Raw genomic sequence first — 123493 nt, 5'->3', positions numbered from 1 at the left:
TGTCTGTCGTCTAATTTTCGAGGTGGCCATCCTGCCAGTCATTTTGACTTATTTACGTAGTTGGAGTCAGTGGCACCTTTCATTATTTCGATATTACGATGCGTGACAAAGTTTTTTTGTTGTACCGGACAACTAGCTGGGTGAAACCCCATAATTTATTTAAGGTAAGGGGCTGCACCTGTTTTGCTGTGTTTTCAGACTGAACGACTGATGAACTGACATTGGTTACATTAATCAATAGAACTTAATGTACAATGCCCTTGACAAACGGATATATATAGGCACAACTTACATATATATGGCGAAAAAATACAAATGAGACTTCTTTATTTAGCTCTCAATATTTGTCTATCCAAGAGTAAATATGCTGATTTTGTATAGCAACAGGAGAAGGTGGCAGAGGCCACAATTTCGTTCAAGTTAACAAGCATCGACAAGTGACAATTGATGGCTTCAGGAAATGGCAAAACCAAAAAACTGAAACAACATGCAAATCATTATAAACGGTTTCGTGAGCTGGGCACTTAATCAAAGAGGCTAGCATTGCCCAAAAGATAGAATTCTGAACTTAACGTTGCCTGTAAAAAAATAAACAAAACAAATTGCCCAACATCCAGGTGCAATAGTCAAAAATATAACTTATTAGTTTTTCAAATTGTGATCTTGAATTGTGTTGTAAGACTGCGAACCATGACCTTGGGTAAGGCACGGAACGTTTGAATGTTTTAACTATAGCCATATGCTCCTAGGTCTGCTAAGATTAATAAAATACGAAAATATATAACACAATATCAACACTTGCGCATGGAAAGGAATAAAATGATTTTATTTTTATTTTAGTTTCAACTTCTCAATTTCAACTTCTTTATAACATTTTGTTTTGCTGGCTTACTTTGCGTATACGTTATTTTTTAAACAATGATGGGAGCCAACAAAAGTGGCTGCTAAGTGTACGAGTCCACTGTCAATGCAATTTACTGCTTTTCCATTGAATTTGTGTGTTAGTGCAGAATTATGAAGAATTGTAGGCAAACTTGTTAGCTAATATTGAAGCGCCGAAATGCAGGCAATGGTTTTTTCAATAAACTGATTGGTCATTTTGAAGGATATGCAGAGGGATAAAAGCAACATGCTTAATGAGCATAGTCTGTAAAACATTGAATATAACTTTTTTTGCAATCTTAGTCAAATGTAAAATTAATGAAATCCACATTTATTAATTTTCGGTCCATAAATAAATTAGGTCAATTCAATAGGTTAATGCTTAGTTTTATTTTCGAATGAACCACGCTTCCTTGTTGTGTCAAAATACGTTATGGGTAGATAAAAGAAATTATCTACATCGACCGTTATCACATTTTGAATTACAGTGTTCTGTTAAAAAGCCTCAACTGCTTTGAATAAGCTACAGAACTCTGCTTGAAACTTACCCCATTTTAACATTATGCGCCAAATTTTGAAAATTAACCAGGGCACAGCACTATCTTTAACAAAGCAGTTAGTGTGGTTCATTAAATTGCCAAGTTATAAGTATTTGTAAATTTTTAAATCAAACACTCCAAAAACACACAAAAAGAAAATATATATATTTTATAAGCAAAAGAAAGCTCTTTTGCTATTTTGGAGCTCTTTTAATACCCACCATTGCCCAAAAGAAGGATAAGGCAGTTCATTTTGTAAAGGGCATCAAGCAGTTCTACGGGACACACTTAAATCGAAGATATAAGTAAAAATTAATAACTTAACTTATAACTTTCAAATTCTAATAAACTTTTAATCTATTTAGGATAAATTTATAACAGAAAAAAAAACAATTTTTTTTTAAATGTTTAAAATCAACAAAAATAATAAACGTTTTACTTAACGTTTAACTTAAAATGGAAATGCAATTAGAGTCAAAAATAATACTATTTACAAGTGGGGGCCCAACAAGTTGGTAGAAACGAAATATTTTGAAAATTGACCACATTGAGATTTATGTGTTGGCCTTTGACCAAATGAAGCCATAAAGTCTACTTCCTTATAGCGTTTGGTCCGAAAATTTATTGAAACTTGACATCAATTGAAATTAAAAGCACTCCGCAAGTGTTTATTTAACGACTGAATTGACAACTTGTTGATGCAAAAAAAGTATTTATTACTTTGTTTATTTCACTGGAATTCGGATTGGAATGAAAATATGGGACTAAATGCACAAATAAACGGAAGCAATGGAGACTGAAATAAAGTCAGTTTATTTTGAACACTCAGCTATTCTAGATTAGACCAAAACTGGCGGTAATATGGCAAGACTCAATAGAAACTGCTGCCTATGTGGAAATTCATAGTCCACTGGTAGTACGGGAACTAAGACAAAATACTTTGGATATTCATATCGATGAGATTATCCAGCAAGCGGCCATGGAACATGAAATGAAGAAGCGTCAACGTTTTCTCAAGTTGGAAATACCAGACACAGACTCATGCAATTCAATCACCAGAAATATTGTTAATCAAAAAGTCGAAATAATCGAACTTAGTGGGCCATGAAAAAAATCGAATTGACTTGTTTGGTGACATTTCAGTAGCAGATCGAAGTGATGAAAAAAAGGAAAATGTGCTAGAATCGAATGACGATGGCTCCAAAAATCTGAAAAATGTGTTAATAATAAATGCCAATGCCAACTCAATAGATGAGGCAACAGATGAAGAGGACTTTGAGACAGTTAAAGGTTAAATTCCGACCTCTTAGATTGTAGAATGTCAACTATATAGATGTAAGACTACTGCAAAAAGCATTTACTTATAATTTTACTTACGTCCGAGAAATAATAAATTTACCCAAAATTAAACTGCATGTAAAGTTTTTGGTACTTGTGGGTTATTTGGGGAAAAGGCAATAACTTCTAGGTCAATTTAAAATATGGGTCAATTGTTGGTCCCTCAAAAAATAAAGTCCATAAAGTGACTAAGTAAAGTAATAGACGAAGAAATTAACCTCCCGCCAAGACTTTGATTACAATATAATAATTCTTAAATAGATAAACTTACATTTCTTTTGCTCCCTTTTTGCCTTTTTACAATGTGGTATGACAATTTGTATCAAATGATGTCAAATCTGACAATTAACTTTCGAAAAAATCTGGTCACTCCGAAAAAGTCAGTGTGACCAACATGTTTTAGTATTATATTTTTGTCCAAATTGTGACTTTTACCTAAGTAGGCTGTGAGAAATGTGCCTTGCTTGTCAAAAGGTTTTCCATGAAATTATTTCATTCATCATCAGAGATTCATTGGAGATTGTTCATTTTTTTAATTTTCATTTATTATTACTTCTGCCAAAATGAGTTTCTATACCTTGAATAATGTGGCAGCCTATGAGGAAGTCGATGATAGTGTGAAGCCTCCACCATTTCAGTTGATGAAGTTAAAAGTGGATGCTTTGCATTTTACTATGGATGCGGATACGGAAGCTCAAAAGCAAAAATATGAAGTGGATCAAATTATTCTTCAGGCTCATGAAGAACATGAGGCTTTAACTTATGCCAAAGTCATGGCTCAAATCAAAGGTCGCACAATGGGGGAATCTGACAAGACATATGCTCCTCTATCGAAGGACTTCGATCAAGAAGAATGCAAAAGAGCGGTGGATGGCTTGACTGGTGATAAAGCTGATGACGAAGACAAAGATGGCGATAAGAATAACTCGTATAGGTCATTGTAAGAGTAGCAAGGTAGCAGTTGGCAGAAGCAGAAATCTAGTCACAGATAACAAGGACAAGGACTTGCGGCAGAAAATGAGAAACACATAAAATCGTTGAAAAGATTTTTTGCATTTCTTAATATTTTGACTGAAATAAAACTGAGCACTCAAACCACCGAATTATACTCACGAGACTTTTTGTAACTTTAATAGATGAACATAACTTATTTGGTAAGCATGAAGGTCAAGAGCATTCTAAAGGTTTTTTTTTAACTTTCAACTCATATTTAATTTTAATGCATCATATCATGAATGCTTATATAAAATTCGTATATCTAGTAATTAATATTCAAAATTTTGCTGGTACTATATACTCCTAATGAAACGTGTGCTCTTTTATGCATAATTCCCACGATGATGATAATGTTTGTAAATGGAATAAATAAGTGGCATGTGTAATCGGTTTGACCAATTGTCATAATTTATGCAAGTAGCAAAATCTAAAAACCAAAGAAACCCTAAGCAGTAGGTGTTGGTAAAGCAGACAACATTTTATGCCTTTCTGAAAATTTAATTAAGTTGAACTTATCTATGAGTTACACATGAGATTGAAGCTTTTTGGCTTGCTCATTGGCTTGGTCTAACTCACGCACAAGACTCGAGAATGCTCTCAAATATGCAAATGAATTGCGGCTTTACACCCATCCACCCAAACACAGTCACATACACACATACACACACACACACACCTTGGGTAACATGCATTTTGGTCATGTTTACAATGTCAGCTAGGATAACAGGCACAGCAAATGAATTGCAGTTATTTGGCCGAGCAATGTCAGCAGAATTTAGGCCAACCAACACAGAGCGAGAGAGAGAGAGAGCGAAAAGCTCATCCATCAGCTGTTTACAACGCCCACGCACAGCTGATTTCATATTTAATAAAAGAGAGGGAGAGAGACAGAGATATAGAGAAAGCAAAGTAAAAGTAGAGAGAGCTTTTTTGGGTTACCTGATTCAAAGGAACCGTTTTGTTTACATGCTGCTACTGCTACTTCTCCTGGTGCAATGCAGGACGAACGGCTAACGCGACTAACAACGACAAGCGACGACATTGCCTTTCAATTTCGTTCAACCTGAAACCGAATGCGAATAGCCCGAAACCGAGACCAAATCGGAAAAGTTGGAATTTGCCAAAACGCTTTCAATTTCGCCTCGTTATTCGTTGCTGGCCGTTGGGCGGCCTCAGTCGTGTTGTTTTGTTGTAGCAACTCGCGCGTCTCCGTCTCCGTTTTTTCCGTTTTTTGTGTTTTTTTGGGTTTTCTTGTTGGTGCCGTCGTCGTTTGTTGGTCGGCAGCAGGCAGAAGTTACCAGCAGCCGCAGCAGAAGGACTCAACCGTTAAGGACTAAAGGCAGCTGCAGTTTTGCACGTCGCGACGTCGTCTCGCCTCGTCCGCGCCTACGTTTAAATAATAAAAAACAAAAAAACGCAAAAAACACACATTTCTACAAATTTTTTCTACTTGTATAATTTGCTGCTAGTTAACAAATACAACAAACTAACCAAATACAAACGAAGAGAAAAGCTAAAAACAACGCCTTAATAATTCATTCCGAGTCCGATGAGTCCTGTGCATAATGAATAATGCAGAAATTGCTGTGCAAATGTAATATGATATTAAAATTACAAACGTATCAAGGTGACCAACCACCACAAAACAACAACAACAATTCAGCAAATTCTCTTGATAATTGTCACTCAGACGTTTGGATTCACCCTCACCCACAGGACATGGCGACTCGTCTGTCTGTCTATGTGTGTGTGTGTGTGTGTTTGTGTGTCCTGCCAAGTCCTAGCAAACGCATGAGTGACAACTGCATATTTGCAAAACAACAACAAATCAAATCAAACTCGAAATCAATCAATAAAAACAAATTATCATAAAATTATTATCCTTCAATCATTTCAAAATGAAATTCCAGCCGAAAAATTGAATATTTTATGCAATTACTTACTATATACTATATAGTATTCTATACATATAAATATATATTTTAGCCTTAAAATGCAAATTGCAATAATTCAACCAAATCCTGCATAATAAATAATCATGTGCATAAATAAATCTAAGAAGGTCACAAAATAATTGTCAAATAATATTTACAGCAAAATTGTCTGTAGTTTAATTCAATAAAAATAATTTCTTTAAAACAGTGCTAAAAATATTTTCGAAATATTCAAAATAAAAAGTGAATAATAATGCAAATCCTCTTATGAAATTTTTCAACTAAATTAAAATAAAAGTTTAATTTAACAAATAATAAAATTAGTTTATAATGTCAAGAAATTAATAGATCGCCATAACAAATTAAATTTAATTAATTTGTATGCCAAATAATGAATAGAAAATTATTTTTCTATATATAACAAACAAATTAAGAATATTGAAGCAAATTTTATGCCAAATAAATTAAAAGTTCATTTAAATCATATGATCAACTAAATCATTATAAAACTAAAGAAATAAATGCTTGAACAAGTTCTGAATAATAAATAAACTTTAAATAAATAAAACCTAACAAAGTAATTGAAAAAAAACAACTTAAATATGAATAAATAAAAAATTATTACTAACACAAATAAATTTAATAAAGGTAAAACAAAAATAAAAGAAACTGTAGGAAAAACAAAACAAAGTGCCCCAATGCAAATTTTTGAAAGTTTAATGCTCAAAGCGACAAAAATTCTTTAATAATGACTTTAAATCTGTTCAAGAGAAAGTTTGTTTTACAAAAGTTTAATCTCAGTTGAATTATCATTTCGCAGTTATAAGGAATGTGAATTGTGATCGATTTTTCTTGCATTAAAAGAATCAACTAAAAAACAAGTTTTAGTAGATTCTTAATTCTTATACACTCACAATTAATTTTATTAAATTTAGGCATGGTTTTTCCCTTCTTAAATGAACAAGAAACAATTCAAAATAATGTGAACTTAGCTAAGAGTTTCTAATGACCAATCGAGAAAGGTTAAAATATTGACAAACTCTGGAAAACATTCCAACATTCAAGGGAATTATTTATTTTTAGATTCTCAATTTTTTGTTTGATTTTTGTTAGTCAATTTTGTTTACTATAAAGATATCAACATCTGAAAATACAAAAGACCAAACTTCTATAGAAAATGAAACTTTGAATTGCTTTAGCCTAATGCCTTACGAAGCTCAGAACTTTCTCAGTCCTTTATCAATTAATCATTTAATAAGCCAAAAATGGCGACATATTAATGATATATAATGTAATACCAGCAATTTAAGTATAATCAATAAACAAAACACAAAAAATACAAGCAAGAAAAATGCAAAAATAACGCAGAAAAACAAAATGCGGCAAATACGAAGAAGAGAAAAACATGAAAATGGAATTCATGCTGGGAGGATAGCGTGAAAAATGTTATTGTGATATGAAAATGGCCGTGTGGCAAATGTGAAAAAGGTTTGACATAGGAGTTGGTGAAAATTGTGGGTAAGGCGGGGGTAATAATTTAATTAATAGCAAAAAGTTCTGATGAGAATCGTGTGCAAAATTGGTTTGCCATTCTATAAAAAAAAGAAAAACTGCAAACTGTGGTCATTTTGTTGTTGTGTCGGTTGCTCCTTCTTTTTTCTAGTGGCTTACCTGGCGTATGCGTAATGTGCGACTTATATTCTCATTAGCAGGCAATTACGCTAACAACACATTACCATTTAATTAGGCCAAGAATATGAATTACATGTTTGCCAAAATGCAAATGTAAACTTTGCTTGAATGGAAGCAAGTTTTCCTTTTTTTTCTTCTATTTTCCTTCTTTTTTTTTTTTTTTGTTGGCATTGGCGCCACACAGTTTGTTGAGCAGTTTGTTCAGGTGTTCTCAGGTTCAGGTATATATGGCACGTGTTTTTGCTTTTGTTATTGCCTTCCACTTTCGAGTGTTGAGCATTCGAGGATTTTGAGGTCCTTGTATGTGTGTGTGTGTGGGCGGGTCACAGCCAGGACTTACCTTTGGCCTTTTTGCTTATTTGTTTGCTCTTTGAAATGAGTAGCTGGGAATTGTATCATAAATATGACTTGGCTATGATAAAGGTTTCTCTTGTGTTAAAAGAAATTAAATTTACTCGATTCGAACAAATATGTGTTGAATTGTATTATACTTAGGTAAAAGAATCTTTTCTTAGTTAAATCTTAATTTTATGTGATGTAATTCTGGGAAAATGAAAACAAGCAATATAACCAATGTGGCATGTAAATGCATCCAGTCATTAAGATAGTCACTAAGAAAGTGAGTAAATATGTAAGTAAGATCTGTCAATAAAATAGCTGAAGGTGAGAATCTTATTTAAAGTAGGGCTCGATTAATGTCTTCATAAGTGAGGACCTATTTCCTAAACTAACAAGTAAAACTAACCAAGTGTAAGTCTTCCATTCGGAACAAACTTGGTATATAAATTAGAGTTTCCCCTCAAAAATTTACCTCCTACCTTCTTTATACTCTTTTTTGTAAATAGCAGTCCTTGTTGATTGACATTGACTAACATATTCAGATCCTGGATGACTTAAGAAACCAAGATACAAGAGCTCCATTGACTGGCAACTATTATTATTTTACCAATACATATATAAAAGTTTCCTAATAAGAGATCTGCTTTTATTTATGTTTTAAAAGGACCTGTTATTTTTCAAAAAATAAATTGGTTCTTGAAATTAAAGTTTTTTGTTAAATAATTTTAAGGTTTGGTCAAGATTTAATAAGGTCAAAAATGAGAAAAGTTCTTGATTAGCATTAATACTGGACGGTAGTTTGGTATTTGGTTCTATATCTACTATCATGGCTAGGAAGTCGGTTTATTGTTTTAAGAGACAAATTGAGAATCTCATCTTTAATATGAGACCAAAACCATTATAATTTTTTTACATTTTTCTACTAGACCTTTAGAAATTTATCTGATTTGAAGCCGGAACAGGAACTCACCCCTTTAAGGTTTACAACTTCAATTATTTACAACCAAGATTATTTAAACAGTCAAACTATATAGACAAGAAACATATTAAACAAATAGAAGTTACCTACATACATAAATGTAGAATATTTACAAAATCTGTTTCTTATTTTTGCTTATGTGCTTCAATCAATAATTAAAATTCGAAGAAATTTATGAGGCTTAATTTCTATTGTTCATTTTTCTATTACCAGAATAACATCTTAATTTTCTGCTTGCTGTTACCATAAAAATTAATGAATTTCATTTACAACTTGTCAGAAGTTCTTGCTTCTTAATTGTGTATCTAACTTTTTGTCAGTTTACAGGATTCTACAGTTATTAGGTGACCTTTAAGTTACATTTCGTGCCTATTAACAATATTTCAAAAATTCAAATAAACGCATGAAAACTAAATCCTTAATAAGAAGATGATTATGAGGCAAGAACCAAGAACTGGTTGTTGGAGGGGCCTACTAAGAGGAGGTGTTGAGAGACGGGATGGTCTGAAGAGGTGTTTAACAATCGAAGCGCCGGCTGTTTGGCTAGAACGAGAACGTGGCCATAATTCAAACGAAGCGCCAACTACTTAATGTTATTAGATGTGTCTTCTTCGTCCTCCTGTCACGCCCACACGCACGCCAAAGTCTATGTGTGTCTGGATGTGTGCTGGTGTGTGTGTGTGTGTGTCGTCGTCTGTCTGTTTCAGTTAAGTTTATGCTGATGTTGTTGATTACAGCTGCTGTGGTCGGCCGACTTTTCCTCTTTTTTCCAATTTCTCTTTCTTTTTTTTTTTCTTTCTCGTGTTCAACTTTCCAACGTTGACATTTTGTTTTCAACATTTCCCCCATTCCGCGTGTGTGTGTGTAATTTCTTCTTTTTTTCTCATTCTGGGCCTGGGTCCTGGTTCTGGGCTTGGGTCCTAACTGCGTCCTAGCTGCAGGTGCTGCATTTAAAATGAAATATGGCAGACATTTTTGCGGTTGAGATAAATGCGGCGCAGTTTGTTTGCGCTTGCGTTTTCTGCTGGCTAACTTATTAGATTTGCTCTTTTGCTTTTTCTCTCTATCTCTATTTCCTTCTATCCATTGCCATTCCTATACATATCTGCATCTTTGTCTAGGTCTTGTCTTGACAGTTGTTTGCTGTTTACTTTTTTTCTTTACTCTTGTGGCAAATGCGGCTGGCTTAAGTATTTATTTATGTCGTCGGTAACTTTATTTTCGATTGTAAAACGACCAACCATTCGTTTATCTTATTCATCTGATATATGTATATACACCGTTATGGACTCCATTTCGACTCACTGCACACAAGACGTCCAATATAATTGTAGCTTAAATTGCGAAACATTACTGCAAAAATTTAGATTTATTTGTGTGACATAAGTAACTCAGATTTTGGAAACTGAGTAGAAATTTCAATATTTTTCTCATCTGATGTCTGCAATTCTCAATCAAAATCTCAACTACAACTTCATTTAAGCTTTGCGTTGTCTTCTGTAATATATTTCTCTTTATATGTTCATTATCTTAAATCTTCTTTATCCTTTATAGGAGTTTTCTAAGCTTTGTTTATTTTTCTTAATTTTTCAAGGTATTTATAATATTGTCAAATGATTTTTTGAGTTGAAAATATATTTATTAAAATTATAATTGTTTAATGCCAAAGGAAAATTTTATTATTTTGAATTTTCATTGCTTTTTTTCAATGCAACAAACTACTTTCCAAACTAATCCTAAATCAATTATTTCCTCTGTAATTGATCTATTGGTTGTTTTTGAGCAAATATTTTTCCAGTTTGATGTTATATTTTCCTAAAAATAAAAATCCATAGGCCTCAAAATTCCCCTTTTATTTTATTTCAATGTAGAAAACTTAAATAATGTGGAAAAACATATTGAAATCCTATTTTTATTGGCTAGAAATTACTTTGTTTGTAATAAAATATAGAAATTTTAGTAGTATACGATGACATTAACATTCATATCTCTTTAAACCATCAGTACTCATTGTTATCTAAAAAAAAATTGATTTTTGTTCTTATCTTTTCTCAAGCTTTCCTTTGAGAGCTGCAAGTCATTAAAAAGTATTATTGCATATTTTCTGTAAGGATTTTACAAGTATTATATAAGTGTTATAGGCCCGATGACTATTTCTCTTATTATATAATTTCGAATATTAAGATTGCCTAACTAAAGTAAAGAAAATCATAATATGGTTGATAACATTTGCATATTCAAATTGGACAAACAACTCTTGAAATGTGTTTTCTTTTAAGAAGCAAAGTCATACATATAATAGATGATGAACATATTTGCCTGAACTTTGTTTGAAATTTACCAATTTGTGTACTTGGCTTGATGTCGTTCAACAATGAAAATGAATTTTCAAGTTTTCCCTTCGGAAGCATTTTCCTTTTCAATTTGCAATTAGCTTAAATCGCTAAGAAGTCAATCAACTGGCAATATGGAAAGCACTTCATAGAAAAGTTTTATCAACAATTTTCTCGCAATAAAAATTCATGCACCAGAACCTAAGCTCCAGACAAATTGGCAGTTGGAATGCAATTTCCATTTGTGGTTGTTGAAGTTATGTGTGTGTGTGTGTTGTTTTTTTTTTCTTGCATCTGCCTATGCTTAAGATAATTTATCAGGCTTTCGTTATTTGTTTTGTTGAGATTATAAGGCAGCTAGATTAGAGAGGAGAGAAACAAAAAATTATTTGTGTTTGGCAAATTTACGCTTATTGAGGAAGAACATTTTGTTTAGCATTTTCTTCATTTTTATGAATTAGCCAGCTTTACCAGCTGGTCTAGGCCAGCCTAGAGACGCCTGGCCTGAGCTGATTTGAGCGGGTTTTGTTTCGGTCTTGTTTATGGCCCTGAGCTTGTGCTGAGATGGAGATAGGCCTGTCATTTATTAAGTTGAATTTGCATTTAAGCTCGGGCAAAAGGGTAGCTGGGCATGGGTAGAAACAACAAATGTATATGTAAATAGGGCCAGGATCGGACTCTGGACTATACGGTTAGGAATAAGAACCATTTTTTAATAGGTTTGAACAAATTAGGCAGCCGTTGAGGACTAAAAGTCGTAACCAAGAGTCACCTGGAAGGATGAGTTCCTTGACAAAGCAGTGGGTCTTAACTCCTTATCTTCTGAATCCGTTCCTGTTTAGACCTAAGACAACAGTGAGTTAAATTAACTTAAAGACGAAAGATTCTCGTCAAAAGAAAATGCCGAAATGAATATCTAATGTTGAATTTTCCACTAATTTTCGACTACCAAAATCTCTCTCTCTCACTCTTTCTCTCTCTGCCTAAAATGGAACATTTTGAGGGAAAGCAAACAAGTTAGCAGTGCCTCTAATTTGCCTATCCTGCGGGGCCCTCAACTTCTCTGCTGACACTTAACACTTTAGTCCTTAGTTATGTATATGTACACACATACATATGTATTTAGGTATATATACCTACTGATACTTGATTTGCTTACTTGCAAACGCTTTACTCTTGTATACAGCTGCTTTTTGCTGTTTCTTTTTCTAGTACGTTTACTTTAACTTTTAAGTGTTGCTTTGTTTTCGCTTGCGCCCTCTCAGCAAGTTTTCTAGGCTGTAAACTGTGGCCTACTTAGAGGGGCAGAAGGATGTATGCATGTGTTTGTGTGTGCGTGTGTATGAGAGGGCGGGGTAAATAGGTTCTCATGCTTTTGCAGGCTCTCAGACTCAGTCAAGCTGTTGACATTGTGTATATGCGGTTATTGTTGTTGTGCCAGGAAGCAAACACTCAAGTCCTTTTTGGAGGCTGCAACGGCTGCTCCAAGCAGCCTCCAAGCTCAAGTGTCTGTCCTCGAAAAACATAACAAAAAACGAGAAAAATTCATTCAGCCAGGGTCAGTTGTTTGTTCATTTGCATTCCCAAGACTTTTGTTCTTTAAAAAGAATTTAAAAAACCAACAAAACAAAAAAAAAACAAGTGGCTGACGCAAATGCAAATGAGGGCAAATTCATAGAATTGGTTAAGACATGAACAATTTTCCAATGGCATATGACATGCGGTGAGAAATGAAGGTACATTCGTCTAAACTAATTGGGTTATGTACCCCCCAGATGCTCGTTGTCAGAGATCGAGCCCGAGCCCGAGCCCAACTTGTCATGTCTTTGCCATTGACGTTGATGGCACTTAAACTGCACTTCATTTGCACTCGCAGTGCCACAGAGTGCCAAAATAAAGCGAGACAGTGAGGGGAAAGTGTACAGGAGAGAGACAGACAATTGGATAGAAATCTAAGCCATAACAGTTTGCATTCAGGCTTACCTTACCTAACTGGCTGACCAGTTGCTTGCATTATTTACTAAGCTCTAAGTGCAAGCTTCCCTCATTTTGGACCCCACAAACTCGTGTTGCCAATGTTGTTTTGTGGTTGTTGCTTACAGCTTGGGTCCGAATTGGGTGGAGAATTGCAATCGATTGCAATGGACCATTATTGTCTAGTTTTAGAGCCTTGTTGCAAATCATTTCTATTTTCATTGAACCTGTAAGCTTTTAATGAATTGATGTTAATGCAAGAACTGAAACTACAATATATTTGTGTTAAGGTGAGAAATTTAAATGGCTTGGCAATTGCTAATGTGATTATTAAATGTAAAGTGTGTTGAAATAAGCCGACATAATGCATTTCTATCTATATAGAATTTATTATTTCTTGCAGTGGTCATTTTCGTTTACAGATAACTAACTGATTTTACTTAGATATAAAGCCATCATAATTTTATCTCTTTCATCTCGTATATTACTTATTTGATTGTTTTACATAGAAGAGCTCAAAAGAGAAACGAAATTTCGAAACCTGAAATAAGTTTGATTATTTTGGAATTAAGTTTCAGTTAAAAAGTTTTGTCTTGATTTTTGTCCACCTTTTTGAATTCTATCAAACCCATAAGATTGCCGGCTTCAGCTCCAAAATAACAACGACTCGTTTTTTAAATTTGCTTATTTGTAATTTTATATGTTCATTAATTCATAACTCTAATGAATATATTAGAAAAGTGAAGATCCAAAAGAAGCTACTTTTTGTAGCGATATGTTTCAACAATAAAAATTTTTTTTCGATAGCGATTAAAGATCATGACTTGAGATACTTTGAAACGTGAATTGAGGGAAATGTCCTTTAAAGATCTTGACTCTTTCAACAAAAGGGGTCATCCCGACATATAACATTAACTAATCAATACTTTACCACGTTAAAAGTTTAAGACGTCATCTAAGGCTGCCCAAAAGAGATTGCTTACATGAATAATACACAAATTCCAGAAGCATAAAAAACCAATTCCTCATTACTCTATAAGGCCAAGAAAATAGTCCTAAAAGTGCTTAATAAATTTTTAGCGGTGGCCATTTAAATTATAATCGTTTCAACACACAACGCAGAGTGCACTGAGAAACTTATTTTTTTTACCACTATCTGAAAAACCACTAAAAACTTCACCCTTTGACTTAAGTCAATTAAATTACTTTAACAAAACAATTATATTACTTGTGTAAAAACTCCATAAGCTATAAATTGCCTACAGTTAGATAGAAATTGAGGCGTGTTGCTGATGGCACAGCTCTCAACACAATTTGAAACCACTTAAGAACTTTGTGTGGTTTATAGAACTTTCATAATTAATGAGCCTCTTGCCCAGTATGCCTAAAGGAGTTTCAATCTAGGCCATTGGCAACAATGTGGTCAACTGTTTCCTGCAATCAGTTATTGAAATTGTGAGTGCCTTAGTTGAATATTTTGTTTTAGTTAGAACAATTTCAACTTCATTTTCTGTCTCGCAGTGTAATTTAATGGAATATTTTGCAAAAAGTTCAACTAAAAGCAATTAAAAATAATATTTACTTTTAAACTTTTGTCTAGATACATAATTTAAATGGTTTTAATCCATTTTAGTTTATGGTTAGTTTTTTTTTTGGTCTTTAATTCTGACTTGATCTTTTTATTATAATGGCAAGAAATTTTTCATTTACTTAAATTGTTTGTCCTCGCAAGGCCATAAAATATTGTATCACGCCTGGCCTGGTCAGGTCTTGGTCTTGTAGAAAGGAAGTTTTGGAACCAAACTAACTGCCTTCCTGCCTCAGACCCCTCTAGGCCACTTCAAACATGCACTGCCAGTTTTTAGTATCTCCTTTTTAGTTTACATTCTTTTTCTTTCATTCTTCCTTTCTATTCGGCACGTCTATCCCTTTCTGACCTCCTTTGCCTGCATGTGGGTGGGTGGGCGGTTGGTGGTGCTGGTGGGTGGTTGTCGAAGTCTCAGAATTTATTTTTGCATCTTTTGCAATTTATTGTTTTGTGTGTATTGAGGTCAGTTCGTTAGGGTAGTAGGTAGAGGCTTTTGTTTCTGCTAACATTTTGTTGCCATCTCTTAGTTGCTATTTTGTTGACCAATAAAAAACGAGGTTAGCTCTGTGTTTAGACAACCTGACCCAAAGGCCAAAACAAAAACAAAACCAAACAAAAAGAATTCCATTTCAAGATATATATACTACATAATAGATAAAGCGTTGCCATTTGACATATTGACATACTTGGGGTCACATGATTGATCGGCTGCCATTTCACTCACCACCTTATCTATCCATGTATTTGTATTTGCATTGGCCCCAATCAAACCTTTTTCCTTTTCCAAGTAATTAATAGCCAACCCTGTCGGTCATAGCAGCAGGAGCCAGTTAACTTGTTGATTCAACTTTCAGCTCAGCATGAGCTCAGGAGGTGGCAAGGCTGGGGGCGCCCATGAGTTTGCCCATTGTATTTTTTATATGTATTTGCACAAATCACAATACAAAGACCAGCATATCGTGTGGGCTGGCCCCCCCGAGCGTTTCGTCTCATGATAACACAATGTTGCGAGCAGCTAAAACACAGCTCTGATATACAAATAGATTGCTGTGTAAATACATCGAGCGACACAAGAACACGGCAAGAACAACACCCCCCCTGACCTGGAGCCGTCATTGTCATTGTGTTATCTAGTCAACTTGTCGCCAGAGTTTCACACTGACACAATGACAGAAAGTCAAATGAAATCAGCCAGGTGAAAATCGAAAAAAAAAAATCAACATGTTATGCAAATGTTGCACTGAAAATACAAAGAAAAAAATTTTACACTGTTGACATTGCTGATGTCGTTTCTGTACTGCACTTAACAACTGACAACTGGCAGCAAAATGACAAAGTTTCCAATGGAATATTTTGCGAAAAAACGTACTTTTCAGACCACGTTAAGGATATATCTATGCAATTTTTGGATGGACATCAATGGCTCAAATGGTTTTTAGTGGACAAATTGCTTTGGCATGTCTTGATTATCGATAAATATTTGTCATTAAAGACTTTGTATGTTTATCATTTAATGCGTTTGATAAACATTTATTTACAAAATTACAAAACACCTTACTCAGAGAATACTTAACAAAGTTACTAAAGACATGACTAGAGTCTGAGTATCTCTTTCCATTTCAGAGTATTTAGTTTTTTAATAACATTGGCATTTGAATTATAAGAATTTGTTGTTTGAGCTCATATTTAATATTACAAATAGATATGGATTTTAACTTAATTCAAGTCAGAAACTTTATATCCGTGCAAGATTCTTCCTGATGAATTGTAAAAGGAACATTGGTTATCCCTGTGGAAATGAACTTGTCTTGAACTTTTTTTTTTAGGAATCCCTGTCTTAGATGACATGTCTAGGTCTTTGTATAATAAAGAATTCTCAATAAAAATTGAAACTTTAGAAGAACTTTAGAAGTTCCATATAAAAGATGCGCTTCATTTTTAAATACCTTGATGACCTTACCAATCGACTTTATTATTGAATATCGACGTTTTGTCACACTACAAGTTACACAGACGAGATTTGAAATTGCCAATTGGTGGCGGAATACTGAGTCAAAACAGTCTTTATGTGGTTGAAACAAACATGAACATCTTAAAAATTAGATGTTTATCAAGAAGTAGCTATACACAATGTTTAAGTATTTCAGGTAAAAGAAAAAACTCAAAACATAGTTCGATCTTTTGTATTTATTAAAATTAACTTATCTCTTTTTTATTGAAAGACAGTAGAGAAAGAGTTTGTTATAAAGTTTAAAAGCAATATAGATATATGCTTACATATAAGTTTGTTGTCTAAAATTCAAACAGAATTTTATGACCAATCTACAGTTCACTTAATTGCGTTTTCAAGCTTGGTTTTAACATTCGCTATAAAGCCATTTTAAGTATCTAATATCGATTAATGGAGGCTAAATCTCTATATGGACAAACTGTTGCATAGTTTCTGACTTATATAGCTTTTTTCTACGCCCCATTTTTGCATTTTACTCGTACCCCAAAGAGTTTTGCAACCAAATGCAGCCATTAAGCGGCACCATAAAAAGCAATAAACACTGTCGCTTCACTGTAGTTTATGTCATTTACTATGGGCCGGCTTCATGTGCACTTTAAGCCAAGCAAATGGTGCCCATACCCCATGACTTCTCCACTGCCCCACCTCCTTTCCTATTTGCACAACCCCACCCATTCTTGTCCCATGTAATGGCCTCTGTGGCACGGCTACTTCATTGAAGTTTTTGCTACCCATGGCGAACTGTATTGGGTGTTGTTTTTCTCTACTGTTTTTCTGTTGCTGCACACTCTGGTTTTGTAATTTATATGAGGGAAGGATGAAAAGAGCGGATGGCGGACAGAGCACTATATAGAGAGGGGGTTCCCATTGACTTGTGTTGCCTGTTGCCCCGTTGCATCGATTCGCCTGGGTGCTTTGTCTTAATCTGACGCTCGTTCTACGCAACATTGCTCTCGGCATGGCTTTTTACAGCTTCAATTAAGCAGAAATGATGGTATAAGCAAGAGAAGAACTAACGTTATTATGTATACGCCTGGTTGAACCAGAAGCAGCTGATGTTGCATGTTAGACAAGCTGTAGTTTTTGTTGTTATTATTGTATTTTTTTAAATACTTTAATTAAGACATGAAGATATGAAATGCTCCAGTCAAACGTGATTGCCAATTACTTGATACTCATCCACAGATTAAATGAAAAGTTAAGATTATTTGGTAAACTTTTCTTCCTAAAGAAAATAAGAAATGCTGTTCCTTATTTTTAAAAGCAAGAGCAGTTTTCTTAAAATTAAAATGACGAACGCAGAAGGTAAAAATACATTCAATTTTTAAAATTCAACAGACATCGTTGTTGCCTTTATATTGACCTTTAGCTGAACCGATCAAATTATATATGGAAATCGATAACTTTGTCAAAAATTTTTATTTAATTGTATCGTAAAATGTTTTTTAATAAGTGGTTCATTATACTTTCCTTTCGAATTATGGACAAGTACTTATTGTTCTTACTTTGGACTCAATTACACCATCTACCTCTTTTAGATCAAGATTTACCACTTATCGCAAACTAAAATTGGATTAATTTATCAGATTTTTGGATAATAATTTTCTTGGTTTATTTGAGATTATTTGAGAACATAAAACTTTAAGATTAATAGATTAGTCTTTATATGGTACATTTTTTATGTATTTCTTGTATATTATTTTACATTCCACTGAAAAGCCAAGCGATTGCATAAGATTCGAGAGCGATAAAATTATTTACTTTTGTTTTTGTTTCTATATTATCTATCTAAGTGGAGAAAACACGAACAGATCTTATAAACTTGAGATACATTTGCCCATCTCTATCAAGATAAAAGGGTTTATCAGATTTATTCTACAGATTTTTAAATTTTGCCTTTGGTCTTTTAAGAATTTGAAGTTGAATTCATTTTTCTTTGACTGACATGAGGCATCATATATTCAGCACAGAATTATATTCTTTCCCTCCCCTGAATGGTGAATTCTTAATTCAGAGAACTCCTGACACAAACTGACAAAAGTCACTGCCATTGTCAGTGTCAGTTGGGCAATTGCACTTACTTTTCTCTGACATACATTTAGCGAGGCTTCTGCATGTCAATTCCAAAGGCAACTCTCTCGAACAGTTTAATTAAAAATTTTGTATAAAATTTCCCAACAACAAAAAGAGTCTCTGCTGTCTAGAAAGAAAGAATAACTGAAAATATTATGAATGACACCGAAATCGTAACGTTTGAGCCCATGCCAAACTGTCTCCCAAACTGAAGTGTCGAGGATGAGAAGTCGAGGGGGCAAAGAAAAAACTCAAACGGAAACGGAAGTAGACAGCAGGCAGCGGGTTAGGGTCTGGTTAGAAACGAAAGCTAGTCAGCTTATTAGGGTAACGAAACACACAAATGCGAATGCGACGACTTGCTCCACTTACATAAGAAATCAAACGGCTGTTTGCCAAAAATAGCAGAAACCAAGAACGAGCAGAAGGGTAACCAAATGGCTTGTGGCGGGGGTGATTGGGAGGGGGGGGAAACTATCAAATTGAAATGTGTTTTTTCTGTTCCCAGCGAAACGAAAATAATATTGAAATGAAGCTAAATGTATATTGATATTCGCTTATGCGATAATCAATAATATTTCCGGTTTTTGTGTGTGGTTTTCTCTCCTTTTTTTTGTGGATCATCAATTGAATTTCATTTTAGTTTTATGTGTGCTGCACACACATTTGTTACAAATCATTTTATTGACAGATTTTGCATGTCAATGACGTTGAAATTGTTTTCTATGAATAAACCAATTGCCTAGCAAGTAGCAAGTTCCACATACAAAGCAAATGAAAAGGAGGGAAGAAGGAGTCTGAAGCAACCTGTAGGCTTTGTATGTCGAGATGCCAGAGATGCCATTTGACTGTTGGCTGTTAGCCTTTAGTTTAGTATGCCACCTAAATGCCATCATAAACAACATGCACTTAACAAACGCTTAATTAGCCATAAAATTAGTAATAACAACCCAAAATCCTTACATATAATTCACATGAGTTTTTGTCTCTGTTGCGGCTAAAAGCGGCCATAAAAATGTGTAACAAACAGCAGCAACTACCGCCACATAACAACCACCAAACCACCAAGCAAAACAAAAGTCAACTTGAAATAAATTTAAATTTTAATTTCAATCTCAGTCGCTCAACAAACAAAGGCACAAAAGCCAAATGTGGCGGGAGCATTGAAAGCGGTCTCCCCTTCCCCCCATTCAGTTTCATTTCCCACATACTTCTGTCCCTTGTATTCCTTTTTGGTTCTGCTGCGTGGGCAACTTTCAGCGGCGCAGCTGCCATTTTCTGTATGGCTGTATGTGTGCGTGTGTGTGTGTGTGTGTGTGTGTGTGTGTGTGTGTGGTCTGATGGAAGCCATTGGCAGGTCCAAAGCCCACATACCCCATATTTTCCCCCTCCATCTTTTGTGTATGTGTGTGTTTGTAGTTGTGTGTGCATATTGCACACCAGGGTAAACTGTAGCATAAATGACTTAATCGCATGAGTTCCGTTAAATAAATTCAACCGCATTTCACTTCTATTCCATACATTTTTGTTCGACAAAATCTTTAGAGATGTAAATCATGTGGTATTTTCTTTAACATACCTGACAAATTCCTTCATTCTGTCTTAGAGGAGATTTACTTCAACAATTTTACTGATTTTATCGAGTTCTATAACCGAACTTTTGAACAATACTAAAAGATAGTTTCAAAAATGTTGGCTTAATAAAGTTCTTTCGTTTTCTCAGTTTTAACCTTTATATTTGATTGTGCTCCATTCACGTTATTGATAAGAACTCCATAATTAACATGTTTCTCTTGGCAAGCCGATCGAAAATTTAACCTATTTATGATCATAAGAGCTTTAAGAAAAATTCATATCCCCAAAGATTTTAAGCTGAGGAAAAAAAGCTTACTGAAATAGACGGAACTGGCAGTTGATGCTGATAAAGAATATGTACAAGAATATATCGTACATGTGTTCGTGTCTCCTTTTCAAAGTTAGAATCATGTGAATCCCTCTGACTGTATTTAGGAACATTCTATTTTAACAGAATGTTGCTCTGTGTATCTTTTGTGCGGTTTTATCCTACATACCTACATATAATATGCAATGAATGAATAAAGCGAAGCGTTCCGCTTTATTTCTATCTCTTGCCTGGCTGCTCCTTTGGTGCACAAACAAACACACTGACACGTACACACACACACACACAGACAACCATTATGACTTATACGCCACGTTGTCTGACACTGAATGGCAGACTTTTGATGTAATGTCTCCAGTGGCCAGTCAGGCCGCACGATTTGCGTAACTGGGCACATGTTGAGTCATCCTCCATGTGTTTGTGCGTCTGTGTGTGGGTGTGTATATGTGTGTGTTTGTGTGTGCGTGGGAGTGTTTGCGGCTCTTTTAACTTTAACTATAATGGCAAAACACACACACACTAGCGACCTGGAAATGCCACTGCCACTGCCACTAGACTGTAATTACCCAACTTGCATAATTTAACAGCGTGTTGTTGTTCTTTTTGTTGTTATTGTTGTTGTTGTTGTTGCTTCTTGGGCTTTGGTTGCTTAGTTAGTTTTTGGTTTTAGCGTATACATTTACCGCCATTAGGAGCAATGGTAAAATATATTTTTTTTGCAATTGCTAGTATCGATTTTTATATTAATTGCAATCATCTAAATTCACAGTTTTTTTGGAGGACTCGGCAAATTTTAATTTGCGGTTAACATGCAAAATGTATTTAAACAATTGTCAGTTCGTAAAAATAAAACCACAATATCACAAAATTATAACATACAAATTAATGTGACAATTATACAATGCGGCTAATGAGTTAACCAAAGGTTAAACCAATGTATTTATACTAGAGAAAGGTTAGGATTTCAAATGCCACATTTTGTTAAACGAAGGCTCAGTTTTATTTTCCCAAATAGTAGCCATAAATGACATTATGGCTTGGTCTACAATTCTGGCTTAAATGCTAAACTAACATGACAGAAAAGTATTTAGAAAATGAAAATGAAACAACACATGAAAATTATTTTGAATTGGTGGGGAAACTGTTGGCTGAAAAATAACTAAGCATTTTGTAAAAAAGATTTATTTAGTACAGGATTCATTATTCTTTGGGGTTAATAAATATTATAAAATTGATAACAACAATCTCATAAGTTAGTGCTCTACTTATTGCGAAGGTATTTTTTACATAATTTCTATGATTTTCTCTTAATACTCTTGTTATGCAGCTTTGCAACATCCATCTAAATACTTAAACAACTCAAGGACTATGCAGTTTCGGTCTTTCAGAATCGCATTCCTTCTCTTTAGCTTATAAAGGTATTCAGTATATACTTTTCTTTTTGTAGTTTTCGGGCTTTTGTTCTTCAGTTTTGTATTTAAACTAAATTTCAATATTCGCCAACTATTGCTCAAAATTGGAATCTTTAAACAAATATAATATATAGCAAATTATCTATAATCAAAATGGATATGAGTGCCATAAGAGAAAGAGAAATAGTTAGCAAAATTCCAAAAGTACATATTTAGGAGAGAGATGGCCATGACTAAGATAAAGATAGCCTGTGGAATAAATTTCTCCTGTGTTTTTTAATTAGCTATGTTAAGTTTCCTGTTCTATTAATATTTTTGACACTTTTTATATGTGATTGTTACCCAAATTCATGTATGTGTATGTACAATAAATATACGGAATAAGAAAGATTTTTTATAAAGCAGTTTAAAAGATAGAAAAAGTGTTAATAAAAATTTTTTGAAATATATCGTATGACCACAAGGAATTGCACTTTAAAAAGATCCTTTAGAGTATCAGGATATATGTTTAAACAAAAGACTAACTCAAGCCTAAGCTTGCATTTATGACATTTATGTTTAAAGCTCTAAATCTATCCTATTCGAACGATTTGTAATCATTGAAGGAAATCTTAATATCGTATAATGCTTTCTATACTTACTTATTCCAAATAAAATACCAAATCGATGTCAGTTGTCATCAAATCGAAAAGTTATATTTGTCTTTAGAAGTTTTCTTTTACACGTTCGGCAAGAGTAGTTTCAAAATATTAGATTACTCATACGACATGTATCCACGCATTTTGTGCAAATTGGATTTTCTATTTTGATTTTATGCCTGTTGTTTTAGTCTCCTGAACAATTTCGAAATTTACGGATATCGGGTTGTCCCATTTTTTTGTGTTCACTATTGTCTCCTGCTTGTTGTCGGTCTCTTTCTAACTAATCTGCTCATTGTTTGCCATTTTGTTTGTGCCAAAAATAATATAAAATAGAGCCAAGCAACACGTCAGCGTCAGCACATTTGGGCCAACAAGACTCGCAATCGGTTGCTCGACTCGAATAACCTACCTGGGTAGCTGCCATTGTTGGGCTTTCATTTTCCTATATATACTATACTACATTTGACTTTTTTTCTCTTTGTTCCCTCTCCATTTTGGGGCGTTGCCGTGGCTGAGTTTTAATTAGCCTTGAGTGCGTGCCGAGCCAAGAAAAAAAAACAAACAAACAAACAAAAAGAACCTAAAGGCATACAAATTGTTATATAAACTCACACACACACACACACACGCACACATTCGCATGGCTTACAAAGTGTTTTAAGGGCCCAAAAACATTGTCGCCACTTAATGTAGTTGAGTTCAACATCAAAAAATAAGAGAGGAAAAAAAACCTGGAAAAAGAAACTTCTCAAGTCCGAAGTCACGATCAAAATAGTTGCCCAAGGTGCAAGAAAGTGAAAAGCGTTGAAATGGCAGCGGAAATGAAATTAAGGCAAAAAATGTGGGCAGAGTTTCGGAATGACCCTGAATGTTTGTTGCCTTTGGCCCTTATGCAGTTTGAATATTATTTTTTTTTTCCTTTTAGGAGTCGCCATGGCAAATGTTAAGGTTAGATTCACAAAATGCGGGCGACGGACGTTTAATTTGCGTGTTTACTACCAATTTGCATGCCAGTATTAAAAAATGAATCTCTACATCCAAAAACCCAACTCCGATGTAATGTAAACAAAACATGAAACATTTAAAATAACATTCATGAAATGGCAAAAGGAAACAAGTCACTTGCAATCAGTACAGAGTCAGCTGTCCAGCCTTGTCTTAATGGTGGCCCTCCGGTTATTGAATACACATATATAAACTACATATTCATGCCATATCTGCGACCCTACCTACATACATATATATTTCATATGCTTCTTGTAGTCGCCATTTTTGGTGCATCGTAAAACTGCAAACTTTCCTTTTGATGGCAAGAAAATGGATAGCATGAAATTACTATGAGAGGAAGGGCGAGCTCTCTCTCTCTCTCCAATAACATGGCCCAAGAGTTGAAAGGAAACTATGTGAAATTACAAGAAAAGCGAAAACGAATAAGTGAAAAAGAAAAAGTGTCAGTGTCAGTGAAAACTGTTTTCCTCGCTGCATTTTCTGCAGGTCTTTGTAAACTCAATTTATTATCATCTTTTTTGAAGGATGATTAATGTTGAAAATCAATCATAACGTGACTAAAGCTTTTATGATATCATTTCTTAAGTTTTTCACACTAAAGGCAAATAATTACATATATATTTACAATTAATTTTCTTTGTATGATATATTGGGTTCAATAATTACAAATATATATATAGTTAGGTCCATATAATTAAAAGATAAGTGCAATGGTGGGTCACAAGTTCCCGAATTTCTGCATCTTAACCCTTAAGCTCCTTTTCATTGGGCATAATTCTAAGACTATAAGAATAATCTCCTACTTTATAGTTAATCTGTCTGTTGAAAGGCAAAAGAAACGTCAAATACGGCTTAAATTTTTTTCACTCTCACAATACCCGGTAATTCGTATACTGGAGAAAAATCCTAACAATCATTTTATGGTGGTGTGAAAAAGATATTGTCCTTATTAAGTTTATCCCAGAGATTCGACTTTATTCTGAAGGATATCAAAGTCTTTTTTTAACATTTATATTACCTTTAACTTTTATTATTCCTTTCAGAGGGATAATGTATTTAATTTAATACAATTCTTTAGATCTTCAAAAACTTACTGAACTTTGATAGCAAATGAAATCAAACTTTGTTTATTGATATTAAACTGCGGTACTTTTTTTTGGGTATTTTGCTACTGAGAACTTTGCAATTTTTATTTTATTAATATATATTGTATATATTTAATATATATATTCATTACCTTACATTATATGTTCCACTTTGCAGCGCTGCTATGTTAAAACAATTCTAAACATATATTTGTGTCTATAGCTTATAATATTTAAGTACAGTTATGCATACATATGTATTGTTGTCATTATTCTGGTGTTCCTTGCAGTGAATCCGTCTATATAGCTAAGATTTAGATAACAATAATGAAGATGATCCTCATCGACTATGCTATGCCAGTCAATGTCAATGTCAAAAATGAAATATGAAACTGCAATAAAAAAAGAAAATGTAGACGATCTGAGAAATGAGAAAATGATAACCTGATTCGAATTGTGCGTAGATGTCTTAATCTTAGGCATGGATGAAAAACATATATATATATTTAATATTTAACAATATGTTAAGAGATTTTCAAATGAAATTGTAATCATCATTTCCATATGCTTCTGTGTCTAGACGGCTTAAAAACCAAATCAAATCGAAACCAAAGAAACAAGTTTAACGCCAATCAAGGATTCATCAAAATTATATATATATAAATTAAATTAAAAACCATAAAATATATTAATAAATTGTTGTGTAAATGTATGTATATGTGTATAGATAATTGTATGTATTTGTCTGTGTTTTTTAGGCTTTAGGTGCTTTTTATACCCTAATGGACATTAGTTAGATCAAAATGGAAAATATGCAAAGCAGAATTTTGTAAACAAAAGAGAGCAGCTTAAACAAAAAAGTTCAACACTTATTTATTTTGTCATACACAACAACAAAAACAACAAGAAAAACAGCAACAAAATATAACAACATAAAGTACAGCTACACACAGACAATACGCCCAAGAAAAGGATAAAATCAGAAATCTGTATGCAATTTGATTGTGGATAAGAGCATATTTTTTGTATTAAATGTTTATAAGCCGAAAGCAGAAAGAGACAAAGTCGAAATATTTATAACACACACACACACAACAAAGAAAAACATATTTTAATAGACATCAAAAACCGTAACAACAACAACAACAACAACAACCGCAACAAGAAGAAGAATTTTTCGAAACATATATTTTATATATCGAAACAACAATAAAAATTTAAGAAAGAAGACAAAACAAAACCAAACACTGCGAATATGCACAAAAAGTATCTTTCGGATATATCCCTAGCCTAAGTTGAAGTTAAGCAAAAAGTACATTAAATTAAAAATTGTTGTATGGTTTTTATATATGTATATGTATGTATGATTTTTTTTTTAAGATTCGATTAGGTTTCACAATTGATTTAAAGGTTTTTATATATGATTCGGTTGAAGCTTCAAGCAAGTAATCCAGAGTACAATCATTTTTGTCAAACAGACACCACACAAAAAGTAAGAAAAGTGAAGAAAACAGAGAGAGAAAGAGAATAAAACAAGTTGCAAGAAAGGAATAAGTGTAGCATATTTACAGGGACAGACAAACAAGAAAAACCAAAAGAAAGAAAAAAACAAAAAAAAAAAACGAAACTAATAAAAAATAATACAACAAACTTTTGCTAAGAATTTTTAAATTCATTTTACACACGCTTTATATGTACGTAGGAGACGTTAAAAAACAAAAACAAAAAACCAAAATTTGGGCTTACAACTTGAGAGAAAATATTAGAGAAATACCTGCAAATAGTAATTATGAAAAGAGTCCAAATAAAATATATCTTAAACAGTAATAACAACAAGTTTGAAAAAGTATCTGCCAAGAAGTGAGGTTAAGTACGCATAGAAAGTGAGGTTAAAGAAATAGTGAGGTTAAGTCAAAAGTAATTGAAGCTAGAATTGAGCTTAGAATGAAGAACATAGTAAATTATAATTGATAACATAAAATAAAATGTACATGCAAGAAATTAAACATAAAATCTCAGCTTTCAACCGAACCCAAAAGTAAATCCATAGCCGAGAGTAAGCTTAGTTTAGATTGTAACTAGAGAAACCAAAAAAAAAAAAAAAACAAAAAACAACCAAGATTAAGCAAGAAACAATTAACCAAAGTAAGCTAGTCAAATAAACACACTCTAACGCCCAATCTTCCAAGATGTATGCAGCTGCTGGCGGTGCCTCTTTGGCCTCGCGCCAGGCACGTCAACGCCAGCGACAGCAGAAGAAGAACCAACAACTACAAGCGAAACTACATCCACCGAAAGCGGCTGGAGCAGCTATCGGCGATCATGCCAGCGGTGGGGCCTCGACTCCCACTCGCGGACAATCGCGACAATTCCATCAGCTGCCCACGAACTATCTGAGGGCTCCCCAAGCCCAGGGCCGCAAGCTAAGCGCCACCTATACGACGCAATCGAAGCTCCTACTGCCAATCGATGAGGGCGATACCCAATCGGTGCTGCAGCTGCGCATGCAGACACCGCATAGCCACATTCCTGCCCATAGCCATACCCATTCCCATTCGCATTCGCATCATGCGCATGCGCACAGTCATATGCACATGCATGGATTACCCCCACATGGCGGACCACCGCAGACGCCGTATCAGCAATTCGCCTCGTCACACGGACGCGTCTCACCGAAACTTGTGCATCGGCATTCCGGCAGCAGTGCAGGATTCCATCCTGCGGCAGCCATGGCGGCCGGACAACTGCACAAATCAGCGACAGCCACACTGCCGCTGGTATCGCAATTGGAAATGGATGGAGCAACGGCGTTGCCATCGGTTGTGGTCGGCGTTAAAACGACAGTAACCTCGCCCACGTCTCTGCCCTTGGCCAGTACTTCGGCCGCGGCCGCAGCAGCAGCAGCCGCTGAAGTGGAGGCCGAGGCTGAGGCCGAGTTAGCTGGCGCCGCAGCCATGTTTTTACCCCACCATGATGCCATCATTGTAACGCCGGCCACACCCATGGCCTCGCCGGGCCATGTGGCCAAATTGCGTCGTCCGGGTCTGGAAGATGGCATTGCTTTGGAGAGGCAACCTCTAACTGGCGATGATGCCGACGACGATGATGGTGAGCCCATGCATCCACCGGGGGCACAATTGGAGCGTAAATGCAGTGTCTATCGCATGAGACGTAGCGATGCCTTCGAGCAAGTGGGTGATGGCGATGGAGCAGCCGGTGGCATGACCAGTGGCCTTAAGCGTCAACTAAGAGAATTGCAGTTCAGTTCCGGTCTACAGCAAACCCAATACGAACCTCTACTCACCGATGAACCGCAATTGCTCTTTAAGGGTCTGGGCAATGGTCGGAAGTGGCAACTCTGCGCCTACTGCGAGGAAGGCATTTGTGTCTGCGAGCATCTCGAGGTAAATGGGATAGAGGGATTCATCCCTATAAGTGTCTAACTACTCGAACTTTAAATATATTAAAACGATCTTTCTTCTTTCTTTATGGTATATGTATATGTATCAGTCTTCTATATATTCTCTATTTTATTGTATGTGTTTTTAGTTTTGCATGTTTTCTGTGATCTAGCCGATTAACGTGGCATGGCAACTTACCTCAAAAGTGCCCCAAAGTGTACACTCAATAGTATTTGCTATCAAAGTTCTATAATTTGTATGAAGAAATCTTTTTTTGGTTGCAAAAACTTTTCTATGGGCGGGGCCAACAAAAGTTTTTTTTCACCCCTCCCTTTTTGTTTCTGTTGGTCTGCCAAAAGGCAATAAAAAATATGCAATTTTCTGGAAATTGTGCATTAGAATGAATGGGAAAATGAAATGCAAAAATTTAAGAACCACTTTACATTATTTTGTATTGGTCAGGGAAATATATAGAGCTAGAAATGTTATTTTCTGAATCTACTAAAGGATTCTTTTTTTGTTTTTAAACTGTTTGCTGTTTATTGTGAGGCAAGTTCCAAGTTCTTAATATAGTTAAGTTACTTAAATTCATGAATGGATTCATGGGCGAGTCCGGCAGGACAAAATGCATTCAAGGAAAATTTCAGAATTTATTAAGCCGAAAAATGTGGATTTGTTTTTAATGAATATGTATTATGTTTTTCAAGTGAGATTTAATATAGTTTACTTTATTTTGAAACTACATATATCTTTAATTTGATTGAACATGGAATTTGTAGGATCTTATGAAATTTCTGTCTTAATGTTAGAAAATGCTCTAAATTGCCAATTGGGTTTAAAAAGAGCAATTAACAATGTTTTCCAAACTTAAAATGGTCGCTAAATCAACAGTTTTCAATGACATGGTCATCTGACTTTTGTTTTTCACTTCTTAACTCCCTCTTACCATCATCTAGTGCAAAAAGACGTGATCTCTAAGTGCAAAATGTCATGCTTGGATTTTCACTTGCTAACTTTTAAGTTAAAGAAAAGAAAATCTCTGTAAGCTAGAAGCGGAAATGCCAAAACAACACTGTGTCATCTCTTCTGATCAGAAAGCAAGTGGCCGTTGGACCAAAGTCAACAAGCTATCAAATGGACCAACTATAACCCACTGCCTCAAATTTAAGTAGTCCATGGAAGTTTCGTTCAACTACTAACCCCATTTGAGAGATGCCAATGAGCAAAATTCGGGCTCGGACGTGAGGGCAGAAGAATTTCCATAACCAACTAGAACAACCTGTAAATCGGAAGCGCATAATGTGCCTTTGTATCGGTCTGATAATGCGACGCCCGTGCAAAAGCAAAAAAAAAGAAAAAAAAAAAAGGGAGAAAAAAGTTTTTGGCAAGCTTAGACAGACACGTGCTCATCCGTTGTCCCTGGGCCTTAGTACCAGCCCCACTCACCTCAGTCACCCCCACTGCATCCACCTGCCACAGCCATCAGCCACCAAGCTGGCACCCAACTGATGCCAAATGTTGTGTAAAAGGCCAAATCCTATGTGTGTCAACGAGAAAAGTGCAAAGGCAACTTTAAAAACCATTTCTGGCATCTTTAAGCCAGATCACAGCTCACTTAACGTTGAGTGTAAATTAAAAAACTTAGCGCATTTTCCGTGCAATTATTTGACTTGCATAAGCAGTGAAACAAACTATTATAAATGGCGGTGGGCGATGCCACCGCCCATCGCGTTTCTAGGTGGGGGCGAAAAAAAAAATAGTGAAACAAAATCCAAGCAGAAATTAAACAAAACGCGCAGCACAAAGAAAATCTCTGTAAGCTAGAAGCGGAAACGCCAAAACAACAACTAAAAACGTAAAGAAAGAAATTGTTGCAAACAAAAGTCAAGAAAAAGCGACCAAAAACAACACCAAAAAATAGAAATGGATGAAAGCAAACAGCAAAAGCGAATGGCGGCTGAAATTTATTATACTTATTCTCAGTCCAACCCATCAGCCCACCCACCCGGCAATGTCATTTTACACCCCCTCAAAACGACCCACCCACTCTACCTCTCAGTGTCTCCCTTGGTGGCATTTGCTATTTGCACTGCTCTGCTTTTCTCTTTCCCGCACTTAAGTCTCTAAGAGGGGATATAGAAATACGTAGTTTGTTGAGCGCTTTCGCACAAAAACAACAGCTAGTAAATTAGCTGGAAAATAGTTGAGCAAAAAAGTAACTAGAAAAAAAAAATGTATATAAAAGTATGCGGCAAAATGGCGGACGCCAAAATGCAGCAACAAAATCATCACCGCCAACAAAACGTCATGAAAAAAATGTGCACAGACAACTTGTAATAAAGGTGGAAAGCAACGAAAAAACAAAAAAAAGAAAACTATTTTTATGAATAAGCAAAATGACGACATTGAGATAAGCAACTGCATTAGCATTAATTGCCCAGGCTCTTGCCAAGGGAAATGCAAAAAGCTTTAAACCAGAGTGAGGCAAATGGCAAATGTAATTCTCTGATTTGATGTATTCGTATATATGTACATATACTTTACTTTGCTGAAACTAAAAGAAATCTAGTACTTTAACAATCTCCTACTATGTTTGGAGATTAGATTATTGCATAATTTATATAATTTTCAAGTTAAATTCAGTTTAACATTTTTTTTTGTATCTACAGCAATGAGCATTTTGAATGTTTCTCAACATCTACTTAAATTTCGTAAGGAATTCTTTTGTTTTGTTTTTGGTTTTTGGTATGAAAATTTACAAAAATTCGTGAACATTAGAGAAAATACGGTAGAAGCCTCTAGGAATCTGATTTGAGAGAAATATTTCCCCTAAAAAGCATGCAACGGGTTTTTTGGTGATCCAATACTAAAGTGCTTTTTGACATTCTCTATAAAATTTATTAAACTATAATTAATAAACACTTAAAAGATTCTCTATAGTGCTATAGATTTTGTCTTAAAGCTTTTGAACAGATATCAATCAACTATATTTATGGAATACACAAATATATAATTTCAATAAAACAAAAGTCAATAGTTTTAATTATTGCACATTTTTATTCAAATAAAACAAACCTCTAGACGTGGAATTGGTTCGGTTGATTTACGTTTACCAAATTATTCATGTAAAGATAAAATTTGTCTAGATTTCGACCTTATTGAAGTTAATCAAAAATTTTGTTTGAGCAGGCTTCAGGTCAATCTTACTGATTTATTTGTAAGACTTTAAATCATAGGCAACACAAAAGGTGAGCAGGTTGTCTGTATAGCTATTTCAAGAACCACCAAGTTCTATCATCAGCAGACTTCGCTAAAGAATCCACAATTGTAATGGCCATACCATATCTTCAACACTAAAACTAGTTGGGAATTACATTGCCAACTAAATGAAGCGAAAAAAGAACGGCAAAGCTTGCAACTGCAGATTCCACCTTTTTTGTGTGCATACCCATGGGCGCCAGCTGAATTAGTGTAAAGGGCTTCGCCTTAACCAACTAATCGTCGCGCCCAAATATTTTGTAATAGTATATTGTACTATATGCAAAAAAGGGGTTTTTACAGCAAGTGTAAAACGGCGGGCCTTCCGTTTTTGGTATTTGTCTAGATTTCGACCTTATTGAAGTTAATCAAAAATTTTGTTTGAGCAGGCTTCAGGTCAATCTTACTGATTTATTTGTAAGACTTTAAATCATAGGCAACACAAAAGGTGAGCAGGTTGTCTGTATAGCTATTTCAAGAACCACCAAGTTCTATCATCAGCAGACTTCGCTAAAGAATCCACAATTGTAATGGCCATACCATATCTTCAACACTAAAACTAGTTGGGAATTACATTGCCAACTAAATGAAGCGAAAAAAGAACGGCAAAGCTTGCAACTGCAGATTCCACCTTTTTTGTGTGCATACCCATGGGCGCCAGCTGAATTAGTGTAAAGGGCTTCGCCTTAACCAACTAATCGTCGCGCCCAAATATTTTGTAATAGTATATTGTACTATATGCAAAAAAGGGGTTTTTACAGCAAGTGTAAAACGGCGGGCCTTCCGTTTTTGGTATTTGTCTAGATTTCGACCTTATTGAAGTTAATCAAAAATTTTTTAGCGAAGTCTGCTGATGATAGAACTTGGTGGTTCTTGAAATAGCTATACAGACAACCTGCTCACCTTTTGTGTTGCCTATGATTTAAAGTCTTACAAATAAATCAGTAAGATTGACCTGAAGCCTGCTCAAACAAAATTTTTGATTAACTTCAATAAGGTCGAAATCTAGACAAATACCAAAAACGGAAGGCCCGCCGTTTTACACTTGCTGTAAAAACCCCTTTTTTGCATATAGTACAATATACTATTACAAAATATTTGGGCGCGACGATTAGTTGGTTAAGGCGAAGCCCTTTACACTAATTCAGCTGGCGCCCATGGGTATGCACACAAAAAAGGTGGAATCTGCAGTTGCAAGCTTTGCCGTTCTTTTTTCGCTTCATTTAGTTGGCAATGTAATTCCCAACTAGTTTTAGTGTTGAAGATATGGTATGGCCATTACAATTGTGGATTCTTTAGCGAAGTCTGCTGATGATAGAACTTGGTGGTTCTTGAAATAGCTATACAGACAACCTGCTCACCTTTTGTGTTGCCTATGATTTAAAGTCTTACAAATAAATCAGTAAGATTGACCTGAAGCCTGCTCAAACAAAATTTTTGGTAAAGATAAAATGTTTAAGCAAACAAAAATATTTTGAAAAATATTACCTAATATAAATATTGATACAGATTTAAAATCAATTTAATTTTATGCAATTAAAAGCAAATCCTTAATGCACATAAGTAAAATTCAGTCATATGTAAATGCATTTCAGGCAATGCATTCGAATGTTTACCTTAATCTTAAATATTTGACACTAGAATGCATTGGTAATTCCATTATCTAGCCATTTGGCCTCTTGTGATGCTTCACTTAACTGGTTCGAGGACATTTGATTGCATTGCAAAATCAGAATTATTTACACCCAAATGGATAGACGTTTCTTGATTTTCTTACCCGTATTTCTGTCATCTTCTTTAACAATTGAACTTAATTTAATTTTCAATTACGCCGACGGCTGCCAAAAACAAAAAAGGGAAAATTTTGGAATGGGGAAACCCAAAAAGTGTCACCATGGACATTCGCTTGGGCAAAATGCAGCAGCCTCAATAATTACTCAAAGTGTCGCCTGTGGTCGGTGACAGTTTTCCCTTCCTTCTACCAAGGTCTACACAGCTGACCAGCTGAGGAGTAAGGAGTCAGTAGAAAGTGTCCTTCTGTTGCATTTTCTCTTCCCCACCATCGTTGCATAGTTTCTCTCAGTTGTTATCGTCATCGTAATTGTTTGTCAGGCACGTTGGGTACTGGGCTTGTTGCCGTAATTGTAAGTGACATATTGCAGTTCCAATTTGTTGTTCCCTTTTTTTTTTACTTCTCCCTCTTTTACTGTTCCTCTTCAATGACAATCTCACAATTAAGTGGCAATCAACGAGCTGTCCGAAATGTACCAAGAAGCCGCTAAACGACAGTTGTGTTTTTTATTGCATACTTTGTAGCTGGTTCATTGAATTATTGTTGCATAATTCATTGACACACATTCAGAGAGACAGAGAGATAGAGAGAGAGTATGAGACAAACACATTTGGCCTGAGAGGGAGGACACATTCAGAGTGGCAAATTCTAGGATGGGGAGACAAGAGAGGAGAAGAGAAACATCAACAGAGAGATAAACCTCTTCTCATTTATAACCAAAACCACATTTAAATTCATTTTCGATTTTTGGCTCGAAACTGGCATCTCTGTTTTATATTGTACCATATATATCCCCATTTATCTTCGATGTGAAAAATCACCATTCGAAAGGAATGCATTGAGAGGAAGAGTTGGTGATATTCGATGTGTGATTTCCAGTGCCTGTCATGAAGACTATAAAAAGCTTTTAAGAACTCACAAATTATTATAGGCGCTTTTTGGGGGGAGGCAAAAATACTCGCAATTGCATTTGACATTTTTATGGGCAAAACAGTTTGAAAATCTCACATACAAAAAGTTTATCTTGAGATCTGTCCGCACAAGAAGGTGCAGTCAGAGCTAACTAGATGACACTTTTCAAGTTTTGAAATAGCCAGATTCATGCTTTGTATAGACAATTTTTTTATATTTTACCTAATTTATTTTATTCATCTTACCACAAAATAGTTTGCTTTAAATTATGTATTATAAAATGATCGCTTGAAGGATAAGTTAAAAGATATCTTTGTCGTTCGACTTTTGACTTTAAAAATCCGTTTGAGCTGTCACTATTTATCCTCATTATACACAAGTATTGGAGACTTTTCATGCACTTGGCGACTTTTGTATGTATTGTATAATTCAAGCACAGAATAAATTTTAAAAAATTTAATCTCGCTTTCTTACTTACTTAAACAAAGAGACCTATGGAACAAATGAGAACGTTGGAACTGTAGGCACATTTAAATACATTCTTATAAGCCTTTTTAAACATTTGACCTTCTGCATCTAAAGCCACCGCAAATTATGAAAAAAGTCTATAATTTTTCGAATTCAACTTTAACATTTAAAGGTCTTACATAAGAGCACACCTTTTGACTGGTTTTGCGGCTGGTCAAAGGTTAGGGATGCCAAAAACAGACCAACTAATGCCGCAGGAAAGTAGCCTTAATTCCTTAGTACTGAAAACTGCAAACCTTTTAAGTCGTCTTCCAAATCAAGTCCATAACCCTAAGGTGTAATTAAAGACAACAAAAGTGTGCATTTCCATTAACCGTGAGAAATTGCAACTGTTCAAATGTATGTATATTCCCGCAGCGAAAAGAGCTAGAGAGTCATGTTATTTGATTGTTGACAGCCAATTGTTGGAAAGTGCCACTATCTCTTCTCGCTAGTTAGGTGTGATTACATCAGTGTGTGTGTGTGTTTATGAGTGTGAGTGTCTGTGTGTGCTTGGGTGAATGACTGATGTTTATTTTAGCCATACATGGTCCAAATGGTATATTTACCTTGACCAACCAATGTTAATTGAGCAAAAGTTATTGGGTCATTCCATGCGGGCAGTTCAAATTAATTGAGGCTTGATTTGTGGTCAATTTAATTGTTCAATTAGTCGCACGTTTAATCCAACTGAATCATCGGCTTGAACAGAAAAGTCTCCATGCTATTTCTTTTAGCTATTTGCTGGTAATTTGTTCATAAATAGGTTTAGTTTTAAAAATTTTCTATAACTTCTATTTATATTAGATCAGTGATATACATTAAATTGCTAAATAACAAATAATTACGTATACGCACTGTGTTCTAAATAAATTACTTATACTTTGAGATCATATCTGGACGAAGTTGTCATATAGAATATTTCTGCATTTAAACACTTAAAAGAAAGTTTAAAAATAAACCAATTTATAGATTGTGTAGAAAATTTTTATATTCAGCATAAAAAAAGAGCTAATTAAACTAACGATAAATTATAATCATTGTGAAAACATTAATTTTATCTTATTGAAATTTGTATTGGGAAAACTCTAACTTTTAATTACCTTTTTCTGCCATTCGTTCTGCCATTAATTCTTTAAATTAATAATTCAATAAACTCGATTGGCAGTTTGGGTTCAGCTGCATTTATTATAATGTGATAAAACGTGATGAACAAGTTGACCCCTTTGTGCTGAAATGAAAATCACTTGTCTTTGCCGCTTGCTGATTGTAATTTACTTGTTAATGCACTTGACACAATTGGCAATTCAACGCATACGAATTGTGGTAATAAAAAATTGTCAATTTCTCTGCGTTAATGAAATTTACAATGGAGAAAACCAAAAGACAAATGGAGAGAAACAAAAAAAATACAATTCTATATATTACTGCCATTTATCCATATTCCCGAGTAGACTGTGGCTGTTGGTGGCACATGCTGCACTATGGGAAAAAATTTCAATTGTTTTAATATAAACCACAATGTAACGAAAGTTTTATAGCACAAACTTCTCGACTGCGATTTCGTTTTATTTGTACAAACATGTTTATTTTAATGGATAAAAAACATAACATTTTCTCAAACGATAATACCACAAAAAAAAAGACATTTTTGAGTGAAAATTACATTTGATTTAAGTAAAACAAACATGTTGAAAATCTCTTGTTAACACCATAATTTGGTTTTTCGAAGATTTGATTATCTCTACTTTAAAATAGTTCGAATTTTATTTTTACAGCATATGTTTAGGTAATTCCAAAATCAAAAGAAGAATTTGGCCCAATGTTCTCTGGTAAAATCATGGCGCACAAATTAATTTTCATAGTATACTTTTATGCGCTTATGTTGTCAGCAGGATAGTTTTGCTGCATCTGTTATTGTTGTTGATTTTGTAGTTGCAGATGCAGTTGACTGGCTGCCAAACTGCAACATGTGTAGGAAAACAACAAGCAGACGCACAAAAATCTGTATATATGTATATGTGTTTCTGTGTGTGCGTGTGTCTCTGTATATGTGCTTAATTGCAAAAATGTAGCAATCTTTTAGGCGTCAGTAAGAGTCAGAGAGCAGAGTAGAGGCAACCAGCCAGCCAGCCAACCAGACAGTCAGCGATTTGTTTTTTCGGTTATGTCAGCCATGTATGTGTCTGTGTTGGAGAGCCTTTGTGTGTGTGTGTGTGTTTGTGTGTGTATGACATGTTATTGTCCATTAACGACCCTGAATGCACTCTGCATGGCTCAGTCTTTTCGAATCTGTGTGTGTGTGTGTGTGTGTGTGCATGAATCTGTAATTCATTAAAATTTCATCTGCATCGTTCAACGAGTGACTTTTTCCGCTTTGCGCTGTTGAATTATTGAAATTTTGGGTTCACAGTTGCCAGTTTTGCTTAGCTTCGGCTAACAAAGGCCTCTTCAGTCGAGCTCTCTCTTCTCGATGGCTGCTCCTACTGCATTTGCATATGAATTCCAACAGCTGCATACAGTTTCTGCCTGTATTTTACAATTCTTTCTTCTTAGTTTTTATTTTCGTTTTTTTTTTCTTTCGGTTTTCTCATGCATATCCTTTGAACATACATATGTACATACATAAGTCCTGAGGTTGGTCCTGGGTGCTACTAGTTGGGCTGGCATTTGAATTATGGCATAGCAGTGCAGGGACATGGCTTATATGCCATAAATATTTGCTATGTTTGCATTACTCACAAGATTTTTGCAAGTGATTTGCAATGGCCTGGAAACTTTGCACTCGACTTGTCTCAACTCTTGAATGGGGGCCGGTTCAGGTTAGGCTAGTATTCAGGTTAAGGGCCAAATTCCCTGAATCTCACCACAAATTAAAGAAAATTGTAAGTGAATGAGCAATTTGCATGGAGGCTTCAAATCTAATAAACTAATTTCAACATCAACCTAACAAAATATTCAATTTTTCGGCACATCAACAAAAAGTTTTTTTATCAAATAAATAATAGTTTTTTTTTTTTGATCTATCTAGGCGTGAACCTAGAAAAAGTTACTAAATAATAAAATCAATTACAACAAACAGCAATAATAATATTAAAAAACAAATAAATAAAAAAACTGCAACAATTGTGATATGAACTAACCAGCAACCAATATATGTATATATATATAATATATAAATGCATATATATTCTAAAACAGAATGATAATAATAAATTGGAGCAGTAAAATCGAATATCAATTCCTCGAGAAATGTTTTGTAATACAATACCAAGAACAACAACAACAACAACAGCGATAAGAAAGTAAAAAAGTGCTACAAAAAAAATAAATTGCAAAAAACCAGCTTTAAATATTTTTTCTACTTCTACTACTAAATAAAAAATAAAAAATTATAAATTATAAAAATGAAATTTGCACCAAATGTGATCGAATACAGATAATTACCAAGAAAACAAAAACTGCAAAAAATTTTTGAACAACGATATTGCCTTCTCTCAACACTAAATAATACTACGTTACGTCAATAAAGAAAGAAATTTTTTCTACTCGCATATAAATGCTTAGAATAAGACTTTGACGTTATAGTGCGCTTACCGTTCACGTGACAATTGTCATAGATCATAATAAATGTTTATAACTTATAATGCCAAAATACAAACGAAAATGAAATCACCAACGAATACGATATGGCGTGACGTTAACGATACGTAGCAAAAGCCTCTCGATCGTTATGTTACGATGCGCGAGGTGACGATCTAGAAATAGGGAATATAAGTATATATACAATTCTAACCAAAAACAATCAAGTCATTGCCATAGACCTTAGTAAAAATTCATTGTAACGTCACGTCGTTATATGTGGCGGCCATTGCGTAATACGCGCGCGCTATTACGTCATCAAGAGTTGCCGTCGCAGTCGCAATTGCAGCCGAGAAGGACATTTACATCACCACAGCGGCGTAGAACAAGACGTCGACGTAGGTGTCAAAGAAGTCAGAAGCATCATCGCTGGAAAGTGGCAACAACATAACAGCAACAACAACTAACAAGACAGAACACCAAGAACAACAACAACAACAACAACAACGACGACGACGTAACGGAGCGAAAGCCGACCACTGTCGATCAACGCAGCCCATCCTCAGCCCGCCACTCAACTGCGCCAGTGCCCCTCTCTCTCTACTCAGTCACTGACGCAGTTTCTCAACCAATCACAGCAGCAAACAACAATAATAACAACAACTACAACAACAACAACAATAAGAAGAACTACAACTATACACACTAAGAAAAACAACAAAAAAAAAAAAGTTTCCAAAATACTTATTATTTTCTATATCAACTTCTCCTCTTTGTGCCTATCTAACGTGCGCTCGTAGTTATCTCTCTCAACGTTCTCTCTCTCTGTGTCTCTCTATATATATTTATATATATTTAACTCTCACACTGAACGACATAACAAACATAACGTGACACGACGCCACGCCACGCCTTACGTGACATTAAAGGACTTCTGTGTGTGTGTCCTTTTTTTTTTTTGTACAACAGTTTTAAGCTCCTAAACGTAACCTGTGTCATTCCTCCATTGATTTTGTACTGTAGACTCAAAACGTAAACCTTACTTACTTACGTAACCGATTGACGTTACCTTTACCGTTACTACTGTTACCGTTACTGTAAGCAAAAAGCAACAACAAAAAAAAACAAGATGCAGGCCGCATTGATGCTAAGATCGAAATCTCGGGTGGCGAGAAGAAGAAAGCTACGAAAATTAGGTGGAAGACTTGAGTTGCCTAGTAATGTAGCAACTAAAGAAATAGCTCCATTTCCTCGTTATCCACCAGAGTCATGGGTAATAATAATTAACAAATTAAAACCAAAAAAGAAAAAAACCATATAATGATAACAAAACCAAAAAAAAAAATTAATATTTATACCACATTCTGTCTGTCTCTTTCTCTACCTTGAAAAGTACTTAAACGAATATACTAAATATCTAGCAAAGCAAAAGTATTAAAAACCAAAATCCCCTTTTAATGAGCGCAAAGCCATCAAATGAAAATCATCAGCTAAAATGAAATTTCAATTTCTATCCCATCTGAACTTCCTTACTTATTTACCACCTCTCTCTCTCTCTCATTCTCTCTCTCTCTCTCTCTCCTACTCCCCCCTTAAACTATGCCATATTTCCAAACTATCTCTATCAACTTACCATATATTCTATATCTTTTTCTCTAGCCTCCTTTTACGAGCCCAGCCCACGTTCAAACACAATTTTTTCAAAGAATTTATAATAACTAGACACACAACATCCTAATCTACAAATTGTATGTCAAGCCTCCTAGAACCAATCCAATATTTTTTTAAATGTAGTGTAACAACTCTATGCCTAGGATTTTGAACTTTTTTGATCTTAGAGTTTTTAAATGACCTCCTCCTGCTTTTGGAACGTTTCATAACTTTGCTTCTGAAAGAGTATTAGAATAAACTTCGTAGAAGTTTTTAGAAGTTATATTTACCATATATATATATACTATTTATATAGAGATTTACTAGTCTATATATACATATATTTCAAGTCTATAAGCGCTCTGCCAGCCAAAGCAAAACCAATAAATATTTAATGCGCTGTACAATTTAGCTTATAACCACGATTTTTATTCAAATTAACTACTCTACTATATGATACATATATAGTGCTTTTGCTCTATTCCTAAAGTCACAAACTATCTCTCTCTCTCTCTATCTCTCTCTCGCTCTCTTCTTCTAACTCTGTCTCTATCCTCTACCTATAAATCTAACCTATCTCTCTCTCTCTCTCTCTGTCTCTGTCACTCTCACCCAATCCAAATAACACTTAGTTTCAACTAAAGTTGATAACAATACCCCCATGCACTATAAAACTCTTAACCCACCCCACCCCACCCCTAAACCCCTAATGAACCACCCACTTTCGCCTACTTTTGCACTTGCTTTAAACTCTATTGTAAAGTATAAATAATACCTAAAGTATAATTCAAAAGACGTGTGTACTAAGTAGATCTTCACTTCACAATACTCAAAATCAAAACAGACATTTAGTGCGCTCTTTTCAAAAAATACTTACAAAAAATCACACACACACGCTGCACCTGTAGTAGTACTTAAAAAAAAAAAACAATTCTCAAACAAGCTTCTAACTATTTTTCCATTAAAAAAATATACAAACATAATCAACAATAAAAAAAATTAAAACCCAAAAAACGAGCTATGAAATATCAAATACTAACTAACTACATAATCAAATATAAAGCACAATTCGAACAATTCGAATATTTATGATTTCCTTACACTCACACCCACACAATACACACACTTACACCTACACCAACAACATCTACACACACACACATAAGCATTTATATATATGAAACATTTTTGATTTACAATAACACAAATGTTGTAAGATTCCATTCATGAATCAACTGGCATATACCTATTAACTATCTAACACAAATGCAAAATACAATCAATTTTGACACATACTCGTACATATGAATCTCTTATACATATTTTCCGTACTATCGCCCTGTCACCACTATCGCTTTCTCTCTTATGTACACCTAACATAACGTTGTACACATTATGTTTAACTTTATTTTAACTTGAAACGCTAAAATAATAATTATTTACGCGCCATTTCGCTCACGTAACTTTTTACGTTCTCCTCAATTTCAAATTAAATGCGTCTCAATGTTGTTGACCAAAAAACATAACCTCAAAAAAAAAACATATCTACTACGTAACTATCTTACGAAATATGCAGAAAAACACATACGTGACTACGCCACCGGCACCACCACAGCCGCCGCCGCCACCGCCGGAAGTAAGTGACCAAAAAGAAATTCCAATTTGAATATTACTTACTTTTCGTTTACACTCATTACACATTTCTATTTAAGAAAAAAAATATGTATGTGTGTGTGTGCAACGTAATGCTCTCACTAAACGTAAATACATTACGTGCCGTGTCGCTTACGTTGCTCCCGTCTTGCAGTTTGGTTGTAATTTGAAAGTACAATGAAAATGCTTGTAAATTATTCTATTTGCTTTGTATGTTATTTTCGTTTTGGAAAACGTTTTTTTCTTATGCGTATTACACACATTTTTTCCTGGTTTCCCCCCGCCCGCTCTACCCCAAAAAAAAAAACAAAAATAAAACGCATTTGCACATAAAATATTAAAAATATTTTTTCGAATTTTTTTTGTTCCGTCTTCTTGATTTTGGGGTGAATGTTTGAGCCCGAGAGAAGCCTATAAAAATATTTTTAATATTTTATTAACTGCAAAGCAGGGCGGTAGGCATGAAATTTTAAGAAAAAAATGGAAAAAGTGCTAAAGATGAAGAAATTGCATTGAATATTTACAAGCATTTTCATTGCTTTGATTTGAACGACCACCATGCCCTTCTGCTCGTCCTCATCATTTGTGTTTTAGATAGTAAGCGATAACCGTATTGCAAGTAAAGCCAGGAAAATTCCTGAATCAAATCAACATTATGGTCCCCTCTATCCATTCCTACACTCATTGTGTTTTTCATTTTCATAAATGCCTTAAGTCGTTTAAGTGCGCATACAAAATGTTTACAAAATTGACTCAATTATAATTTAAAAAATTTACAGTTTTAAAAAAAAAAATTAAAATTACATTAGAAATTCTATAGTGCAAAATCTTCAAAAATTTGCCTGTGCTTCTGTTCCAGCTTATTTTTAATAATCGTTCCTAAAAGTACATATGCTACCCTCACGTTTCGCTCAGAACGATGCTCGAAAAACGGAAAGGGTATGCCATAGTAATCTTTATTTTATCTAAATCGAATAAACTTTCGATTTTGTAACTCCTCAAAGTATGCTTTAGTAACGTTTACAATTTTTGCTACCACACACCAAGTTTATAGCAACTGGTAGTATCAATTCCTTTCTCTTAAAACTTAATACATATCTTTTTAGAAAAAATCATTCTATATTATCGCTCCTAAAGGTACGCCACAGAAATGCTTATAAGGATCCAAACGAAATCCTAGCTTATCGCCCGTAAAGGTATACTACAGAAATGTTTATTAGGATCCAAACGAAACGCTAGCTTTTTAGCTAATCATTTTTGTTATAGCAAAAATCAAAAAATCAAAGCAAAATGTTCTTTAAAACGTTCTAAAGTAAAATTTATATTGTTATTGCAAAGATTAATCGAAACGATTTGATATTTTCTTAATGTTATAACTTACTTAAAGTCATCCAGTCAAGCCACAATTTAAATTTACTAAAACAACTGTTAACATTGCATGAAGATGTTTGATTAAGAGAGCTTTTGGTCGCGTTAATTTACCATAATTCATCCGCAGTTATTTGCTCATGCAAATCGAGAGCAGTTTAATTAACACAACATCGAATGGGCGGGAAGGCAGACAAAATAGGAGGGCAAGTGATTAGCATAAATCAATATGTGAACTCAACAAGTTTATTTAGTTTTTTTTTTGTTTATGACAAGCCACAAATATCTGGGTAATTATAAACATTTTGTGTGCGCTCTTAATTAGTAGCAGATTCAATCAATTTCCATTTAATCTTTATAATTATTAGTTTTATGTTTTGTTATTGTTTTTTTATATTGCGTCGCTCTCTACCATTCAAAGCTTTTATCACAGTCAATCGTTTATTATTTGTAGAACCAAAAAAAAACGAAACAATTTTAAATATTATGAACAAAAACCAAAAGAACTATAAACAAAAAGAAAGTATGCAACATTAACTAACAACCAACAAAGAAACCACCAACAATCAATACAATACATAAACAAACTTCAACAAAATACACCTAAAATGCATTTTAAATATTTATAAAAAGACAAAAAGCAAAACAACAAAAATGGTATCAAGTTTTCCCAAAAAGATTCTGTAAAGCTTACTTGCCTCTCATTCCCGTTTTCGATCTAGGAGCTCAACTTGATTCAATTGCGAAATTTGTTCCACAAAGCCACAAACCAATCAAGAACACAACGAATATCCCGAAAAAAAAAAGAAAATGAACAAAACAAAAACCAAAACAAAAAAAAGAAATGCAATATGAATGTTTTACAAAAGAGAAATGCGAAAATGCAACTAACGAGAATGTTCACTTTGACAATGCCCCCCGACAATGCCAAAGTGAAAACTTTGCCTCGAATTGAAATGAAAATTTTAATTTCGGCTCAAAACCGTTTTATATATGCACATGTGTGTAGATATAAAAAAAAAAAACTAAAAAACATACACATATATATATAAACAAATATATATGTATATAGTTATTTTTTTGTGGAACATTCAAATGTTGAAGCAAGAAAGAAAAACAAACAAAAAAAAAAACAAGAAGGAATAACCGAAACGCGTACGCATAGCAGGGGGGAGGGTAAAAAAGGCTTTAACTGGGTTGAAATTTTCTTTTGGGTTATGTAAGTTACATGTAATAAAAAAAAACGCACAAATAATAAAAAAAAAGAGAAAAGAAAAAAACTATTTCCAGCAGTCTGGGTAAGTTTGGAGTTGGCGTGATATCTACTAATATATATTAAAATACGATATAAGGAAATGTGTTTTTATGTAGTTTAGAAAGCCTTTTTAACTGTAGCTATGCCGGCCCCGCCCAATCTCCCACCCAAACCAAGAACAAAAAAAACTCTATAATTATCAACTTAATCAAATCATGCAAAAATGCAAAAAAAAAACCAAAAACAAAAACAAAAAGTAAGCAACAAAATCATGAATATGAGCAATCGTCAAGTGAATAACCAGAGTCGCATTCATAACAAAAATAAAAACCATTTACATTACTTGTATCAGAAACACAGCTACAACAAATTGTTGGTCTCAATCGCCAGCTGAACTGTATGCTATACTAAAATTATTGGTCATATTTAATATATTGAAATTGCAACAAAATTTTATTTGATGGCACAGTTCTTCTTCAAGAATACTTTTCCTTTCTCCGCTCTTTAGCTTATGCAGCTCATCTTTAAGCTTTTCTTTTACACAATAAACCCACACAGACACTCACATACACACAAACACACACACACACAAGTACACAAAAAGAAATCTCTTCTACTCTCTTTCCCCTCTATTTTTCCATATCTCTCCTTCTCTGTGTATCTCTATGCGAAGCACGCACACACGAACACAAACCAACACGCACACAAATACACCTTGAACACCTTTATTGTTTATTTCTTTCAATATGCAGGTACGCTCGCGACATCAAATTTACAATAAATTTCTCTCATGATAAACAGCCCAAAAAAGTATGCAAAGAAAATTTCAATCGTCAATTAGGTACAGTCAAATTGCAAATTAATTGAATACAAATTTGCCAATTCTTTTCGTATATTGGTGTCTAAAAGTCTAATCACAAAACGCTCTGTATCTCTCTCTCTCTCTCTAACTCTCTCGCTCTCTCTCTCTATCTTAATATATTAAATATATATACTCGTATATACTTAAATCTCTCTCTCTCTCTCACTGTCTGTCTCTGTGCTGTGGCCCGTGCTCTTAGTAGCGTGCTAGGTTTAGTAGCTTTATATATATATATATGTATGTATGTATGTCTGTTTGTGTCTGTGTGTGTGTGTGTGTGTGAATGTGTGTAAGTGCGGGTGTATGTGATCTGTATGCCTGTGTGTGCATATTGGGGTAAAATGAGAAAAAAATGTGAATTGAAAAACAAACAAACAAGCTATATCGTATAATTTTCAACTGTTTTTTTCTTTCTCGCATGTTTGCCTTTTGCCTTGCTCGTCCTTTCTATATATATATATACATATATATGTATATATAAACTAATATTGTTTTTTTCCTGTTTTGTTGTTCTTGTTCTTGTCATGTATGAACAAATATGCAAACAATATGCAATTCTTGTTCCACTGCGTGCATTTTAATTGTCTCTCGCTCTAATTCTCTGTCTCTATCTCTATCTCCCTCTGTTAGCATGCGCTTAATTACAACGTTAAAAAATAAGCATATATAATATATACATTTCTTGTTTTATTTTTTTATAATTATTTTATGTTCTACTTTATATTTCTATTCTTTTTCTATTGTGGGAAAAACTGCATGGCATTTACTCTAAATATGGGTAAATGGGTGGGAATTTTCTAAAGACAAAAAAAACCTATGTAAAATAACACCTTTAAAATCAATTTGCTTTTAATAATACATGAAAAATAAGCCCCAATAACATGAACGCACTCAAGGGAGTTAATTAAAAAGTATCCATGTACTTGCTATATATTATTCTGTTTTTTTGAATTGTGCACTGCCGTTGAGCAAACAAAAAGACACTTTTATTTTACTGGCCTTGGCAAAGTATATTGAAATATGGTAAGAGAAGTTTGTAAATAATTCTGTTTGATGTAGACATTTCTCAGAGAACTCTTCTTGGACTATTAACATTTCGTTTATAAATAGGATTAGGACCCATTAAAACAACAAAAGATATTGTCAAAAACTCTAGTCTTCCACAATATCTATTATTGTTAGCTAAATAAATTAGGTAGTCCCCAAAAAGTATGCTATATAAGACAAACTGCTGTGAGTTTCAGGACCCAAACTTAAATTCCTTCTATATCCTATGCTTAAACTTAATCATAAGAGAGAAAATGAATATAAATTTATTACAAAAACAATTTTTTTATTTTCTTTTACATTAAGTAAAAGAAAAGACATATGAATTAGGCAATATTTGTTAGATCTCAACTTTTTTATATTTGTAAAAATTGCAAACTACAAAACCAGGCCTTAACAAAAGATATTGTCAAAAACTCTAGTCTTCCATCGTCGTCAAGAAATCATTTAAAATGATTTGACACAAATCAACAAAATCAAAAACTCTTATTCACAAAAACTTTTCGATGTAATTCTTCTCGCTCGCAACCTGTAAATATTCGTGTGGTAAGCTTAGCTTTCAGAGACAATACTCATGTAAGTATTAAAGTAACTTCCACATTTTTAACTAATTACAGAGTTTAAACAAATTGCTTGTGGTAAGCCCCTCTCTGTGTGTATGTGTGTGTGTTTGTGGGTGTGCGTGTGCACTTGAGAAACTCAAGTTAAACTTGGATTCTTCTGTCAACTTGACTTACTTGCCATTATTTGTGGCCAAAAAGTTTTAGCTGCCATATACCGTTTCCTTTCTACTTTCTCAGATTTCTCTTTGCTTTTGGCCAAAAACAACAAAACGAAAAGAGCCAACAACTTTGCAATGCAATGAAATGCAATCGAATGGAACCAGAATTACACCCCTTCATCTCTTTCTCTCTCTCTCTCGGTCCATGCCACCAGTTATGGGGTTTTCCGCCTGAAAGCTGACTGAAGTGATGCAGCAGCACTTTAAAAATTTTATTGCGAACAAATTATGTAGCATATTTTTTCCATTTTCAGTCAGCGCACTCGAGGGCTGATTTATGACGTCGTCGCCAAATGTGAAATTGAGCGCAGAGCATTCTGATTCAGCGCCAAGACGACAGTCTTGATCGATGGTGTCCTTTTCTTCGTATTTTACTTGCTTGGTTATATTTTCTTTTCTCTTTTCTTTTTTTTTAATAAACTTGCGACATGCGTCCAATTAACTGTGGACTTTTTGCCGACCATTTGACATTTTCATTAGCTAAACAAAAGCGGGCAAAAAAAAAAAAAGAAATCGTAGAAGAAAACAGAAAAAAACGACGTTTACATTTCATGGCCGGAAGTCCTGCAGCAAAAAGAGAAAAGCTAAAAGAAATGTCTACTTCCGTTTGGAGTCCACAAAACGAATATACACACACTCACACACACACACAGTTTCACATTTAGCCGCAAAACGACTTTAATTTGCGGTGCCAAAGGACCCTTCCGCCTTTCTTCTAGTATTTTCCTGCTCTTCCTTCCAGTTGGTCCGATTTCATTATACAATCGGCGTGGATTTTTCTTTTTTCTTTGGTATTTTTTTTTTCTCGCTTTCGCCTTTGCTTCCTGGGAAAACTTTGCCACTTTTCTTTGTGGCTTTGCCTTTAAATTGTTTTGTTGGAGATTTCTCTCTACTGTCTACTCTCTCACTTCGTTGGCTTCTTTTTGGTCCTTGAATTGGGTTTTTCTTTCCGGGATTTGTTTGTCTACTTTGTCGACTTAGGTATATCTGTGTATGTGTGTGTGTGTGTCTGAGAGTGTGTATGTGCCTCTAAGGCAAGGGTGGGCACGAAAATTTAACTTGGGAGCCAGAGCATCAGCAGCAGAGGCTGGGCAGAGAAAAAGGTCATTTTTTGGTCTCGACGCACACAAAAATTTGTGTGTCTCGAGTTTTATGACGGGTCATAAACGACCTTTTTTGGGTCGAGCGAGCGATCGTCGTCGAACTTATGGGCAGAGGGACGGACAAGTCCCGAATTTTACGGGGAGGGGGAAAAAGGAACGCGATCTCGAGCGCTCATTAAAAACAACCCTTATTTTTACTTGTCCCTTACTCCCTCTGCCCACAAGTTGCGAGCTCGAGATCGCGACCTTTTTCCCCCTCCCCGTAAAATTCGGGACTTGTCCGTCTCTCTGCCCACAAGTTGCGAGCTCGAGATCGCGACCTTTTTCCCCCTCCCCGTAAAATTCGGTACTTGTCCGTCCCTCTGCCCATAAGTTCGACGACGATCGCTCGCTCGACCCAAAAAAGGTCGTTTATGACCCGTCATAAAACTCGAGACACACAAATTTTTGTGTGCGTCGACTCGCAAAAGTGACCTTTTTCTCTGCCCAGCCTCTGCCGGTAAAGAGCCACGGGAGCCAAAAGAGCCACTACGTGCCCATCCTTGCTCTAAGGGATTGGAGGCAGGGTGGAATTGCCCATGTGTTGCATGTGCTCCTATCGATTTGTTCAATTTCACGCAAAGTGAATTGAAAATCGGATCATCAATTGAAAATGATTGAAAAAGTTGATGGCGAAACTGTGATCTCATTGCCATTAGTAGTCGATTTTAAGTCTTCATGTCCACTGAAAGTTGTAAACTTTACTTCTTTAACATATACTAAAAAATATTTTGCCACAAAGACCACTGAAAATTATGGATAGAGCCACCTCTTGTCCAAGGACTTTTTATGTGTTTCAAATCAGATAACGCGTATTTTGGACAAAGCAATCTTCCATTTTTAAGGGTTATCAACTCTGAAGACTCAGATTAAATGGTTTTAAATGATTAAATGATTTCCATTACAATTGGAGTTACTTTTAATTTCTTTGGAATATTACCAAGCCACATAAAAAGTTTTTTCTAAACTTCATACAACGAAAGTTTCTCTTCGCTAATATTTGCAAATCCTTTCGGTTCAATTTTATATGGACCAAGTCAGGAGATAGTCGTTAATTTCAAACTCCACTTCTTTGAGTCGACGCGCTGCCTTTATCTGATAGAATTACACAAAATTCTTCCAAAAATAAATTTTTATAACGCTTCATATATTAAATGAAATTTCGAAATAATTCGCTTCAAACTATGATTTCCACAACGAATTATTATTAAAACTATGAGGGGTTAGGGTTACTCAAAGAATAATGTTTTTTAAATATATTTTTCTACCATCGAAAGAAAAGCAGCAAATAACTGCGTAAAGGAAGCTGCAAGTTTAGGGACTACTTGATAAGTTTTAGGAGCCGCCGCCTAATTAAGTAACCCTTTTATGACAAAATATTTAAAAGTGGTAAATTAAAGAACAAATATTCCATGGTAATTATGGCTTTTAGATGGCTCTTGCGGTTGCCTTTGATCTGACCAAAAGCCTTTGGCATCATTTACCCTAATGAACTAAGTTGTTTTGGCCGGTGAATGGAAACGAAAAGGGGGCGAGCTATTTAATGCTGATTTGTGTACCGAAATATTTACTGCAAAATCTGTGTTCCACATTCGCCTCGTGGCCCTGGCCGTGTGCCAGTTTAGGACAAGGAATCAACTCAATTCGCCGCATAGACCCACTGAACACCTTGAAAGGATGCTTCCTTTTTTGTTTTTTTTTTCTTTCTTTATTTACCTCGGGCTTGCACAGGACAATAACAAAGCAACATCAACACATAAGTAGCAGGAGAATGGAAGCAGGGGATGGCAAATGGGTAAGATGATTAGAAACGAACGAAAAGAACTTGCCTGTTTCGGGGGCCTTCAGTGCCATTTAGTGAAAATGCCTGTAATGTTGATGTCTGCTACTCACCTTGTCCTCTGACCCTATTGCCGTCTTCGTCTCTGTCCCTGAACGTTGACATCTTCGTCGGCTGCATTGTCCTAGCCACACACCAAAATGCATTAGATTGTGTGTCAGCTCCAGCTGGGGCTAATATAGCCTCTGGTTGCTGTATTTTTCATTAGTCTTGGTGCTTGGGTCTTGGCCCGCCTTTCGTGTTGATTTTCAAGTGCATTTTCAACTTGATTCTGCGCAAAGCCTGTCGACAGTTGCCTGCAGTCCAGCAGAATGCTTTTCAATTGGTCATCCAAGGCACGAAAGGTTGTGAGTTTGTAATATTGTGTGAAAAGGTTTCATGTGTGGCAAATGTATTGAATTGAAATTGATTCAGATAAAATGTTATATTAAGCTCTGCAGGATTCTTAAAGCGAACATATGCAACTACTTACACAATATATTCTAGAAAGTATTCTTCAGAATGGATACTTCGATTTTTCCATACCCATTGAAGAGCCATTTATTGTCCTTTACTTTTCGTGAGTCTCTCACTTGTCTTCCTTCGTCGGTGGCCATTTCCGTTCCAATAATTGTATATCAAGTGTCATAAATCCATAATTATGCTTAAATTATTTATCTTGCATTGTTTACAACAACTTAACAGCCTGACGGCAGGCAACTGCAAATCAATTCATGTATGTAGTAAACTCCAATTCGAACAATAAATAAGAGAGAGAACCAACTCTCCCCCATCCATTTCCACAAAATAAATTACTGTCATTAATGTGCTTACATTTCCTGTAACCGACTTGCCTCCCGGGACCAACAGCACCACCAGCTCGGTAGTGCCTCTACATGTTAATTTTCGGCACCATTAGAGGCTAAAACAATTTATTATTATACAATGCGACAACTATTCAATGGTCATAATCGATTCACGAAATCTACTCGATAAATGTTAGCCCGGGCTATGAAGGGCCAACCTCAGCAATTAGCTTAAATTAAAATCAATCATTTTGATTTCCAAGAAGGTGTTTATATAGTAATACGCATATAGTTAATACGTACTATACATAAATCGGTAAAAAAAAATATGATTTCAGTAAAAAAAACAAAGCAGCTTTAAAGACTCAAGGTCAGGAGTAACTTTTAATTTAACTCTTATTCTATTCAAATTTTTACTCTTTTTATGCCTTTTTACACATTTAATTTAAAGGGAATTTTAGCAATAATGGATAATAATTACCTACTAACAGTCAAACTAAAAAATGTAACTTAAAAAATCTACTTAGAGTCGAATTCAAAATTATATTAAATATATTATCTCTATTCCTCTGAGCCATACGCTAAATATCTGTAACAAATATTTATCATACTAAAGAAACACAAGCAGTGGAGCAGAATGCAAGCAGTGTAAGCTGTAAATTACAATAGTATAGCATGCTTTTATGGATGTAAGATCTTCATCCAAAAAAACTCTTACATTCTAAAACATATCATCGTTTTTACTTACTGATTTATTAAACATCAGTTTTTTAAATCCAATAATTGTCACAACTTTTCACACAATTATTATTCAGAAATTTACAAAATAAATAATTTAATACTTACTATGGAAACCTTCAGGAGTAAAGTAAAATTTTACAAAAATTGCCAGTAATTCTCATTTATATTTAGAAAACCACATATAACATGAAAATCGTTTAATAGACTTATTATTATTATTAAGAATTTTGTTTATCATATGGCCGTCATACTGTATTGATATGTTGAATGATATAGATGGTAATTCTTTAGTTCAATCAAATTATACATATATATCTATATATATACCAAAAGAACATTTTCTTTTGTAAGGTGGCAAAAAAAAATTGAGATATGTACATATGTAATCTCTCTGTTATGTGGGCCAAGGAAATATTTTACCAAAAATCTTGTTTCATAAACTTAAATTTGCGGAAAACACTGCCACAAATTGTTTTCAGAGTGCTCAAGTTTAGTTTCTTTTTGCTTCTTTTTTTTGGGGATTTTCGATTTGCCATTAAGGCTACGGGACTAAGCGAGCTAACTTGGAGTTGCCTTAAAAAACATAACATAAAAATTTGTTGCCTTCTTTCGTTTTTTGACATCACATGGCCAAGGCGGCCATGCTCCATGCTCTTCACTCTACTTCTTTTCTGTTCTGTTCGGTTCTGTCCTGTTCACCTCATGTCTGGCTTCCGTGTACGGTGTTCATTAGCGTTTTGGCGCCTTTATATGCCACTGACGCTTTACTGTAATTTCGCATTGCGTGTGCTTCGCGTTTTTTTTCTTTTCCCGTTTTTTGGCAGACGAGGGCGTAAACTCGAGCTACTTAGTTAGCTGGTATTTAGAGGCATGTGTATAAATAGGCAATCTATGAGATATACATGGCTACCAACATACATACATATACTATGTTTGTATATACATATATTCTTCTATGTGGATTGTAAAAGGTTAAAGTTTAATGAACACATGGCGTGTGCTTTTTGTCAAGTCAATTGAATTAAATTCGAAATATTGGCAATAGAAAGACAAGTTGAAAATATGCCACGTGGACTATGAATTATTAGCCATATAATTTTCACCAATAGCTTGAGAAATAAACAAAACGCACCTGGCAATCTGTCTCGGCGCCAAGTTATACTTTTTTGTTTTGCGTACGTGCGTCCATAGTGTCGTTCGCTCTCGCTCTCGCTCTCTCTCTCTTGCTTTCTATCCTACTCTAGCACCTACTCTTGTTTGTCAATCAGCGTTGCAAATTGTTGATTACACCTACATTAAGTCAAGGGCAGGACAACAGTTACAGTTACAGTTACTGTAATGTGGAACAGCCGATCGATACTATCTTTCCACCTATTCCCCTTTCCCTCTAACTGCGATTTTTGCACACGAAATGTGGCTTCCACCTACATAGGAAAAGTCCGTCATATACATACTATATATATAATATTTCATGTCTATATACAACACTTACACGAAAATAAGTCTCTAGGTTTTGTTTCTACCCCCTCTCTCTGACCCTCTCGGTCTCTTTCGCTCTATCTATGTGTATATAGGACAGTCGCTTTGTGTCGTTTCATTTGCCTTATTACTGACACGCAGCATATTTAGTGACTAACTTTGCCAGGTTAGCCAACTAGTCATTCAGTCGTAACTCTCTATATATACATACAAATATAGAGTTCTCGTTCGACCCTCGCAAATCATTAGAAAACTTATTTTGGAGTGTGAAGTTGTGTGCAGGTTGAAGTGACATTGACTTTTGTTTATTTTACTTGCGGCGAAAGTTGTGAAGAAAAATGTACTTAAAAAAAAGGACAAATAAATAAACACGAACTATAACATATAAATGTACAATGGTTGCTCTGCAACCGAAAATCATTAAAATGCAGAAATATCCTATATAGAAAACTCATTTTGGATAATAATTGTTAGTATCTAATTATTCAAGGATTGTCCTTTATTTAAGGGTAATATTTGATTACTGTTTTATGCATGATATTTCTTTGAAAAAAGGGTTATTACCATTTAGATCAGCGATCTCCAAAAGAATTGACTTTAAAATTGAATTTTAGAATTTTAAAATGAGTGAATAAAAAAATGTATCTAATTTCTTTGACTTTAAAAACGCATTTAACCAAGATTGAATATGAATGAATATATCATTTGAATAGAATTTAATAAAGAGGTTTACTATAAAAGCAGTGAACTACCAAATTAGTCATCATCGGCAGATTTTACTAAGAACTCAAAAGTTGCCATGACCATACTTTATAATGAATACGAAAACTAGTTAAGAATTACAACAGTTAGGCAAAGCTTTTTGTGCTTGAACTCAAACCATGTGAGATCCACGAAATAAATAAAGTGCAACTAGGCCATCATCTATTAGTCCGATAGATGGCATATGGGTATATTTCAAACAATAATAAATAAAATAATAATAATAATAATCAGATCAAATTCAAATATATCGCAAATGACATTTTTAAGAGAAGACAATATATATTCAAGTACACTCGTTGACATTCTTTTGCTTATAAATAAAATACATAACGAAATGTATTATTAAGGAACTATTATATTCAAGTGAAAGCCAAATTTATAGCAAAGAAAATCACAGGTGGACAGCTTAAAAATCTCTTTTCGACTGAAGATAATTACAAATAACAGAGGTGATGGGATACAATTTTTGTTGCCGAATATTCATGTATTTATTTTAAGGGTATAATGAAAATTGTGTTTTTCTTTAAATTTCTTTGGGGACTTTTACTCTTGAATTTTGTGCATGATTGGGCTGCCGAATGTTTGTTCTGTCAAAATGTTTGCGCTGAAATGTATGCTATAGATTTTATGGCATGATGATTTTTTTGATGATGATAATTAATACAATAATCCTATAAATATAATAAAACTTGTGTCTTGCCGTGTGCTTTACCCCTATCCCAACTAAATGTTTGATGTTTTTGTTTTTTCTTCTTATGTTAATGTTTCACTTTCTACATATTTTTTCTTCCTCCGTGCCGGCTCTCTTTCCCTCTCTTATATCCCGTCTCTCTCTTTCAGTTTCTGTTTCCTTCTTCATTTATTTCTTTAAACCTAAATGTTTAACTGTTTAACTTCTATGTGTTTTATGCCTTTGAACAACAAACAAAAAAAGAACGAAATTATTATATCCCAAAATTTATATAAATGTTGTAATTGAAGTCCAATTTGAAAAATCAAGTGATTAACATTTTATGAAATTGACTATTGAATTTGGTATTGAAATTTGATTGCTTTTGCATTAGTCGTTACTCTTGTGATGAGTTCTATTTTTGTATGCTTTTGAGAAACATTTAAGTATATATTTATATATGGATTACTTCTCAGAAAAAAAAAAGAAAAAAAAAACACATTTGAGAGCCGCTCTCCCACAGCCCAAAACTAATCACAATAACTGTATATATTTTCTATGCATTTGTCCCATCACCAAACCAAAAACCAAACCAAAATAAAAAAACCACAACCACTGTGTTGTTGTTGTTGTCATCGTCGTCAATCGCTTGGTGTTTCTCGTTACTCGCTACTTGCCCCTCGCTGTGTGTCACTCGCTACTCGCTACAGTGTGCCCAAGGACGGGCCGCTTGGCTGGAGCGCGGCCGTCGCTGCAGCGTTCAGGATCAACAACAGCAGCAGGCCACCTATCATCGCCGTTGGGTGAAACGGAATCGCGTAAGTTTTATCCATGCAAAAATGCCTGAAAATATAGCAAAGAGCCTGTGCAATAATTTACGGTGTCCCCCAAGATGCCCAAAAAAACTTAAACTGTAATCCTAAATCCTATATCACTTATTTACTTCTTCCTATTTTAACTTTAACTATTGCCTCACCCTTCATTTCTTATTTCACAATCACAATCACAAAACCTTGATCACTCAATAAATCTAAATGTTCAGCGCATTTTATAACTACTTTTACTTACAACTACTAGGTGAAGATGGAGAGATTTACTAATAATAATTGTATGAGAAAACAAACAAAACGCTTTCATTTTAACTGCGATTTTCATTATCTTTCGCCCCTATTCTCCCATTTATATTGTTGTTTTTTTGATATACTTTTTTTTTTCAGAAGGGCTATGCCAAATGTCCATTCAATCAAAAGTGTTAAAAAATTATTGAAACTTTGGCAAAGCTCTTTGTATATTTTACATTTTTTATTTCGAATTAAGTATTATTAATGAATGCATTTTGTTCATCCCGTCGCCAGATACAAGATGCCTCTCTGGGCGGCTCATCGGACGATGAAGATTTCCTTGGCGTTCTTCGTGGTCCCAGCACATTTGCGAATGCTTTTCTCTATGTGGGACTGGGTACAGTGGCTTTGGGACTGGTCATAGCATTCGTTGGCACTGGCGAAAAGGGCTTCAAAACCGTGGAACTAAGACTTATAGGGCCATCTCTCATAGGCAATTTCTCAGTTTCTTCTACATATTATTGAATTTGCTGATTTTAACTAACATTCATTTATTTTAATTTATTCATAGGAATTGGCCTGATTTGTTGCATTTTACGCATCTTATTCTGCATCTGCCCATCGCATTGTATATCATCCAATAAGAAAACGCGAAAGAAAAATGGTAACAAAATTGATGCAGATCATACAACATCTTTGCTAAGAAATGAAAGCAAAAGGGTTTCAATAGCCAGGGGTCCGACTGTACAGGTAAGCAGCAAATCGTATGGAAATATTTATATATCGGAACTACCTAATCCATTTCCATTTTAGCCCAAATATCCCATAGCACATAAGCGTAGTCAGAGCAAAATGCTCAATGAGGGTATGGAGGCTTTACGCCAAATAGCCACCACATCGCTCTTCATGCAAAATGAACAAAAGTCGGGCTTGAATCGGGTTGTACCCATTATAAATGAGCCAGAGACGGGCGATTATCATTTTGGTGATGGTAATTTATTTACAATTTACAAACCCTTTGAAAAGTTTCAGTAAAATAATTTTTTTTTTGAATGCAGATGCACCACTTGAGATGAAGAAACTGCAAACGGCTCTCAATGTCTGCGAAATGAGTGATGAGGAGCAACAACAGCAGCAGCAGCAACATCAGGATAAGCAACATGGTGAGCTGATGAAAATGGAGCCAACCGAGGTCAAGCCAAGCAGAAATGCCTTTACGAGTAGTACCACCAGAGCCCAACCAACTTTAACAACTGTAGATGAAAAACCCGATAGTAAACTAGTGCGTCAACGTGTGGCCTTGCAACAGCAACGTCCAAGCAATGATCAGCAATCGCAGTCATTATCATCTTCATCTACGGTCAAGGATTCACTGGATGGTGTGGTAATGGTGGAGGAAACCTCACTGATAGATACCAGCACTGTGACAGTAACTCCTGTTGCTCCTGCCCCAATGCCCGTACCAGTGCCCGTGCCCGTTTCCACTCCCGCTTTAACAACCTTACCCAGCAGCTGTAGTACAGGTGCCATTCCCAGACTTAAAACACAAAAACCTAGCCAATCAACGGGAGCCACGCCCAAGACAATTCCTAGCACTAGCAACAGCAACACCACTACCATTATCAGCTCAAGGCTGCCCACCTCGCAGTCGCATCCGACGAGTTATGATCTACCCCCGGCCCTGCCACACACATACTCAGCCTCAGCGACTGTGCGCGGACCTTTGGGCATGTCCATGAGCAGCAGTTCATCTAGCAAAATGGGCATGACGCCACCCACCACCACAACGATTAGTCTGTTGCCACTGCCAGCGCCGCCCACAATGGCCACAATGTCAATGGCCATTCCTGGCCAAATACCGGAGGCTAACAACAGCACCACAACCACCACCACAAGTCTGAGTCTGAGCCTAATGCAACCAACGGCGCCCTCAAGGCCAGTCACGGCGACTGGCAGCAGCAGCACTTCCTCCGCATCGTTGGCGTTCCCTACATCATTTGATCACAAATCACACCCGTCATCCGTCATCAGCACAATGGGGCACGTGGGGCATGGCAGCCTACTGTTAGCACAGCCAACGACGGCATCACAACTGCCGCCGCCACCTGCAGCAACGACATCCGCATCCGCATTATCATCATCTACAACGGCAAGCAAATTTGAGCCGGAGTTGGTGCTCAGTCCGGCTAAGCTTGGCCAGTGAATATTTACGATTTTAGTTAGTCACTCAATCTCTATGTAATATGACTCTAGACTCTATTGGAGAATGACCGAATTGTGTGAGAATGAATGAATGCATGAATGAGTGAGTGTATTCGAATGCCTGTGTATGTGAGAGTGTGTTTGTGTGTGTGAATATGAATGAATTAAGTGTGAGAGAGACTAAAGCATGTACTCGAAAACTATCTTTTAAATGTGCCACAAGACCTTAACCAAAAACAAACAAACAAACTAAAAGCCGCAGCAAGTCAATACAGATTTTCCCGAAAATAACGAAGAAAAATCACTCACTCAATAAAAATCCACAGTCAGTCAATCATGCTCTGTAGCAATTAAAACTATTTCGAAACAGATCAATAAATTATAATCACAAGAGACACAAAAGTTTAAATCGGATAAGATTCTGTCAGTAATCTTTTAGCTAAGAGGTACTATATGGACCTGCCTTGGCCAATGAATGTTATTCTTCCACAAGGAATCAAATAGTTTTTTATATATTTTTACTGAAATTCAGTATTTCGAAAGCTATTTTGCAACTTGGATGCCTTCTTTGTTTAAACATTCCTCTCTTAGACTGAAGTCTAGGATTGGCTTAAGTGGTTTAGATTTCGAAATTTATAAAAGGCATTTAAAAAATGGTTCTAAATCCATTATTAAGCAAAAGTAGCTTGGGGTTATTTTTTTTGTGAAATTTTCAAACATCATTTTTAAGTTCTTAGACTTCAAAAAACTTTGTGGACAGATTTCTCTGTTCCCCATTGAGCCGGAGCATGATTGATTTACTTTTGCATTCACCTGTTTAACTTAATACCTTAATAATTTTAAGTATTATGTAATTCCTTTCTCACGTTACCTGTGCTGTGCATTTGTACTTGTAAATTCTTTAATTTTTACTTGAAAATGCTCATCGACAACAAAGCAAAAGCAATTTACTTTTCATAAGAAACTCTCCCCCATAAATTTACCTAATTCTGCCCCACTTAACACAGCAAAATAATAATAATAATAATAAAAAAAAGTATATAACATTTGTATACCAACATATCGTTAAATAAATTTAAAGAAAAAAACGAAAAAAAAAACATACCTAATAATAATAAAAAAATTACCAAAAAATGAAGCAGTGGGGAAAAACTGTCGACGAAGGAACACATAGAACCATATATCCGTATATGAAACTAATTAGATATGTAAAACAATAATTGAATGTCGAAGTATAGTTGAACTAGTTGAATGAACAAAATCTCTGACTAATAACTAATTACAATGCAAGTAAATGAAATCTGTAATGGCCCCTACAAAAACAAAACAAAAACACATATTCGAAATGGGCTTGAATTTGAGTGTTATGCAATAAACGAAGAAGAAAAATGTAAGCGAAATCCAAAAACCAAAAATAAAATCCAAAAAGTTCAAAGTAAATACAAGTATTAGGCAAAAGCGATGTTGAAAGAGCTTAGCTGTAAAAAACATAAATAATAGGAAAATTAATTCAAATCAATGAAATGAAATTTATAAATGTTTGAAGCAATTTTCTAAAATGTTATTGAATGTTTTTCTTTCGTTTCTCTTTCATTTTGAGGCACTTCTTAAAGCTATTACAAATTGCTTTGCTCTTTCAACGGGTCGGATGAGCAACTATTTACTTAGTGAAAAAACATAATTAAAATTAAAATAAACGACAAATGGAACTAAGATACAATAGAAAGAAAATGTGGCCACTAAAATAAAACAAGAGAAAAAACAGAAAAACAGAATAAATCATAAAAATGTTACAAGCCGAAATGTGTATGAAACAAGAAATAAATACAATAAAATAAATACAAGAAAAGCAAACACATTATGAATTAGTATGTATGTAAATGTGCAAAATTAAAATGAAATACAGATGAAAAAAATTAAATCGTAAAACTTGTTTCAATAAAAGAAGTTACGTGAAAAACTTTTAGATCAAATTCAAACTAAACTGCTTCAAAATTGCCGCAGAGAGAGAAAAAGCTTTTATTACCGTTACGTTTTTCCATTACGTATTACGGTTACGTAGATAACCGACTCAGTGGCGCTTGCAGCCCGACAGGACACTTCAACGAAAAAAAAACAATTTGAACTAAAAATCTACTCCACGAAACTAAAAAATCAACAAATTAATCAGAGATTAAATGATGCCAAGTCACACATAATGAAACTTTTCAGAGAAAACTGTCCTGATCAACTCCTATCGAGTTTGAATTTTAAATTTAATATGGTAGATTTAATGAATAAGGAAACATTTCAGATGGAACAGTCCTGATGTTGGCTGATCAACTATCGAGTTTGAATTTTAAATTTAATATGGCAGATTAAATGAATAAGGAAACATTTCAGATGAAACAGTCCTGATGTTGGCTGATCAACTATCGAGTTTGAATTTTAAATTTAATATGGCAGATTAAATGAATAAGGAAACATTTCAGAGAAAACTGTCCTGATCAACTCTTATCGAGTTTGAATTTTAAATTTAATATGGTAGATTTAATGAATAAGGAAACATTTCAGATGAAACAGTCCTGATGTTGGCTGATCAACTATCGAGTTTGAATTTTAAATTTAATATTGTATATTTAATGAATAAGGAAACATTTCAGATGGAACAGTCCTGATGTTGGCTGATCAACTATCGAGTTTGAATTTTAAATTTAATATGGCAGATTAAATGAATAAGGAAACATTTCAGATGGAACAGTCCTGATGTTGGCTGATCAACTCTTATCGAGTTTGAATTTTAAATTTAATATGGTAGATTTAATGAATGAGGAAACATTTCAGATGGAACAGTCCTGATGTTGGCTGATCAACTATCGAGTTTGAATTTTAAATTTAATATGGCAGATTAAATGAATAAGGAAACATTTCAGATGGAACAGTCCTGATGTTGGCTGATCAACTATCGAGTTTGAATTTTAAATTTAATATGGTAGATTTAATGAATGAGGAAACATTTCAGATGGAACAGTCCTGATGTTGGCTGATCAACTTTCGAGTTTGAATTTTAAATTTAATATGGTAGATTTAATGAATAAGGAAACATTTCAGATGGAACAGTCCTGATGTTGGCTGATCAACTATCAAGTTTGAATTTTAAATTTAATATGGTAGATTTAATGAATAGGGAAACATTTCAGATGGAACAGTCCTGATGTTGGCTGATCAACTCTTATCGAGTTTGAATTTTAAATTTAATATGGTAGATTTAATGAATAAGGAAACATTTCAGATGGAACAGTCCTGATGTTGGCTGATCAACTATCGAGTTTGAATTTTAAATTTAATATGGTAGATTTAATGAATAAGGAAACATTTCAGATGGAACAGTCCTGATGTTGGCTGATCAACTCTTATCGAGTTTGAATTTTAAATTTAATATGGTAGATTTAATGAATGAGGAAACATTTCAGATGGAACAGTCCTGATGTTGGCTGATCAACTATCGAGTTTGAATTTTAAATTTAATATGGCAGATTAAATGAATAAGGAAACATTTCAGATGGAACAGTCCTGATGTTGGCTGATCAACTATCGAGTTTGAATTTTAAATTTAATATGGCAGATTAAATGAATAAGGAAACATTTCAGATGAAACAGTCTTGATGTTGGCTGATCAACTCTTATCGAGTTTGAATTTTAAATTTAATATGGTAGATTTAATGAATGAGGAAACATTTCAGATGGAACAGTCCTGATGTTGGCTGATCAACTATCGAGTTTGAATTTTAAATTTAATATGGCAGATTAAATGAATAAGGAAACATTTCAGATGGAACAGTCCTGATGTTGGCTGATCAACTATCGAGTTTGAATTTTAAATTTAATATGGTAGATTTAATGAATGAGGAAACATTTCAGATGGAACAGTCCTGATGTTGGCTGATCAACTATCGAGTTTGAATTTTAAATTTAATATGGTATATTTAATGAATAAGGAAACATTTCAGATGGAACAGTCCTGATGTTGGCTGATCAACTATCGAGTTTGAATTTTAAATTTAATATGGTAGATTTAATGAATAAGGAAACATTTCAGATGAAACAGTCCTGATGTTGGCTGATCAACTATCGAGTTTGAATTTTAAATTTAATATGGCAGATTAAATGAATAAGGAAACATTTCAGATGAAACAGTCCTGATGTTGGCTGATCAACTCTTATCGAGTTTGAATTTTAAATTTAATATGGTTGATTAAATGAATAAGAAAACTCTTTAAGGAAACTCTCTTGATGTCAGCGCCAGCACCCACATCTTTTAGGCATGGGCTTTTATTTAAAGTGGTAGTTTTAATAAAGAAGGAAAATTTTTAAATGGGACAATGGGAGAGCTGTTTACCCGACGACTGTCTGTAAGCAACTGAAATAGTTAGTGCTTGAGTTCACCGGCAAGCATACAAACGTCACAATTTTAACTCAAGGCCTGCTTCATCGCTTGCTTCGATTCCAATCGGGATGGGAAAAAATCGATTTTAATAGGGATGGGAGAAAAGTTAATTCTAATGGAGATGCGAAAAATTTGAATTAAGATGGGAATATATTGGAGTTAAAACTTTCTTAAGTCATCTTAATGGACTTTTCCATATTTCTTTAAAGGTTTAAAAGAATATAGTTTATATTATAATTATGTATGACTTAAGGTTTATATTTATTTTCTTAATTATTTTTATTTTCTTAATTATTTTTACAAATTGTAAATCATGCTTATTGTTGACATTTCTGTCTAGTTATTTTTTCCATATATTTTATTTTATATTATCACTTAAGTGTACTTTTCAAAATTTATAAATGGTCAAGTGGATAGATGTCCTGGTCTTTGGATCAGCAAATATTGAATACATTACGTAAGGATGCATTATTATTACATTATTATTATCTATTAATAGATTGAAATATTCACATTTGCAGATATGTAACAAAGTTGCCCAAAGTTGGCGAAAGGGTTGAGGGTATGTATATGGAGACATCCTTCGGTGGGGAGGGGGCCAATCAATGTGTGGCTGCTGCTAAATTGGGTTCCACTGTCGCCTTGATTGCAAAACTGGGCAAGGACGTGGCAGGTGATGACTATCTAAACTATCTGAGTCAGCAAGGCGTAAATGTCGACAATGTGGAGCAGTTGGAGGACTCAGCAACTGGTATGTCAGAGATTGCTAAATCAGATGATGGAGAAAGTCAGATTATTGTCGTACCCGGTGCCAATTCGCTACTAAACGCCAAAGATGTGTGTCGCTGTAAAAAAGTTCTCAAAGATGCAAAAGTGCTTCTTTGCCAGCTAGAAATAAGCCTCAAAGGAACTTTAACTGCGATGCGAAAATTCAAAGGTGTGTCTATATTGAATGCATCACCCCTTGCTAATAATTGGTCTGACGACTTGATCAAAGCGCCGACGATCCTGTGCATTAACAAAGATGATGCTGCTCGGCTTACATCAGTAGACGAGATAAAGACGCCAGAGGATGCCAAAGAAGTAGCAAATGCTTTTTTGAAAAAGGGTGCTCAAAGCGTTGTTATAACCATGGGCGATCAGGGTGCAGTTTATTTATCAAAGAAAGACAAAAACACTTGCAAACACGTGCCGGCTCCAGAAGTTCGGGCTGTTGCAGACCCATCAGGTGTAGGTGATGCATTTGTCGCAAGTCTTGCCCATTATATAGCACTTTTCCCGGATTTACCCAGGGAAAATCACATAAGTGCGGCGAATGCATGCGCCGCATTTGCTATCCAGCATAGTGGGACTCATTCCAGCTTTCCAGGGCAACACAACCTAGAAGACGATATTTGTACAAGGCAACCAATAGTTAATATAATTTCTGATAAGAAAAAAAATCCAACAACTGAAGAAGATGTAACCAATGAATCAGAAGATGTAACCGTTGAAAATTCGCAGGAAAAACTTTACAAAAATAATTCCAATTCAAATGCAGAGGAATCGAACATAAACGAAACGCAAAAGATCAAAAGTACTAGTGCTAAAACAAGTACAAGTTATCCTGAGACAAATCAAAATAAAAGGGAAGGTTCAGTAAAAGAAAAAACTGAAGAAAATCGGAAATCAGAATACCCAGATGATACATCAAAATCAATCAGTCCTGAGACAAATCAAAACAAAACAGAAGATTCAGTAAAAGAAAAAACTGAAGAAAATCGGAAATCAGAATACCCAGATGATACATCAAAATCAATCAGTCCTGAGACAAATCAAAATAAAACAGAAGATTCAGTAAAAGAAAAAACTGAAGAAAATCGGAAATCAGAATACCCAGATGATACATCAAAACAAATCAATCCTGAGACAAATCAAAATAAAAGGGAGGATTCACTAAAAGGAAAAACTGAAGAAAATCGGACATCAGAATATCCAGCTGACCAATCAAATCCAATCAATCCTGAAACAAATCAAAGTAAACAAAAAGATTCAGTAAAAGAAAAAACTGAAGAAAAACCGACAACAGAATATCAAGATGACCCATCAAATTCAATCCATCCTGAGACAAATAAAAAAAAAAGGGGAGATTCAGTAAAAGGAAAACCTAAAGAAAATCGAACATCAGAATTTCCAGATGACCTATCGAAAAAAAAGGTACAGGATTAATGGGTATAGTGAATTTGAGAAAAGTTCGTGGCTCCTGAAAGTGTTGGACCGAAGGACAAACTTTCCGATTGTATCTCTAATAAAGTTATTTTTTAACATTCATTGGTCATCTTCTTTTTTTATGGACAACTAATATTTTTCAAGTTTTTTTTTAAAAGTAAATTTATTTAATTCCAGTAATTTTTTTCAATCTTAATAATATAAAAATGTTGTGAGGTGAGTGTTAATTAGGTCTGCTTGCATAGACCTATATAAAACTATAATTTGAAAATTTAGTAATTGTTGTTAGTTTTTTGTATGGGCCTCTAATACTCTACGGTCCAATATTTCCAATATCCAATCCTTCATTAAGTATGAAAATTAATACACAAATTATTTATCGATAATCCCGTCAGATATGAATCAGCTTTATGAATTTTTATAATTTATAAATAACTAATTAATTAAACATATAATAAGTATAAATAATTAAAATTTACATGTACATTACTGGCATACTTTTCTGACACGCCTATGAGAGTACTGAAAATTGATAATGATACGTATTTAACTTATGTATATATAAATATATATATATTTCACGCACCTTTTGCGGCTCATTGTCCTTATGCAAACGAATTTTAAAATTTCCTTCAATGGAGGGAAAACCGCGAAAACATCGATTTTGTATTTTTGACGAATTCGCTCTTGCCATTCCAAATCGAATTCGCCGAAATGGGGTAGGAAGTTTGACAGTTGGAATTGAAATAAATACTTTAATTTTTATTTTAATGTAAAAATTATAACTCTGACGTTGTTTTGGCAATTGATCCTGGCCAATTGAACCTTGGTCCTGAATGCAAAAGTTTAAAAAGTTTGTGGTGGAGGGGAATCCCAGAAGTTAGGAATCAGTGAAAAGAATAAAGTGTCATCACTAGCTATTAAGATACAACTTTTCAAATTTTGAATTATTTCTAGTGAGGAAAAGTAAAAGTGTATAGATCTAAAAAAGCTTTTTAAATAACGTTAACTTTCTCCTACTTCACTGAAATATAACAATAGCATGAATAAATTATCACACTTCTGTAACACTGTATCATATCGATGGTTGGCAACTGTCAGTGTCATATGGGCATAAACAGCTGACGTTGCCTGCCCCGTGAGCAGGTACAGTGGACCCACGCGTTGCGAACACTCCGAATGAGGAACATTTCGTATAAAAAACACTTTGACGCATACATACTAAATACTGTATTGGTTTTCAACTGGAAACACATTTTTTCATTCAGCATTGAAATATGAAAAACGAACAAGATGTGTTCGTCAACCGAGGGTCCACTGTCCCTAAACTTTTTCGTTGTAGGGTACATATGTTTGTGCATGTTTGTACTTGTAGATGCTTTTTGTCTTTGGTTGCGGGCGGACGTGTGCTTGCTTGTCCGTGTCCCCACAAGTCTTGTACTTCGTCTCCGAGTCGGTCCGCGTTGGTTGGTTTTCATTTATGTGTTTTACATTTCTTTAATTCGTATCATTTCGATTCGTAAATTGTGCAAAAGATAAAATACCAAAACACGGTAGCAACAAATAACCAGAAAAAGAAAAAAAAAACAGCAACAACATACAATTTGTGAAACAGTTTTAGCCAGCAGCAGCGAACTTGGTGCAAGTGGCAGAGGCCATAAAAAAAAAACAACAAATTCTTAACAAAAAACAAAACAGGTTTTTTTGTGGCCAGAGTAATAGAGAGTCAGAGAGAAAGAGAACGGGAGCTGACAGATTACTCTTAAAAGAGTATGCGAAAAATAAAAAAAAAAAAAACTGTGACTGCGAAAGGGAATGCGAATTTTGTTCTCTCTCTTTCTCTCTCTGTGAAATTAAAAATTCACATCCTTTGCAAGGTCTTAAATGCCCAGCAAAGAACCTGTTTATATGTGTTTATGTGTGTGCCTGTGTTTTATTCTCATTTTTCTTTGAAAAACATTTTCTTTTGATTCATATGCAGATACTTTTGAACGTTTGTATGTATGTATGTGCGTGCGTGTGTGTGTGTTTGTATGTATGTAGATTTTCCAACAGCCCGAAATCAATAGGGGGAAAACCACCGTTTGCCCGAAAAAGTGCCGTTACTTTTCGCTGTCGCTTCGGCCCCAAGTCAATAAATTCCAGGCAGCCCTAGTCCCAGTAGCCCCCACGCCGAATACCTAACCCCCGCCACCTGCTCCGGAATACCTCACCGCGTTTCTACCACAAACGATAATCAGAATCAGCTGGCAGCTTTTAAGGCACCTAGCAACAGCAGACGTCACAGCAGTCCGCAGTTAACCTTTGCCATCAGGAGCGCATCTACAAACAGATTTCCTCCATGCGGGGCTACAAAAAACTATTTTTAATAATAAATGACTGTTCAAGTATCTATTCTGTGATAATTAAACTATTTGCCTTAATAAATCATTTTAAACAACATTTCACTTCAAGAAGCCCTTTAAAGTTGAAGAGCAATCATTTCCTACGACAAAAAAAAACGTTTTTAATGGAAAATCCTACAAGATTTTGTGGCTTAAAGGGAATATTTTGAAAGCTTACGAGATATTGACGAAATTTTCAAAGATTCTGGTCTATTTCATGGAAAATTCTTTATAGTTTAACTAAAAAATTATGCGTTTTGGTTTCAGCAATACTTTTTGTCTGAAGAGAAAAATTGTCTTAATATTAAAATTACGTCAAATAGTTTTGCACAATATTTCAGCACTTCGTGATTTTCAAAAATCACACAATATTTTTAATTCTCAGCTTAATTAAAGTAATAATTAAAGTAAGAAATTTTCAATACTTTAATCGTTCCCTTATCAGTTTTCACATTCCGTATTTTATATTGGGCCCCTCGATTAACTTCGTAGGCGGTCCTGTTTCTATTCTGCTGGCGCTGCTGCCCTCCGTCAGCTGTGCGATTAATGCGCAGGCGCCATACACGCGCGCTCACACACACCAACACAGACAAAAGTAAAGACTGTGTGCGATAGAGAAGGGGGGTGGAGGGGAAGAAGGAGGTCTAGTTACTGCCTGGCTGCCGCTTTTGCCAGTAAAATTGCATTGCTGGCATCTCGCTTGCACTTACTCAGTTTTACATTTACATGGCAGTAATGCCGGAAAACTGTAAATGTGTGTGTGTATGTGTGCTATTGTTGTTGTTGTTGTAATTCGCCCACATACGTTGACATCCTTCGTGCCTGCTTTGCTGCTAGGCCAAAAGGCAAAGCTTTCGGCTTTAGTGCCCGGCTGCAGGTCCTTTGCTCAAGTTCTGGCCGCGCTTTACAATCAGCTGGCTACTTTTTCCTGCTTACTGCTGCCAGTCGTGATCCTTCATCCTGCTGATTAAGCCGCCTGTTCAACACAAAAAGTTTGCAGTTTTCCTCTTTTGCACTAGGTTAGTTAGTGAGTTAGTTTTTTGTTAGTTTGGAAACCGGCTTTGCAAAGGTTTCAATCGTCTGTTTTTTCAGCTGTTTAACTGACAAAAAAGTGGTTAAACTTCTTTTTTTTGTTTTTTTTTTTTTTTTTTGGTTGTTGATTACACTTTAATTTGTCTTTTTCTATTTATTTGCTGTTTGCGTGGGCACCTTTCAAAAAAAAAAAAAATTTGTATTATTTTTTCTCTCTCTTATTTTTATCAGAAATAAATACAAAAAAAAAAACCTCAAAACTTGATTTATGCACACGAGCAACCATAAATCAATATAACAATAAAACCAATCTCTTTAAAATCCAAAACCAAAAAGTGTTATTAAGCCCAGAAAATACGATAAAATTGTACAAAAAAAATAATAAACATTAACTTAAATAAAAAATTGTAAGAAAAGCAGTTCTCAACAAACAAAAAATTAAAAATACAGAAAACGAAAACGAAGCATCAAATCGGCTTGGGCCTATCCTCCACCTCGATTCCGCACCAGCAAAGATGGCCGCCAGGACGTGCAGCAGCGGTAGCAAAAGCACTAACTTCGTCACCATCAACAACATCTACTAGCTGCAGCAGACTCTCCTTCTTCACACACACACACACTCACACACAGTGCAAGCATTGCTGCAGTCTCAGCCTCTACAGCTGCATAAACTTTTAAAGGTGAGTAGGTATATAGTTGGTCTTAAAGTTTCAAGTTTTGCCATACATATGTACATACATACATATGAGCAAATATATATCCGATTGTGAGTGCGCTTAGTCGTAAAAAACTGGGTGAATTTCGAGTACCTACAAAAATTGTTGTACTGTCTGCAAAGTTACTCAATACTTAAAACACACTGGGCCAGTAATTAAGTGCACTCAGAGAGTAATATACATGAGTTTTAATTACTTTTTTGGGTTATAAATTCAATATTTATCGAAAGTGCACTTTTTATACCCTGCAGTCGATAGATGTGCATCTATCCGTTTGCCAAGTGTTTTGCACTTTCCTTTCCGTACACTTTGTAATGTAAGAATGTACATATTATTTAATCAATATCTATTAATAAACAAAATGGTATTACCATTCTAATTAAAAATAATCCTGATATCCATACATTGTAACATTTTGAACACAAGTACCGAATAGACCAATAAATGTTGAGTGAGGGAAACGGCAAGAAAATTTCATTATATATTAATGGGAATTCAATTGAGTTCAGAATAATTGTTTAATTTGATATGTTTTCCACTTTATGCAAGCGAAGCGACTCAATTACTTGATTTTATTTATACAGATATGAAAAGATATCTTAATTGTGTACACTTTGATGATATTATGACGAAACTTCCAAACCTAAGGGATTTTGAAAGATTACTTTTTTATTCCAGAAATTTGTATAAGTTAATATCAGTTCATCAAACAATGTAGATAGCAAAAAGAAATTGTAAATTTAGAAATTTTGCTTAAAGTTTTCTCTTTTTTACATTATTTTAAACATTAAATGACATTCGCGACATTTTTACAACTTTGTGAAATAGGAAAGTCCAATTCCTTCACCGTCGATAAGGACATTTCATTTTGGGCCCATTTCTCATCATTTTTGAAAACTAGAGAAATCTAAATTGTATTATATTAAATGTGTAAAATATAAAAAGACAGTTGATTAGCCTTTGTATCAATACTTTCAAACTGGGCTTTTAATTATAATAGCTCTCATGGCTCTTTATTTATAACAGAAACTTTTTTGATAATATCTTAACTATAAATCGTATATATTGGGTTTCCAGTTTTGAGTTCATCGACTTATATTGTTAGTTAGTTTCAAAGAGTAGGTTTAAATGCAAAAATTGTGGTCACTAAGTGAAAATAAATTTTATTTGTTACACTTTATCTGATTTTGTATCTTTAAAGTATCTTTTGTACACTCTAAGGGTGAATAAATTTTTATGATTTCTTTCATACTATTTTAACTATAAATTCCGTAAGGAAAATTGTTTTTCAATTTGCCCGGGGTAAACCATATTTTTGTATATTAAAGTTTATATAATTCTTTTTGTAACATCAAAGAAATTGGCAATGTTCTTACCTTTTTTTATAGCTTAATTATTTTATTTTATCTTAGAATATACAAAAGATGAAAAAGGACTTTAGACATTTGTTTAACAAAACTTTACAATTAAATATTTAATAATTTGAAATTTACAAAAAATATTTATATGTAGAGGAAATTATTTTTGGTAAATATCTTTTACAAGAATAATATAATAATAATACTTATTATTCAAATTGAAATGCCTGGCCAACGATGAAAACTTAGAATGAGAAGGGGAAAAGAACTGTCCAATCAAGAGATTCTTATGATGAATGACTTAAGCATTTCCATCAATCTTATACACAATTGTGTTTGTGTATTCACTACCCCGCTCAATCCGTCCTTCCCCCCGTCTTGACCACCCACTCTACCATTAAGCGTTTCCTTTGATATTCGGCGACTCTTGTCATATTCGTTTGTAGGTTTTTTTTTGTCTTAATTTTTTATTTTAGAGCATCTCAAATTCTCATTTCTTTTTGTTTTATTATTTTTTTTTTTTTGCGCAAAAAGCGCAAATTTTTGATGACTATTTGGCTGGAGTCACGGGAGTCGGTGGACAGCGGCTAGCGGCCACAGAGTTCAAAAACTGAAACGGAGGGCAGAGAAACTTACAAAAAAAAAGACAAAAAAAAAAAACAAAATAATAATAAAAAAAAAGACCCATTCAAAAAAGCCCGTCAAACCAGTCGGTTCTTTTTTTTATTTTTGCCTAGGCCTGGGCAAAACTGGCCCGTTGATGACTTTTTACATAGAGACAGACAGTGGAAGAGAAAGAGAGAGAACGAAACATCATCTGTGTTGTGCTGGTGTTGCTTCTTCTTTCTCTTTGAACTACTACACGTATCTAAACTTGTTTGAAACGTGTTACATTTTAAGAACGTTTCGCCGCAAGCGGCAAGTGGCAATAATCCTTTCAAACTTGACAGCGGCAGCATTGCAAAACTCGAAGGAAAAAGAGGCAAACAAAAAGGCAAGCAAGGGCTATACATATGGGCGCAGTGGGTGTGGCACAATGACTGACTTTTCCAAAAACCAAAAACGAAAAAAAAACATGGACGTAGACCACTGTTAAAAATGCATTGGAAATCCAATCAAATTAGAGTTTTGTTATATATTTTTTAAGTTTTTTAGAAACAAATATAAAAGAAAAACAATTTTTCGGTAATAACAATCCTTTCCATTATTCCCAGTCGAATAACATTTTACCTTTGAAAGAATCCAATTTAAATTACATTATTTGATCATTTTATAATTTTTTAACCGTATATTACCAAGACAATACAGAATCATGTCTTATCATTCATTCAAAAAACACTTCTTTTTATTAAACCTCTATTCTTTAGTTATGTTCAGACATTAGTTATATTAATTTGCAGATCGAATTAAAATATGATCATTTAACCATTAAATGCTATACTTACCTGTAGTAAAAATGTTTGGCAAACTTTAGAAAAATAATACTATTGAATGGAACTAAATTTGGAGTTAAAGAAAATAAATGAAATGAAATATTTAAACTATTTTAAATTCACAGGGTCCAATTATTATTTTCTAGAATAAAACTTGTCTATTTTTAATCTAATTGTATGGTCTTGAAAATATTATAAAAATAAATGCTGATCATCTCAGAAATCTACTTTTTTAACAGACAGAGCTAGATTTGAAATAATTTTAGATTTATCGAAAAATGTTGATCTCAATGAATGTTATGAAGATCATGAGTTGAGAATTCAACTAATCGTATGACAATTCATTTTTGGTTCCCATTTATATAGTTATGTATTGTGCCCCTCCCAAAAAAAATACAAAATATATACCTACGTTCATGTGTTACCATACATTTTCTACGGATATTTTTCTCTATGTATATGTTGGCTGTCATTTTGATTGCCAGTTTTATTTTTTTGTTTTTATTTTGGTTGTTGTTATCATTTTTTATATAGAGCCGCCATTTTACTACACACACACACACACACACACACATGTACACACAAGCCTTTCTTTTTAACACAAAAAAAGAGAAAAATAATCCCAAGAAGGCAACGAAAAAAAAAAAGTGAAATTGATATTTTCGCACAAATTGCCGTTAACAAGGAGGTGTATGCAGGTAGGCTCTCTCCTAGGCAACAACGTACCCGGCATAAAAAATTTGCCTGTCAAAATTTTAGTGAGTTGAAAAACGGGTGCAAAAAAGAAAACACGACGAAGAAGAAGCGAACGGGAAATTGTTTACAGTGGTTCCAAAATGATGTAATTTCGCGTGTTCGTGCAATTCAATTTACTGCCAACGGAAGCTCTAGCCTCACACGCCCACTCGTCTCGTCTCTGCTCACCCAATTCAACTTCAACATTTATTTGTTCTTTTCAAACAAAAAGCCAAAAAAAAAAAAAAAAATCGGCTAAAAAAGAAGAAGCTTTAATTGCGTTCTTCATGCTGCCAAAAAAATAAACAACAAACAGAAAAAAATAACTGAAACATATATAATTCAATTTTGTAAATTTGCTATCTAAACAGTTTATATCCATTTTGACCAGCTTCCTTTTACACCACACTCCGTATCCTGTTCCTTCTCCTTCTTTTTTTTTCAAACTCAATAAAACCTATCACATATCATTTTACTCTAGTGTAAGGGTAAATTGAAAATATTTTACTGGTTTATACACTTTTTCCATAAATTTGTGAACATTTGGGCAAAGTCTATAAAAATTGACAATTTGTTTAAAAGACAATTGAATAATTAAACGAGCGCTAATAACGCTAACAGACAATTGAATAATTAAACGAGCGCTAATAACATTATCAATTGGTGGTTTATTAGCCCAACAAAATTAATTCTTTTTGACAAATCTAGTTATAAAATAGACTTAAAAATTCGGAAGATTAAGAATATTGATCAAAAATTTTAAGAAGAAAAATTAATCTTCAATGAAAGATCATTCCATAAGCAAACTAACTACCTAGTTAGACGTTGAAGAATGAATGACGTGAAAAATGTATTGGTCATACCGTAATTTTAACGCTGAAACTAGTTGAGAATCACAACCAAATAAAGTAAAAAAATGTTGGCAAAACTAGCAACCCCATTAAACAATATATAGCAAAACTTCGCCCATGGGTTGGATGGTTTGCTCTTAGTTGCTTATTATTCTATATATCTATATGCACTCTCTTTGTATTTTCTTCAAAAAATATGTACATAAACAAATAATTCCTGCGAAAGTTTCTTTATATAAAGATTGTACAGACTCTCACAATTCAAAGGGTTATTTTTTCTTAAGGATCTTTTGATTTTTTATATCCTGCTACCCCCATTGCAATTGCCAACCCCTAAAACTTGAACCAGCATCGTTGAACAAAAAAGCGTATGCAAAGTTCGTTGTATATATGCTTTGTATGTATGTATATATATGCATATTTGGATATATATAGAATTTCCTTACGAAATATTTGCCATATTTGGCATAAATAAATTATATTCAAAAAATAAAATAAAAAAAAAATTCCAACGACGAAGCAATTCGACCCCCGGCCGGACTAGTAGCTGTTGGCTGTTGGCTGCCTGCTGACTTTGGCTTTGGCTTTGGCCAGGGCAGCCTATATTAACAATAATTTCTTTGTGCCTGGGCATCTTGCCAAAAAGTTTAGTTTTGCCTTTGCCATTGCTGCACAGCAGGCGACAAACGTTTTGTGGCCAATTTCCCGTACCGCACTCCATGCTCTGCCTCTCAAGCAAACAGAAAAAAAGAAAAAACCCAAAATCCTGCTGCCGCTCTGACCCATTGTCAAGTTGGCCTACTGCCTCCCCTTTTTGACGTTTTGTCTGGAGTCAAATTCAAAAGTTTTCTCGAAATTGCTTAAAACAGAAAACCAACCCAAAGGGAAATCCCTATTGTGCCCAACCATGACCGCCAACACCAGCACCGCCTCCGGGCAGACGACAAGTGACAGCTCCTTGATTGATCCTGCCGCCCGGCAACAATTTGGCTTACTCAAATGGCTAATCGAATGGACATTCAGTTCAAAACAGAAATTGCGGCAAGCCGAAAAGGTATTATTAGCTCAACTAAAGACGCCCTATCAAGCCTACTTTATCGATATAGGGAATGTGGTTGATGTTGATGGATCTGAGCAAATATGGACATTATCCTTGACTAACCCCCAAGCAGAGGAGCGTCGTTTGCCCTTGGTGGTTCTACATGGTCAGGGTATGGGTCTGGCTATGTGGTATCCGAATCTGGACGATTGGGCCAAACAGCGAAAAGTCTATGCTTTAGATATTTTGGGTTTTGGTCGTAGCACTCGTCCCGTATTCTCGGCCACAAGTGAACTATGTGAATGTCAATTGATAACCGCCCTAGAGGAATGGCGTCAGCAGTTGAAAATTGACGAATTCATATTGCTGGGCCATTCTTTTGGAGCTTACTTAGCTAGTTGCTATGCCTTGACCCATCCCGATCATGTTAAACATCTTATTTTATGCGAGGAATGGGGTTATCAAAAGAAGGAACCCAAAACGAAAGAAACCCTTTGGGAAAAGACTTTTAATCATATCGAAAGTTTATGTCATCCTTTCTGTTTACTCCGCTTACTAGGACCTTTGGCTAACCTACAGCAAGTTCAATCTGCACCAACTCTAATCTCGCAATATGCTCAACAATGTAATGCCGGCTCACCCACTGGTTTGGCTGCCTTTCATGCAATTTCTAAAGATTCGCTACCTCTTCTATCTCGTATGGTCGACTTACCCAACAATATTGGCATCACTTTTATCTATGGCCAACAAACTGATACTCGTTCCGGTATAAAATTGCAAAAATTAAGAACCAAATCTCATGTGGAAATAGTGATTCTACCAAATTTAGATTATTATTTCTGTATGGAGAACCCAAAGCTTTTCAATCAAAAAGTCTGCGAAATTTGTAATTCGGTTGATGGTTTCAAAAATATGCCAACTCTTAGAGAAATAATTTTATTGTAATTGCTCACTTAAAAAATCTTAAATGGAATATAAAACAAAATTAAGAGTTTAAAGATTCTAAAGTAACGCTTATTCTTAACTTATCCGTAAGCAAATATTTTCTGGGTTACTTCATCGAACGATGCATTATAGACCATCCGAAAAGTAAAAGTAAAAGTCTGCTTGGTTAGTCTTAGCTTTGATGCACGTCTTATCTTAGAGATTGTAGCTTTACCTGACTTGAGACTCCCTTAATAAACAGTTCTTGCCTAAAACTGTTCAGCTCTGGAGTACATTTTCAAATGGAAAACTTATTTTGAAAATACTATCAATTGTTAACAATAATATATTTTATCTGTAGATATATACTTTATCTTTTTAACGAACCTTTAAGATTTTCGTGACTTAAATAAAGTGTTTTTCTTGCCAGATTTTTAATGGCTTAAATGAAATGTTCAGGCTTAACATTTGGTTGTATTGCTAAGATTTAACTACCCACTCGCCAATATGCAAAACCATCTTAAACAAGGCACAGTGGGTTGTTTGTTGTTATAACTAGTTGTATAAATAAATTTTTGAGTTGTAAATTTTGGAAAAAAAAAAACGATCGAAAAACATATTCAATTATTTCATCAAACAGTGTATCGTTTGTCCATATTTATTTGCAAAAATCATAGTTTTTGATCTACTTAATACACCGTCCTCTTATTTTTTCCAAATAATCTTAAACTTATAGTTATTATTGCCATATTCACTAAAGATGGCGTAGTTAAACCGCAAACCTAAACTGCATAATTGACGGTAAAGTTCCATTTTTCAACATATGAATTTAAAAATGTTTGTTTTTAACAATTTTTCATGAAAAACTAATTCAAAATTTTGGACCTAAAAAAACAAGAATTTTACTTTGACTGGACTTGGGTCTACGAAGAATAAAACTAACTTTTTAGCAAATTATTTGCATTGTTTTATTATGAATAAACAAAAAATTTAAAACTTGTTGATATATGTAAGTACCAAAGAAAATTGAATTTAACACAGAACTACAGCTGAAAATATACATTTCTATTAGAAGATTTCGACTAACGAACCACTGTGCGGCCAAGATGGGCGAAAATGAAAAAACTTAAATGAATTCGAGGTACGTCATTTGATAATAAAAAATATTTTACAAGTATTCAAACGATATCTGTGCATTTACTTTGGTATTTTGGTAGTAAAACTCAGAAAATGTCTTAAGCGTATTATGGCTTGTGACCCTTGTACAGATAGTAGTAAGCACCATTAAAACGTACAGGAACGACATTTGGGGTACCGCTGGTCAATGCATCGATGGGAGCTCTTACAGCCGTTGCATTGAATGTGATAGTTCGATAAAAGAAGGCCGTTAGAAAACTAGCGCTGACCACAAAAGCCAGGAAGAAGCCCAAACAGAAAACGCAATCTTTGTTAACGTGAATGCACAGACAAACGGCGGCAGCAAAATCACTTAAAGTCTGACACAAACGAGCGGCCAGAGATCGTTGACGATTATTGGCAGCACGGCGAGCTGCGGCAGCATTAGTGCTTATTGTAATTGTATGATGAGTACGTTCGCAGGGTGGACGATTATCAGGATGTTGTTGATTACAACGAAAAGATCGCGTTTTTCGCACTGTTTTCATTGTGGTCACATTTAGGCGAAGGCTACGTCGGCTAGAATTCGTACTTGTGCTCATGGTTTGTGTGCCAAATTCACATTGTTGAGGAGGAACTTCAATTATAGACATGGTATCCAGCAAAGGATAATGATTGCCTGTCTGAACTCGAACTTCTTGTTTCTGACTCAATGCTTGCTGTTCCAAAGTCTCTAGATTGCGTGTAAAGTGATTAAGCAATTCGAGGATATGATGAAGACGTCCCTCGGGGAAATATGAAGCTGAAGTAGGTTCACAAATTGTCGCAGTACTATCTGAATTTGAAGAACTTTCGGATGTCTCACTTTGTGGTATTATAATCTCTAATAAATCCTTTACCAAAGCTTTGGCCTCTTCGGCATTCTGTCGACTTGTGTTCGGCGATTCGTCTATCAGAAAGGTAATATGTCGCGACTCTGTCCTCTCGAGATTATCTGTATCGGTTGCTTCTATATTAGCATCTGGTAAATGGATTACATTTGGTTCATCTCCTATAGAAATAATCACATGATCCGATTCTCCTGCCTGTCGATCCTTATGATCCTCGTCGTCATTTGTTGCCATTTTCTGTTTTTATTGGGGAAACTAGAAATTTTGTGTTGTTTTTAGCAAGTGAATGTTTTGTTTCCATCCGAAAAAAAAATGTGTAAATGACAGTTTCAAATATGTTTACGACTAGTGCTATAAGTACAAAAAAAATTATATAAAAACTAAAAATATAAAAGAAATCCAAAACGGAAATCAAAATTCATTTAGTTAAATGGCGTGCAGGGAGCAGCCACAGTTAACTGCCACTGTCGTTCAAACACTAATTGGCGATTTGGTTCAGGAAGCTGTAGTAGATGATCAACATCATCATCATCATCATGTGAAACTATCCTCTGATTCTGAGACCTGCCAGCGACTTTTCGATATATTGGGCTATCAGCCATGCTCGGAAAGTGATGAAACTGAGGATTTTGTTAATGATAATGAGGACAACATCGAGGTGATTATCTCGTCTAGTCAGTGTACATTATACAATAGTCCCAAAGAAACAGAAAAATATCATCGCAATTGGCACAATTGGCTTATCGATGCCGTAAATGATGGTAAACATTTGAGTTTTTAGACTTTCTGTTAAGATATTAGAGCTGTGATTTTACTTTCTCCTAGAATCTTCTGAAGATGAATTCGTGCGGTGTGCAAATCGAAGGAACTTAGTTGTGCCTAAACTTCATTCAGTAGCTGTGCAGACTGAGCAACCACGCCTACGCAGACAAGATCAATTGATGGGAGAGCCCTTAATACCATTGGCACCCTGTGAGCTGACACGTCAAACGATATTTATCGATGCCCTCTCCTCACCGGGACCGCATGTTGTAGGTCGTGCACCGCTAGCCGATCGATTTTGCTATATGTTAACCGATTTTGCATCTGCGCTCTACTGCAGCCTTGCCATCATGTGTTGCTGCACCCCAAACATGTTTCGATAAACCACCTAGATATGACCTTATTTTGGCCTTTATTTTATATGTTTTTTTTTTAAATATATAATATAATAATATTTTGGATATTTCTTTTGTGTGTACTCTAGTGATCATGTTAATTGATTACGTTGCCGTATATCTGGATTCACAATAACTGGCCTATTTGTCTGCCTATTGACATTATCTTGAAGGAAATTATAATAATGACCAATAACCAGATATAGACACCAAATGCATAGAAGTATAAACAGAATGTAGGTGAAATTCTCGCCAATCATATATATACCGGCCATTAGAGTGTCACCGATTTGCACAAGAATATGCCAAAAACGTTGGCGCAGTGGTGCCCTCTGTAGAGCAGTTGTTGAAGTCACCGATTCGACTTCAATGCGTATGGTATGTTGTTGAACTTTACTAGGCCTAATTTTTTTTGAAGTATCTCTTCCTTCAGCTTTTTCTGTTTTAGGTTGAAGTTTGATTTGCTTTGGTGCCAATAGCGTCCAAGATGTTTGACAGCTTATTTCAGAAGTCACAGGTTTGCGATAACCCACAAGCGTAGATTCCGAAAGTTGCATAAGGCTTGCCGAAGCTTTTGAAAGTTCGCTCAGCTCTGACGCTAAAAATATGCAAAAAAAAAAATGTTATTTTAGATGGTCGTGCAATCGTTTTCAAGTTTCAATATTTGTGTGTGACTCTTTAAAGTACGCAATAAAAATCTAAAACAGGCTAGGATAAATTTTTTAATAATCAATGTGTCGACCTCCCATTGCATATTTTAGGGAGCGACTTATTGCCACTTATAACCGATATAAGAATATCACTCGATACCATTTAATAAATGGGTTGTCTTACCTTCTTTATGAACTAACTGCTCAGATTTTGTGCGCTTCAAGCCCAATGCTTCTCCTCCGGCTTGCTCCTTCTTCTGATCGTTACCCACAATTTTGGCAAAGTTCTCGAATAGATTGAGTAGTTCTGCAAAACGATCAGTCATATGTTTATGGCTCATCTGAATTTCAGCTAACGAAGAAAGATCAGGTTGCGACAAAGATCTATCATTCTGTTCTACATCTTTGGCTTCAGGTCTTTCTGGTTCATGGTTGATATTCCAACCAATTTTATTGGTATTTATTGTTGAAGTCATAATTCCATCCTCAGACTCTTTGGTCTTAATTTGCGGGCTCGGCATGTCAAGTTGTCTAAAGATGGACTTATGCTATGGTCAAGTTATGTATTCTTGTATAATTTATTTGTTGTATACTATTTTTTATGTTTTGTTTTGTTGAAATCATTTATTTTGTTTGTGAATGAACAAAAAAAATAAAAAAAAAATGAAGTCTTAAAGTGAAGTGTATTTCATGTCTTGTTCATTTTTCTTTTTGTCATTTAAAAAGGGTTGCTTCGTTAGCAAGTGGATAATTTTTGCGCTAAATTAAGCAATTTCCTGCAGAGTCTGGCAATTGGTCCAGCATTTGGTCACTGCTTTCCAGTCCAGACTTGCTACTGAATCCAGGGGGGACACTTGACTCCTACCCCAAGTGCCCAAATCTCATCTCCTACCAGTTTAGCTAGCCATGGATTTTCTGTCTAATATGACAATTATAACGGTCTACTGCACTAACGTTATTTTGCATAAAATAAAATGCATTTCAAGAGTTTGTTGAATAGAATGGCCCCATGTCCATAGACTTGACCCCCAAATGGTAAATGGGGTTGATTTTGATTTTTGGTTGTGATTTCGCAATACTTTGAAATTTGTTGATATTTGTGTGGGGAAAATGGAATAGATACAGTAATTAAACAAATGATTTGGCTTTCCTTTATGGAGATATTTTCACTGTTTGGCCTTTAAAAAGTTAAACAAATTAGACCCACAATGATATTTATTCATGTTGATCTCCCCTTTATAGTTCAGTTCGCTGCACTATAGAGTCATTGTTACTAATTGATCAGTTATTTCACACGATGACGTAAAGAAGTACATGGAAAACCTTTTATAGGCAATGAAGTCATTATTGCGAAATTGAATCTAATAATAGCTAAAAGCCAAACACCCACATGGCAATGGTTTTGGCTGTCTAATGGGTTAGCAAAAAAAAAGCAACTCCTTTAATAAAATCATTATTCACTAGTTCTCCCATTTAATCGTTATACACTAAATCACTTGTTCACTGAGTCGTCCATTAACTCCTATTATTGACTTCTATTCCCGGTGAATCCTTTTGTACTAAGTTCTTAAGTTCTTTTTAAAAAGAAAATAATATAGGGACCTCTGACTAAATGAAGTATACAAATATTCCATCAGTTAATCATGGATTTGTCATAGAAAAACAACCGCAAGTGTTACCTACTATAGTTTATTGTTAATATGAGTAGAATTGAACAAAAGTAATATGAGTAGAATTGGACAGAAATAAAACTGAACAAATGAATGAGTGAGCAACTAAACAAGTGAGTCAGTGGTTAAAAACATTTATTGTTTCTAAACTGTTTGATCCATACGTTGAGTCATATGACCCATTTCTTTCATCCAGAAAGAGATCTAAATTTTTAGCTTTTTCTTTTCATTAATTTATTTTTAAAATATTGTGTCGCTCAGCCAAAATATATGACAGTTAGTACATATTTTTAAATATAGCTTAGCTGTCAAGTTGCAAGTCAAAAAAAAATCCCCATTCAATTTTCATAAACTTTGTGCGGCGGCCACAGGAAAGTCTATTAAAGAAGAGACATAATAAATTCATGGCATAACTCGCATGCGTATGTATGTGTTTGTGTGTGAGTGAGTGTCTGTCTGTCCCCAATGGGGGTTGAATGCCTAAGTCCTTTGGCCGTCCAGTGCACCTGCTACTCAGTGGTCGAGTTTTGGTTTCTGTGCTGCATCCACATCTTCTCTGTTTTTTTTTCTGTTTGCCCTTCCCCATCTTCTCTTCTACATTTGCCAAAGCAAAGCTCCATTGTTATCATTTAAAAGGCTTAAGTGCGGTGAAGATTTATATTTGTTGTCCATTGGCTGAAGAAAAAATGGGGGTGTGAGGGGATAAAAAAAAGAGGAATTCTCTGAGCATGCTGCACAGAAAATAAGATAAACGTACATTTTATTGATTTTCCTCACTCACATGTGGCTGGCTGCATGCAGCGGATGCTGTTGCTAGGCGGTCGCCAGTTTTGTCCCCTGTCCAAAAAGGCGCAACGAGCTTGATTGGTGTTTGTGTGTGAAAGTGTTGAGGCGGAACAACATCCAACGAGAAGCTCTCTGAATCTGTTATGTATGGTCCTGGCCCTAAACTTCCACACACATATACATACACACACACACACGCAAACATTTACACCGAAATGAAATTTAAAGTTAAATATTCTGTTGCCTACTTTGATGCGTCAATCCTACTTCCCTTAGAACTTTCGCTTCTAATTATTCAAAAAGTGTGCAAACTTTTTGCCTTTTTACTAGTAAAAAGTGAGGGGATTCATACATAATACATCTTAAAGGGTATTAAATTAAATTAAATAAAAAGATAGCTATAAGGTAATACGCAACCAATATATAACCATTAAAAAAAGCCAAATTTTTTATGAATATTAAATGGGCATTCAAGAACAAGAAAAGTATTCATTCCTGTTAACTCTAACTTTTATTTTTCAAGTTTTTCTAATTGCTGCATTAGGTTATAGTCATAATATAACACTATTTGAAACTGTTTTTTTTTTTTCATTTTTCTCCGTAAAATTAATGGCAAACAAAACGCTCTAAACTTTACCGCCATAAATACTTGAATCTGGGCAAATTTTCTTGTTATTATTCGTTTTTGTTGCCTTGGCAATCTTCCTAGTGATTATAACAGTTAAAAACTGTTTCGGCCCTTCTAATTTATGAGGTGTTGTTGATTATTTCTCGGTGCGGTGCACATAAATTTTAACCAAGCAAAACTGCAAGTGGCCAACTGGGTAACTGGTAACTGGAGTAGGACTCGAAGTTGTTCAAAATTCGTTGCCAAAATCAAAGCCAACACTAAAACTAACTCTGAATTTGCCCCTAGCCTCGAGGCTCGTAAATAATATTTGTTTAGAGATATTTTTGCCTTAATGCTGGTTTGTTTCCTATTACACTGAATCCTCGGCCTGCCTCGTTTATCATGGCTGCAGTTTGCGGATGCTGAGGGGTCTCTTAGTCCTTCCCCCTGGCCATCTTCTTGCCAGCCAGCTCAGCATGCATTCAATTAGTGCGTGGCTAGATTTAGGATTTTCATCATTCTAACACCCTCTGCAACAACTCCACTCCCTCCCCCCACACCGCATGTTATCATTATTGCCATAATTTCTCGGCCAGTCTTAGGCAATGTGGGACAGTTGCATGGAACAGAGCCAGCTGAGACACAACTAGGGCAATTTATTATTCCTATCTTAATGTGTATTAAGTTGAATTCTAGTTTTTAAAAACAATTATGAAAAAGGCAAATTCTGACCACAATTATATGTACATAGGTTAATCGGAAGGCTTAATTTCCTATTATATAGTCGTTATGATCAAAAAAGTTCTTATGAGCTAAACTATTTTGTTCTTTGAATATCTGAATGAATTCAAAGATTACTTATGATTGTTTTAGATTATTTTGTTTAATTTTATATTTTTCTTAAGATTTTAGTTTGTTTTTTAAATTTTACAATTGTTAAGTCGAATCAAGCTTTTGCCACTTATTTGTAAATTTGAATTTTATTATCAAATATGATTGAGATCACTTCATAGAAATAGAAACAACTACCATTTTAGCACCTATTAATGTAAATTATTAGCAAAAGCAAAATAAAGGACAATTGCTTGCTAAAAGAGCTCGGTAAAGCGACAAAAAGAGAGAACGAAAGCTGAAGCGTTGGAAAAAGTGGAAAGAGAGTGAGACAATTCGAATATTTATCAACATTTATTTGCAGCTTCTATATTGGAAGAGATTCAAGTAATTTGTATGCTGGATCAACTACTATAATTTATTTCCAATTTAAACTTACTGCAAAGTAAAGTAAACTTATGTCATCGAACATGTATTAAGTACTCTAGTTTTGTTTTTGCATGGAAACGGTTTATTTATTGCATCAAAATAGTTCACGAGAGTCGTTAAAATCGTTTTACACAGCAAGAAAATTGTAATTTTTTGCCAATTCAAATTCTATTCAATCTTAAATAATCGTTATGCATAGAATGATGAAACTTTTAGTTTCAATTTTGTTGAAGAGGAGGTGAAACTTCTTTATATGTCAACTCAATTCCCGAAAATCAAATTAATTTCGTTTCGTATTTTCTTTATGCGTTATTCTAGTATTTATCTTGGCTTTTTCAACAACCATTCCTAGATTAGTTTTCCCTTGTTGACTTTGACCATTTACTTTATTTTGAAAGGTAGATACATTGAAGGTAGGCAAAGATAGCGATAAATAGGGGTTGGGACAGATGAAAACAAACTTTCATGCATGTTTTTATTTTTGTTTGTTTGTTGTTTCTGTTTTTTTTTTTTCTCTCTCTATGTACGTTCATGTCATACTCGCTTACACCTGCCAAGAGTCGTCAAAACGTTGTCAAAATGTTTGCCACTTGTCTATGGCTAAAATGCAGAGAATGGTAAAAGGTAAGTGAAATTTCCGCTTAACCATCTACATGTTCTCCTACTTCTCCTTCTTCTACTTCTTCTTCTTGTTCGTCTTGTGGGTCTCTTCTCTGTCATCTCTCTTTCAGTTTTGTGGCAATCAGTAGCTGGTACTTCTACCTGGCCACTTGGGTGCTTAGTTCGTTTGGATTGGTTTGAGTTTGTCTTTCCTTCTGCTCCTTGCTGTTAGTTGACATTTAATGGCATTTGACACTCTGCTGCTTCACACTGAATTGTGTATGTGTGTGTGTGCATTGGTGTATGGGTATATGGGAGTTGTCCCCAAGACAAAAGCAAAAACAACAATAAAAACAAACAAACTGAAAAACCCCCGTAATGGAAATATTGCTAAGAAAATCAATAAAAAAGGAGAAAAAAAAAGAAGTAGACAAAACTCAGGCGGCACCCGGCACCAGGCTGTTTGGAGCCAGGACCACAGCCCAGCCCAGCCACTTGCCTAATGAAGTTGTTGCTAGTGAAACGCCAGTCCAGAGCATCACCATTCGTCGGAAGTCCTTTTGTTTCTTTTAGACAACTTTCGTTCATGCACTTAATGCCCTATTCTCTGTCTGATATAGCACAACCAAGCAAGCAATGAATTAAATTAGAAATATTTTCTGAATCAGAAAATTTATAGTGCTTCGAATTCCGTATTCCAACAGGAACTACTAGAAATCAAAAATATATAAACTCGGCATGAAAACTTATCGAAAAGAACTTAAGCGATTAAATATATAAAGTAAAAGAAATTTATTTTTTTGAGATGTATTCAAGTAAATATTTATAGTTAATAAAATCTCATTTAAATAAAGGTGTTAAAAGTGATTAGATTATGACCTTTCTGAAATTGAAGTCAAACCTTGTTTAAAATAAATATTTAAAGCTAATAATGTTTCAAAAGTAATAACTGTAATAAGATTCGTGCTTTTTCGTGTCGGAATATTAATAATCAACCCTCTGATCTAATGACCTAGCATACTTTTGGGAGCCAAAAGTAAGATAATCCTTAGTATTAGATCAATTTGAGCACAGTTTTTGAATTGTTTTTTCCATGTGTCTTAACCACAATGAAATATTTTGATATTTTTACACTTTGAATTTAGTTAATCATCTCCTGAATTTAATATATTATAAGCCCAAAGGTAAAAATTTAATAAACCATTTTCAATGGGCTAAAATAAGCATATGGATCAGAGTACATAGAGTATTTCTAATTTCATTTGCCTTGAAACGAAACTTTAGTTTAGTTTTCCGTTTTTTCTGTTATTCTACTTGGTATATGTATCTGTTGTTTGGTTTTGCTAGTGGTATTTGCTTTCCACGAGAATGTTGTTTACAAAAGAACGCAGTTTACGCAGCAGTCACCAACAGGAGCAGGATAACATTTGGATCAGGGGCATGGCTATGATGACTACTCATGGCACATGTTGACCACTTAAATCCAAAAACTTAACCAAGCCCCGTTCTCTATCGCCTTGCCTTGCCTCGACTCGAGTGTAATGCATTTAGCAACGCTTGAGAAAATATACGTTTTTGGTTATAGTTTTGTGCCTTGTCATGCCTTGTAGTCCGGCCGGATACTTTGCTTATTTTGCGGTCAAATTAATGCAGCATATTTTTTTGTGCTTCGTGTTGTAAGAGACAGACTGAACGAGAGAGAGAGAGAGAGGAGTCAGAGAAAGAGCCAACAGGATGTCTGGGGCCATTCACGTTGCATGTATTTTTAATTAATTGCAAGCCCGTGCCCCCAACAATCCGAGACAAGATGAGAAGAGAGAGAGAGAAAGAGTGAGAAAGAGAAGGGCAGAAGTCGAGCCGACCAACCATAGCATGTCCTCCCAAGTGGCCAGGCTCTTATTCCGAATACAACTCGGACTCCAACTCGTACTCTGACTCTGGTCTCCTTCTTATATTTTAATATGTTTATGTTCTCCTTTTTTATATTGTATGTATATATGCCGTATAGTATTCGCATACCCTGCAATTGTGTGATTGGGGAATAAAAAGTCATTTCCATTACAGGCCAAGAATATTAAATATATAATGTCTTTCCTTCCACGAGGCGTGACCGCATCCGTTGGGCATAAAATTATACATAAAACTCATTCTCAAAATATAATTTTACGTTGCAACAAAATTAAGGGCAATTTCCCAGCAGTAAAGTGACAAATCTATGAATAAATCATTTTATTTTCAGTTTTCCTTTTTTCACATTTAGAAACGTTAATGCAATTAAGCAAAAGAAATTAAGTAAACAAATCAAAATTAAACAAATAATGCATAAATGAATTTAATCAGAAAACCCAATGAATATGTAAAATTCACACTTCATTTGCAAATTTGCATACACATTTTTTTGCACAAAAGAAGAATATTTGAAAAAAAAAATATATATAGGAAAAGTTTACAAGGTGAAGGAAAATGAAGGAGAGAAATAGAACAAATGAACTTTTAAAAAAGAAAGTTAGCAAAAGCAGAAGAAACTTTGGGAAAAACCAAGACGAAAATTAATAGTAAAAGAGAATGACAAGAGAATATAGAAGAATAAACTAATTTTATTAAAAAGTAATTAAAACCTAAATTATTAATCAAGATTTTTTGTTAAAAATAAAACAAAAAGACAAAAAAAAATATAAAGAAGAAGGATAACAAAGATTAAATATCGATTAAGGGCATATGAAAGACTGATAAGCTAAAAAATAGGCAAAGAAGGCCAAAAGGAGAACAGAAAATATGGATAAAAGAAAGGACAACAAAGTATGAAAAGTAAAAAAATTAAAATTTCTCTTAAAACGTTAATAAATATTAAAGATAAAGGTAAGAAAGCAAAGGACGATCGTTGTACAAAGAAAGGAAGAAAATGACAAAAAAGAGATGAAAAAGTGAAAGGCTTAAAGAAATTATGGAAGAAGTAAGGATGGCTAAAATGGTTTATAAATTTCCCTTTTAAAAGTAAAAGAAAAACATTTAAAACACACACGAAAATCAAAGCAAAGGAGATAATACTTAGTTTAAAATTGTACAACTATGATTAATTAGATATTTAGAAATAAATCCATTATACGTTTTCTTAAAATCTCATGAATTTCGCATGGGGTCATACAGAGTATTCGCCAGTCGTTAGCCGGACTTGATGAAATTTCTCACCAACCGCCCGCACTTTGCCTTCATACACGCAATCATTCTTTATCATTTTAACTTGTTGTTCTTTCTGGCTGCCTGACCTGACCGCAAGCCACCGTCACCGCCGTCGCTACATCATTTGCGGTTAATTGTAATTAAAGTTCATTGGTATGCTCCAACGCACATATGTTACCGGCTCTACACTTCAACCTCCTCTTCTCCTCTTGTCTATGCCGGCCGGCAGCAAACGCTGCTTATTGTGTCATATTAAAATTAAAGTAAAAAAAATTTCTCATTTGAAACGTTTCGATACGCTTCGCACATTTTCGTCGTCTCAACCAACCAAATTTTGGCAAACGAAATTTCTGTTACCTTAATTCACATCACACCACTAAAAATGCCGGAAACGAGAATTAAAAAGCTTTGCGTCACACCAAGCACTGGACACCATAATGATGTCGAGGCCAGCGCCAGTCTAACTAACAGAAATTTAGGTTTGCCCGTTCAGGCTAATGCCATACGTATTCAGAATCCAAATCGAAATCGTGAACCACGTCCAAGGGGTCAACGGAATGCCACAGAATTCACAGCCTCCCAGGAGGTGAAACTGAAAGCGGGCGATGTTCGCATTGACCGCATGAAAATCGCCATGACCAAATTACGCACCGAAATGGAGGCATCGAATAAAATGCTACAAGAATTGTGTTCCTTGGCACGAATTGATGTCGATAAGATGGAATAGAAATTTATAAAAAAAAAGTGTGATGTTGAAATTTGTATATTTATTAAGAAAAGAATTTTTACAGGTCCTAAAAAAAAAACCTTTAACCAACTTTTGTTTTACATGAGGAATATGGTTACTATGAGGAATATCTACGTATATATTTTTAGCATTCGAACTTTTTAACCCCGTTTTTAACATGAAAAAGAAACCGTCAACTTGTTGATACTTCCCATATATTTCAAACTTTTTGGCATTCTTTGGATCCTTTGTGGTTTTAGTCAAGTTTTGGTCCCACACGATAAAAAATCAATTTTAAATAGGCACAGATATAAAAGACGAAGAAGATTCCTCTGTCTAAAACGAAATATTTATACTTGACAAAACTTTGAATTATGCCCTACTCATTTTTTTATATATTTTGCTTTATCTTAGATAAAAATCCTCCGACTTCAACAACTTTTAAAAACCAATAATGCAAAATTGAATTTCTTTAAGAATATACATACATGCATATAAAGGATCAGAGAATAGCCTTCCGAATTGGAATAAGTAATTATCAAAATGTAATATGAACGCACAGAGAAAAATATTTAAGTTTAAAGCCACTATTAACAAAATAGCAACAAACAGAAATCTGTTCAAACTATTTGAAATATATAATTCTCATGAACGAATTTAAAATAATAAATATTTTGACTAAAATTAATTTTTATTCTGCGTTTCGTTTATTTCAGTTCTTGATCCTTAGATCCTGCGGCATCATAATGCTGTTGGCTTTAGCTTTCAAACGCAAAGAGTGACAATACAAAATCACCAAAAAGTACTTGCCATAAATTTAGGTGGAGACACAGACAGAGAGGCAGCGAAACAGAGAGAAAGGTAAGTTGCATTCATATGTTAATAAATGCCTTCTCTTTCTTTAGGTCTCACTCTGCCCCTGTCCCTTGCCATCTCTCTTCATTACCCAAAACTCCCCCTCAAACCAGTTGGGGGTGATGGCTTGATTTAAATTAAAAATTTATTGCATACTTTTTTGCGCGCTGCTGCCATTGCATATTACCGTGTGCGCTAAGGATGAGTGTACACATATACATACACACACACACATGTACATATACATATACGTATGTTTATATATAAATTAAATTGGTGTGCGCCTCTGAACGCGCCCAGGGCCAACAACCGGTAACATGCACATGCCGTGAACTCCAATTTCCAACGTCAACGGGTTAAAGATTCGAGGAATGGTTTGGTCGGTCGGCAGGAGGAGGTGTGGTTCGAGAGGGTCTGGCCTGGCACTTCAGCGAGCGTTTTGATTACGCGCATGTTTTCGCGTGCAACTAAATTAGCGCACGTGTAATCAAGTTTTTCTTCCATTTTTTTTTCTGTTGTTTTTGTTCGTTGCAAAATAACCATGGAAAATAATATGCATACATATATTGAATTTGAGAGTGAAGCTTAAATGTGCTTTCTTCAACCAGTAATAAGAGGTGACATAAGAGATCTTTTAAATTATCGATGTATTAAAAAGATTTCCATTCGATCGATATACAGTTTACAAAATGTTGTTTATCGATAACACAAACAATTCAATTTTCCAATAACTTATTCAATACCCCTTGCTTTGAACTAAATACACAACCATTAAAAATATCTGCCCTATCCAAAATATTGGTGCTTTATGATTATATTCATCTTCCCGATTTTCCCGATTTTTTAAAAACTCTTCCATATGTCTTAAAGCGGAATATTGTGCGTTTCTGTGTAGCAATCACACAATCCGTTACAAAAGTCAAATCCGGTGTATAGCTTGGAATTAGCTTTGTATCGATTCTATAGTCCTTTAAATAATAGCGATGTTTCTATGATTAAAAAAGATTTTGAATAAGAATTAGATCAATGTATATATATTTGATCTGCTTACTTACCTTTTTAAATGGACATTGCAAAGGAAAATTTCCCACTCGACGCAACTCATCGGCGATCATTTTAAGTAGATAATTATTTTGTACTGTCTCCAAAGCCACACAGAAATTCATTTCTGATGCTGTATAATTTGTTATTAGCTTTCCCCGTTGTATGCCAACTATATAAATTCCACTAAGCTCCTTAACATTTTCAGCCAGTGTGAACTCTGCAGAAAATGAACCACTCTCACCATTGACAGAGCTATTTGAGTAGCAACTAAGATCTGGCATTAGTTCCGGCCATTGATTTATACACTCCACTTTGGTAAAGTACGCATTGATCTTATGGATGGTTAAATAAAATAAATGATTAAGGCAACTAAAAATCTTATTTAAGCACAAACCTTTGTCTCCACTTCTAAAAATGTGGCAAATCCAATTACGAGAACAGAAAACAAGAACGTTCCAGTCATTTCAATAGCTTTTACATTACTACTAATTCTTCATCTAAGCATTTCGATATTTTCAGAAAGTAAAGAATTCATGTTAATGTGTTTTTGATGTATTTTAAATTTGCGTTTAATTTTGATTAAAACTTGAAATGAATAGATTCGAAACCAGCAATAATGAACATTGTAAATAACTATAGTACTGTTTCATAGCTTTAACTAGTTGGGAATTACAACTTGGCATCGCTTACCTCTGTATTAATATACTTTTTAAAGCTTGAACTAATTGGGAATTGAAGGAAAAAAATTAGAACTGAAAGTTCACCATTTTTCACTTATTTAGTGAATTTCAGTGCAAATTCTTCAGATGAAAATTATATATTTATATGTATATTTCATAATTTTGGTAGTACTTTTAGGCGATTAACTATAGAGACTCAAAAATTTCCATTCGCGACTTATCAAATCGGCAAATTAAGCGGAACCACCCAAATTTTTTATTGTAACCATGGAAAATTTTATTCGAAATAGCTTTAGACGATTTTATCTCTCCAAAATCACCAATTATTTGATCAAAACAATTCGACCAATAACAATAACACGAAATACCATTTTATTTCGCATAGAATATTCAGTGAGGGTATCAAATCCCCCGGCTGGAACATACGATGGTAAATCCTGTTCGTCTATACACCATTTGTCCATACTATAATTTAAGTGCTGTTAAAGATTAAACAAATTGTTATTCACTTTTAAATTACATGAAAAAACCAAAGCTCTACTTACCGGTTTAAAGGGACATGTTAAATTCTGATTTGTGTGTTTTTTGAAAGTAGTTGCAAATACATTAAGAAGACGATTTGATTGCACAGTTTTCAGAAATTGACATCCTTCCAATCGTACGTCATACAATTTTATCTTTTTGCCATATGGTTTTGCCAGTTGCAGTCTAGTACGCACATCAATTCTTTCAATACTTTTTCGCAAAATCAAATGTCCACTGACGTAACTGCGATTGTTCATTTGAATTAGTTGATATTTAAAATCTTCAACTAAATCGGGAGCCCAATGCTGAATATTGACGTCATCGAAAATTATGCGATAATTACGTTCACAATTTATAATATAAACAGCGCTGAGAGAAAGCGGTAAGAACAACCAAAAGCCACAACCGGCCATGTCTAAAAGTTAACTTTAAATGACCCAATCAAAATTTGTTCTTGATTTTTATATATATTTTAGTGAACAATTATCCATATATGTTTGCTTGAACTAATTGATATCAGCGACTGATCTATGTATTTATATATTATGCAATTTACCCATCAGTTATACGATAATAGATAATCTAAGAGCATTATTGTGAGTGAGAGTATCAAATCCCTCGGCTGGAACATACGATGGTAAATCCTGTTCGTCCATATACCATTTGTCCATACTATAATTTAAGTGCTATTAAAGATTAAACAAATTGTTATTCTCTTTTAAATTACATGAAAGAAACCAAATTTTACTTACCGGTTTAAAGGGACATGTTAAATTCTGATTTGTGTAGATTGGTTAAATATATATAAAAATATTTTATTCTTAAATATCCGAATATATATGTACCTTTATTCGTGTCTAAGTTTAAAGTTTATCTTCAGGGGAATTTCTCCTCACATATTGACAATACTTTATCGGAGGTTTTTGTAGAAGGTATGGAAATATCTGTTCCACTTTTCTATAGTGTATTAATTCATGAGAAAATTCCTAGAGTTTTTTTCTTTCTTGGAACTAGTTTTTTCAAGAAGGCAGCCACAAAATCTCCAGTTCAAATCTGTCAATTAACTTGAATAACATTATTGAAATTTAAAATAAATCCTTCTATATCATAATCACTCGTGGCGTCAAAATTTTCTCCTACGTTATCTTTTAAAAATTCTTAAAAATAAAAAAGTTTGCAGAAATATCCTACATTTTTGTTTTTAGTTGTCGTCAATTTATAATTTATTGTTTTGTTTCTTTTTATCTGACAAATGTCTAGCAAAATTACGGACAACTGTTCAAATGGCCTAAGAACTACCAAAAATAAATAAATCTTCAATCATTAAAAAGCAGTTAAGAAAGCCCAGTTTCAGATTGAGGTTTAACTCACTCTTAGAGTCCAAAGGTCTCTAAAATTGCATTCCTGTTAATGGCTTTTAGGCGCAAAAGGTGCAGTAAGTCGCGTTTTGGGACTATTTGAATACATAAAACACAAGAAATTACACATTTATTCAATAACAAATCAAATCTAGGACAACATTTTATTGGGTATTACCCTACCATGATATTTTACACGCAAACTTGTTTGATTTTCACCGATTATGTCAATTAAACCTTTAAATTTGCCTTCAGGTACATACGTAGGAAATTCCTCCTCATCTATATACCACTTAGTCAATGTATAGTTAAAATTCTAAAAGTAAAATTTTAAGAAAAAATATTGTAAACTTTTTGAAGTTTCACAAACTTACCGCCTTGAAGGGACATATAAATTTAGCATTTAAATGTTGTTCAAAAGTTTTGGTAAACATGCTAAATAAACGATTTTTATGTCCAGTGCCCAGAAATAGACATGCATCCACATTGAGATTATAGAGACGAATTTTATTTGTTGTCTGACTCTTCCAAAAGTCCAAATATGCTCTAGCATTTACTTTATCAACATTTCGTAGCAATATTAAATGTACATTGATATAACTACGATTCTCAATTTGCATTAATTGACAACTGATATCTTTGATTATATCTCCGGATGCTTTTGGCTTAATTTCAAACTGATCGAATAGAATACGAAAGTTACGAGATTCTAAGGCCATTGTTAGACCAATCAATAGAAATAAGCTGAATCGAAACCAACCAGCCATAGCGAAAATATTCCGTTGACTAACACAATGCAAACACACTGCAACGAAAAATAAAGTACAAAAAAAAAAGAAAAAAAAACAACGAAATGCTAAAAGTTTATTAAACAATTTGTATTTTTCACGCTTTCATACAATTCAGACGTACATAAAAAATTAATAATTATTTAATTGCCTTGCTCAATCGGCCATCGAGTTGTATGTGTGCCAAAGTCTTTGATTTGTGTTGAAAAATCAATTTCATGCGATAAGTGCATTCAGGTAGAAAATCGGGAAACACATCATCATTCACATAGGCGCGATTTAGGGTGTAATTAAAATGCTGAAAATTGACCAAAAGTCAAAATTAAAAAATTGAAAAAAAATATATATACATAGTATATTTACATCAAGTTATTAAAATTATTTAAAGAGTGCATGGAAAATTCTTAAATTCTTTATGTTACATACAGAAAACAATTTTACTAAATAACCTTAAAAAATATATTCGGATCTTTGGAATATTTTTTTTTATAATCTCATAGAGAGGTCACAAAACTTTTTTATATTAATCAAATTTAGTTATTGCATTAAACAAAGGTTTCAATCCAAAATTAATATATTTATATCTTTCTGTAAGTACTAAAAAAAGTTTATATCTAAATAAGACAGGGACCAACTTTACTTCTTTATAGTTTCTAGAAATTACTTTCCACCTTTTAACTCCTTTAAAATGTATAACAGGACTTAATTTTTTCCAAAAATCATGAATAAAAATAATTCGAACGATTCAAAAAATCGTGAATAGTTCAGAAATAACGCAAAAAACGGAATTACCTAATAGACAATTCTTGATCGAAGTAACAATGCTAAAGGTTTGTGATACCTGAAATGGTTGTCAAATTTTGCCATTAATATGTAGTTTAAAAACATGAAGCTTAATGGAAACATATTTAATCGAATACTTGTTGGAGGTGGCAAACTATTGATAGTGAATGATAGTTTTCAAGTAATCGTTGGTGGGCAAAATAATTGAAGTCAACTATCGATAGCACGAATATTTGTCAATATTTCGTTTGCAAATTGTATTGTCAGATTGACTTGCCACTAGCAGCTCAACAAAATAAACGAAAGAGAAGCTACTATCATATATTAAAATACAGGTATTGGTCTTATTATTTAAACGATTTTTAAGGACTACCTAGGCATTACTCTTTTTTTAGTCGTTTACTTACCGGCTTGAGAGGACATGTTGCATTCTCATTGACAAACGATGCAAAATTATTGTAAAATTGTCGCACAAATTTATTTTTATAGCCATTATTCATAATATGGCAAATTTCTAAACGTACATCGAATAAACGCATTCGCGGCAATTTCGGGCGATTAATATCCAACGAGGTTTGGAGAATAATATCCTTCAAGGGTTCACTAAATAACAAATGTCCCGATAGATAACTTCGATTTACATCCTGTTCAATAAACGCACTTTGTGAAAGAATAATAAGAGGATCGTCGACATGGAAATTGAAATGATCAACACGAACTAAATAGGCGGCCAAACAGCAGGAGAGGCAGCTGACGAATATAATGGACACTTTGTAGATTAACTTTCGAACTGACATTATCTATCACAAAAGTAAAGCAGTTAACAATTGAATAGTCCAAGTCCAACTAACTAGATTCAGTTGACTAATGCAAAAATGATCTAAATATCAGTTATATAATGATGGGCTTAATGGCTTTTTAAGTAGATCTAATTAAGGTTATCTTTCAAGTCATAATGTGATACCCAAATACATATGTACATGTATATGGTATATAATTTTTGTTTCATGGGCTGCCCGGGACCGGGTGGGGTGGGGGGTAGGCGGCATGTGTATGTGGGTGTTCAAAATGTATGCACAAAAGTAAAATGAAAATGTTTCTTCTTATGACAAGATTGAGTTGAGAAGCCAGAATGAAACGCAAGCCAAAGGATGTCAACAGAAATGTTAATAACGCCAGCATCGTTGTCGCCGAGTGCTACGAAAAAATAACAAAAAGGATGAAAAGGCATAATGTAGAAAGGCTGCAGAAAGCAAAAAAAAAGGATGCGAAAAAAACACAAAACCGAATAAAAATGAGAGTAAAGGCAAAGTGAAGCTACACCAGCCAGCCAGCCAGTCGAGTGTAGTTCAAACATAACACCTACAGTCTGGAATCTGGAGAGTCAGCCGACTGCAGTTTCTTGAGTTTGGAAACTGTGATGTGCGGTCCATATTATGTAAACATTTGCACCAGGGTTTTTTTTTCTGTTGCCAACCCTTTCCTTCTTCCTTTCATCAGTCCTTCGGTCCTTCTGTCCGTATACGTGTGTGTGTGTGGGTAGTGCCTTGGGTTTTGTATGGATTCCCAGACGGGCTAAAATGGTAACAAACAGTCTCAATCAAAAACGTGAGCAAGTTTTTGCCAAAGATTTTGCTTATTCAACAGTAAAAACATTTTCTTTCTTCTTGGTATATACATATGTATATATATATTTTTTTTTTTGCTTTTTTTTCATTTTGTTTTTGATGAAGGAATGGTTTATTGTAACTTACAGACTTGATGGAGACCCAAGGCGTTTGCCAAGAAATGAAAGTGACCATATTTAACAAAACAAGTAGTTCATTGAATATACATATATACATGCATATATATCTTTGTTTTGTTTTTCAACTAATTATTTGATTGCATAATGGAGAAAGTTGATATGAATAAACTTTGTTTTTGACTGATCCAATATTTTGTTATTCTACTCGATATAATTAAAATTATTCAACATGATAAACTTTAGAAAAATAATTTGTTAGTCGTTTGCTTAAATTGCAGTTGTTTTTTAGTTAGTTTGGCATTTGAAAAGTGTTTTGTTCAAGTCGTTTTAAGGTGTCTTTCTCATAGATCTTCCTATTCCAATTGTCAACCTATCACTTTTCCATCTTTATCAATAAGAATATCTACTTTGGTTTTCCTCTTTTTTTTGTAATTTTAAATCAAATTTATTCTCTGTTAATGCATTAAAAGGCCATGAAAAAACGCTTTATGTAAAACTACGAAAATTTTAAACTGTAGATCTTGATTTCTAGTATTGCAAATGGTTATGTCGCTTGCATAAAGTGTTGGAAAGTTCCTATTCTTTTGATATGATATGAACCCTAAAGACTGAAACATCAAAAGGAGCTAAAAAAAAACGTTTTAAAACTAGGAAAGTATGCAAATCTTTTTAATGAAGATAGTTGGTACCAAAATTTACAGTTGCGGTAAAGAATTTTTCCTCGTTGCGTTTGTATTTGTAAAATAATTTCGCAATAACAATGATTTCATGCAATTTTGCGATCTGGTACTCAGTTATTCACATAATGACTATTAATTTTGAACAGAAATGGACTTTTGCAGTACACCCAACGCCTCTCTTTGCACTCTTAGTTAATATTCCCTTTTTGCATATAATAATGGTTGGTTTTTTTTGTAGTTATTTTTTATATATAACCACCACCCACACAACTACCACCATAACTACCACCTCATACTCCATCATGCTCCTGCAATCTCTAACGCCTCTCCACTTTTGTATTTAACTCTAGTTGTTGCATTTTAAATGTTATGCAAATTTTCTGCAATTTTCATTTATACTCCAACCCCCTCAACCGCCACTCTTCTCGCATCGACCGGAGCCACCGAGTCAAGAACACATAACGAGAAGCTTCAACAACAGTGCAGACCTTAATTAGCCTTTGTGTGCGCGTGTGAGGCTCATTGTGTATGCAAATTGTGGACGATTGGTTTCGCATTACATAATTAATAATTCAATGAAAATTCATGTCAATCATACGCACGGATAGAGAATTCAGCAAAAGAACTAACAAATACTATACATATAGTGGGCGATGCCAATAAATTGTCAGTCAGATGGGTGTGAGGTTTGTTGAGAGGTAGTAACCAGTGCTAAAGAATTGCCAAACAATTGAATGGATTGCTATACAAAATGAGGTATTTGTTCAAGCTTAAGTTAAGTGAATGTCTAGAAATAATAATCGGAAACATTAATAAGTGAGAAAATTCATAAAAACAAGTGTACATTCAACTTTCCATTAACAATTTTGTGAAGAAATTTATATCATTATTGGGAGTATTTATGAAATTCAAGAAATGTTTTATTAAGAGTTTAAAAACGAAAAGCTTAGAAAACTCTATTGTCTGACATAGTTTTGAAATTTGAATGTCTTCTAGTGAATATGGAACATAAACTCAGACTTTGTAACACATTTTTGGACTTCTTATATATAACAATTATGTCCATTTTTGAGATTTTTGACATTTTCTTCAGACACCCAGTATCCAAACCTCAGTAATCCATAATATCTATTTATTTATTCATTGTGTTCACTAAGACAGTTGGTTTGTGATCTTAATTCTTATAGTTTAACAAAATTTTTGGAAAAGTATCTGCTCCAAACCAAAGTTCTGTAACTTTTAAAATTTGTTTTTGGATTACTCGCTTGTAAGTTGATAAATTTGAGCTCTACGAGTCAACTGCCTTAAGAGATTTATAGTCAGATCGCTTTATTTTATGAAAGATCACCAAAAGGAAACATCCATCGATTTTAGGAATATTAACCTGTGGTATTCCTTAATGTTTAAAATATTTACATATATGTATAATCGCAATTTGTAGGGAATGAAAGTGTTGATGTTCAGAGTGAAATTCACTGAACGACCTACACATCGTTCGCTTGATTTGGCTGTAATTATAGAAACCGCTCCTACTTATGTATATTTTCGATGTGTGTCTGTCAATGTGTGTGTGTGTGTGTGTGTGTGTATCATGTAGGCACACAAACTTACATGGATGCAAAACGATTCTGAGGGTGAAGCGGTGCTTGTGGTGCTTTATGTTGGAGTTGATGGCGTTGGATGTAATATTTTAGGGGCTCGGTCGGTCTCTTTCTCTCTTGCTCACTCGGTTGCTGGCCCTGACTGAGCCTATTTGTGCAATCAATAAATTTTACAGTTGGTTGCACAGGTGCCGCCGTCACAGACGCCTCTTCACATCGCACCCACCACACCCGCATCGGGGTCCAGCAAAATGCTGCACGCAGGCACCGATTTGGCAAGAGCAGCAGCCAAATGGGCCTTTTGTTAACTTTATGGTGTGTCGAGAATGGGGTCGGCAGCGGGAGGAGAGCAGGGCCAGGGGTGACCGCCAGGGAGAGGTTTCAACATAAATTCATAAATGTTTGCCTGCCATCTAAATGGGTGGGCCCCCCTTTCTTTTTTTGATTTCTTCTCTTTTTTTATTTTGGTTGCTAAGCCTCACCCCTTTCCTTCCATTTTCGCTGCACCTGATTGCATCCCCATTTGGTTCGCTCCTTCTCCTTCGCTCACTTGTTTATTTAAGTAAGCAATTTAATTTTTATTAATAGATGTAAACCAGCTAGAGCGACAACAACTATTCCATCTGTTCAAAATATTCGCTCAACTCCATCATAGTCCCCCCCACTCCATCCCTTGTCAGCAAACACTCGTTAAAAATCACTTAAAATTCCATCATCATAAATTTGTCAAAAAATGTTTTTCACTTTTGGGCAAAGCCTTAAAGTGTTGGCATTCTTCAGACAACATCTTCTCCTATCATCCATTGGAGTGGCTTTGGGATTAGTTTAACAACCAACACAAATCCCCATTTCCCCTTTTGTTATTTGAATATCATCAGCATTTCTTGGTTTAATTTGTTTTTCCAAGATTTGCAAATGAAAATCTGGAAATATATAAATTTTATATACATAAATGTGATGACTTTTCAAAAATAAAATAAATAAATAAATAAAAATAACTAATCTATTGAATCTAGAAAGGGTTACTCTTTGTATTTGCCTTCAGGCTTAATTTAAATGACTTATTCGAATGAGTTATCATCTTGCTATAGCATCATGCTCTGAATCATAATTCTTTAGATTAAACTAGAGTACCACATTCAAAACTTGTCAAATAAATGCTTATCAGAACAATTTTTAGAATGGATGCAAACAAATTAGAGAAAATTTTTTTCAATTGACTTCAACTTCAACTTGAATTTATCTTAAGACCACAAAAATAATGATAATGCAAACAATATAATGTATAAATTCAGGCCTATGATTACTATATCATATATTGGACTAACTAGTTCAGGATTCATATCAAAAGTTCAATAGAGAAATTCTTCATCTCGATCTGGTTTGGCTAATGACTTTATCAAGTATTTTGAGAAATTATTAACTTCAAAGAGAAATAGAATCCCAAGCAAAACAAACCTTATTATATCACAAATATTTATGAATATATGTACATATGTTTTTACATAATCCACGCCGACCCAAAAACCTATGTATAAGTACTTACTAGTTGGACTCTCTTTAGAGAGAAAAAACCAAATAAAGCAGTCTGTATAATTATTTTTAAAGACACTGCTTGAAAAAGTAGCGATAAAAATCGGTAGAAAAATTACTTAAAATATCACAACAAAAACGATGACGTCTGGAATTCCAAAACAAAATATTCATTTATTTATAATTTTATATATAATTAACATTTTATTATTGTTGTTGTTGTTTATTACCTTCATTCTTAAAAATAAATCGAACAAAACAATAAATTTTTTAAACTTTAGAACATATAAAAGTATATTCTAACTAAAGTTGATAGAGAAATTTCATTTATACATATTCTAAATAGTCATTAAAATTTAAACTGTTAATTTATATATATCTAACTCGCATCTAAAATTGAAAATTCTTGTCCAGTAGAGACTTCCAAATAAAAACAAATTTAAAAATGGCTTTAAATAAAAATTCTATGGTAGAAATATATATATTTCCGACTGTTCGGAATGCTATCTAACAGTAACAGCAAGAGTATATCAACATCGGCCATCCGACATTTGAACTTCCGGTATTTTCTTCATATTCTTATATTATGCTGACTGCAAAAATAATTTAGTTTATCGCCTTAAAACATAATTGGAGACTGGGCCAGCGCGCTGCGTTTTTCGCTTTTCTTTTCTTCTTCTTATGACAACCTTTACTTTATTACTTTTGGTTTATGTTTTCGTCAGAAGAAGTATTAGTGCTACTCCGAGTATGAGTTGGCCAAATGTTTTAGTTGAGAAACAGCAGGAGGTAAGTTCCTTGGCTACGCCTGCCGCCTCAGCGCCAACAAAAAAAAAACCCGCATTTTGTGGCAAGGTCTTTACCCATGGCTCCATGGTGACTTGAACAAAAAAAAAAATATTAAAAAAAAAAAAAAATTATGTACTATTTTTGGCAGCAAAACGCAGCCAAAAAGTTGCTGCAACAGCAGAAAACCAGAGGGAACCAAAAAAATCGGCAAAAAGAAACAACAACAACACCAAAAAGCAAAGCAAAAAAAATAAAAACGCCCAAGGCAAAAAGCAATAACAAAATATTATTATCAAAATCATTCATCATGTGGCTGCAGGCAATAAATTTTCGGCTAGCTGCGAAAACTAACAAGAACAACAACAACAACAGCACGAACAACAACAATAATAATAATAGTAGCTAGTACAACGTTCAGGCTAACTGTTAATAAATCGCAGTTGCAGATAGCACCAACTGAAGCAAAAGCAAAGCAGCTGCCACTGCCGCTGCTGGTGGCGCCCCACAGACGACGACCCCTACGAAAAAGGGGGCAAAAAAAAAAGAAATAACCGCCTTAGTACTCGCTCCACAGACTCATATATAGGTATCCACCTACCAACCTGCCCATACCAACTAGTTAGTACCATAAAAGTTTTTGGATTTCCAAGTTAAACTTTATTTTTAAAGAGAGGCGTGACAGTTGCTGCTATTAGGCATTAACATAAAAAACTTACCCCAAAGAAGACTATGGAATCCAAGGTTTACGGCCGACAAATAAAACAAGAAAAAAAAGGAGAAAAGGAGTTTCTACAAATGATGAAGAACTTGGACTCCTCAGACCCGAGGAGTCAAGCAAAGCCGTAAATTTGAGCGCTTCCCATCAATTTCGTATTAAAAACTTTTTGATTTTCAGCTCAGACAACAAGACAATGCCACAAAAAATAAAAAAAAACTATATAAAATTCAGCTAACAATATGGCCGAAAGGAACTCAACAATTAAATGGCCATCAGACATTGGCCATGTTATGACAACTACAGAATCTCGGTTATCCCGAGAACTTAAAAATGTTCATTAAAAATTAACGAATCTATTAGCCAGCAGTAAAAAAGCAAAAAAAAAGTAAATCATTAAAAATGTGAAATTACCTCATTGCCTCAGGCAAAGAGTAACAACTATGCATGGAAAAAAATTCTTAGATACATACATATCTCGAGCAAAAGGCCAACATTAAAAAGCTTTTTTAATGCAGCTAATATCCTTTTTTGTTGTTTGAGAAATACATTTATCTTCCTTGGAGTTGCAATCATTACCTTGAGTCCTAACCTTTTTTTATGATAAAAGAATCTTTTCAGACTGAATTGAACAAATACAAAATTATTATTATGAATTGAACAAATACAAATTTATTAATTCTTTTTACAACATTTGATGAGACATTTCTTAATTGGAAAAAATTCTCCAAAATGTGTATTAGGCGTAATTTTAAATTATAATAAGTTTGAAGCTAGTTAAAACCAATCAAGAAATATAGAAATTCAAACCGATAGCCCGAATCGGCGCAACAAACTTTAATAACTTTAGCCAATATTAGAATTTTTCATTTAAAGATCTTCAATTTAAAGATTTATTTATATGTAAGAAACATATGACCACAAAAGGTTGTAAATTAATTAAATGAATAGAGAAGTTAACATGAAAAAAATTTGTAAAATCACTATTAACACCATTATAGGAAGCAATAGATACTAATAGGAGGGACCTTTTACCCAGGAGTTAGTAATGGGGGTCATAGTCAAGGAACCCCAGTATTTTAGTTCCCCACAATCTTTTGAAAAACCAACTTTCACATATTGACTATCTACCTACTTATAGCCCTAAATAATAAATTTAGAATACGTTATTTCTAATTAGTCTAGCAAGTTCAAGACCTTCGGGAAGCATATGTGCGTATACTTAATATTTGACTGTAAACTTATTCGTTTACCTATACTTTTAATTCCGAAACCATATTATAATATTTATATGGTTAGAATCTGGAACTGTACCTTACTTTTCGCTACATTACACAAATATTTAAGAAAATTAAGTGTATTAGGAACTTATTTCAAAATCGTTTTATTTATGCTATGTATTACAAAGTTTGATGATTTTACTTACCCTTTGAAGAATCCACACAATATGTTATAAAAAATATTATTTATAATCTTCTGTCGTGGTTAGCATTTGATAAAATATCTTATATTAAAATACCAATATAGATAAATTAGATAGAAGATCTACGAATCGATAACATACAAGTTGACTTTTCAGTTAATTTACAATTTTTTATTTTATAGACTCTTTAAACAACTTTCACATATTCACATGAACGGAAATTAGTTTCCTCAATATTTTATAAAAATAAGAAAATAATAATAAAACGCATATAAATATCTATGACTTAATAAGTCTGAAGGAAGTAAAATCAACATTATCTTTGCCATAAAGTTGCAGTCATGCTTTGTATGTAGTGCATTTATCTATCTCATTCACTCGCTCTCTGTCTCTCCATCTCTTTCTGACAGTTTTTTTTTTCATGTCTCTAGTCCGTCTTCATTATATTCTCTTTGCCACTTGTTTAATAAATAATTGTCTATCGTTTAGTACATAAACATGCAAAGTTACGAGATATATAATTGTATGTATTACATATTTATGTATGTACATAGACCATAAGACCAACCACATACTGGGCTACTCTCTCTGTGTGTGTGCTGAACCCCCTTCAGCTACATCTTTGTCTTTGGACCCAGCCTAACGGCACATTAACAACCACATGCCTAAGCTATGCTATGTCTGCGATGCTCTCATCCACCATGAAGCCTATATATACATAGATCTATCTCTACCTACATATGTATGTACATACATCTGACCACATCATCAAATGCGAAATGCGAAATACGAAATGCAAAATGCAAAAGCGGCGTAATTGCCACCGCACAAGACCCAAAGCCGAAACCAATAAACCTGCACACGTCGATTAGTTGCACATGAATGTAACAGCAACAACAACAAGCAACATCACCAACAACCACAACAAAATTAAAGACGGGATTAGGTTGGACTACACTACTGGACTGAGGTGACCAGACAGCCACAGACATCGAGCCACTTAAATAAGACCCATCAGCCTTCAAAAGATTTTGTGTTTTGTTTAAAGCCATCAGTTTACCAAAGACATTCCTCATTTGGCAATGACGTAACATTGTAACTTAAAATGTTACGACAATCTATGTACATACCTATATATTTATTCCAAAAGATAAGATTCGAAAAAAAATACTTTAGAAAGACCCTAAAAATAACTACTTGGGTTTCAATTTTCCATAACATCTTTGATTGAATAATAATTTGAAAAAAAAAATCTTACAGACTGACAAAAGTTTATTACTGATAATTGAATTTCAATCTTTGTTTTTTGTAATCACTTTCATGTAACCCAACTAATGGGCATTTCATATATGATAATTAATTGTAAATAGATTACAAGTACCTATCATATTAAGGGCATTATGTCGTTTAGTATGAAATTTTGCAAGGGAGGAGGGTAACTTTGAGTTATTCAACTTGGCAGATCAAGTGTGTAATCAGTAGGCTCATATATGTATGTAGATAATGAAATGACAACTAGAACCCAATACTGATTATTAAGTGACACGTGTTAACCTTTTGATGTTTGTCACCCACTTGTAAGTGCAGTGAACTAGACGATATTTGTCTATTATAATCAGTGAAACAAAAATAAAGTTGCATTCACTAAATTTTCAGTTTTCCATAAGTAAAACCAAGAAAAAACTTACCAAAACATTCGTTTTATATAGTTATGGATTAATTTTAAGTTTAATATTTGATAAAAACCATCCCAAACATTTAATATTAACAATTTTAAAAGCATTTCAAATTATATTCTCTCAATATGTATAAATATTCTTTTTGTAATTGATTGATAAATAATTGATAAAACCATCGAAAAATTGTAATATAAACAATTTGTAATTATATTGCTATTCTTACGCGCTTTAAATGTCAACAAAGTAAATTTTTTGTGTGAAACAATTGAAGTAGTTAAATATTTAAACAAAAACATTTTAATTATATTAATATCACATTATATTTATTATGTGGTCTTTTGGAGAATCCAGTTTGCATCCATTAACATTTCATTAACCATGCGATTGTTGTAAAATTAAATATTTGCTATTTTTATACACTTTTAATTAACTAAGAACAATAAAAAAAATTTGAATTTACGACTAAAATCACTTTCCTTTTACGTTTTGCGGAACAAGAGACTCCCTTAAATTCTCTTGGTTTCAATATATGTAAACATACATATTTCATAATATTGCCAAATATATATATTTCACATATTTATGAAATGTGAACAATAAATGCCAATGCATAATTTTTACTGTTTAGTGATAAATATTTTAATTTTTCTTTGCTTTGATGACAAAGCCAAAAATCTTTTCGCACTTACTCATCAATAAAAAATTCCGAAAATTTTTGCATAAATTTTGATTAAGAAATTCAAGTGAATTAATGAAGAGCATTCGAAGAAATGGAGACTAATCGTCAGATTAGATGTATTTATTTCATCAGAATTATAAATTGTTATATCAAATAATAGTGAAAAGCATTTGCTTTCGCATTTGCTGTAATCTTTAAGTAAAAATGATTAAATTATTTTGCCAGTCAGTCTGCTGGTGTTTATAGTAACAACAATTTGCCATTGAAACAAAGATAGTATGAGTCAGTTATGGCCATAAAATGTTGTCTGATAACAGATTCCAAATATTTGCCTAGTCCAACGAACAAAAAAAAACCCAATCCAATCAAAATCACCAATATATTTGCCATCGTCACATTCCACCGCCCAATGAACTAAAGGCGGCCATGAATTTTGCATTTTCTTCGGTTTTCTGAGTATTTTTAGCTAGTTTAGCCAGGCACTGGCACTGGCACTGGCACTGCCACAGGTCTGTGATTCATCAAAAAGAGCGGCGACAGCTGACAGGGCGACAGCTCCACGCATAGAAATGAAGTACCCATACAAAACTAGATAGACAATAGGCCATAATAATAATGCTATATGCCGGCTGGCGATGATGAAGATGGCAGAGAGTTTTCAAGGGGGCAAACACCTGAGACAATGCTTGGGAATTATCGCGTCGTAGTATGCATTAGTAAAACGTAGCCAGTAACCAGTTGACAAAAAGGCAACGAACGGCCATTTGGTCGATTATAGGAATCCAAAGTTTTCCTTAAGCGATAACAGATGAGACGTGTAGAATACTCTTTGTTAGGGTGTGTATGCCTGTGCATGAAGCAAAATTAAATTAAAATGCTGTCTGTCAAAATTTGATAAGATTTGTTTTATGTAAATCTATTAGGGATTTACACATACCTACATACAAAGTATATTTGTACATACAAATATTCATATACTTATGAACATCTAATTACAATTTGTCTGCAGATTGCCAAGTTTTTGTTTTTGGTAATTCGTTTTGTTTGTTAATACTTTTATACATACTTGTTCAAGGTCAAGTCTTAAGTCATCGATAATATATATTTACCCACATACAGACAAATTTTCTAAAATTGGGAGATTCGATAAACTAATTTATGGGCATGTATGTACAATAAGTTGTCCCCTGAGAGCAATTTTTGAAAAGCTTAGAACTTTTTCTTTGATTTATTGATTTAGACATGTTAACAAAATTAAAATGCCAAAAATGGAAACCCTATTCTTATAGGAAAATAGTCTATCATGATAAGAACTTTATCCAAAATTTCTATTGAATGTTCTAATTAATTAATCTAGATCTTAAAATATTTTATAGACAAACTTTTTTTGGGACCTTTTTATTTTATTATAATATAATTATAATAATTTTTTATAAAATAAAAATAGTCATATACAGCTTGTCTATAGAATGTTTAAGATCTAGATTATATAATTATAACATTAATTAGAAATTAATTATAACTCACGTAATTTCATTGAGCAAAAAGAGTTCTAAATTATAAAAAATGGTAATGCGCCAATAGTTTTTTGAATCACTGTATAAGCTCAATTAGATTTTTCACTTCAAAATTAGTTAAAAATATTTAACCACTTCTTTAATAAATTTCTCCAATGCTCTAGAAATTGTATACTTGATATTTAATAAGAAGAAGAAAATACTAGTCAAAGCAAGTGACCAAGTGAACAATCAAGTGAATAAGTGATCAAAAAATGAACAAGTATGTTGTAGAAGGTTAAGACTATAAGCTAATTGTAAAGTAAATGGAAAAAATTCACATATAATACTGAATTTAGCATACATTTACTAGGTACATTATATACCTAATGTACATACATATGCTTGTATGTATGTACATATATGTATGTATAAGTACATATTTGTATATCAACGATCGGGTCGATTTGTTTTTTCAAAATTCATATTCATATTTCTTCTCCTACTTCAAGTACATAACATACATACATACATATGTACATATGTTTGTACATAGGTTCTTTAAAGGGAAGCTAAATATGTATGTATGTACATTTGTATGTACAGTTCCCAACAATTTTCAGATCATTCAACTTAGTTTTTTGATAGTTCGCCTATAGAACAAAAAAAAAAAGCTTTTGGCATAGCAACCCCCGAAACGGCAAAATAAATACATTGTATTGTGGATCGTTGAATATGTGCCCTGTCATGCTGATCAAAAACACAAACAAACTCACATGAGCATACAGAGATGAAACAAACTTACATGTGTACATACATATGTATGTGTGTATGTTTGTATGTATGTTGAATGTAGAACATATGCACAACTATTTGCAACTTTTTTGGCTTGCTGCCTTCGTTATGCCTTCGCTCTGATGGTTTGCCAACATTATGACAAAGTTATGATACTCTTTCCGCGAAAGCAAATGTACATAAAAACAAAACCAAAAAAAAACTGAAGCATTTAGAACAATACATGCACACGTCTTTGTGTACTGTGTATGAATCAGTCACACCACACGCCTCTCTTTTGCTCTACCGCCCATTCGCACACACCCGCACCATTACCATCACCTCCAACCCCATTCCCATTTTCACCGATTACGACGACGACGTCGCCGCGCATAACGTTTGAAGATGACGCGCAAGTCGTTTGTCGTTGTCGCTGCCAGACGTAGTGGCTCTGGGTTTTGCTTGAGTGTGGGTGCTATGGATAGTCAGTCATGTGGCATGATGAGGGGGTGTCGAGGAGAGAGAGAGTTGGAAAGAGCTCAGTACTAACAAAAAGGTGCGCCGACAGCGACATTGAACAAGCCAACGAACGGCAAGAGACAACCGACCGACCGTACTGCTATTTCTGATAACGTTGTTGTCATCATCGTCATCATTATTATTATCATTATCATTATCGTTACCATTATCATCATCGGCATTGTCATCGTCATCATCCTCATCATCATCACTGGTTGCGTCGAGGCAATTTTAATTTATGCACAACACACGCACGCTCAAAGAGCACAAACACAACACAACACAATCAAACTTGGTTGCTTCTCGGATGCTTCGTCTCTCAATTTGTGAATGCGCGATTGTACGAGCGTTACGTTATATTTTCTGCCCTACTCCCACCGGGTATATCAATTTGTGTATATGTCTTCAAAAATAAAAAAGAAGAAGAAAAACTGTGGAAAAAAAGGATTAAAGGATTGCGATCGTCATCTTAACTATAAGCTAGCAAGTATATTATGTTATAATAGGCTTAATGTGATCTCTACAAATGACGAGCAGGATGGCACACATCCCTCAAATTCATTTTTGATACTAAACACCAGTTAAAAAACGTATATTTTGTATTCAAATTTTTATGAGATTAAGAATTGTTTTAACGATAGACATTGATTGAGTTTCATGAACCGAAGAAGGCTTACCACAACTTTGAAATCAACTTGATCAGACTGCGTACCTCGTATAAGAAACTTTACAGATTCGAAATTTGTCACAACAAGGTATAAAATTAACTGAGCTTTCAGTGTTTTAAGCTCGAAAAGTTTAAGAACTTTTTAAAATTGAGTATTGTCAAAATGGCCATTGTCATAATTTAGTTCTGCTTATCGATACGTGAAATGTCTCCAAAGTATCTAAATACATTTATGAATTTTTTTGTCAAAATAACTTTTCGGAACGATATAAAAACTCAAATGATGAACACATTTACAAAACAAACAATTTTACAAAGCATTTATTCAATTTAATATCTGTGCACATATAAAAGTTTACTAATAATCTATTTTAAAGGGTATTTCAAGCTTTGACTTTGTGTGGGCTGCTTTGTGCAGCTCTCGCTCACTTATGTAAACGTTGCTCACAAATGGTTCTCTCTCTCTGTCTCTCTCGTTACAGCAGCACTAACGATCGGCAACGACATCGGCGAGGGCGCTGCTGCTGCTGCACTTTTTTTTTTTTTTGACAGTTGACAACGAGAAACTGAGAGGTTCGGTCGCGGGACGCGCTCTGAACAGTAGTTAAATTAAATACGACGACAAAGCGTCAATGTTGCTGCCGTTGTTGTCGTCCGTCTTTTCGCCCCCCCGCTATAGTCGTGTTTAGGTATTATTTTGTTTTGTTTATTTTTTGTGTGGTTGTTTGAATGTGATTATGAACGAGGCATACAAACTGGCCGAAATGCAACGCACCAATATCGAGTTTGAACGTCAACGTCATTTGGCCAATTGGCTGGTTAAGAGTAGTCCGCACATGGCTGCAGCGGCAGCAGCTGGCTCAACAACAACGACATCTCAAACAACAACAACAACATTAGTGACAACAGCAACAACAACAACATCAGCATTAGCAGGAGCAACAAATATTACCGGATCAACAGGAGGAGGTGGCGGAGGAGTGGTGGTAGGAAATACACCTAGCAACAGCGCTGCAGCTGCATGTAACGGTAAGTGAGTGAAAGAGTATGAGGGAAGGTCGTACGCAAAGCTAGGCACGCGCGCCCAAAAACGGAGAGCAAGAGAGCGCAACCGAGCGAGCGTGTGAGAGAGAAAGATGAAATAGTTTACTCATTGACGATTTGCTTGTGCTTTTTATACCATTTATCGAGAGGGTGGAATGTTATATTAAAGTCACCCAAAATGTATATAATAGGCAGAAGGACGAACTTACAAAAACTTGTAGCGTATACATAATCAGTATCTTTAGCCTAGTTGATCTAGCCAAGTCCGTATGAATGTGTAGTTTTTACGTTTATGTATTCTGGGGCAGATTTGGCTACTCCTTTCGGCCCTGTGATTTAAAAAAAAAAATACTTCTACATTGACACTACAATATTTATATTAAAATTAATCTCTATCTACCAAATTTGATCAATATCGGATAAAAAATATTGAAGTTTTTCGCCGGAGTGTCGGCTCCAGAGTGTAAAGTGAGTGAGATAGCCTATGCTTACTATGTAGCATGTGACAAGGACAAGGATATTCAAAGATTTGCTTTATTTTCATTTGGTGCATGGTGTAACCACGTCGACTAGACGAAATATTTTATTGCCCCGTTGCCTAGACGCGCGCGCCTCGCTTCGCGTAATTTCACACGAAACGTGACGATGACAATGACAACACACAGACACACCTCCCCCGAATATAACGCGCCCGACCCCCTTTTCTCCTACCTTATCGGGACATAACCATCATCAAGCAGCAACCCCTCTGCTGCAATTGATATTTCACAAAAGATAAGCGCAATTTCACAAAACGTTTAGAGCGAACGCTCTTTTGCAGCTACTCCGCGATTTCTCTCCATATGTGTATATATATACACATATACATATATATGTATATATATATGTATGTACTTTTTAAAAAAAATTAAGCCAAATGTGCGCAATTAAAGTGAGTAATACGGTGCCGTCCACCAGCCAACCAATCAACTGGCAGGCAGCGCCGCACAAATCGACACACAATGGGCTCCAATCGCACAATGAGCCATCAAAAATCGCAATATTTATTTTTAATTGCATAAAGTTCAATGAAAAAGTTAAATGATTTTTGTGTTCTCTCTGGCAGTTGATTTGATTTTTTTTTTGTTATTATTTAGCTGTCCGATAATTGCTTTTTGTATTAACCCCTTCTGTATGAGGAGGGCGCAGAATGTCGAGGGGTCGTTGGGGTCTTATCTTGTCGCAATCAATTGGGTAACTGGTAACTGGAAAGAGGAAGCAACAGTCAGTTAGTTAATCAGTTCAATCAGCTACATTTTGGAAGCTATTTTCTATTCAAAGGGACCCACAAAATAATCATTATCAAGTGGGATTGTAAAAAAAAAAAAATATTTGCACGTTGATTTCGCAAAACCTGGAAAATGAAACATTGATTGGATGCCATTAGCATTTATTAAAATTAGTCAGTTTTTATTTTGAGAAATAGTTAATTAAAGTTGGTTAAAAAATGTTAGCAAACAAATTTAATAAATTAACAAAAATTAATTAAAGTTTACCCATCAATAGTAATAGAATGGCGCCTTTAATTAGCATATAAAATACAAGTTTTAAGTTCTTTCCGTGAAATCAAGCAGTGATTTTTAATATATTGATTTTGTGAACAGCTGACTAAAAGCATTAGCATCATATGTTAGCGAACAGCTGACTTAAACTTATTGCAAACAGCTGATGCCTTGAGCTTACAGCTGTTTAAATCAGCTGAAACTGTGGGTTGCAATCAGCTGGCTAGAACAAAGCTAAAAATCATTCTTTATAGATATATTTTTTAATAATATATTTAGAATTTAATATTAAATTTGCATTTAACCTGCCAAATTTTTGTGAATCGGTTCGTCCCACTGTGTGTCATCGGACTGACGTTGACGCTGACGCCGACTCACCGACTGAAGTTGAGTGTGTTGACTGAAAATTAGCTGCGCTTAGCAACAGTTCTTAAACTGAACTAAACTACTTGGTATTGTGCCGCCTTGCCTTTACTTTATGCCACGCCGAACAACGCAAAATTCGCAAAGTTCGATGGATGTGCCATGTATGTATGTGGGTTTTTCCCACTGCAGCCGACAGAGATGTCGACGTCAACGCCGACGTCAATTAGATTCATATATATTTTTATGCGATTACCTCACTAATGCATACAATGTACTAATACATACTTCTCCTCCACCCTGCTGTTGGTTTCTCTTGCAGTTGGTGCAACAGCAGCAGCGGCGGCGGGTACAGCCCATCATGGTCATGTTGCTGTGGAGGGGCGCAAACCAAAATTGCGACGTTTCAACTCCCACGACACTAGCTCCAATATGTTCTCGGTGGCTGATTTTGAGAATGCTCGACTGGCGCGTCGCAATGAGATCGAATTGAAGCAACGTTTGGCTCGACGCCTGCGTAATAGTGCCAATGGTAGCTATGGCCTTGGTGCAGGAGGTGGAGCCGGTTCCTCTTGTGGTGGTGGTGGTGGTGGTGCTGCTGGTTATTTGTCTGGCTACTCTTGGCTAAATGGCAGTGGCGATTACTCTACGGGGGATAGCAAAACCTCCAAGGGTAGCAGTGAGGTAAGTATCTACTTTCTGTATTAGATTTAATGTGTAATTGATATTAATATTTTTTTGTTTTTGGCTGCAGGATCCACTGCCTGCTGATATATTTCTTGAGCGTTACTCATTGCCCAGGGTTGTACGTATACAGTATATTAGAAAGAGTTCCAATGAAACTCTACAGTCCAGCTCATCGAATGGCTCCTCAACAGCGACAGCTGCCTCAAGTAGCAATAGTTCATCGACAGGCTTAAAGAATACAGCCAACTCAGTTGATCCCACTGGTACCAATTCATCCTCAAGTGCTGGGAGTGGCAATAATAATAATAATAATCATAATAGTAATGGTGGCCCTCCGCCCACACATGATGAGTTATTTCTGCTCTATAGGCTTGTACGCCAAAGACACATCTATCATGGACATAATGCTAAAACGCAGGCCTCACAGCGTAAAAAAACGGTGCTAATACCTCAAGAATTTCCAGGTGAGTAATACAATGACTAAACTATATACTTAAGTAAATACGTCATGCTTAATTAAAGTGACCATGCGTCTCGGATTGCCGGATTTGTAAAGCCTTTGCTTATGGTGGAATTTAATCTTTCGAATCTAATCTCTGTAATGAATATTTACAAACTTTCATTAGACAAGAAGAATTTTAATACTTTAATGGAAATAGATATTGCCAAAAAGTATAAGTAAACTAGAAATTAGCCATGAAATGTTATAAACTGATTAAGAGATAAAGAAGAGTTTAATGTAATTGCCAAGACATTCCAGGATGATGTCGCTCTCAAATAGTTATCCTACATGTAATAGTTAATGCGGAAGGGTTGAGATCTTTTCAACTTTTTAAGTATTGTGTAACAAAATGACTCTCCCTGCTAGTTAAAACCGAAAAAAAAAACAAAAAAGTTATTAATTGCATTTAGCGGCAATATTCAAAGACCAGCTCGATTAGATACGATCGTTAGTCGTTAGCATATTGAAAGTATTCTCATGACAAATGCATTTACTACACAAATTATCATATATAATCTAGTCGCGTCGTAACTAACTAAATTAGTTTCTCTATATGTATATGCAAGTGTATTTAGGACTCGGTAATAGATGATGATGAGTGACATGAGGTTTGCCACCAAATGACTCGCTTATGTACATCTCCCACTCAATTTTTGCGCTTTTGTAATTTGCGTGACACAGTCAACACAAAACACATATACGGTTCAACAATGAAAAGTAATCGCAACTATTGCTCATCTCCCTAACCCATTATGCAACAGACAATATGAAGTTTTTCGAAGAGGGGTGGTGGTGGGTGGTAGATTGGACCCAGTTGGCCCACTGCAGTCATTGGTGGTGACTTCTTTCCCTGCGGGCGGCAGCTGTTGGCCTGGCCTGGCCTGGCCTGGGCATTGTTTTAAACCAACCGCCACGCCATGTGACTTTTCACAGCCATTTGGCAAGGCGCAAAGTAAACCAATGTGTGCAAATATTATGCAAGGTTTCACATTTTTATTTAATAGCCCAGACAGACAGACAGACAGCCAGCCAGCCATCCAGCCAGGCTGACATCAAAAGGGTATTTTAGTTTCCATTGCTAAATGTAATGGCAACTAAAAAATTTATGAAAATTGATTTCATTTTAGTCCTTAACTATTGCAAATAAATACATTCACTTTCAACTTATTTCATTTAAAAATTATATTTATTTTATTATTGTGCAAAAATGGTTTTGATATTTTAAAATTAATCTAATTTAAGCAAGCCTAAACAAAATGAAGTAAGTAAGTCGTCTCGCCGACTTAGGTATACCATACACCAGTAAAGCAAATATTTAAAATTTATTAAAAAAAAGCATTTTCACATGCTTTTTACAAGCACATCTTAGTATCTCGCTCACTCAATCATACGAGCACCCTAGCGCCCCCACCAGCTGACGGCCAACTTCGGCCTTATGGAAAAACGTTTATATGCATAACTCGACTATTTTTTGTCCGATTTTGATCAAATTTGGTATTTTGCTAGATATTAGTATTAAATTTAAGTGTGCCAAATTTGATTGCATAAGGTAAAAAAATACGGGAGATAATCAAGTTTTTCAAATTACGGGGGCGGAAAAGGGCGTGGCAAAATTTTTACACATACAAAATGTGTGCATTTACTAGGCGAATATACATACCAAATATGGTGTCTCTAGCTGGAATAGTTTTGGAGATAAACGCTTTTTTTAAATTGCGGGGGCGGAAAGGGGCGTGGCAAAAATTTGAAATAAACTTGATCACTCTACATACTACACGAGTCTACATACCAAATTTGGTGGCTCTAGCTCTTACAGTCTCCGAGATCTAGGTGTTCATACGGACAGACGGACGGACGGACAGACGGACGGACAGACGGACATGGCTAGATCGACTCGGTTGTTGATCCTGATCAAGAATATATATACTTTGTGGGGTCGGAGATGCTTCCTTCTGCCTGTTACATACATTTTGGCGACTTTAATATACCATTTCACCCTATGGGTGTATGGTATAAAAACTAGAGTAAAATATTTTCTTTTGTGAGTTTTTTTTTTCAAACACTACAATTAAATTTTGTAGTTTTTTCTTACCACAATTTTTAGTTTTGAAATTAAAAGCGAACATTATTTCAAAATTTTTAAAAATTATTTTTTCACTTTTTATCGTGAAAATAATTATTGTTGTCAAGTCAAGAAATATATGTATGTAAGTAGTGATACATACATATGTATATAAGAATCTAAATTTGATAAGCATAAAAAAAAACTATTTCTGATAAATATTAATAAATAAAAATAAGAATGAAATCTGAGATTTTTAAGTTATATATTTTTAAGTTATATATATAAAATGGTAATCTATAGAAGCCAATTTGTGTAATATGTAAAGCGTTTTCTACATTATTCTTGTTCAGATAACGTTTCGTATCCTATAAAATGTATATATCTACATATGTTCTGGGCCAAAGTCAACAACCGAGTCTATTAGGTTCTAGACCTAGATAGGGTAAAGCTAGGGTAAAGCTATACAAATTCAAGAATGAGATGTAAGAATCAGTATAAACGTAAATTGAGTCTATTTAATTTTGTTGTATGATTTAATTAAAAATATTTGAAATACTAATATTTCTTATTAATATGTATCGGTCAACCAAATAACATAAAAATCAAATAACAAATAGCCAAGTTATACGTATAAACATTTGAGAATAGGTTAGACTTTTGCTCTTTTGAGCAGAATTGCCCGTCGAGGGCGGTAATGTGCCTAAACGATTAGGGGATTTGCATAATGTTGATGAAATTGCATTCTATTTAAAATAGTTGTTTTTCTTGGTGCATTGTCTGTCAAAATCATCACGACAACTAGTTTTCTTCATTTTATATTTGACTTAAAATCGTTGTCAGAGCTAAAATGAAAGAATAAAACAAAACTACCAAATATATATCTCAAATTCTTTAGGAGATCAGATGTCAAAGATAATGAAAGACCAACATTTTTGTAAAGGACATCTTTATAGCTCTCCTGCTAGCTATGGCATCACCGACTTATTTCTTTAATTTCCATTTGACACTTAAAAATCTTTTTTATTGTTTACTTTTGCAATCTCATAACGATAAAGTGGGCTGCCATGACGTCAAAGCTGAGATTGTTATGTTAGTATGAAAGCGCTAGGAAGATTGTAGAGTTTATTGTTTATTTTCAGTTATTTACAGTAAAATAAAATGAATAAATTTTCTTTTCAAATATGACTTCAACTGTTTTGATATACATATTTATAGTCGCCATTAGATTAACAACTTTTAAAATATATCTTTATCCTTCTCATTTGCAGGCTACTTTTCGATGTTGAATGAAAAGGGTCTGCCCATGGCGACGCAATACAACTCCCTGATGCAATTGGTGCGTGAACGAGTCTATAAATTTGCCTCGGTTGATAATATGCCAGCCTTTACGGAATCCTCGCCCAGCAATGCCAGTAGTCCCATACATGAAGGTTGCCTGCCAGTCATCAAAGGACGTCCGCAGTATGTGAAAACTACAGCACGTGGTGGACAAGTTTTTCGCCTGCTCGCCGTATTCGAAGATGGCAAACAGGAACACCAACAACAATCCGGAGGTGGCAATGTATTGTCATCGTCGGGTGGTGGATCAGCAGCTGCAAATGGATCAAAACCTCATGGCCATATTGGAAGAGAGAAGGAAAAGGGTAGATATGCCCAATTGCTGAACGAGAATCGTCAAGTTATGTACGTACCGCTGTCCACCAAAGGCAAGTTCTATGAAATTGAGCCGGGGATACCACAATTGCTGCAGAAGCTAAGCGATGTCCAAAGGAAATTGAATCCCGAGTGTGTTTATCGTTTGGGAGCTTTAGTCTCTGCGGCAAAACAATTGCCGTTGACTTTGCGCTACATATCTGGACCACAAGGTGCCGATATACCCGAACAGCTTTGTATTAGTCAAGTGAGCAAAGAGGACGTCATTATCGGTTGTCCCATTGAAGATGCCGAGAGTCAGAATCCATTGCAGCTGAGGAAGATCTATCTGAATCGTGATATGCAATTGCTGAGAAGCTATTTGGGTTTCGATTCCGAACAAAGGATGCTAGCGAATGCAAATGTCCAGAATATGCTCAAATTCTGTCAATTTAATTGTGATCAATTTTTGAAATTGGTTGAAATTGAGCTAATGCAAAGATCTGAACGTTCCGGCAGTAAGAGCAGAGAAGGTTTAAGAATTTTAAAGCCTTTGCATTTCCCGAAATTACTGCGCCGAGAAAAGAGTACCATGGCTGCTCATGAGAAAGAGGATTCGATTATATTTCTTAGTAAATCGGATCTAGAGCATATGGAGGCCAAAGAGGCTGCCGCCGCAGCTGCAGCGGCAACTGCATCAAGCGGAGATGCTAGCTCTAATCGCATTTCGGAACGTATGAAGGTCTTTCAATCGACGAAGAAGAAATGGTTTCGCAAGCAACAACATAATCATCAACAACAACAACAACAGCAGCAGGATAAGCCACAGTCTGAATTGGATCTAGATGAGCAGGCAAAACGTATGAGCATGGAGCGTTATACGGACATGTCTAAATTATTGCAGGAAAGATTTGGTTCTGTTGCGGGAGAGACAAATGAACGAGATGCAGATACTGTCTCTTTAAATAGCGGTGTTGATGGCACTGGAGGAGCCTCCGATACAGAAACCACCACGATTACCACAACATTGGAACCCAAATCCTTGGATACTCTATTGCAAAAGTCCATGTCGTTGCAGGATATTGAACTTTTGAATGGTCAACGCAAAGCCACACGTCCGGATCTGCTGAGCGATGCAATTAGCGAGGCCGGCACCGAACTGGAGGATTTGGAGAATCAAACACCACCACCTCAATCGTTTATCACCGAAAAGCTGTACAATGAGTTTCATGTAAAGACCCGTCAATATAGCAAATCCTCATCAAGTCTCCATCAAATGAGGCACTTTTCGTTGCCCCAGAAATTGCAACTTCACGAAGAAGATGAACGCGAAAAACGTTCGATGAGCCGCTTTAAGGCTCAGCAGCAATCGATGGGTAAAGTACCCATCACCGGTCGTCGGGCAGCTGGTGGAGTAAGTTTGCTAGGTGGCGGCGGTCTATCAGCGGCATCGGCGGCCTCTGCTCTATTATCACCAACGGTTCTACCCTCACCCACATCGCTGGTGGAAGATGATCTACCCTATTCAAGTGTACGTGACTCTCTGGTCATATCGAGTGATAATAGTCTACATCATGAGGATTATTCCAATCAAAATGGCGGAACATCGTCGCTACCAGCTAGCGCCGTGGTGGACTATACCAAGGAGAATATTTATGCGGAAATTTGTCCACCACACCACACCTTCTCGGGAGCCACTCTGGTCACACGCATACAGGAAGCTGATGCGGATGATGATGACGGAGATTATGCATCGCTCAGGTATCCAGTGGCAGGAGCCAGCAATGGACCACAATCGGTTAGTCGCATTGAGATTAATGGAGCACAAGCCAACAATAGCGCCATTAGCTATCATACTGTTTATTTGGGTGAAGAACCATTAGGCGAGAGGCATGCGGCCCATATTACAACCGTGGAATTGGCCGGTGAGGATAACATTTACAATACGCTCAAATGATGACTCATGTGATTCCGGCGACGTAAATTAGCCGGCGGAAAAGGGCTGTTTTAGTAACAAACAAACACACACACACATTCACACACTCACACAAACACACATAATAGTATGATTAGCGCAAGTTTTTTGGGGCCCCCCAAAAAGGGAGCAAGCAAGAGGATAAATAACTTTTTTTTTCCAATATTAAGTCAGAATCAATGAATTATAACATTTGCAAATCTTCAATGCTAGTATAAGATCATTAATGCATCTCCCTTTCAAAAGTATTATATTGAACTATATGAATTTTTTTTGTTTTAAATTTTCTCTTTTTAATACGCAAAAGTATTGACATGAAATTAATGAAAGGAAAAAAATACCATTTGAGTTTACAATGGCAAATTGTTATGGCAATTGCAATCATATCAATCCCAATTCATTTCTAGTTCTTGTTGCCACCCAATTATATATATAAGAGTCTATATATTATATATCATGCATTAAGTCCGTAAATAATTTTATGTTCCCATTTCGGATGCAACTCTATTTAGTAAGATTACAATAAACTCTCTAAACAAAAATATCTCAGATAAGGAACATTAAATAAATTTTTTTTGTTAAATGCTTCAAAAATGAATTGAAATTTCTTTTAAATTTGTTAATTCAAAATAATTTATACTAAAATGTTAAGTGTCACATGTGTGATTGGAATAATTTCAAAATCTTTTGTTCAATAGTTTAAATTCATAAAAGTGTGAAACCTTTGTAGACAGAATTATGAAAAAACTTCAAATATTAGTCTTAAAGCAATAATATATAGTATATATGTATGACCTTTGTTCATTCGGAAAGCTCCCATTCTCTTGCTGCTTGCTTGTTTGCCCCTTTGCCCCTCCCTTAGAGCAATCATCACACCCAAATAAAAATACAAACAATAAACAAACATTAAGGCGAAACTGCACAAAAACAGAATACACAAAAATAATTCACAAACTATATACACATGCATATACCATACATGCATATACCATACATGCATATATATATACATATATCTACAGATATAGATATATGTATATGTATGTATCTGGATTTTTTGTTAATTGATAAGAAAAGCGAAACGCAATTTATTTTTACACGCGAACAAACATTTGTATTGCAATTTGAAATAGAATTTTAATCTGATATAAGAGGAAAAAGAAAAAGAAGCAAAAGATGAAGAATGTGAAGGCGAAAAACCAATTCAATAACAAATATAAATCTCTGTCATTAATAAATAGACATATTACATATACATACATATATATATATATATTATATAGAAATACATTTGTAGCTTGTAGTGTTTAGCATATGGAACAATTTTTGTAAATGAGAGAGGAGACGTCCGCGTGGGCGACGAAAAACCCCTTAGAAATGACAACTCAAATTCTAATATTATTATGATTATTATTATTACAACAACAACAACAAACCAAGAATGGAATACAAGAAACCAAGTGAAGACAAGCAATTTGTATTGTATATAGGCTATATCTACTATATTTTTCTCCCCCTCCCCCACTTTGAAAATGAGAAAAACCAACAAAACAAAACGAAAAAAAAAACACCCTTTGAAACTGAAAATTTTTTTGGAAATTGCAATATTATACAACTGTATACATTATATTATATATACATATATATATTATATTAAAACATACATAATTACATGCATAACATACATATATATTATACATACATACATAAAACATAGAAATCTTAGTGCAAACCTAAGGTATTATTAGCTTATAGGCAATCAACAACAAGTCAAATCAAATACATTTACAACTAACATAGAATATACATATATTAAATAATATACAAAAAAACTTATAGCATCAAATTTTAGGACAAGACGCCCAAAACTCTTCAAGATCTCCTTGTATATTTTTGTTTGTTTTGTTTTTGGCATAATTAACTACATTTTTTTTTTGTGTTGGGTTATTGTTTTTCATTTCCCATATCCCAGAAAAAAACAAAAAAAAAACTTAATGCAATTCATAAAGTTCTCAATTTCGTTTTCATAATGAAGCCAAATGCAGTTAAACTAAACATTGATTAACTAAAGTTCGATTTTGGCGAAATTACGAAACGAAGCTCTCTAAAAAAAAGGCAATTGAAAATATTTTGACATGTTTTGTATAAAAAAAACATTTACTTATAAATATTATGATATAGTTTGTCCGATTTGTCTGTATATATGTTAATTGTGTCTAACTAATAGCATTTAAGCTTTTATAATTTCTAGTCCTCAATTGAAAACGAACTGCAACTGCAACATGTCAAAAACTTTTCAGAATCAATATATAAACTGTGAAATCGGTTCTACCGATCAATTTTTTCAAAATATATACTTATTTTCAAATTTTGGGTAAAAAAAATACATATGAGAAATTAATGATTTAGCAAGAATTTATTATCATTATTATTATTATTTTTAATTTGTAAAACTTTCTTGTCTTGTGTTGAATACAACAATTAATTCTTTTATTTGAAACACACACAAAATGCAAAAAAACATAAACCAAAAACTCTTTCATTTTCATATGACAATTTGGGGGCTTAAAATGGACGATAAACAAAAAAGAAGGTAATTATTATTAGATTTACAATAAATTAAGACGAATATATGTAGAATATTCGCCTTGGCACTGCTATTGACTTCAATTTTTTTCCTTGTCGTGAACCCATCGGTGTGTTTAGAATGTATATTAGAAAGAAAAACTAATTAAATGTATTATATCTCTCTAGATTTTAGACAAAAATGGTGGAGCCCTGTATAAAACTGAAGCAATACTCACAAAATAGCTATGATACTAGTTGTAATAACCGAAAAAAAGATGAAATAAAAATAAAAAATTGACAATGTCGATGATGTCCAAACAAAAAAATGGAGCAACAAGTTCAGTCAGTGTGTGTGATAGTAGCTAAGTAAACAGAGAAATAAAATATTCGAAAACTATATACATATATATATATATATAAAAGGACAAAGAACGATATAGGCAAAGAGAGAGAGAGAGAGAGACAGTGATTGAGGGCAATGAAAATGTCGAGAAAACTCTCATATATAGATCGAACTGAGCACACCCAATATATAATGCAGAATTTGATAAGACACATACATATATACATAAATAAATATATATATATACATAAGTCAGGCTTCATGGTAGCTGCAAGGGTGATAAATACGATATGATGATAATGATCCAACTCACTTATCTCTCTATAATGAATCAGTCTTAACTTAAGTCTAAGAATAACATAACCCGCCAGCATATATAATACATACAAAATTATATATATATATATAAATTGGTGTGATACAAAATGTATAACCTAGTTAAACAAAACAAAAAAGAAACAAAAGTCAAAGAAAAATGTCAGTTTTGAATTTTTGCTTTTAGAGCACTTTAGAGATTAACTTAAGGGTTGACATAGGTGAAGGTGAAGGAGGAGAAGGCAATTTTAAAAAACAAAATGGACAACAAATTTTTTGCTTTAAGGTGAACTATACAATACGAAAAAGTATGAGAAGTAAAACAAACAAACAAACAAACACAATTTTTGCATGTAATATCTACATATGTATACATATATATACATACATCTATAATTATACTGTTAGCTAAAACATTTTCAAAAGTCGCAAAATGCATTATCAGGGATTTTTGAATGGAACGGCTCAAAAATATAAAAAAAAAGAAGATTAAATAAAAAAATACCGAGAAAAAAGATAAACGAGTAAAGAGAAAGCCCCCATAAAATGCCGCCCGTGCAGAGCAAAAGTTAGAGGTGTAGGAAGAAGAAGAGCAATACAAATTACAAAAATAAAATATTAAATAATATTTATATATACCTATATATATATATGTACGTATTACATACATACACACAAAGAAACGTAAAAAACAAAAATTGCATACATACATACCATATGAATAGAGAAAGATAAATTTTATTATTACTATTATTATTATTATTATTATAAAAAACAACAAAAAAAGTTATCATGTTTTTGGTGTCTATGTTATAATCCCTTAGAAATTTTCACACAATTTAATCAATATAGAATTCCAAACAAAAACTTAGTAGATTGAACCCTTAACACAAATTGAACAACAACAACAACAACAACAAATATACCAACAACATACATATGCATAAAAAAATAAAACAAAATATATATATATATATACAAAAAAAATATATAACATTTCCAATTACATAGAACCTTGTAGCACTTTTAGAAATTCACAACAAAAAAAAAATGAGAAAAATATTAACAAACAACAAAAAATTGATAAGAAAAGTAAAGAAATGAGAGTTGCAAAAAAAATTTATTTGAACTGAATGCAATGATGTTTTTAAGACGATGATGAGCCATGGCTTTGAGTCATTGGCAAGACTGAATTGATAAAAAAAAAACAAGAAAAATGTTTTGGTAATGGGTACACACAAACACACACACATACACACAAACTAATATGATATTATTGTTGTAGTAGATCAACTTTTTCTAAACCAAACAAAAAAATATTGAAATTTGAATAAAAACAAAAACCCTTTTTAACATTAGCTTAACTCCGACCTCAGCAAATCGAGATGAAAAAAAAAACATTAACAAACAAATTTTTGAGGCCACCCAATCAATTCTAGCAATGAACAAATTTATATTTCACGTTATACTTACGCACATATGTACATACGTGTGTGTGTGTGTGTGTGTGTGTAGATATTATACATACACACCCACACACACACATTATATGTGGGTGACTAGATAAAGAATCGAAAGGAAAAATAAAACTCTTTGGCATGACAAATTTCAATGAATATATGAAAGTGAAATAAATAAATACAATACAATTTGGAAAATTGTTTCGAATTTTTTAATGGCGGTTATGAACTGAATATGAGGGAAGAAAATGGTAATAATTTGATGGTTTATATAGTTTTAATCATGAAATTTAAATGATCTTTTCATATAAATATGCCTGAACCTCGCTTAGGACAAATGTTGACTTTCTATGAAACCCTTTTGTTTAATTAAACTAAAACTTAAGTGGAACACAATCTTAATAAAATATCAGGAATCGAATTACCCTATAGTTTAATCACCATTACTTTTAATGGACAATGTACGAATTCGTAGAAAAATAGATACATTTTTATAAACAATACATTTCCCATTTGTCAATTAAAAGTGAGGGTAATTCAAATGAAGCCTACTTTTAGGGGTCCAAAAGCTAGTTGATTATGTAAAAATCCATTTTCAGAAAACTGGCCAAACTATATTATATATTATATACATTATATTACCAAAAAACTCTATTTCTAGATCATTGGTATCATCAAAAATCAAAAATGATGTTTTTTAAATGAGAAAAAGAACCTACGAGTTATCTCTTACCAACACTATTATAATACGGTTTTACTTGTAGCTACACAAAAAGTGGTAGTTTTAGGTAGTACGAGATAACTCGTAGTCATGTAAAAATGTAAATGTAAAATGGTAGTCCTATTTACCTTTCAGGCCTGATCCTGACTGATAGGGCTAGTCTTCTCGGTCCAGCAGATGACGATTGAAGTCCCAGCCGTTGAACCCTTCTGCAGCTTTGCTTTTGGAGTGTGCTTTTGCTAATGCCATGTTTTATATGTTTTTTTTTCGAACTTATACATTGTCCAAGTCTGGATAGATTTTAAATATACTTAACAAAAAAAAAAATGAAGTAAGTCGTCTCGCCGACTTAGGTATACCATACACCAGCAAAGCAAATATTTCAAACTTATTAAACAAATGCATTTTCACATGCTTTTTACAAGCATAACTTAGTATCTCGCTCAGTCAAGCATACGAGCACCCTAGCGCCCCCACCAGCCAACGGCCATCTCCGGCTCTAGCACCTTAGCGCCCCCACCAGCCAACGGCCAACTCCGGCCTTATGTAAAAACGTTTATATGCATAACTCGACTGTTTTTTGCCCGATTTTGATTAAATTTGGTATTTTGCTGGATATTAGTATCAAATTTAAGTGTGCCAAATTTGATTGCACAAGGTAAAAAATTACGGGAGGTAATCGAGTTTTTTCAAGTTACGGGGGCGGAGAG

At 34.3% G+C, this 123493-nt stretch overlaps 11 protein-coding genes across 13 annotated transcripts; 5 read left to right on the top strand and 6 right to left on the bottom strand.

Annotated features, from left to right (window-relative positions):
• The first annotated feature begins 26413 nt into the window (after window positions 1–26413).
• On the top strand, window positions 26414–58997 carry LOC6641841 (peroxisomal membrane protein PEX14). Of its 2 annotated transcripts, XM_047010618.1 has the most exons (7): window positions 39021–39452; window positions 41406–41465; window positions 54928–55035; window positions 55573–55771; window positions 55850–56028; window positions 56092–56269; window positions 56337–58997. In XM_047010618.1, the coding sequence occupies exons 1-7, from the start codon at window positions 39309–39311 to the stop codon at window positions 57479–57481; spliced, it is 2013 nt and encodes a 670-aa protein (XP_046866574.1). In that variant the 5' UTR covers window positions 39021–39308; the 3' UTR covers window positions 57482–58997. The 2 variants fall into 2 exon arrangements, with proteins under 2 accessions (XP_023031653.1, XP_046866574.1); XM_023175885.2 differs by lacking the exons at window positions 39021–39452; window positions 41406–41465 and adding an exon at window positions 26414–28131.
• Window positions 58998–62236: 3239 nt separating this feature from the next.
• LOC6641840 (ribokinase) lies at window positions 62237–64216 on the top strand. The gene is made up of 2 exons (XM_023175895.2): window positions 62237–62363; window positions 62428–64216. Exons 1-2 carry the CDS (start codon window positions 62308–62310, stop codon window positions 64112–64114), a joined length of 1743 nt encoding a protein of 580 aa, XP_023031663.1. The 5' UTR covers window positions 62237–62307; the 3' UTR covers window positions 64115–64216.
• Window positions 64217–67962: 3746 nt separating this feature from the next.
• LOC6641823 lies at window positions 67963–118280 on the top strand. Of its 2 annotated transcripts, XM_023176031.2 has the most exons (6): window positions 67963–68210; window positions 87949–88093; window positions 108050–108596; window positions 110838–111199; window positions 111270–111666; window positions 115038–118280. In XM_023176031.2, the coding sequence occupies exons 3-6, from the start codon at window positions 108305–108307 to the stop codon at window positions 117356–117358; spliced, it is 3372 nt and encodes a 1123-aa protein (XP_023031799.1). In that variant the 5' UTR covers window positions 67963–68210; window positions 87949–88093; window positions 108050–108304; the 3' UTR covers window positions 117359–118280. The 2 variants fall into 2 exon arrangements, with proteins under 2 accessions (XP_023031799.1, XP_046866804.1); XM_047010848.1 differs by lacking the exons at window positions 67963–68210; window positions 87949–88093; window positions 108050–108596 and adding an exon at window positions 110652–110679.
• On the bottom strand, window positions 75722–76873 carry LOC6642098. The gene has a single exon (XM_047010849.1). The coding sequence runs from the start codon at window positions 76824–76826 to the stop codon at window positions 75831–75833; it is 996 nt and encodes a 331-aa protein (XP_046866805.1). The 5' UTR covers window positions 76827–76873; the 3' UTR covers window positions 75722–75830.
• LOC6642097 lies at window positions 76908–77808 on the top strand. The gene is made up of 2 exons (XM_002065064.3): window positions 76908–77353; window positions 77418–77808. Exons 1-2 carry the CDS (start codon window positions 77023–77025, stop codon window positions 77735–77737), a joined length of 651 nt encoding a protein of 216 aa, XP_002065100.1. The 5' UTR covers window positions 76908–77022; the 3' UTR covers window positions 77738–77808.
• LOC6642096 lies at window positions 77828–79014 on the bottom strand. The gene is made up of 2 exons (XM_002065063.4): window positions 78584–79014; window positions 77828–78347 (listed from the first exon to the last, which is right to left on the bottom strand). The coding sequence occupies exons 1-2, from the start codon at window positions 78918–78920 to the stop codon at window positions 77842–77844; spliced, it is 843 nt and encodes a 280-aa protein (XP_002065099.3). The 5' UTR covers window positions 78921–79014; the 3' UTR covers window positions 77828–77841.
• LOC6642095 lies at window positions 86739–87274 on the top strand. Its single transcript, XM_002065062.3, has one exon. The coding sequence runs from the start codon at window positions 86888–86890 to the stop codon at window positions 87230–87232; it is 345 nt and encodes a 114-aa protein (XP_002065098.1). The 5' UTR covers window positions 86739–86887; the 3' UTR covers window positions 87233–87274.
• On the bottom strand, window positions 88819–89657 carry LOC6642094. Its single transcript, XM_002065061.3, has 3 exons — window positions 89526–89657; window positions 89143–89463; window positions 88819–89076 (listed from the first exon to the last, which is right to left on the bottom strand). The coding sequence occupies exons 1-3, from the start codon at window positions 89592–89594 to the stop codon at window positions 88906–88908; spliced, it is 561 nt and encodes a 186-aa protein (XP_002065097.2). The 5' UTR covers window positions 89595–89657; the 3' UTR covers window positions 88819–88905.
• On the bottom strand, window positions 90135–90749 carry LOC6642093. The gene is made up of 2 exons (XM_002065060.1): window positions 90357–90749; window positions 90135–90290 (listed from the first exon to the last, which is right to left on the bottom strand). The coding sequence occupies exons 1-2, from the start codon at window positions 90747–90749 to the stop codon at window positions 90135–90137; spliced, it is 549 nt and encodes a 182-aa protein (XP_002065096.1).
• LOC6641825 lies at window positions 91846–92413 on the bottom strand. Its single transcript, XM_002065059.2, has 2 exons — window positions 92069–92413; window positions 91846–92010 (listed from the first exon to the last, which is right to left on the bottom strand). The coding sequence occupies exons 1-2, from the start codon at window positions 92411–92413 to the stop codon at window positions 91846–91848; spliced, it is 510 nt and encodes a 169-aa protein (XP_002065095.2).
• LOC6641824 lies at window positions 92587–94062 on the bottom strand. Its single transcript, XM_002065058.4, has 2 exons — window positions 93673–94062; window positions 92587–92780 (listed from the first exon to the last, which is right to left on the bottom strand). Exons 1-2 carry the CDS (start codon window positions 94060–94062, stop codon window positions 92622–92624), a joined length of 549 nt encoding a protein of 182 aa, XP_002065094.2. The 3' UTR covers window positions 92587–92621.
• Window positions 118281–123493: the final 5213 nt, after the last annotated feature.

This window comes from Drosophila willistoni (genome assembly GCF_018902025.1).
Source record: "Drosophila willistoni isolate 14030-0811.24 chromosome 2R unlocalized genomic scaffold, UCI_dwil_1.1 Seg167, whole genome shotgun sequence".
NCBI lineage: Eukaryota > Metazoa > Arthropoda > Insecta > Diptera > Drosophilidae > Drosophila > Drosophila willistoni.
This window is presented reverse-complemented; position numbering and strand designations above follow the sequence as displayed.

Coding starts and splice junctions, on each gene's coding strand:
- LOC6641841 (XM_023175885.2), top strand. CDS start 26,917: ATGTATGCAGCTGCTGGCGGTGCCTCTTTGGCCTCGCGCCAGGCACGT. Junction 55,036..55,572: donor GTTGGGTGAAACGGAATCGC/GTAAGTTTTATC, acceptor TCCCGTCGCCAG/ATACAAGATGCCTCTCTGGG. Junction 56,029..56,091: donor CCAGGGGTCCGACTGTACAG/GTAAGCAGCAAA, acceptor TTTCCATTTTAG/CCCAAATATCCCATAGCACA.
- LOC6641840 (XM_023175895.2), top strand. CDS start 62,308: ATGGTCAAGTGGATAGATGTCCTGGTCTTTGGATCAGCAAATATTGAA. Junction 62,364..62,427: donor GCAAATATTGAATACATTAC/GTAAGGATGCAT, acceptor TCACATTTGCAG/ATATGTAACAAAGTTGCCCA.
- LOC6642098 (XM_047010849.1), bottom strand. CDS start 76,826: ATGGCAACAAATGACGACGAGGATCATAAGGATCGACAGGCAGGAGAA.
- LOC6642097 (XM_002065064.3), top strand. CDS start 77,023: ATGGCGTGCAGGGAGCAGCCACAGTTAACTGCCACTGTCGTTCAAACA. Junction 77,354..77,417: donor TATCGATGCCGTAAATGATG/GTAAACATTTGA, acceptor ACTTTCTCCTAG/AATCTTCTGAAGATGAATTC.
- LOC6642096 (XM_002065063.4), bottom strand. CDS start 78,920: ATGCCGAGCCCGCAAATTAAGACCAAAGAGTCTGAGGATGGAATTATG. Junction 78,348..78,583: donor GCAGTTAGTTCATAAAGAAG/GTAAGACAACCC, acceptor GCATATTTTTAG/CGTCAGAGCTGAGCGAACTT.
- LOC6642095 (XM_002065062.3), top strand. CDS start 86,888: ATGCCGGAAACGAGAATTAAAAAGCTTTGCGTCACACCAAGCACTGGA.
- LOC6642094 (XM_002065061.3), bottom strand. CDS start 89,594: ATGACTGGAACGTTCTTGTTTTCTGTTCTCGTAATTGGATTTGCCACA. Junction 89,464..89,525: donor TTTTAGAAGTGGAGACAAAG/GTTTGTGCTTAA, acceptor ACCATCCATAAG/ATCAATGCGTACTTTACCAA. Junction 89,077..89,142: donor TGCAATGTCCATTTAAAAAG/GTAAGTAAGCAG, acceptor TTTTAATCATAG/AAACATCGCTATTATTTAAA.
- LOC6642093 (XM_002065060.1), bottom strand. CDS start 90,749: ATGGCCGGTTGTGGCTTTTGGTTGTTCTTACCGCTTTCTCTCAGCGCT. Junction 90,291..90,356: donor TAACATGTCCCTTTAAACCG/GTAAGTAGAGCT, acceptor AATCTTTAACAG/CACTTAAATTATAGTATGGA.
- LOC6641825 (XM_002065059.2), bottom strand. CDS start 92,413: ATGGCCTTAGAATCTCGTAACTTTCGTATTCTATTCGATCAGTTTGAA. Junction 92,011..92,068: donor TTATATGTCCCTTCAAGGCG/GTAAGTTTGTGA, acceptor TTTTACTTTTAG/AATTTTAACTATACATTGAC.
- LOC6641824 (XM_002065058.4), bottom strand. CDS start 94,062: ATGTCAGTTCGAAAGTTAATCTACAAAGTGTCCATTATATTCGTCAGC. Junction 92,781..93,672: donor CAACATGTCCTCTCAAGCCG/GTAAGTAAACGA, acceptor GTCAATTTTCAG/CATTTTAATTACACCCTAAA.
- LOC6641823 (XM_023176031.2), top strand. CDS start 108,305: ATGAACGAGGCATACAAACTGGCCGAAATGCAACGCACCAATATCGAG. Junction 108,597..110,837: donor CGCTGCAGCTGCATGTAACG/GTAAGTGAGTGA, acceptor TTTCTCTTGCAG/TTGGTGCAACAGCAGCAGCG. Junction 111,667..115,037: donor AATACCTCAAGAATTTCCAG/GTGAGTAATACA, acceptor TCTCATTTGCAG/GCTACTTTTCGATGTTGAAT.